Source organism: Pectinophora gossypiella, chromosome 3, assembly GCF_024362695.1.
Source record: "Pectinophora gossypiella chromosome 3, ilPecGoss1.1, whole genome shotgun sequence".
In the NCBI taxonomy this organism is placed as follows: Eukaryota; Metazoa; Arthropoda; class Insecta; order Lepidoptera; family Gelechiidae; genus Pectinophora; species Pectinophora gossypiella.
In genome coordinates, this window is record NC_065406.1 from 12,192,327 (window position 1) to 12,335,867 (window position 143,541).

Genomic DNA, 143,541 nt, shown 5'->3' on the forward strand with positions numbered 1-143,541 from the left:
ATAGGCATTTACTGTGGTCCTTATTCTGGCACTGCCACCATCACGGAACGGGATTCTGACTACTTACACGAAAAAAATGTTTTCCCGTGGTCCACCACGTGAAGTAAATAGGTGTACCTCGGGAAAGAAGGGAATGATAATTTGTCGCCAAATACCAGAATTTGTCGGTCTGCCGTTCAAAAAAGTTATAAGCATTTTTTTTGGTGGCAGTGCAAGGATAAGGCTTTCCCCTGCATCACTTTTTGGTACGGCACCTAGCGAAGATCTGATTTTACCAACAAATTGTCCATAATATCAGAACTCGTCGACATACCGTTTAAAGTTATGAGATTTTTTGTGACAGCGCCTACAAAATCCTTATTCTTGAGTGTCCCTTATCCTGGCACTGCCACCATCACGGATCGGGAATCTGACTACACAGAAAATTTGTCGCCAAATATCAGAATTTGTCGCGGCAGACCGATAAGGGACACCCTGTTGTGTTACTGTTATCCCCTCACTCTCGCTCTAGTAAATGACGTTTCTGAGTAACAGAAAAGGATAGAAACGTAGGAGTACGATGAGGTGCTGCTGCCAGAAGTAGTTCAGCCCGTGCTGTGTTTGACCAAGCACTTGGATCATTCTGATCAAGCTTCAATATGAGCGTCTTTATAGCTCAAGAATATTGAAAATGTGGTTTTGCGCTCGACTAATAATTAAAACACTAATTAATTATTTAAGATTGTATTTCCTTCTCAATTAATACAACACTGGAATTAAACTTAGACCGAAATAACTAGTGTAGCTAACCTAATTTTGTTACCCAATGAACATTTCAAACATGAAATTAAATCCTATCTGAATTTACGAATAGCACGAAGGCACGATTTTATAGGTTTTAAAAGCATGCATGTAATATCTATCCATTTACTTCGATCGAAAGATGCGAAAATATCATATTTACATTCACCATTGGGAAGTACCCCACGCCGTGGATAGTGAGGTCAATGTACACCTAACTAGAGATCTAAGATTTATTTGTCTTCCTCCTTGTCCTTGTCTTTCTTGGGCTTGACGCTGCGCTCACGGTCCCGGTCGCGCGAGCGTTCCCGCGGCCGCGGCGAGCGGGACCGGGACTTGTGACGCCGCGACCTTGAGCGTGACCTCTCACGTCTGTACGACCTGGGGATTAAATAGAATGGTGAATGGAGGTCTAATTAGTAAGTCTAAACATAAAGAATTTATAGAGGGGACTATTTTATACATTTTGAAGCTTAGATACTCGTTGGCATTTCCGACTAGAGATGACTCCCGTTTTAAAAGAGTTGTGGGCATTATGTCTAATTCTTGCATCCTATGTTGAGTTATTAAAAATATTGATTGGTTATAAAGATCTTATCGAAGATGTGTTCACGTTCTTGATGCCCGAATAAAGCGCGTGACGCGGTAAATGAGCCAAATCTAAACGATAAACGAATTTCATTCTAGTTCTATTGCTACAAGGGCAAGTATTCAAGTTTATCGATACTACTTACTTGTGCTTTCTAGAATAGAAATTAATTAATGATAAATCATAAAGCTGTTAGATCAACAGAAATCTTCCTAACCAAACTTGTCAAAGTTAAAAGTTAACTATAATTAGCCATTACTTACTTTTCTCGTATTCTCTCCGGTTTGATAGATCGTGATCGCTCGCGATCGCGTTCTCTCTCCCTTTCCTCCTGCAACAACAGTTTATGCAGATATTAACTAATATTCTTCAGAACTGCAGGCAGTCCTTTTGTAATGGGTAGTGTAGTGATCTTATGTATATGTCTTGTATTTTATGTATGTATTTGTTGTGTTGTGTACAACAATGACTATAAAAAATGCAGAAACTTACAAATAGGAGACTTACGTCATCCCGTCTATCGCGTTCCCGCCTCTCGCGTTCGTCTCTTTCCCTCATGCGATCTCTGTCTCTCTCTCGGTCCCTCTCGCGCTCGCGCTCCCTGTCTCGGTCGTGCATGTGCAGGGCGGCGTGGGCGTGCGGGTGCGGGCGGTAGGGCGCGGCGTAGGGCGGCGCGGGCAGCGCGTGCGGCGGCAGGTGCGGCGCCAGCGCCGGCGCCATGCCCAGCGGCGGGCCCATCACCGGCGGGCCCATCGGGCCCGGGCCCGGCGTCAGTTCTTTTATATCCGACGGCGTCCAGCCCGTCTGTTCTGGGTGACCTGGGGAACAGTAACAATATAATAATCAAACTGTTACAAGTTGTGTGTCAAATAAAATTACATACAAAAGGATTAAGTGAAGTATTCTATTGTAGAGCAATTTTACGCGACTCTTCAGTGAAATAACAAACGCTCACCCCAAGGCTCCTCGTAGGGCGCGTGTGGCGGCGGGTAGTAGTGTTCGGGCGGCGGCGCGCCGAAGTAGTCCTGTGGCGGCGCGGCCATGTCGCGCGGGTGCGTGCCGCGCCCGTACTCGCGCCGCTCCGCCGTCATCACCTGCTCCACACGATCAACCATTATTTTGTTTACATGAGAACTTCGCCTATGATTTTATAATGAATGAATCAATGACGACCCAATGTGAACGTGAGTAACCTTTGGAAGCGAAGCACTCGAATAAACCCTCTAGCAAAAGCTATGTTATTAGGGTAAAAATGTAAAAAATTGTGACCTGGTTTTGGGGATTATGAGAATGAATGTGTCTAGAACTCCTGGTATGTCCCATTCGAAATTTAATAAATTTTACAGTCGTTTTAGAATCTACACAGTTAATGAGTCAAAGGTGGTGTTGTTTTGTGCCATTGTTTGCCAAGAGTTCATAGATTTAATTTAAATACTTAAGACACAACATAAAGAAACTCAAATCAATAGAAATCTGGATCAAATCAATAATGAATCAAAAACTCACAATTCTTCGTAGTTGGCGATGTTTAAGCTGCGACATTCCGTGAAGTTAACAAAATGTGAAATAAAAACTGTATTTTACAAGATTATTGCATGTCTTGCCTGAATGGTGTTTTCCCGCGCTTGGTAGTTGTTTGACTGTGGTGGAGGCATGCTGTCATCTGGTCTCATAGGACCTGAAAAAAACATTTATACAATTACATTAGATAGATTTATTGTTGCTGATTTTATTATAACTATCAAGACTGCAAACTAAAAATAAATAATAAGAATGTAAATAAATCTTTTTTTCGTTCTTAAACTAGCAAGTAAGTGTGCTTATATTGATACCCAAGGGCCGAAATGTTGTCTGAAGAATTTCTCATTTCGTCGACTACTTTCAAATTCTTGGCAGACTATTCTTTCTTGTTATGTAAATTTGAAAAATTTTCGGAAAGTTTTTTAAAACACGAAAGTACACTTGTGCATGTATAATACTGTGTCGGCTGTGCCTACTGACCCGGCTGGCGGCGCATGTCGGGCGGCGGCGCACGCGGCGGCGGGCCAGAGTGTAGGCCCACGCCCGCCTCGTTGACGCGCATGCGCCGCTGACGCTCACAGTAAGCACTCCATGTCACCTCGTTGAAACCGTAGTTGAAGTAATCTGCACATAAAATGATCAATGGTCAATGTTGGCAAAAGCTGGCTAAAAGTAAGTTGGTATTTTTAAAACAGCTTCTTTATCTTATTTAAATTTTTCATGCATGTGCAAACTTAACTAGTCAAAAAAGATGCTTAATATTAAAGTAGGAATAAGTTTGTTCTTCCTAAAATTACTTTTAGGAAGATTAACAGCTGAATAGTACAGTAAATAAAATCACTAGTATCTATATCCTAATTACAAATCTCCACCTATGTTTCAATACAATATACAATAGTTACTCTATAAAGCAGGCTATTGAATGAATATAAAAAGAACGTTAATAAAATAAATTTCAAACATCCGTCAATAACAGGAACAATGACAATCACAAACAGTGCCAGTTTATCCATGCAATTTACTAAGTGATGGTGTTAAAATAGCCTTGTGTCAGTAGTCTTTTCACAGTGGTTGTGCTTGTGCTATAGAGGTCAGTACCCACGTAACTGGAAGTCTCGTTGAAACTTCTAGCTCTACACGAAAGAAATGCATTACGCCTGTAATATACTCGCATAAGGGGTGTGAACATTATGAGACGTTTCCATACATTCATTAAGTTAGTATGCAGCTATATAGTAAATTGTCAAACAAATCAATAACTTATTGTTCTTAGACGCCTTAACCTCTCATATGCCGAGATACCAGACACAATAGATTTTACATTGTGTCTGGTCGAGATCCGCGTTCCGGCGTTCGAAAGATTAATCTAATCATATCATCACTTTGTTATTTAAGTAAATTGTGGGCACTCTTTGTCTTCACTTATCATTATGTAACATATAAATGCTGTATTATGACTGTCTATTGTCCAAAATAAAATAAGGTCATGCCTTTTTGTCAAAAATATGCAAATGAAAATTGGTGCGATCAGATCATCTAATTTTATTTTAATTTATACCTGTCATCTTTTTATCCACCGAAAAGTAAAGGGATGGATGATTGAGGGCTGTTAATTTTAAAATCAATAAATAAACCGAGTGAATCAAACAGGTACCTCGTTGGTATGCAATTCATTTAAAGTGTGCTGTCAACTGAATTCTGTTGGGTTTCTGGTTGATGTAAATTTTGAGGGTTATTTTAGATTTCTGCCTAAAATTGAGATATAATCGGAATCAGCACAGCCATTAGGGATTATGGGTGTGAGTTTATGTATGTGTGAAAAAACATAAATAACAAACAAGGGCTCTTATTTAAGATTTCTGTTACAATTATTTCCTCACCAGAGATGTCAGCACCAGGCTTGTTCCATGGCTTGTCCTCAATGGTATCAATATTGAACTCCAGTGCCGGCACTCCATTTATACTGCCAGGTCCATCCAGGTCCTCTAACGTCACTTTACCCCCTGCTGTGGGCCCCGAGCGTGCCTTGTCAGCTCCTCCGGCAGCGACTAGACCTACACCACGCTAAGGAAAAACAATAATATCAATATAAAAAGAATCACCTATTTATTATTCAAGATCTGCATAAAATGATAGATCTATGACAGAAATTAGAATAGTCAGAAAGTCGATTTAGCATCGAGATTTAACCTCGTAAGGCCCGGATTCCCAGATAGAGTGTGTATGTATAATACAATGTACATCAGCCCTTACAAGGAGTCCCAAAGTTCAAAAACGTCTCACCTTTATATTCAAACTACCATAAGCCTGGGGTCCCGACTTGATCTCGCCAATGGTAACTTTCACGTCATCACTGTCGTCAGAGTCGGAGTCGCCGTTATCCTGACTGTCTGCGTCTCCATTAGCCTGCTCGTCCCGCGCCACCTCCGCAAAGTGCTCATCATTGAAGTGAGAGTCATCATTTGTAGCTTCATTATCTTCTGGTTCCTTTTCCTCACCGTCCTACACAAACAAGAATAGTATCTATCACTAAATTACTCACTTAGGTTATCTTTTACTACTAACTAAATTGTTTAACATTACCGCTGTATCAGTCTCTTGTGCTGGCTTTTCCTGTGTCTCTGTTTCTTGGCTTTCCTTTTGATCAGCATTAGACTCCCCGTACAACCAATTATCATCATTTTCATCGGCTGGCGCCGCATCAACAACAGCGTCTGCCATTTTCGCTTGCCAAATATAATCCACAGACAAAATATTTTTTTTTATGGGTTTATATCCTTTTTTTTAATTCATAATAAGGCGGTCACAAAATGACGGATTCGATGCGGTGAGTGAGGGTGAGTGATGGAAAATCGGTGTTCATCGGTGCCAAAATCGGTGCGTTTATTTTTGCACTTATATAGTCTGACGGCTGAGCCACAGAGTACTTTTTATATATACGGGCTGACAAAATAAAAAAGTAATAGAAATTAAAATTTTGATTATAGAATTCCATTTTTTTGCGATATTCAATTTGTTGTTTGTTATTATCAATCAAACGTTTGGTGTGTTGTGTTGTCATAATTTATCTTTTGTCATTTTTCTTTTCTAATAAATTTCTACAGATATGGATGCCATTACAATATTACAAAATAGGATCGAACAGTTAGAGGCCAAGTTGGGGCTGGCTGCAGGCGGCGCCTCCTCGCCTCTTGTTGACCCTATGACTCAGCATCATCAGCAGGGGGACTCTGTCACTACGAATCTCCTCAACACCGCCCAGGCTATGAACAATGCTACAGCAGGCTTGGAAAAGCTGCCTCAAGCGATGAATATGGCCAGTGAGCTCAATAACTACACTGACCCCAACTTCGTAGAAAATGTAAGTTGTTAAAATGTAAATCGATTTTTATTGGTTTAGGTCTATCTGAGCTGCTTTTTATTTTTGAATTATTTTCAGATGCAGCAAAATGAGATGCATATGCAAGAGGTGGCTGCTGCAGAACCTGCAATCAGACATCATTGCCACTGTATGCATCGGTGCCAGCAGGTTGGTCTACTTGTTCGAATAATTATCTAAAAATATCCAACAACAATGATTGTTAATAATGTATGTTTTTGATTGCAGGGAGCTCCAGTATTGGAGTCAGAAGCTATTCAGCAAGTGCCACAGATGCAGGCTGCAGTGAACAACCTGCATGCTGCAGCAGCTGAAGTGAAAATGGAGGCAGATGCGGTAATTTATTTTCATGATTACCTATGTATTTGTTAGCATAGTATGCTTTCTGAATTGCTTCTTCTAGCTGTCTTTCAAAGGACACTTCTCTAAATTTAACTTTTATATTATACATTTGCCAGATTAAGTTAATTTTATTTATTATAACTTTCTACAGGTATCCCAAGGTGTTCAAGAGCTAGCAGAGACTTGTGGTCAGGCAGCATCAAATGCATCTGAGCAACTAGCAAATGTTGCCCAAAAGGTGGAAAATGCTGAGGAAAAGATGTTCCCTAAGAGAAGAAATGGACTCGATTGAATTACTCATGGACAAAGGCAAATTTTTTGTTTGGTGCTTCACTCAGATCTTGTGATATATTTCTGAATTATTTAATTTTTTGTTTGAATGAGATTAAAATTGTATGTATATATTGTATTTTAATGGTTTGGTCTAGTTGAAATGGGTTTAATATGTGCAAGTGCTTTGACTAAACAAGTTTGTTCTGGAAATTAGTGCATAAGCTACCGTACACAGAGTTACGGCGACTTTGAATCAATTTGATGGACTGTGTTAAGAATCTGATTAGTGCGAAAACACACTTGATGTTAAGCCCATCCGTTGTAATGCGCAAGCTCTCCTCTTGTTGGTCCTTGTCAGCCTTTTTGCGGGAACGTGAACGACATGATTGCTTTCTTTATTGAATAATCTAAATAATTAATACGAACTGGTGTTTTGTGGTTAATTATCGGTGAGCATCAGAATGACTGCCCAATGCGACAGATCAGTTTTAAAATATTACTAACATCCAATACCTATTAGCTACTATTTAATACCTTTGTATAGATATTTTCTACCTAATTAATAAATAAGAAAATTTATTTAAAAAATGGCCAGTCATTCTGATGTCTGAATGACCACCCACATTTAGAATCTCCACAAAAAGGCTCCGAAATGTAATTTCGCCTATACACAAATTTAGTACCTATTCAGTACCTACCTAAACAAATATTTTTTTTAGATTTTTAAAACAACAAATAAAAAAATATGAGCATAAAAAGTTTTAACGAAAAGTTAATTGTTTATTGTTTACAACTCAATTATGCACATAATACAAATTATAAAAAGGAACAAATGCAATAAAAGATTAATATGTTCCTTTTTTATAATTTGTATTATGTGCATAATTGAGTTGTAAACAATAAACAATTAACATTTTCGTTATAACTTTTTTTGTTCATATTTTTTTATTTGTTGTTTTAAAAATCTAAAAAAAATATTTGTTTAGGTAGGTACTGAATAGGTACTAAAGGGCTATGAACCTTTCTGGCATATCTCAGTGGCGCCACCTAGCGGATTTTTTAAAACTGCGGCGCACGATGAAACCTGTGCAAATCGATAGGGGACACTTGTCTGAACAAAAAAGCTTTAATGGACCTATGCTCTAAAGTGTCACGTTTTCAAGATATCTAGCTTGAAAGTTACGAAAAGTGTCGTATGGATAAATCGATTTTACTATTTATCTATATACAATCGTAATATAGTGACAAAGTGATTGATTATACATGAAACATTATTTAATATACAACATATTTATCTTATTGAAAAAATGAAATTAATAAATACTTGCAACAACATTAATGGTTTTTGTCTTTGCTACATTATATAGGAAGTACATAGGTACTAAACTGTGCACACCTTATCTAAGGTTACTAATTGCAAACTGAGTTTATCAGTTTGTGTTATGTATGATATAGGCGTCATTTACTCCTTAACTTGATTTTACTTGACACAACGATAGGATCTAATGAAATATAAAATAAAGTTTACATTTTTATAAACGCAATGCGTTTAGTGCGGCATCATTAGTACTCGTTAAAAAGCAGAATTCTCGAAGTTTAAGAAATCTGTGTAAGAGAAACAAAATGGTGTACTTATTAACTGCCATTTTGCTTTCTCGTTTAATTCCAGGAACTACGAAAATGGAGGTCCTTTGTTTAAAGTTGCACGAATTTCTATTATTTCGGCGGAATCAACAAGGATAGCGAATAGCCATACAATAAGTGTGAGTGAGACAACATCATACAATAAATACAATAGGACGATTGGCAGCCGGGTGAACTTTCAGTCAGTTTGCCACTTTCATCTTCAACGTGCGCACGCGCTTTTCTCTGTTCTGAGACTCTATCCTGTTCATTCTGTTGTATTTGTTACCACTGTTGAGTTTGTTAATATTGCTCTTGAGTTTGTTAGTATTTTTGTTGACTTTGTTAGTGTTATTGTTGAATTTGTTGTTGTTGTCTTGGCAAGATGTCCAGTCATGTTGGTGCCAAGCAATGTTTTTTGTTGTGGTGTAAGCACTGTTCGTGGCCCGCGCCGAAGATCTTGGCGTCCTATATAGTCTTACTTGACAACTGAAGATTATATTGCTAGGCACCCCAACATCCTGAATTATGCTCGCCACTTATTTGACGATCGAGAGCTAAGTAATCTTATTTGAACATTGCAAAAATTAAAAATCTCAGTATGCAGTGTATCTGGTATCTATATTATAGTCCCTGGTCAGTATAATACATAAAATGACAATGTATAATTCGGCTCGTTTCTCAATCGTGCTTTTCATAATCGAAATGTCATATGAAAAAAAATTCGTGTATGAAAATAATATATATCCTACTTTATCGAAGCTCTCATTATGTAGCGTCTTAGACGGAGTGTAATCAACGCAAAACATTTTTAACAGAAAGTCGTCAACTTATCTCTATTATAATTAGCCAGAGATAGCTCTTACGCCAAGCGTATCACTTGTGTACCAGACTTACGCTTTCAATAGATTTTATAGCCAACTATTACCACTTAATTATGTATAATAAATGATATTTGCATTTTTTGTAACAGTAGAGAGTAATCAGTTCATATTAATGCAAGCACAACGGTAAGGCTGTTTTTTCATCTGACATGTGCTACGTTGCTAGGTTTAATATCCACCAATCAGATAATTGGGTCTGATTCTGATCGGCACAATGAACCCGATTGTAGGGTATGCAACGTAGCATCTAGCATGTTACTGGTGGAAACGCAGTCTAAATGTGACGTACTTACTTCATTATTGATGGAACAGTATTCTTATCGTTTCCAGCTAACTACGCAATACCGAATATGCCACATTTAAAAGAGGAAGTGAGGATTGCTTGCGCCCTAATAAATGCCTTCGGAAAACGGGTGACAGATCACCCACTCGTAAATGAAATAAGCAACGATATATACCTTAAGCACGACGCCCCAAACTATCTGTGCGAGTTTGTAATACAAAACAATTTAAATCAACGCAGAGCCGCTTTACAAGCTATGAACTCAAGTGAAGGCTTTCAACAGTTTCCCATCTTATCATATGAGGATCTGTTGATAATGTCTCTGGGGCCGTATCAAGTGACGCAGGCAAGAAGCTACTATGGCGAACACCTAAAAGAAAACGGAACGTTTTTCATTGAAGTGTATGAAGATTTTGAAGTTGACTATAATTTAAATCAATACAACTTAGTAGTTTGTGATCCTTGGCTGACAAGAGCTAAAATACTCTCGAGGCACCAGAGCAACAGAATTTATTTTGTATATATCTTGCTAAATAATAGTTTGAAAAACAGAAATAAACTTGTCGGTCACTATTGCAGCTGTATAGTTGGAAAACGGACACTCGGGTGCTATGCTCATGTCATGTGCATAGTTTGGTATATGGGATGGGCTCGGCACCAAGAAATTCAACCCCCTGCTGCCTTTTTAGATCAAGTTATTATTTCTGATGAAGAAGAAGATTGATTATTCAAGAAGACTGATATTCATTATCCTAATAGGTACGAATTTGTATAAAAAAAGCCTATTTGTTATAAGTATATACACTGTATGTATTCAATAACAATTAGTATTGATTTCATTTTAAGCAAAATATAAATAACTATATGACTACTTTTACGATGTTTTATTTCATACTTATAAAAACACAACTAAGAAAATCGATGAATAATTGAACAATGTGTTCATGTAATATGATTGTTATGAACTAAACAGCTTAAGGTCCCGTTGCATTGAAGGCACACACCCCGTTGGTGTGTCTATACGAACTAGGTATGTTCCATACACTGCTGTAAAGTAAAGTAGTCCTAAAAGCGAATTTTCACACCCCACCTGCTTTCACTGTGATTAGACATTTAAGCTGCCTTTCATTGAATAAACATAAAAACTCAAAAAGTGTGAAATTGTTAGACAATCATAGCAAATAACTTTGAGCGTGATTACCACGAGAATAAGTCATGAGCTGTACATCTCACGACGTGTTTCTGGATTTCTTTTATGTTACACATAAAAGTAAGTTATAGATATTTATTTTACCTATTTTCTATTTATTTATTTTTCAATAAAGTAAATATGTGGTATATTAAACACTAATATTCCATGCATAATCACTTAGTCACTATATTCCAATTGCATATAAAAGTAAAATCGATTTGTTCATACAACACTTTTCGGAACTTTCAAGCTAAATATCTTGAAAACGTGACGCTTTAGAGCATAGGTTCATTAAAGCTTTTTTGTTCAAAAAAGTGCCCCCTATCGATATGCACAGGTTTCATCGTGCGCCGCAGTTTTAAAAAATCCGCTAGGTGGCGCCACCAGGCTATGCCAGCCTCCATAGTGAAATGTTCAATGCCCTTTGTGTATAGGCGAAATTACATTTCGGAGCCTTTTTGTGGAGATTCTAAATGTGGGTGGTCATTCAGACATCAGAATGACTGGCCATTTTTTAAATAAATTTTCTTATTTATTAATTAGGTAGAAAATATCTATTCAAAGGTATTAAATAGTAGCTAATAGGTATTGGATGTTAGTAATATTTTAAAACTGATCTGTCGCATTGGGCAGTCATTCTGATGCTCACAATTATCGCATTAAGTTAGTCGGAAAGTGTTGCTTTATGCTCGGAAAACAATCGCGATTGTATTATATGGGATATATATTCAATAAACAAAGTGTACCTATCTATTTTCGCTTCGTGCCAAGAAGCCGCTTCATAACTTGAAAGTTTCTGCGGACTTTAAAAGTTAATTCCTTTGGAGTTCAGAGTAGGAGTGTGCTCGTCATCATTTCATTAATCATAATCAGGAAAAACACAAGACTTGGTTGCATGGGTATAGTTGTCTTTGCCTTGCCCTTCGGAGAAAACAAAAAAATATATATGCTGTCACTGTCAGGCTTTTTGGCGGGAAACGGGAACGGGACAGTTGCTTTCTTCATTGAATAATCTAAATAATTAATACGAAGTGGTGTTTTGTGGTTAATGATCGCATTAAGTTAGTCGGAAGACATTCGCGAGTGTTATTATATTGGAGTATTCAATGAACAAAGTATATCTGCCTATTTTCGCTTCGTGTCAGGAAGCCGCTTCATAACTCAAAAGTTTATGCGGACTTTTGAGTTAATTCGTTTGGGGTTCGGAGTAGGAGTCTACTCCGAGGGTGGGGGCTTAGGTTTCATCATCATCATCTTTCAAATCATCAAGAAAAAAAATACGTCAGACATGGCTGTATGGGCATAGTTCCCTTTGCCTTACCCTTCGGGGAAAACCAAAACAAAAAAAAATGTCACTGTCAGTTTGACATATGTATGTGAGTCATTGACATTTAAATTTAATATATTTCATCATATTATTTCATATATGTATAAAAACCTAGTATAATTTTACTAAGATTTAATTACCATTAAAATGAGTGAATTCGATCCAGAATTAGGAGAACTGGCGGATGAAGATTGTATGTTACCGCCCATTAAATACGAGTGTAAGTTTCATTATGTTTATCACCATGTTGACAATGTTTTTCAAATTGTTTTTTACTTTTACCATAAAAGTTTACGGTTTTATTTTCAGATTTGGACCATACAGCTGACGTTCAGTGAGTTTTATTTGATAATTTCTCTGCAACAATCCTGCTATACTATTTTCGAATTTATAGTACTTATTATAGTCTACATAACATTATAGTCTTGGTATTTTTCAGTATTAGAATGAATAGTTTGCTAGGAAAGTTTATCCTATCTTAGGGCGCATAGTCTCTTACCAACATATGATTTTTGAGGACACCACATTATGTATTAACTATTGGTTAATAAAGAAATGTGTTGTCCTTAAATAATAATCAATGTTTCTTTATCTCTTCTTTCTAAATATCTTTCATACACATTTTTTAAAGTTTATCATTTCATTGAGTTATATAAGGATCATATATAATAGTTAAACTTCAACATTATCTAGAATAAAAGATAATATAAATGATAAAAAAAAGCCAATTGTGATGCAATAATATGATACATGGTACATACATTAAATTGGCTGAACTTAGATAGATAGGAATAGGATGCACCTAAAATAGTGGTGTAGTAAATTAGTATTCAATCAATAATAATAAATTCATCATTTTATATAAATATCTGCTACCAAATGTTAATTGATTATGTTTCTTTAAATGCTCTAAAACAGATTTCCCTTATGACCCACTGTTTGTTCTACTTAATTTTTATGCATTTTTAATTCTAATGTATAAAAAAAGAGTAAACAATTTATTCATAATTTATTTTCAGGCTACATGCTTGGGGAGACAGCCTAAAAGAGGCATTTGAGCAATGTGGAATGGCTATGTTTGGCTACATGACGGAACTAGACTATGTAACAATCAGACAAGTGCATACTATTGAAGCTACAGCAGATGACATGATAGGCCTCCTATACCACTTCCTTGATGAATTGCTCTATCTGTTTTCTGTTGAACCTTACTTAATATGTAAAAAGCTAACAATCACAGAGTTCAACACAGAAGAGTTCAGAATAGTTTGTAAGTGTTATGGTGAAGAGTTTCAGATAGGCAAGCACCCACAAGGCACAGAAATCAAAGCCATCACATACTCAGCTATGCAGATTGTAGAGGAACCTAAGGATAATAAGTTTGAAGTATTTGTTATTGTTGACATATAAATAAATTATTTTTTTATTTACAATCGTTTTTTAATGGTTATATTTTTTCTTATGACTACCATAATACTTATACTGCATATTAGGTACTTACTTTTAAAACTTTTCAAACAATCTTGAGATGAGATTTAAATAAATATCTATTCACCTAATAGTTCCATTGTAACACCTAATACACTTCTCATAAAAAAAACTAACGCATTCGCAAGTTTGTTTCGAATTCGTAAGGACTACCAGAAAATATTAAATACGAATCGTACATAATAGGATATATAAATAAATAAAAAAAAATAACATTTTCATGTTTTGTTGAATTTCAGAAGTATATCGATTTTTTTATGAGAAGTATTTAGTCAGGGAAATTGGTTTTGAAAATAATTATTATGAAATACGAGTGATTATACTTTTGAACTTGAACATTATATCATCCCATGATAGCATCAATATATTCACCTACTTAGCACATTTTTTTAAAAGAATGGGATAGGTGGCGCTTTCAGGTGAATTGTTGAAAAATTGTACAATTTTATATTATTCATCGTTCTTTACAATAAGTCAGCATAATTAGAAATTTGTTTCTTGAAAATGAAAAAAACAAAACAATAAAATCAACAGAACATTGATAGAACAAAAAATCAATAAAATCATGTTCCAAAAACAAAACGTTGCTTTTGTCTATGGTGTTACCATAGAATATATTTATTCACTTCCGTCATATTCGCGGTTTTACGGATATCCGTATCCTGAAGTGACGTAGCAAAGACATTTTTTTTTATTTTAATTTGTGTAATATTTAAAATTAAGCTTTAAATATTTTTCTGTAATTAATCATCGTAATCATGTTTTCCTTACGTTTAATAAAAACTTTATTACAATTTAACCGCGAAACTTTTATTCAATTGAACCCATTGGCCATTCAGCAGACATTAGACATTCAGAATTTCAGACACTACTATGTCTAAATTAATTTTTAATTTAACAACCAGCTAGCTAGTATATCTCTCGACTACATAGATGTATTTGTTTCACAAATTCATTATTTAGCTAGGCTAGAGCATCGGTTTCTGGGGGTAGCAATGTGTTCAAGTGTAGAGTTTTGTCGAGCGATCATTTTAAAGTTGGTTTTGAATCTCAAATGGCAATTCAATAATATCTACTAAATTTTCAGTAGACTTTTATTTGAGGAAGGCAGAAGAGACGAAAATGAGTAATCGTAAACATATACGAAACGACAGCAGACATTTTATTAATGCGTGTTATCTTTCTGTAAATGTTCTTCCAAAGCTATAATCGTCGCTTTCTTGTACTTTAGATCTTTTTGATGTAGTCTACGTACTAACTTACATGGTTTCCAGGATCTGTGCCAGAAATAGACTCGCCCGCTTATTACCTAGGTACATGGGATATAAACAAAATTTACCTGGCGAGGTGTGGTGTATAAAGATTACGCCTCTGTGTACCCCTTCGGGGAATATATGCGTGATTCTATATTATTACCTGCCTAATACTAGGTACCTATGACATTTTCAAAACCAATCGATGTCGAAAGTCCATGTATATAATTTCCGATTTTATGTTTTAGGATAGACACTTAAATAATTGGGCGGATAAGTAAATACTTACCTTATAGGGTAAAAACCCTACGTAGGTAAATTATTTGAGAGAAAAAATATTCGTAGGTAAACCGCGAAATGTGGGCTATTTCACGTTATTATTTTACCGTAACACAAAATATTTAATGGGTTACAGGGATAAAAGAAATGTTGTTTTCACTAACCTAATGACGATTAACCTAATAGGTAGGTACCTAAATAAAATAATTTAAGGGACCGGTAGTAATTGCTCGGCCTTGCTAGCTACACGGTATCTAAAAAATATATATAATATATAAAATCGCACATTAGACCAAATAGCTAAATTGGTCTAAATAGGTAGGTCTAAATACCTATTTGTCTGATTCGTATAATAAATAAACAAAATAATAAATACATATAACTAATGAATTGTGCGGAAGTAGATATCTTCCAGGTTAATTAGGGTCTAGCATATCGATCTAAACAAAAGGAAATAGATAGGTATACCTAGTAGCCTAAATGACGACAAATATTTTAAAAAATACCCACTTACGTTGATAGGTATATGAATATGATCATACAGGTCAATAATCTTGAATTATTGAAAATTCATTAAAAATGCGCAGGGTAGGCAGGACCCATATTTATGTAGGTATTTTCGATGGTTTTCAGAATAAATTCAAATGTTAAGGCAAAGATTGCGCGCGCCTGTTGCGCGGTTATGGAACAAACGACGACGCTGCGCTCCTCAAAACCGGTCGTTCAACGAAAATTTAAAAATTCGTTATATTTTTTATGGCTTCGTGAACGAGGGGACGTAGGGGAGGAATTTAGAGAGTAGCGTCCGCTAGGGGTTGCTCGGCTGCTTCGCGCCTGCGCACGTAGTTCGCGCCACTGCTACGTCGCTTGCAAGCCAGATGTTCTGAAAAGCTTCCTGTCGCCGTTTCAATGCTCTGCGGTTTTATCTAATAAATAGTTATAAAATGTGGACTAGGACTTTTTAAAATGTTTTCTTTAAAAAGTGAAGAATTCTGTGAATAATATAATATGTGTTTTGTATAAACTGTGTTTGTCTGAAAATTATCGAGCGTCTCGATGTCCACGAGTTCACTCGAGACCAACCAACAAAGCGGCGGACATTTTATTTTGAGTACTCGATAATGTAGCGTTTGCGTCGAAAACATTAATGTCGTTTTATGGTTACAAATTGGAATATCGTTCGCTTACACCTTTCGTAAGTATTGTAATTCATTAAATAGTATTTCCTATATAAATATAAAATGTGTGCATTAAAGTTTGGGAAGCGGTAATGTCCAGGTATTACCGCTAGGTTGTCGATTTTTTGGGGAAAATGTCGTTGAAAAAGTGACGTAAGCGGAATTGAACAGCTGCAGGTATGGCTACAGACCTTCGGTATTACATAAAATCTGTAATATTCATTATCGACCCACTCCGCTTCGGAGGCTTCTCACCTGCAAATTCCGCGCGCGCGGCGCCCCTAACCTCTTCACTAATTGAATTGTGATGATTACGAAGTATGGCCCTAAAATATTCACGACATAATTAAGAAATATATGTTGTTTGATGGACAGCGATGCCGAGGGGGGTGAAGCGAGGGCCGGCGGAGAGCGAGGCGGTAGTGGTGCGCGCCGGGGCGTCTCCGTCGCAAACCACGCTGCTGGACGCCAGCCCGCAGCCCATCACCTACCACCTGCTCGACCACGGCTATGGCGCGACGCCGCAGCACCAGATCCGCCGTGAGGCGCCCTCAGCGCCGCCGAAAACGTCAGAAGTAAGTTCTTAGCTTTGAAGTAAATTAGGTACTTTTATAATTCATTTCCTTAAAATGAATGACATTGAATATAACTTAATAATTCAATTCATATGTCTCCATTCGCCATGGAGTCTAGGAACCATAGGAATTTGTAAAAAGGCTGGGATCATCTTTGAAGTTCAACAGCGGAAGGTGGATTAGATATGCGGCTACTTCAGCTATCACAACCGATTAACAGGTCAAAATGACGTTTTATACCAACATAAAACCTACAAGTTCTGATCAAGTACCTACCTAAGGTTAACATCCTAGCATATGTTCTTCTCTGTAAACAACTTTCTTTTATGTAGAACATCGCATTATTAACATTGATCAAACAAATTTCTTTTATCTTTTGAGATAATCATTTTCTGGGTAGGCAATTTTTAAATGGCAAATAAGCATTAGATTTGGGTGAATGATTAGTCCCTACATTTAAAGAGGGCTGTCCTTTTGGAGTATATCACAAGATCACATCAGTCACATCAAGGAAGTCTGTTGAAGATTCAATTAGAAAACTAGTTCTAATGGAGTCCAACAAATTGCAAATTTGTGTCATCGCTTGAACCTTAGGCTAGTTAGAGGGTTAGGTTAGCACACATATTATGCTAGCTACAAGGCTTTGCAGTAATTCTGCAAGTAATACATAAATTATTTCCACATGTGAGACTGTGTGACCTGTCTTTGGGAGTTTGATTAAGCAATGATGTGTTCTGTATTGGGTTCTAGCTCATGTTGACACAATGCTGATATAAAAATTTGGACTCATCTGAATTGACATAACAAGTTGCTGATAAAAAAATAGTATTATCATAAATGTTTTATGTGAATGCATATTTATGTTACTCTCTTTAAAATGTGTTGAGGTTTTGTGGTTCACAATGATTCTTGTTATATTGATAACATCAAGCTGTTACTTTGTAAGGTTATATTATAAGGTTCAACCTTGAGAATTTTATGGACAGTCAACTGTTTGTTAAAGATTGATTGGATATGTTAGGTCCAGTCTATAGTTCAATTTCAAAATGATGTTACACTAATCCGGAAGTTATTGTCATTTTGCAATGTATTTAGAAATAGTTGGGTATTCTATCATGATTTCTACATTATCCAATGATTATCCATAACATTTTATGGCACTGCTGTACATAAAATTTTGTAGTATCTCAAATGAGGTCAGTGACCCCTGGAGGGTCAGTGAACTTGCTAGGATTTGATAAGTTCTTCAAACTTAGGTTGAATGGATTTGTACTTTTGCTTATCTGGTAAAAAAATGAAATTCCCTTCTTAGCAGTGCATATATAATTACTGCTTATTTAGTACAGTGAAATAAGGGATATTTTGTGAATCTCTTTTAGGCAGATCTATTCATTCTTCAGATTCTATTTATTTTGATCTATAATTTACTTAATTAACTGTGCTATGACAGGAACAGGAAGGTAAACATCTCTATGTTCAAAAAATATGTTTGGACATGTAATAAGTATAATGTTAATATTTTCTTTAATTTTTTGCTGGAACATTGGTATGTAGTCAGAGATGCTCATGAAAACTGTAGAGGAGGTACTTTGTTATCAGTAAATTGATGATATTGAGGATCTCCATAATAAGTTGAACAGCTCCTTTATGGAAAAGAAATAAATGCAATAGTATATTAGACCATAACTAGATTTATGTATATTTACGTGGACGCCATATTGGCATGAAGATAAGTAAGTAATTGAATGATAGTACGTCGTACGCCGTAGTAAGCGAACTCTTAGGTTAGATTGGCATACAACCACAACTATCTTCTGAACCTGAACATCACTATATACTTGTGTACCTATGAGATAGATGTAGCTTCTAGAAGGAGCTAGGTTGGCTAGTATAGGCAAGATTTATTACACGCATGATGGGACAATAGAGCCCACTACCATATCATAGATTGATATGCATTTTTTGTGTTTGTAGGCCAACTAGGTATCTAAATACACGCCGAAAACTGAAAAGTGGATGGTTATCAGATATACTAATGGAATCTTTCGATTATGAAGATGTTTCGAGATATCTTGGTTATAGCTTTTATTAATTAAAATCAGAAGCGCGTATGTTATGTCGCGTATAAACAACATACAAGAGAATTTATATTTGATTTTATAGTGTAAAAAGCTACTTAATGATCGCTGAAATATGGTGGTAATAAATTGCTTTCCTAATCAAATCCTTTGATCCTTATGACAGATGTGAGTAAAACACGGTAGCCACATAACATACGGTATAGAATTTATCGATTTTGATGGACGAAATTACCTTATTTGTGAAATCATGTGAAAATACGTTTTTTTTTTAAAGAAATCCAAGGATCACTAGGGGTGGGCTCACACGAGACAGTATCTGCGTGTGGCGCGTGGCTTTCATCGCGTGTTCTGTGTGGTGTCGTTTCACACCATTACTTTTGGTAGAAACTAGCGTGTGACATACTTCCGTCTACGCTACTACGGTACATATTGGGGCATAGGCACTGCATATTTTAGTAGCTAATTCACGAAGCTATTATACCTACATGAAAGTTGAAACCAGCTTTGCTCCCAATTCGCAGAGGGACAACGCGGGGTCTTTGGCCTATACCCCTCGGTTTAGCGAAGGGACCCGTGTACCTTGTGAAGTACAATGGGGATTTATCCTTAGTTACCAATATTATGCACTTATTTTTCGTTTCTTAATATTTTTTTTCTTGTAAGAACACACGCGGGTTTCCGATTTAATCGATTTTGTTCTAGAGGTACCTACCTACTACATTCTGCCTAACTGAATCTAAGCAGTTTCTTGTTTCCTTATACTTGTTTGACTTCCAACGGTTTCAATCAATATCGTCGTAGAAGCGTGTCAGGCCGCATTGCATGCACTTGAAGAGTAAATCATAGATTTTGTATTTCTGACAAATATAATGATAGATACTGAAATAAGGCAAAACTTTTAATTAAATATTTATGAACAAAAAAGAGTGTGGCGAAATACATATTTGAATTTTATCACTTGGTTTGAATGGTTTTAAAATTCAAGCTTCTCATTATGTAGAGCTTAGTCTTTTATTTACTCGTGTTGCGTGGTGTATCACACAGGAATAGCTATTTTCAATCAGTTCAAAGGGACGTTGATACACAGTTTGAATACCTTTCATTCAATAGGCGATCGGGTCCGTGCTCGACTAAAGCGTTTCTGTGGCACAGAATCTGTGCATAATGTAGAGTAGCATGTAGCGCTTATGGTATCAATGGAGGTTTGTACCAATGAGAATGCAGGCGCTGTGGAAATAGTTTACTGTGTATAAAGTGCGTGAATCTTTGTGAGTATTGTGTGAAAAGAGATTGTTATGGAAATCGATTATGCGTATCAAATTATGCTGTTAGTTAGGTTACGTAACTTAGTTAAATTTAATTCGACCGATATTTTAATTAGTCAGTATAACATTAAATGAGACTCCCGGGAAAATTGTTATTGAAGATGTGTTTGATCACGGCTCAGCTCCTGTGGGCCGTGCTCTGTGTAGTTAGGGGAGGTTGGTGTACCCCGTGTTAGGGGAGTGCACGTTTTAGCACAAACAATATAACGCTCCCGTTCTCGGATCGTTCGTAAGCCGCTCGATTCGTAGCTGTTACTCGCACGGTAAAATCGCAATCGCAATGAACAGGGTTGACAACACACTATCGGGTTTGAGATCAGTTTTCCACACGTAATTCAGTGATTTTTCATATCGGGTTTGCACGAAACGATGGCATAAATCAAAGCGTCGAATTTGCAAATGAAGAGGTGCGGGTGGGCGGTACACTGTATTCGCGTCGGAAGAGGCCTCCCATGATGTCGTTTGACGTAATATTTCTGAAAATGGTTACTTTTGTAGGCGTCTCTTAGTTTTGTATTGATGTGTAACCAAGCATGCTATAGCGAACATAAGTTTTCATTGAAGGGTGGAAGTTTATCAGAATTGTGGACGAATTTAAATTAACCTTTATATACTCTTGCTTTGTTTTATTGGAAATTTCGTCAGTCTCTTTAGTAAACAAACTATCCTTGTGTCCAGTACAGACAGTCCAATCACCATTATTTTTTACGAGCGACCACTCCCTTCGAATTCGGTTAAAATCTCCGTTTACAGTGCGTACCTACATGACTACACGAATGTAACTTGTGCGCAAGTCAGCTGGAGGCCTAACCTTCGCCTTCGGCGTGTGTTTTACTGAAATAGCCGCGAATGTGGCCTGACACATGTTGACAGTTTGTCATAGGAGGCGTTCACCCGGCGGCCGGCGCCATGTGGCTTCACCAGCCCATGTGACCAGGTACTTACATACTTCCTGTCCTCAACCACACATTTGTATTGCACATTTATATCGATCATTGTCCTAACGCAACCCTAGGTCTATTATATTCATCCAAGAATTCATTTAAACATTTTAAACGCATCCCTTTATTTAAATACCAGTACTGTACGAATGCCTCTCGGGTTAATTTAAGGGAATAGAAAAAGCTTTTGTGCAAGTTGTATGCGGATTTATTTATGATGCATCCCTGCCGTTGCATTAATTATTATTACCTTCAGGCGGGAAGGAAGCGTAGGGCCAAATTGATTATGTTAATAGTGCGAATCGCGTAGACTCGCGCAACCGCTCGCGCTGGTTTATTTATCTACTTACATGTCAGGCTTTGAGGCACATCTGCTCTGATTTACTTCACGCTCGACGGTTACATGCGTGCAAAAGAGACGCACGACTCAGCAAATTAACAATAGTCGGGATTCTCTATTAATAATAAGAATTTTAAGATAAGAAATTGCCATTCTTTCGCTAGAGGTCCCTTCCGAGAGCTCGGCGCCTTTTGTGTTGATTCTAATTTATGTCATGTATTGTACCCGGTACCCTCCCCACACACTTCCTTTTGGGGGCTTTGGTCCCGAGCTGCATGTCTAAATTGAATTTGTTGCATCGCACTATTGAAAATGTTACGTGCATCTTCCTATTTGCTCTCCAAATCTTTTTAAAATTGGAGCACTTTTTGTTAGAAAAAATAGTTAATAAGATAAAAATGTTGTTAATTGTAAGGGTCAATGTACCGATTAGGATCGCGAGTAACGAAATGTCTCAAATGAACTACTGTTTTAAGTGCTGAAATAGTTTTTGTCCAAGTGAATGTCAATTGAGGAGATTAACAATGACTTACTTTGTGCTAAGAGTGAGTGGATATTTTTATAATCACATACAGTAATTTCTGGTGGGTATAAATTAATATTGTTTTCTTAGTTACCTCATCTTTTCAATCATTGACTTCTAATCAGATGATCTTGTTTGTGTGTTGTGATTGTGCGTCAAGTTTGAACTTCTTTGAGGATATTGATGGGGGTTGGTTTTAAAGTGAATTATTTCTGTTAGAGGATTAGAATATACTATTTCCATTTATTTCCGCAAATGCATAAGGTTTAAAAATAAAGGGTTGCCCATCACATTGGTTGACGTCTGTTGTAATTTTAGCTTTGGGCTTTGACAGTTTTATACATGAATGTGCGCAAAAGGGTATAATTATTCGGAGTGTGTAGGGGGAGCGAGCGATGGTCGTGGCGCGGGGTAAAATAGAACACAATGAAACTCGGCCTGGGTCGCATTTAGAAACGCATTCCGGTTGGACGGACACGGACTCCCAACTCAGGATTATGTTCAAAATTACGCATTACAATATTCAATAGGCAGGTATATAGGGGTCGGACAACGAATAAAAAATATAAATATCTCAAAGTTGTAGACCTCAATAAATTGTACGAATATTACGTCTTAATTTATCCGCGTAATATTACCACGTACTTGGCATTGTAAACGTCAAAGCAAAATGTGGGTGGAATTGTGAAACAATGCCAATTAGCAAACCAGATGGAGAAGTAAACATGTTGAAATTAACCAACACACATCTTAGCTTTCTTTACCTGTAACAGTCAACAATTTAACATTTTAAATAATAGTGTAGCTGTCTAGGCAATTTATAGCTTATTGATTAGGCATAACATCTTTCAGCTTTGTCTATAAAAAAACATATATGTAAGATAAGACTAATGAAAATGTAGACAGATTGTTTACTATTCATCATAATGTTTACTTCCAATTTGATTGTGGATTTATAATAAACTTAAATCTGATTTGAATGACCTAAAGATTACATACATAGAATTGGAAGTTCGACAATAGTAGCTATTACATGGAGCTCGCATATCGCCGTGGCGCGATATTCCTAACCAATAGAAATGGTTTATTTATCGCTTAGCCAATTCTCTCTGTTAAGGCTACAGACAAGCTGAGTCTGCTTTCAGACGCGTCGTATATCAAAGTAAATTAGTCAGCTGGTCATAGTATTCTAGGTACATATTGTACCTACAAGTAAAGGATTTCGCCAGGGAAATTAGCGTGTATTAACTTCACGGATTTTTCTAGCGACCCCCAAACATTTGCCGTGTCTATATTGTGGTCCACAAGAAGTTGAAAGACTGAACAATAATCTTAAGAATCATTTTATTTTAACCATTTTGATTTTCGCGTTTGAACATAGGGCTCTGAATGATGTTCTCTATTATAATATTGCGCTATATATAATACTGCGCACACGAAATCACGGCAAAGAGCCACGCTCTTGTCGGCGTAGCGTGATAATTAGTATACATATAGCTTTAGTGTAGTACTTATGCGCAGGCGGTGAAAAGAAGACTGAACCTGAGCGAGAGCAGCTCAGGCAGCGGGCACCAGGGGCACGTGGTGCCAATGAAGGCGGACTTCAAGACGCCCAAACAGAAGCGTGTCAAGGTGCTCACGCCCTACAGCCGACCGTCCAGTTCTATGAAGAAGTATTCAGAACGATCCAGGTAATGACACCTCTACCAAGCACAGGTAATATGCCACTCCGTTACCGTATACACCGTATCTTATTAATATATAATAGAAACTAACTGACTGGCGAACCAGCGCGCAGCCAAACCCAAAATTGTTAGGGAGTACAACATTGAATTTACATGTTTTATCGTAGACGGTTGTCTAAGTTCTAATTCTTTTCCAAGTAAATGCCATTAAGTTGGTATGAGCATAAAAAGTCGGGAAGAAAGGTCAACACGATGGGTGTGCCTAGTCTCAGGTAAAATTTCGAATACATGCTTGTGTGGTGAGATTCCAACAACATAGTTGATGAAAAAATGTTAGTGTTATCTAACCGAAAGACACGTTTCCGTTCCGAAAAACGGATAGTTACTTAGATTGATTTCGTTTAGTGGGAACACTATATTATCCTCCATACTCCGGGTAATTGAGGGGAGGCCTGTGCCCAGCAAAGGGATGTAGGAGCTATATAGGCTATTTATGTTATGTATCGATTTTCTAGAGCCACGAATAAAATAAATTAATGTTGTTGCAGGTTTGACACATCATTAGGTTTACTTACAAAGAAATTTGTTGCATTATTGAAATCATCCCCAAACGGCGTGCTCGACCTGAACATAGCCGCAGAGCACCTCTCGGTACAAAAACGACGAATTTACGACATCACCAATGTACTCGAGGGTATAGGAATATTAGAGAAGAGGTCCAAAAACAATATACAATGGAAGTGCGGTGAGTTTCCGACTACATTAATCTAGATGTCTAGTGTACTGGAAATTATGTAGAACATGCATTGATTATGCGCGAACGGTGAGAATGATGACTTGTTACAACTACGCATTATCTAGTACGTTTTATCGGTGACGAACAATATGATGTGTTTGTGATGTACTACATACGTGGCTAGTTACTATTTTGATTTCAGTACGATTGGAATTATATGTATCGTGCGTTTAGCATAGCCGATAACGTATTCCATACTTAGTTCATCACACGGAATGTACCTCTGACTGCCCCAATATAGTCGTGAGCTGATGTCATGTTGTTCAATGGATCGTTTCCTAAACGTAACTTGATACTAAGCGTAATCGAACGTTTCATTGACACACATGAACTTAAACTTCAAGTCAGCTTTGCATCTGCATTGAAAGTGTCATTTCCAAATCATGAACACTAAACAAAAAGACCAATCCATAAAGGTATAATGAAGGTATCGGTGCGCAGGGCTGGGCGGCGGCGGCGGCGACGAGAGCACGGCACGGAGGCTACGGCGCGAGGTAATGATAATTTATTTGCTTAGAAAATGGCAATTAATAACACAGTACAATATTTTAAGTCACTTAAAGTTACATGCAAGATTATTCAGTTTTATTAAAATAAAAATAAGTATTTAACTGGCACATTGTAACGTATACTTCTCCTTTCGTGTCTTACTATCGGCTCCTGACGTGACTCCCGTAATGACTGCGTACTTTAGTAACCAGTAGACGGGACCAACGGCCTTCCGATGGACTCACATTAATGTTATAAGTATAAAGGTGTATATCGTGTGTAGGTGCGGGCGCTGGCGGCGCGGGAGGCGCGCGCGGCGCGGGCCGTGGCGGTGGCGGAGGCGGCGCTGTCGCGGCTGTCGGCGGAGCACGGCTCGCTGGCCTACATCACCTACGGAGACCTGCGCTCCATACGGGACTTCCGCAACCAGACCGTTATTCCTATCAAGGCGCCGCCGGACACCAGGCTTAGTGTTAGTTTCACGTTTACTATTCTTCTATCAGGAGTGAGTGAGCCCCAAGCGCTTTTCATTCTAACGAGTTCTCTCGCTAAAGAGTCAGGGGGACTACGCTGACTGCGTCTCGCTCGCACTTACGCGTTAGGCGGAACACGGTAAGAATGAGATTTTTGTATGCAGAGTCCGGGGTATGGCATTACTTTAGAACCCCCAGTTTTATCTGCTTTGTACTAATAATTGATTATATTTGTAGGTACCCCATCCTGACGAGAAAGGTTACATGATCCATCTGAAGTCGATGTCGGGAGAAATAGAAGTTTACCTCTGTCCTAAAGAAAGACCTCTAACACCTACACCATGTAAGTACATGTCTATGTATTGACTTTAAGCAAGGTGTTAGCTGATTGGCGTGATGCATCTCTAACATTTGATTATGGAATTTTATGTATGGATAAATTAGGAGGTACATCTTCCCCAAAGAGGTGCCAAAGAACTTGATCTTCATCTGTTTTTGTTCATAGTGTTGCAAGGGTTCGAAAATTTGCAGTGAAACACTGATGACACATTCCGAGGGTTAAGTCTGTTTCAAGGTTTTAACGTTAAGCTGATCTTCCTGACATAAGAGTGACGTATCTCTCGACTTCTTCACACTAGGCAATGTACTATATCTTTGTCCTGATGTCATTTTACGTTACTACGTTATAGGGTAGAAGTTCCGGTAGTAGAATGGTCCCCACGTTGATTGCGACGCCGCGACCGATGTTTCACCTAGGCAGAAGCGTCCTACACCGCTCTTGAAGATTATTTACTGATTATTGATTGTTATGTTTCAGCATCAATATTACCACCCGACCCACTACTAGAAGACAATAAGGCCCTACTGGCGCCGCTCATAGCGCAGCTACAGTCCTTGCCTTCTAGTTCCATCGTTGCGGACTTCACGTGAGTTATTTTATTACATGTCCTCATATATAGTTGACCTAAACATCTGTGAATATTTATTGGTCTATTGTATGTGGAATAGAGAGATAAGTTTATTGTGTTCTAAGAAGAACTTAATATCGTATAATATAGCAAGAAATTCTGATGCAACGGCCGCTTTGAAACCGCTCAAGGGGATTTTAACAGCTATACAGTTGCATCTGTGGCTCCCAATAAAAAGGTTGGACTCAGAATGTTTCTAATAAAGAGATTTCCAAACAGCACGCCAGTGAAGCGGGAGGCTGAGGCGAAGATGCTGGAGGTGTGCACGCCGTGCGTGACGGACCCGACCATGCCGCTGGAGCCGCCGCTGCGGGCGCCCGCCCCCGCAGCCCCCGCCGCCCCCGATGGCCCCTCCACCCCTGCGCCGGCCTCCGCCGGGCTACACACGCCGCAGCCCGCGCACACGCCCAAACACGAAACACCCGACAGTCAGTATACTTGCCTTGTAAACTCTACTCGACTCCGTACAGTAATCGAATTCTTAGCGTGTGACGCCTAGGATGGAACCATCTTGTCCGCACCTAAGTGCTATGAGATGTTGCTAGATGTAGTTCAACCCTAATGTGTAAGTGCGAGCGAGACAAACAGTCCGCGCGCTCTCCCTTACTCCTTAACAGCTTACCGCCATTAAAGACTAGTGTAAGATCCAGAAAAGGTGAGTTCAGGGTAGAAGTTACTTTACCAAGTTACTTTACGCAGCATTTTTTATTCTGTGCGAGAGTTATAATGAAATAGCATTCGACATTTCTGGATAATGTAACTCCTACCACACAGATTATAAACTCGTCTGACAGTCACGTCGCCTAACGACCACTAGGACGTCATAGATCTGTAAGATTCTGACAGAATTATGGTTCAAACAAAACCCGTAGGTGAAAGAATCCATTATATTGCCTAATTATTATTAATAAGAGTTTTCTAACCTCCCGATAACCTCTGACCTAGCCTTACTTTCTAGGTAATCAAACACATTATTAATTTATCTGGTTTCTCAATAATAATTTTACCAATTATATGTACAAATTAGACCGACCTATCGACGATGGGAGGTCGTGATCCATATGGACGTAAAAAGTATTGCTATGGTAGACTGGGAGTGAACAAAAATCTATAACGCGTTCAGTTGCTTATTTTCCCGGCCGTGTAGTAAAAACCGATAGAGATTGTGTCCTTTCTAACTTGATCATAATATGGGCAATGGACACCTATCTCCATACGGTTCGTCATATCCATCTTAAGGCTCTATTATCCGCCACGATATTATAATGTAAGGCAAAATCGTGTCTCCCACCCGATGTTTTATTATACCGACCAATCCCGGCGAATCGCGCCCAATGTATCGCGTAAACTAAGCTTTAGGATTTCGTATCAACAGTGGCTGCAAATAGGCTAGTTTCCAACTAGTCAAATCTGTTACATTTTACTAAACGTCAAAACACGAAATAACTATGGGATTTGTATGAAAGAGCACATTGTGACGTCATAGAAAATGTGTCAAAATGGCGGACTTATCGTTTGTCTTTATTTAAAATTCAAAAATAAGTTAAATAGAAAAAAGAAAATGTTTTTCGTTAGTAATTTCTACCTAGTACACGACCCACTTGTCTTCCGATTACTTTTGCCTTCTGCCCACTCCGTTGGAGATTACAAACCTAAGTTTATGTATGTAATAATATTATTGTTTGTAGGTGGCACGGCGCGGGGCCGGCTGCGTAACGCGCTGATAGCGGACAGCGACGACTTCGCGCCCATCATGGGCGGCGGCCGCTTCCAGCTGCAAACTGAGGACCAGGAGTCAGGTACTACACTCCACACACAAATACTAATAGTATAACATCACGTCCATATCCCCGAAGGCGTAGGCAGACGTGTATGTTACACCCACTCCTCGCCAGCTATGTTTAAATCCTATATAATAGGGGACGAGCCTATGGCCATTAACCGGACATAAACCCTGGAAACCACCAGATATCAATTATCTATGATCCAAATATGAGTTCGAACTCCTAAAGTCAAATGCAGTGGTTTAGAGCCCGAGTTAGTCACGATGTAAGTCACGGGTTACTAATAATATTACAATATTCTGTACTTCACACGACTTAAGAGACAGTTAAACATACTCCAAGAAAGATTACAGTATAACACATCACACATACACCACATTTCATGTTCATAAGCATTTCTTTATAAAGTTCCATTGAAAACGTCCTACAGAAAATATATGTATTTAATGTTTAGTGACGGTAACACCTCCCGCGTACTAAACAGCCATGCCGTTCCGGTCTAGTTTGCCTAGAATTTCTTGGAAGTCTGATGCGCAGAGAGTAAAAAAATTATAAAAGCCATCAACATTGGCCGAAAAAAACCTCAAACATAAAAGTCAATGTGGCATATCCAATGCTCGTAATGGTCGACTATTCATTTGGATATTGCTACTTAATTATACATCATTTTAATACATTATCTAATAGCGTTTCAAATAATAATATAGACATAACTTTCTAAATTAATTCTCGGAATCATTGATGTAAATATAGCAATTATGGACAACAAATTGTTTCCATTTGTTTTTAACGAAATACGACAATATTGTCATCTCTGTTAAAGGTATTCGCCAAGATTGTTGACCTAAATAGAGCACTCGTTTACTGTATGAGGAACTTAGTCATATAAGGATGCACTAGGGTCTAGGATACTTCTAAAGGACGAAGAAGATCACGGAGAGGCCGCGTTTTGTGGCTAGTACTCGAGCTGTGACCTGTGTGTTGCGAGTCACATCACAGTCAGAGTTCTAGCTACACGGCGCTGCGACGCAACCAGCGAGGTAGAAGAGCTCCTGCGTAGGCTGCCACATTAAGTATTACAGGTGTTTCGTCATTTGGGAGCGTTATCTTGTGTTTTATGTCGCGAGCATAATGTGTTTAGTAGTTTTATTTCAGCCGCGTCTCTTGTCTTCCGTGTATGATATTTTTAAACAAATACTACGTTTAACTGTCTAATATATTCGACACAATAGTAACATTTTCGTTAGTATTTGTGTGTAAACATAACAGGAATATAATTGACACATTTACCTCCACACGATATGCTCACGTCACGACGTCATAATATGAAAGTGCATACTCCAGGCATCATGCTTCGTCACGTTGGTTTCACGATTTCATTTCATTCTCATATGCTTTACTAACTTGTTAACTTCACGTGGAAAGGTATCTGTCTACGTCTCATTGAGTGTCTAAGCACATTGTTGCATATAAAACTTGTGTAAATTGGCAAAAGGTTGCTTCTGTTTTATTTCAGTTTCTTCATATTTTCTTTGTGTTTTATTAAAATGAGTATATTTTCTGTTTTCAAGGAAGACCTTTCTACTTTTGCCAATTTTGTCTCAAGTACACTTTCATAACTTATGCAAACCATAATACGAGCGGTTTTTGTAAATACTACTTCATGTTTTTAATGTGTATTGATATTAATAAAACACTACTACTGTAAATAGCAATTGTATTTTCACTAATGATAACGTGTGTGATTATTTGTGGATGTAACATATTAATTTCAAGGACAACTTACGGGACGAATTTGTTCTGTCTATATTGTTTGTGTGCTTGTCACGGGGAAACAAAATATATTTGGATATTTCCTAATCCTATTGAAGATTCTTCAGTCTCTAGTAAGGATTATACAATTTCATCAATGGGCAAGAAACAGAAACATTGGTTGTCTGTTATCTGTTAAGCAAATTAGTCCTCGCCCGAAGATGTTAAATCTTAAATTTTTACAATCTATGATTAAGATTGTAAATCGTGTGTTTACAAGCGGTTCTTAAGCGGGGAAGATAATGGCAATTCCTATGACAAGTCACCTTGAAAGTAATAAAAACGGGTCCAAATATATAAATTGTTTCCCCACGTGGGTATTGTGAAAGCATCGTGTGGTGAGGCGGCAACAGGTGGCTGTACATACGTGGCGGCGGCGCGGGGACGGGCGGGGCGGCGGGGGCGCGCGCGAGCTGCATCCCGTGCGGCTGCAGTGCGACGTGTAGCACCATGGGATTCAGCTCACGGCGCCCCCACTAACAACAAACACTACATCTACTAATACCATCCGATAACAACGCTCTCATGTCTAACTCGACTGCACTGTATTTGATCGCACACGGCCTCTATCGCACCGGTTTCCTTTCTAACGTTTACGGTACTCAGTTCCATCTTACTACTTTGGGCATGACTCCGGATAAGCTGGTTACCTCATGTTTGGCGTAATGACAAACTTAACCCCATTCTGATGGACCATCATGAATATTAAACATTCAGAACGTTTATTAAACACTACGCTGAACTATTGTCAGCTTATTCGCAGACGTGAACTTTTGGTGACAGTTTACTTGTAAATAACAAGGTATAAACGCCCTATTTGTCTAGGGTTGTTGCACTAAAACACAATCCTTCCCAGAACAAAGGACTAGCTATAGAGGTTGTGGCGCTGTATGAAATGAGCAAGATTTACCATGTTTTGCTTGAAGAACAAATGTCTAAAGACGGTTTAAGCCTTAGAATGTCGAAATGCAGATGTTGGACTACACTGGTATCCAAACAGATCAAATGAGAACATTTTATACAGTAGTATATTTTATTGTACAACTAGGCGGTTCCTAGTCATGGACTAACGTAGTTACTACATACTTGTTCAATGTAGTATAATTTTTCTAGTGACATGGTAGAATTTGCTCGTTATTTGTAATCGCGTCGTTCACCTCGCTTCGCCTGTGGAGTGAGTCTCTGGTGCAAGCCATAAACTTGCAGCCAATTTTGATACGTAGTCCTAAGTTGGACGATGGTGAGAGCTGATCATCCCATCGCCCATATATTCGTAATGGTGCATACAGGGTCCACCATATTATAAAAGGACACATTCTCTTTAATTTTTTTTACGATATATAGGAAGAGATTAAGTTAAGCTTCTGAATGCGATCTGTTTTTTGGGGAGCGATGGGTTTCATTTACGCTGGTGTAAAAAGGGAGTTAAAAAACTGCATCGAAGCAATTCATCTAAAAAAGCAATATTGCAATTTGTCATTTGCGCAATTAAAAGTACGTGCGCAATGCAAACAAATGTCAAATAACAATATTGTTTTTTTAAGATGAATTGCTTCGATGTGGACTTTTTGACCACTCAAGTCTTAGCTTCAAGAACTTTCCCCGCATCATATTATCAATTTTATGATGGTTCTTTGGATATAAATCCAAAGAGTTAGTAATCCAAAGAGTTCAGATGTGTTTTCTTCATTTTACTCTAACTTTATTGTCTGTCGTGTTGTAGACAGGAGCGGGCGATGTGGACACGCGTCATTTAACCTGCTTTACATTGAATTTGCTTTAATTGTAAACTCCAGTGATTAACTATTGTTTTTCTTACTTATGACGTATTTTTTACTTAAAAATATTCAAAGTTTGCTTTCCAATTATGAAAATAATCCTGTAGCTATTACATGTAGAATTGTAATATTATAGAAGAAACATGTATTTTATTTAACGTTTAACGAGGGGCTTTCTAGGCTATGTTCCCCGAAAATAATATAGATGGTATTGTCGAGATTTAACGCGATAATAATCTATTTTTTCATTACTCGAATACATAATTATTCAAAAATAAATAATGGTAGGAGCATATATAGAAAACAAATGTTGCTTGATATTTGGAGCACATTATGTATTGAATTATGTTGTTACCTATATTGCTTCTCTTTATTTTGATCAGAATAATAATAAGTTCAAGTTGTAATTGTGCTTGGGTGTAATGAAATGAAATGAAAGGGTCATTATAACCAAAAATAAAGAAATAACATGCCCAGTGAAAATCATAACCAAGGAAATTCTTTACATCGCCACCAAATTTTTTTTGACGTGACATGTTCTTGATTCGCCGCAGATGGCATTAACTACTCGGTCGGACAAATGGGGAGCGCTGAAGGCTCTCATCCGCCATCTATATTGCTTTTGAGGAAAGAGCCTGGAAAGTCCCTCATTGATTGTAACAATATTTTGTGCTCGTTTTTTTCATAAATATTTGTCTAATCAGTTGACTAGTTGTATTGGCAATTTGGAAGTTATTCTTACAGCTCGAGAAATTATGTTCCGATACATTACACATATATGGTTGGTTACGTTTGTAAGACAAGGATAGTTTCCTACCATAATGTGTAAGTTGTGTATATAACGACGCTCATTTGATTCGTCACTACTTTTTGTTTTGATTCGCTGTCCTGATAACGCCGTCTAATGTATACGATTATGTTCCTGCACTATCAATGATAACAACCTGATCATTAGGTTGATATTTGATGACATGTCAATGTCGCGTAACGCCACGTGTAGACGCAGACATGTTCTCTAAATATACCTTTTTCCCACGTGGTTGACAAATACAAATCTGGTACTTCCAGTATAGTTTTATCCTATGTTCGGTTACTGGTTTCCTTCTAACAAGCCGAACATTGAATACATATCGACGCCTCTAGTAAAAACCAACATACTGATGTGATTTTCTTCACAAAACCTCGATTTCTTGCAATTACTTTCAATGCTGTTAAAAATTATGACCACAAATTTTACCTCGATAGAAATTGCGAGGTTTTGTAAACAAAAAATATACTGAATGCGATTTTTCAAAAATTCTCTACGTTATTGAGATGACGGAAGCACAGGGCAGACTTGTTATTCTAGCATTATGTTACCAAGCAACCTACATGTTCCAGAATCGTTGGAGTTGGAGCCGTTCCTAGCGCTGGAGCCGCCGATGTCGGCCACCGACTACGGATTCTGTCTCGACCACGACGAGGGATTAGCCGAGCTGTTCGACTTCGAGTTCTAGCGAGAGCTCACGTGCTACTTACTTACTGGTCTGGTGTAAACGTCCGTTCTTCACTGTCCTTACAGCTGGCGAGCGCGGTAGATGAATTTTACTGTAGGAACATACAAAAAAGGATTTATGGTGAGTCGCGTAAAACGCCTACTTGCTGGTTACAAAGTGCCAGGCAAACTTTGCGAGTAACTTTCATAATAACTCACTACTACTCGTAGTACCTTATTTACAAATTCATTACACGCTGCTCGCCGGTGGTTTGACAAGTGGCTGGAAGTGTGAGTGTACGCATGGTAGTGGTCTCGTTGAACTTAATGTACGTTCCTTCCTCTTGTGTACATTGGTAATGTGTAAACTGCAGCTAAAGACCATTCGTGCTCGTGAACTTAGTAAACGAATTTGTGGGAGTGACTACTTAATAGTGAACCATTTCCACTGCACAGGTCATTCATTACACTATTAATTTTGGCTAATAAGATTGCCTTCAAGTCCATGATAACACATTTTTTGTTAAGATTATGAGAAAAATAGCTCAAAAATTATTACTACTTAATAACGAAGAGTTTTTTAAGTGTTTTGTTTATGAAATTTATCAAAGTTGTAAAGTTTTGGACACATACAAATGGATGCTACCGGAATACGTATCGAACAAGAGAAAGGCTAAATAATTAGATTGTTTTATTCTAGCTCTCTCCTTATGTATCCATAAAGCTTAACAGAGCTAAACTAATAGTAGTATTTGTAAGATCACTCAAAACTTTAGCTATTTAATTTTGTGCAGTTTCATAATATATGTTACAAAATTGTTTTCATTGACTATGTATGTTTGTAAATCAGAAAGCATGTTCTGATTTATGAGAAGTTGCTGGCAATATGGCTGGTTTGTAGTCACATTTTTGTAAAATTATCTTATCATATTACCTCTGGTAATCCAATTTTATACAACAAAGCATGATGTATATAAACATTACATTTACAAAATATGTAACACTTACGGTTGACAACGAAAGTAACCGCACGCTAGGCTTATTAATATTGATATTATATTATATGGCTACTCTCGTTGTCATCTGTACAATGAGTATGAAAACTAGGTCATTTTGTATATCATTTCAACAAAATCGTTATGATTGACACGATTATTGACTGACCACTACCAATATCAAGACGTAGACGAAATGAACGAAACGCTTACTATCAAAATGTTCCTCAGAGATCGTAGATTTTACGCCATTTCTATAAACTTGATAGAAATATGGAATTTTGACAGATGAAAGCACATTGTGTGCATCGATTGCCGTGTGAGAAGGTGTAATAACACAATCGGAAAGCAATCTAAAGTTAACTTTGTATTTATTAGGTGTATGTAAAGAGACCAAACTATATTTCAGATGACACATTTTCGTCAAAACATACTGTAAGGTGAATCTGTCCGAATTCCATACAATTTATTGGGTTAAGTGTATTAGAATTGTGCAGTTACATTGGCATACGAGATAGGAAAGTAAATTTCTCTTGTATAATTAGTAAAGTACATCATTTATGAAATAAATAATTGGCAATAAAACGCCGGGTCACGTATGCCGATGTAACTGCGCCGTATGTTAGCGTGGAGCGGCGTACGTATGCGGCGTCGGCGCGCGCCCTGTACATAGTCTCGCTCAAATCACTGGCCGCGCCGGCGCCGCCTGTACATATTACGACGTAATGAACGGTGATATCTTAGCGGCCTTCGATTTTTACTTGTAAAGCTAGCTCTAGTGTTCCATTGTCATACATTGATGCCACTGCGGAGGGCTCTCGTTTGCATTGCACACTCCCGTTGTGAAACGATCGTTTGCCAAATATTTAGTTGATTTTGTCATCTTATTTAAGTTTCATTATGGGTTTGTTTAGTTGTCATTGTAAATAGCTTCCGGCAGGGCGGACGCGCGGCGAACCACGTTTTAATTTCGATTTGAATAAAGTACAAATTGCAAAACCGCAGGGAACCGTCTCTAACGTAATGTAAGTACATTACCTCACGTTCGCGCGTCTCCGCCCTGCGTCTCGTATAATGTACAGCACAAATGTCATTGTAAAAACCTATTAATAAGTGCATATCAAGATAATTTTAATGTTAGACGTAACTCGGAGGCGTGAGGGAGCGGGTAGGCTGGGGCATGGCGGCGGGACCGCCGCCGGGCGCTCGGGCGGAACCTGGTTGCAATAACTAGAGGGTGTACATTCAATATAGCTAAATGAAAACGAGGATTTTCTTTTTGGGAGGTTATTAATGAAAAATTATGTAGAGTCTGTAAACATGACAACTTTAATGAATACACTCGCTTGAAACCTCTTACTATTTTATTTTGCGACAATGTCCCGCCAGACTTCCCGCATTAGTATTAATAACTAAATTTTTTTATTTATAAATTTAATTGCGTTTTTATAATGTCCCGTGATCACCTGTAGAATGCTACACTTACAAATGAAGTTAAATCTGTATGAAATGAACTTGTAGGCACTATCGTTAATGATTAAGTTTTATTTTTGGGTTTGAATATAATTTTAATTTTCGTTTAGTTCTTATCTTATGCAAGTGAAGCTAAATTTGTTATAGATATAATTATTTCTATTACCGATGCAGATGCCAGGCTAACGATACTAATAAGTAGTTCAATTTACCTAAAGTTGGAATTTGATACTAATTCACCTAGTTGTGAACGAAACCTTTGTACAACAGTTACCGTCAAAACGTAGATTGCTAGTCGCCTTATTACTTTAACCGACTTGACTTTAAATTTATTGCTGTATATCTCAAGCAGGTTAATATGAGATTTTTTTTTCATGAAATAGTTTGTGACACAAATTCTGGGGCCAAACGTACGAGAAAAAGGAAGTACAAATTTAAAAAGATTTTCTCGTAATTTAGTTTAAGGTTTTTACTTCCATTGTTAACATCGATCGATACTTTGAAATTATTTGGATGTTACGCGACTACTCTTCTGTTAGTTTTTAACATTGGATATTTGTAAATGATCTTTTCCGACCGCAGAACAATCTGTTATGGTTTTCTGGCTTTGTGAAGGTTTCATGTACATTTTTATACCGTTTTTACACAACTTTCCACGCAATACAGTTGTCATATAAAATAACTAGGTAACAAATATGTGAGTCCATTCGCTTAGTGAAGATACGCTTTGTATAATAAGGTGAACGTCTATTATTGCTAATAAGCTGTGACTGTCCGTGCGTTCGTTTCCGTGTACATAACGGAACGAACTTTACAGGATAAGTGAATGCCATTATTACGATACAAAAACGGGCGTCGCAAGTTGCTCCTTTACACACGACGACAGCGTTTAAAGACTCGAGTGGTTGCGACGCCCATTTTTGGATTCAGCAACCATTACAACGATTTAGTCCGTACAGAGATAATGCGTCGGTATCGGCGGTCCACAGGGTCCTAATGTAGAATCTCGATCCAGACAATATAGTACCTAATTTGTAGAGCCGTTTTGGTCGTTCGCATGTTAATGTTTGATTGTAAATATATTTTTGTTAAGGCGACGTTACATGTAGAGATTTGACAAAAGTCCAGTTCATTATAAGATTCCAAGCACACTACAGGTGTCGCCCATTCTAATACAAATCATAGTCCATATAGCAAATGTAAACAAAATATAAGTTCGTCGCTACACACCGTTGCAATAGTTACTATGCTGTTAGTGCTATTCATTATAATAAATGTCGTCATTTTAAACAATCTCTAACGTAGCGTCTCCTCTAGTTGCACAAATTGTTTCTGCTTGATACGGTATGTCAGAGGCGGGATATCAAGTGTTGTTTAAATTCTTCCCTATATTTTTAACTGTCGGACTTTATTTCGTTTATCGATTGATGTTATGTACTTATGTTTGTCGTAAACAATATGCGAAAGCTTTTTATAGGCTAATGCAAACTTTGTCAATGAACGGGTTGTATCTAAATACATTTTAAGTTTGATCTTTGAGACAGGATAAGTAGTGCTAAAAATTAATCAAAAGACTTTTTGACGGCATGTTTTTGTGTAACTTTTTCTGATTTTATAAATGTGAAAATAGAAGGTGCAATGTTATATATTTATGGAGAGTGGTTGGTATCGCGGCGCGAGGGCCGCGCGACGCGCTGCGCCTGGGCGGTTCATACGTGTTGGTTGGAAGACTGAGGTTGATTATTCCAGTTTCGACGAACGTGCGAGTTATTTGTTGATTGAATTTAAATATAAAGTCATATATATAGTTAGGTTATATTTTTTAATAAATATAATATTGAGATATGTACTATAATGTTTGATTTTATTATTTATGTGTCATATCCTCTCCGCTTACGACCGAAATCAGTAGTGTTCACTCACAGCTTATATTGAAAGACTAGATGTAGATATATAATATTTACAGACAACGAGTAACAAAGTAAAAAATAAACTATTCTACTACAATACAAAAAACTGTATCTGGCACTTTACGAGTAGAAATTGTAAATGTCGATTAGTATTCGATGTTCTACAATTGCGAGTTCTAGCATGATGCGGATAACAGCTGTTAGAATATTACATTCTCTTAGTATATCTCTTTCGCACTGCGCTGTACTTTATATTTCTGTCCTGCTGTCATACACACAATGCTGGAGCGCAAATAGTAACTGGCCCTTTCAAAGAATTCATGCTATATTTTTGGTAATTAAGCTAAGTGTGAAGTGTGGTGGTATCAGTCTTTGATGAAATTGTCAATGGGGAAGTCTCGGAAGCTGGTGCTCCAGATGTCAGTGAAGGCGGTGCTGACCAGGTCGTTGATGAGCGGCCGGATCACCGCGAACCCGGGCTTCCACGACGCGTTGATCAGTCGGTCCAACACGCGCTCTACAAACATAAACAGTAGACTCACCGAAATATTCGACGTAGAAGTTTAAAATGAGAGCGCTTACTTGGAACGACTTGAAATCACGATCAACAAATATGTAATACAATATCATAATTCATGAATCATGAATGATACCTATTAATACGAGATGTAAAGTCACGCGCGTAATTACACCCACAAGAAGAAAACTTGCAGCCATTTTGGAAATCCTAAAGTTAGATAAACACAACAATTGGGTAGTTTCCTAGGTCAAAGATACATTATGAATTTCTGATTACTAAATAAAGACACATTTAATGACAAAAAACGTTTTCCTTTTTCTATTTAACTTATTTATCAATTTTAATAAAGAAAAATGTAATAAAAAAAAAAAATTGTGGGAAAAGAGACTAATACTGAGAATTATTGAGGACAGAAGAGGCAAGATGATTGGACACCTAATAAGACACGACGAATTCATTAAAAACATCATAGAAGGAAAGCTAGAAGGAAAGAGAGGAAGGGGAAGACCAAGAAGAGCTTACATGGAACAGATTAAAGAAAAGGTTAACGCCGTGTCTTATAGGGAAGTCAAGGAATTGGCCTTTGATAGACTGGAATGGAAATTGCTACACCGACAAGAGCGTGGCTCTTAAATTGATGATGATGATGATGATGTAATAAATGCGTCATTTTGTCACGTTTTTCTATGACGTCACAGGTTGCTTTTTCATACAAATTCCACAGTAATTTCGTGTTTTGACGTTTATTAAAAAGTAACTGATTTGACTAGTTGGAAACTACCCTGTTGTTTATCATGTTAGAAAGGAAACAATTCCTGTACCAAATTTTTACATGTCCGGAAAGATAAGCAGCTGAACGTGTTCTGTTTTTGCTCCCAATCTAACAGAAGTTTTTGTTTCTGATTAAATATATTGTGCTACGACCACACTGAAATAAGTCTCGGTTCTCGCACGCAGGGAGCGCGGAGTCTCACCCCGGTAAACAAGAATAAAGGTTATCTTACGGAAGTTTCTCAAATGCTCATAATAGTTACCGAGTATATTACCAAGTACGCCGCGGCCTCGCAACAGGTTCCCGACGTGGATGTCCATGTCTCCGATGTGGTCCACCTCTACGTGTACGTCCACGCCACTGCCGTTGCGTTTGATGCGCGTCGTCTGAGAGTAGTCCCGCAATGTCAGGTTCCAGTGCCCTGAACGGAATACGCCTAGGCCGAAAGCATCGCCCTGAATACACAAATAATGTTAATTTTAAAGAATAGCAGTTGTTGTTTATTCATGAAATGCTGTTTAGTTAGTTTTGGCACGCTATGATGGCCGTTTTGACAGAATAAAATAGGTACTATTTGTTCCTTTGACGTAGATATTAATTAATACGAGACTTGATGAGCGGGACAAACTTTTGGCTATCATAGCGTGACTCCAGTTTAGATATCTACCAAGGAACTCACCTTGAATTCATAATCACCGCTTAGCCATTTTTCAGGGAAATATTGTGAATATATAATGCGCTGGTTGTCCCAATCGGTCCTGTAGAAATAAAATTACATGATGAAAAGTATCTTGTACAGAATACAGATAAGGTCGCGTATTCATATCCATCAAAGGACGATGTCGTATCAAACTATAGAACGACTGCAGAACAAGTTTTCTTACTTGTAGCTCTGTCTACCCCGCTAGGGATTGCGGGCGTGATTTATGTGATTATAACGTAGCAACACGGCTGTTTCCCCGAAGGAGAAGGCAGAGGTGTACAGTACACCCACTTTTCGCCAGCTATTATGTTTAAGTACCTTTTACTACTTGCTTGAATCACCTGATTGTCCGAAAAAGTAAGATGATTCCGTGCTTCGGAGGGCACGTTAAGCCGTTGGTCCCGGCTATTAGCCGTAAAAACACCTCCACCAACCCGCAGTGGAGCAGCGTGGTGGAGTATGCTCCATACCCCCTCCGGTTGATTGAGGGGAGGCCTGTGCCCAGCAGTGGGACGTGTATAGGCAGTTTATGTTATGTTATGTTATACCTTTTACTAGGGGGCCAGTCCATTGCCATTAACCGGGAACAAAATAGGAAACCACGTGATATCAAACATGTACAATTATAACTTATATTTTTACTTGTATTTGGTGACTGTTGACCGCGTCCATCCTCTTTCGAAGACGTCTTTGAGTGTGAGCGTGTATCCGACGCCAATGATCGATCGCTGCTGCTTCACTTCCTTGGCGAAGTGAGGATCAAATGGCGCCACTCCCATCTCAGGTATACCTGAAAAAATACAGTAGATATTTTTATAATATTTCATACTGGCCACAATGTCAAATATACAATGTTACATATCGTCGTCTTCTGAGGTCCTTTTTATAAAATCACATTCGGATATGATTTTTGGTAACAAAACTTCGCAATAAACGCGCTAGTTTCAATCCAGATAAAAAATAGTGATCTTAGTTTTTGAAGTAATTGGAAGATGATTTTTCAATAAGGCACTTACGTGGTCTTCACTATTAAGCGACGATATACAGTATACATAAGTACTAACACTAACCTTTTACACCTACCTACAGGGTGTTAGTGACACCGTAATGAATACTGAGGGGGATGATTCAGAGTTGATATCAAGTGGAATTTCCTGCCGGAAAATTCATGAATTATTTGTGTTTTTTTTAATTATTTTCAGATATATTTGGTATCAACTCAGAATCATGGTCTGAATCATCCCCTACCTACTAAGTGGTATATAATACTATACGTAACATCTACGGAATACAGAGAAGGATGATTCAGCTCATTATTCTGAGTTAATATCAAGTGGAATTTTACATCGCAAAAGTATACAGGGTGTTAATGACATCGTAACGAAAACTTCGAAGGATGATTCAGACCATGTTTCTGAGATGATATCAAGTGGAATTTTCTGTCGCAAAATTCATGTTATTTTTTTAGTATTTTTTATTTATTTTCAATTCTATACTTTTGCGATGGAAAATTCCACTTGATATTAACTCAGAATAATCAGCTGAATCATCCCCCTCAGTATTCGTTACGATGTCACTTACACCCCATACAAGTACATACAGTAGCCATACAAGTAGGTATGGGTGTTAGTGACACTGTAACGAATACTGAAGGGGATGATTCAGACCATGATTCTGAGTCGATATCAAGTGGAATTTCCTGTCGGAGAAGTCATGATAGAGCTTATTTAAATTATTTTCCGTTCCATACTTTGGCGACGGAAAATTCCACTTGATATCAACTCAGAATCATGGCCTGAATCATCCCTCAAAGTTTTTGTTACGATGTCACTAACACTCTGTATAATTGAAACTAATTTAAAAAAGAAACTAAAAAATAAACATGAATTTTGCGACAGAAAATTCCACTTGATTTTAACTCAGAATCATGGTCTGAATCATCCCCCTCAGTATTCGTAACGATGTCTCTAACATCCTGTACGATACGTAGAGTATTGTATACCACTTAGTAGGTAAGATAAGTATATTCTTTCGATATTCTAGTAGCCCAGAAGTTATATTTTGTAAGTGCACGATACCTTTATAGTAATTTATCTAAGTAAGTATATCTTTTGGTTGCAGTAACGGTTTTTTTTATATAATGTTTCTATATATAGAAAGTAGGTTGCATCCGTTGTATCTTTACGCATCTCGGACGCTTCTTGAGTCTTGTCTTGACACACGTTCATGCAATCTCTCGATTTTGTAACCGTGCATCGGCGGACGTTGCGCGATCGGCTGAGAGTTTCGGACCAGTCCATTGACAATGCAAGCAGTAGGTATAACCCGTACGAAATGTAAAAACGTCTCGTGTCAAGGGAACTGCATGCTAGCGAGATGTTTATCCATTTAGCAGGGTTATTTGTGTTATTGTGCACATCACTCACCTCTGATGAAGTACGGCCGTAACTTGTTGAAAGCGCGTTTGACACACGAGTCGAACTCCGGTGACCTTCTCTTGCACGCAGAGAAGATTTTTTCTGGAAAAAACATTGCGTCGTATTTTATTAACCAATGTATTTGCTAAAACAATTTTAAAAATTGATTTTGCTTGTAGTAAGTAGTTCAGGCACTGATCTATATTCACGTTACAATTCTTAATGAAACATTTCATAACAAATTATCTAATACACATTTAGATGCTGAATACAAGATACCTGACTTTTGATTGATGGAACAGTTAGGGCAGAAATTGTTGGTGTACCTACTATTTACTTATTTATGCAAAAGATGTCTTAGCGCCATTCCCCATAAGTAAAATTGGCAATCGATATTTGTATCAAAATGGGCTGTAAGTGGTTTTTCGATTACTCGTGGATCTACATAAATACACCATTTCTGGCGTGAGTTTATTTTTGTATAATATGGCATCACGTCTCACAAAGGGGTAGGCACAGGTGTATAGTATTATACACCCACCCTTCGTCAGCTAATGGTTAAGTCTCGTGTAAGGGGGCGAGCGTACTGTCATTTACAAGGCACAAATACTGGAAATCGTGATATAAATTATCTGTGATCCAAACATAAATGTAAACTTATATTTTTATGTATGTAGTAAAATGGGAATATGCATAATATTTTTTAGTATTATGCTTATTTTCAGGATATATGCTGAAAATGTTACTTATATATATAAGTAACATTGAAATGTCAAGGTCTTCTCTATGATCAACTTGGTGGTTGGGAAATGATCCGGACGGTGTGGTAAGAGTTCGTTTATCAACCTACCTGCTGCAATGTTTGATTGTCTAGGCCTTGGTCGGAGGCTTTATGGAAAAATATTCAAGGTTTTGGAACGCATTTTGCTTTGACGCTCATACGGGGTGCAATAATATGTTAATGTTGTGTTTATAATTTTATAACAATGGATGGTTCTAGTGAGAATTAGAGTAATGGGTGGTATAACTGCTTATATAACTATAATTAGTGAATGTACTTTTAACTAACTCTTTATTGTGCTAACGGGTCATTTAAAGTACATAGAAAAGCTTGAACTAAAGTAAACTCGGTAACTTTATCTCTGATAGAGCAGATTCCCAGTTATTAACCTATGTATTTTCTATTATATTAATTTTTATGACTTACACGCCTATCTGTCCTCTCCTGATTTAAGTTTGTCTATTTCTCAGTCTGCTAGAAGAGATTTCTATTAGAAATAAGCTGAACCGTTTGTTTTGTGTGTTGTCAACTTGTCGTTATGTCATTATTTCAATGTACAATAAACTTAAATAAATCAATATCTAACGACCTCCGTGGTCCAGTGGTTAAGCGTTGGGCTGACGATCCGGAGGTCCCGGGTTCGAAGCCTGGTGGGGACATATCACAAAAATCACTTTGTGATCCCTAGTTTGGTTAGTACATTACAGGCTGATCACTTGATTGTCCTTAAAGTAAAATGATCCGTGCTTCGGAAGACACGTTAACCCGTTGGTCTGTTGGTCCCGGTTACTACTTAGTGATGTAAGTAGTCGTACATGAGCCATGTCAGGGGCCTTTGATAGCTCAATAATAACCGTGACACCAGGGTTGATGAGGTTGGTAATTCACCTCACAACCCACACCATAGAGGAAAAAACAATATCGGAGTATTTTAACAGTTTACAAGTTGGTGTTTTTGCTCTTAGGTATTTTACATCTTAACACCTTTTAAGAAATCTTGAGTACATAAATATTGCATAGAAGTGTAAAGTGCTTACAAAGTAGTAGTTTATTTTATCTAAGGTAAGAAAATATCAGTTTTAATTGTGAGATCAAAGCCGCATGTTTACAAATATTACGTAAACTTGATTTAAGTATTGAGAACTCTCCGTTCAAGATCATAATGTAACTGGCTGTTATATAACATGGTATTAATGTATACTATTACACACAGGATGGATATATTATCACGTAAATGTAAAACCAAGAAGGATTTCCCCATAAGATCGTGTAGAGATCTTAAAACGGAATCTTGCGGTTCGTATGTGGTCAGTGCATTGCGTGTATTGGACTGTTTATCGGTTTTAATTTTTCCATTATTGTTTATTATAATAAGCAACTCAGTATATTTAATGCAAATCACTCAATGTCGATTACATTGCAAGATATGTTCCCCTTTACACGTTTTTCATCTTTGCCTCCTTCTGCATAGAAAAGACATCAACGGGAGCAATGCCTATTTCCTCCCTAATTATTAGATCACAAAAAATATTAATAATAGTAAGTGAGTAAGTAAGTTGCTTTATTATGATTTGTGATTCTACAACTCATGTATAGAGTTTATCCGAGTGAGTTTATCTTATAGGTACTTACCTATAATATGTAACATCTTTTTAAACACTCGATTCATGATTTATTACAGGAAACGTCTGCAATGTAATCTCGTATTATCTACGTATAGTATTATGTGAAGCCGGAAGAAGGAATGTATATATCTCTATAAGCAGCGTCGTAGATGTTGTGAAAGTAACACCACTATTAGCTTTTATGACCCTAGAGACTTATAGCTGCAATATGGTGGACTGTCTATGTGGGCGACGATGGGCTGATATTCAGCAAAACATTGTTTCATCATCATCATCTACCTAGCATTATCCCGTTTTTCACAGGGTCTAAGCAGACCCTGTGAAAAACTGGACCGGACCGGACAGGTCCGGTTTTTTACAGAAGCGACTGCCTGTCTGACCTTCCAACCCGCGAAGGGAAAACCAGCTCAATACAGGCTAGGTCACATACTTTCGAAAATGCTTTCCCGGGAATGTGGGTTTCCTCACGATGTTATCCTTCACCCTTAAAAACATTGTTTAAGGGTTATTATTAACTGAATTATAAATACCTAAAGCAGAAACGGCTGCAGATCAAAATGCCAGCATAGCTGTAGCTAGACTATGGCGTTGATTTTCAGCTGTCGCCGATTTATAATCAGAAACAATTAAACAAAAAAAACAAAATAGTGAAGGTAAGTAATACGTACTTATACTGCATTGATTGCAGTCTTTTTTTGAGGTAACTTGTTGTAGATTTATCGCAGGTGGCAATAATTTCTCAGTCGGAGGTGCGGCCAAGTGCCAAGTTTTCCGGGCAAGTAGTTAAATGACATGCGCGGCAAATCTACAATAAGTCTCTCTCTCTATTTAAGAGCTACGCTCTTGTTGGTGGAGTAATCGCCATTCCTCTCTTCTTCCCGCCAAAACTTCACCTCCCGATAAGACACGACCTGCACCTTCTCTTTTATTTGTTTCATAAAAAAGTCGCGTAGTAGTCAGTAATAAGTCACGTCAATAAAATATAGTACGAATTATTATTTATTCGTAGGTACGAAGGACTTCAGTAAGAAGTACCAACTTTAACAAGTTAAATGCAAAAAATCTATCAGGTACTTTACCTCTGCTGATTTTGTTATGAAGGAAAATGGTATTTGCTTTTCTCATTTTGCACGAACATGGCTTGTGTCAGTGTACCATTCGTAATCAAAATATTTGCTTAGATAAATGTGACCTTGCGTTATGTGTGTATAATGATGTAAATTCATTGTTTGATCAACGCCTAATACATATATATATTATGACATTTTTGTTGATATTCTGTGATTTTCTTGCCTAACCAAATGTACTTATAGATTTACGCTGTTTCAAACTGTATGTTCTGCTACGACATTTCGGAACTGAAATGTAGACTGGGTTTAAGAATCACAATTTTATGCAACTCTGTTAATAAACCAACATAACATAAATAGTATATCGACGCCTCAGTCTGGGGACGGTCGAGGAGAGGTTTATATATGTTTATATGGATTTGTATGTGTGCATTGTGTGCTAGTAGTGAACATAACAGCCCTATACAGGTTGTGAAAATCTGCAGTAGCTTTTTGTGGATATGACGTTCGTTACGTATAGAGCGGACCTTCGCGTAATGTGATAAATGACAAGTGTAACTATTTTACCTACTGAATAAAGATATTTTTGAATTTGAATATCTATAGTCAACAGCATTTCGCATGCCACTCGATTACACAAAGTACATTTGGTCTCCTTTTACGAGGATAATTACGTTACGATATAATTGTTGCCATTTAAATGGCTATGAGTCAATAAACACATTATGTAATGAAACAAATCAGCAATATAATATGCAACTGCCATTGAAAGTGGGTTTATCAGGACGTGATTTCTTAGTGGATTTCTACTGTTCTCGGGATGATGGGACATTTTTATTTATCCAATTGTAGAGGGGATAATCTTTCAATAATTCTTCTTTTGGACACCACCACCAACAATTTACTTTTTCTATCAGTTGTAAAGCTGTAGCCTAAAGTAGATTTATACGATGTTACTATACTTTATTACGGAAAAATACGTTGCGATCTCGTCTGTAAGTATACTGTGATAATGATGGTGACGAAATGCAAAAGTTTATTCGAACGGTACGTGACGGAATTACTCCTGAAGTCCTTGGCATGCTAATAGAACTTGAATTCGAAGGTAAATGAGAAAGTCCTTTGAACTAAAATGCTACAAGCAATATAATATACTTGCACTGACACTTACGAGCCGTCTTTATATTGCACATAGTCTTAAAAACGATAAAACATCACACCTGTATCCTCGAAGGGGTTGGCAGAGGTGTATAGTATAGTATATATGTTACGGCTAATACCCGAAGTGCGGCTACACCTAGTTTTAGCCGGTTAGAACTAGGTGTAGCCACTTACTCTTGGTTAAACCTAGTACTAGCCGATTGTTTTCCGATAAAACTAGGTCTAGCCTTCATCATGCCGGCTACAACTAGGTCCAGCCATTCCCTGTTGGATAAAACTACGTCTATCCGATATCATTCCGGCTAGAACTAGGTCCAGACAAGCCTTCCGCCGTGCGTCACACTCTTGATTCACAGCATCTGCAGCAGCGGCGCGGGTTGGAGGGCATAGCAAGCGGCGCGCCTTTGCAGGTTGTGAGCGCCAGGTGCTGCTGATCTACTGCAGGTCTACTAGCGAGTGTGGCTCACAGCGTCTACAGCGGCAACAAAAAGTGCCTCTGCATAGCTATGTTTATGTCCCATAGGACTTAAAGCTTTTTTATTGCATTATATTTTGGTTTTTGGTCTCTTCTTTAGCGGTCCCTGTGAAAAAACGGGATAACGCTAGGGAGAACCATAGAGATTTTGGTTGAGTAGCCTGATAGAGTATGTTTTTTTATCCCTAAAGTTGATGAGAGTATTACCCAATGTGGGGACGCGTCTACTGGCTATTCATGATTGTTTTATTTTTTGTATGTAGAACATAGCCGACTAATTTCATAAGTCCATCTAGCTATTTCATATTTAGAACGTCTCAATTATACAGTAATTAATATGACGAAATGCCGTAGGTAACTTGGAATAGTTAATTATACACATGAGATAGTAGTTTCATACAATCTTGCACTCTGTATGTAAATGGCAATGCAGATTGAACAATTGCATAAGTTTATTGGCCAAAAGTTGTCGAAGTGTGCTTATGTAAGTCTTATGTGGGTCCGATTTGGTTTCATATTGCATTCACATCAAGGTAAACAACAACTGTTTTGGTAATAAGTATAAAGGCGTTATGTTAATAGAGCTTTATTACTTAACTTTGAAGCAGATAAAATCAGGGTACAAGAAAGGACTTTGGAAAGTAAAGTACCCAGTGTTAGATAGATACATAAAATACTTACTTACTTAATAAATATAATATTTAATACTTAGCGTTCTTACTAATCTTCTTCTTATCGTGTAGGTTGTGAGGTGGAATACCAGCCTCATTAACCCTGATGTCAGGGTTACTATTGAGCCGCCAAAGGCCCCTGACATGACTCATATAACGACTACGTACTTACATCAGTAAATAGTAACCGGGTCCAACGGCTTAACGTGCCTTCCGAAGCACGGATCGTCTTACTTTTGGACAATCAGGTGATCAGCCTGTAATGTAATGTAATAGCTTTAACGTGATAATAGGCCTCCGTGGTCCAGTGGTTGTGCGTTGGGCTCACGATCCGCAGGTCCTAGGTTCGATTCCCGGTGGGGACATATCACAAACATTACTTTGTGGTCCCTAGTTTGGTTAGGACATTACAGGCTGATCACCTGATTGTCCAAAAGTAAGACGATCCGTGCTTCGGAAGGTACGTTAAGCCGTTTGTCCCGGTTACTACTTACTGATGTAAGTACGTAGTCGTTATATGAGTCATGTCAGGGGCCTTTGGCGGCTCAATAGTAACCCTGACATCAGGGTTGATGAGGTTGGCAATTCACCTTACAACCCACACGATAGAAGAACGTGATAATAACCTACTGTCTTATTACTCATTACTTACCTACATAATTATTTCAAAATACAATGTAATAGCAGATCATATATAAAAATAATTAGTGCTTAAATATGGATCACATTATAAACAGGGTGTTAGTGACATCGTAACGAACACTTTGAGGGATGATTCAGACCATGATTCTGAGTTGATATCAAGTAGAACTTTCCGTCGCAAAAGTATGGAACTGAAAATAATTAAAAAAAAACATGAATTTTGCGACGAAAATATCCACTTGATATTAACTCTGAATCATCCCCCTTACTATTCGTTATGATGTCACTAACACCCTGTATTAGGTAATGTAAAAATATTAAAGTTCCACTTACCTATATCCGCAGCTTCATGCTCAGTCCTCGATATTTGTGATAAACTTAACACTATGGCACTGATGGTCAGTATACTTCTTAAATTATTCATCTTTCCACACCCTTAACACTTTAACCTAGGAACTAAATATATTTTAAACTTTTTTGGGTTCTAATTTTTCTGATATTTTTTGCTTTATTTTTGTTTTAGTATAACACTGCCAGTGTTATGTTCGTTTTGTTATTATAGAAGCGGTTGAAGGTCCGATGGTGTTGGTTCGAATGCCGCGGTGTCCGTTTGTACCGCGAAAGTGCCCCTACCTTGCCTTGCGTCACCCGCGCAGCAATGAAATGGTTAGTCCACTCCACTAGTGACTTTTGTCTAGCTAGATAGTTCAAGGAACGTGGATTTAACTATTTTTGAAGATTTATCTTTATTTATACTAGGTGTTGACAATAATTGCAAGCCTATATTTTTTAAAATAAAGTTAAAGTAAACTTTATACTTGGTATTGGGCGGTCTTCTCTTATTGACGGACGTGTTTTTGCAACGAGTTACTAAATAATGAATATACGCGAAGTAAATAATTAGGTTGGTATCAGCTGCAGTGTCTTCGTACTCAACTTTCACACAAGTTTGTGGAAGAAAGTAAAAAGTTTCCCTACAGTGTGACCACGGAGGCACGTTTCGCTTCAGCATAGAATAAGGAATAATACTACGTATAGAACGGCAATTCTCCGCTCCCCACTAGTGTCTGAGCTAGGTTTACCTCACCCCCCCTCGAACATATTTTAGGCTGCGTTTCCATTGACGCGGAGCTGTGCGGAGATGAGCGGAGATGTGCACGAATCGACCAATCAGCGTGAGGGAGAGAGTGACAGAGCGTCTTCGTTTTTCGCTCTCTCAAACCCTGTGATTGGTCAAATTCGCACATCTCCGCTCTTCTCCGTCCGTCTCCGCGTCAGTGGAAACCGGGCCTTAGACTTGAATCGTATGGCGTCAGACACACACACAGATGCGCCCGTACGATAATAAGTCAATGTGTGGTGTCTGTGTAAAACGAGGTTGTTTGTATGAAGTGTCCGGGGTGTGGCTATAGTATGAGCACAGGCCACGATTCCCGACAGTAACGTTTGTTTTATTATGTCTGTACAGTCATGAGCAATATCATGTACCCACTTTAGAACCCTGTCGCACTATCATATTTGTCATTTAATGAGGTTTAATTTGTCAAAAAAGTTAATGTGACATGGTATCATAGTGGATACATATTAGTATTCGTGACCGTACTTACCTTTTGTTTGACCTACCACTTCCGTTCTTATATTATAGTTTCTTCTTATAGTTATACATTATTGGGATTAACATAATCCAAACATAATCAATTTTCACCTTAATGTTCTTTGTACCCTTTTTTGACACCATTCTCCTTTGAATACAATTATTACCTTTATTAGGAAGTAATTACGTATAAGTACTAAGTAGTAAGATCCAAACATAAATTCGAAAACAGATTCGATAATCATTGGTTTAAGCCTGTGCTTCATTTTGTAAGTTCCCCTTTATCAAAGTATATTTATTGAATAGATTAAATGCCATAAATAGATATATATCATTTATATACAATATATGTATGTATAAATAATAATTTTTAAGCATAACGTAATAAAATTAACGTAAAAAAAAACGAGCAATATTTTAAAGTAAGTCAATATTTATTTTTACAAATTACATTATAATTATGCTTATCTATAAACTTACCAAAAGTATCAAATATCCCACAGTCCAACTAGTTCCTCCTAAATAAATAACTTATAACTAAATTATAGTCTGGCATAGGGCGTAAACGATCCATATTGAGTGAATTTTAGTTTTCCTTTTAAGAAAAAGACTGGTAGAAAATTATTCAATCAAATGTATTACCAGATGTACCAGAATATTTTTTTTTACTCCGCTCAATTTTGCCAGACTATATAAACTGTCACATTCAGTAATTGAGCAACTGGATCAAATTATAAATATCACGAATCCACTGGGTTTGTTTATCAACTTTCTTAACTCAAACGATAATTGTTCATGCGTATCAAAATGCGGTGATCTACGGTCACGAGCATGAATATGTATAAGTACACTTTGGTAGCATGTCACATTAACTTTTTTGACAAATTGAACTGTACGTCTCACTAAATGTCAAATATGTTAGTGCGACAGAGTCCAAAAGTGGGTACATTATATTGCTCATGACTGTACATAAATGAGGGACTCTTCAGGCTACGTTCCCCAAATAAAGAATTGAATTGAATTGAATCTGTAAAAGTAGAAGGTTGAGTTGCATTAGCTGTATTTGTATGCATTTACTTATTTATTTAGGTATATATATTGTATTTAGTGTGTATATTTATAAACCAATATAGAAAGTATATAATATGTTTATAATATATTTATGAAATATATATTATATAATTTATTTAAATGTGGTTTGTAGGTTTAGGTTAATATTTTGTTTTATATTAGTATAAGTAATTAAGTAATTTCTAAATATTTTGTACGCGTATGAATGTCTATCTATATAATATTATACGTTGAAAGTCTCTCTTGTCACGTAGGTCAGCTGGAAGAAATCTCTTTGTTTAGAGATAAGCTTGCCTGTACTATCTGTTTTCTTTGTATGTTTCTTGTGTCTGTTTTATTGTGTACAAACAAATAAATAAAAAATAAGGTTAAACGAAGACAATTTTTTACAGCGCCATCTAAATTTTTTTTTGGAATGTAGCCTGGAACCTCCCTCCTTGAGGATTCATTCGCGACTTAAATTTGTATTAAAGTTTACTATTTATACTTGTACTTATGCATGCAAAAAGATTTCAATATTGGTACATTTCGATATTGGTAAATTTGAGTATGAAAAAGACGTTTTTTTACATTTTTTTGTTGTTTGTTTACAGTTTGAGAATTACATAGTCCTTATATTAAGAACGTACTTAATCAAGATTTATTTTGAGACTAAATAACGGGCATGAAAATCGGATGACAATAATGTTGGCAATGATGATGATGAGAAAAATTATATAATTTAATGAATAGTTCGTAAAGTTTGGAAGAAATCAGTCATTTTTGTACGGCGAGGAAAGTAAATGGGGTGATGATGATGATGTTGACAGGACGTGCGTTACACGCGGTACAGTAAAAGCATGACGATGACGGCGGAGGTCCGAGTTGCTCTATGCAATGATGAATGAAGCTCTATGAGTGATGATGATGAAAATGACAATGATCTGGATGACACTACAACCTACACTAGCACCGTTTCACGGTTTAGTTCAGTAGCACCTCACAGCACCATCTAGCGGAACCTCACGTTACATTCCGCACACTTAGAAAGTTAGCAGGAAAATGGGCAGTACGAGTGTGTATATTATATGGTACTCGTCATGCCATTTAGCACTGTCGCTCCCCTGGTTAGTTTAGTGGTTTTTGTTCAGAAGTCAAGGGACCTATATGATGGACCTTTGCTATTATACTTTCACCATTCAGTTCACCATGTCTATCTTAGGACTTTCTATGAAAATTGGCTGCAAGTTGTCTTCTAATAATTTGCGTCCCTGTTTGTCATATTACGGATTACGGGTGTGAGAGTATGTTTGTATCAAAGAACTTAAGCGCTCTCGCTTATTTGCAGCAGAATGTAAACACTCGCGCATTTCCGTAGAAGTGAAGCGGGTTGCGGAAGGTGCAGCGGTAGTGGCTGAATGTAAACATGAGTGGGTAGAACAATTTAGTCGACGATCCAGTCGTCGTAAGGTATGTGCTCGAGAATCCGCTCCAAAAACCGGGACATCTTCTCAGCCAGGTCTCTCTTCAGCTCCGGCTTCATCTCCTTGAGGAGTTCCTGGGCGTTGGTGTTGATGAACAGGTTCAGAGCTGCCTCTGTAAATTGAGGAAGAAATAATATAATTTTTGTTAGTTATTTTAATGCCATTTCAGTTTTACTATGACTACCATGTACAGCTTAGCCGGTGTCTCTTTTAAAGTCATCATCTCTGTAGAGTTATTCCGTTTTTCACTATATTTTCCGCTAACCTAACCTGAAGATTTGACATGTCCGGTTTTTTACAGAAGCGGCTGGCTGTCTGATCTTCCAACCCGAAAACCAGCCCAATAAGTTAAGGTTAGTGTCTCTTCTAAAGTATGCACTTTTAGTGTTTTACTACATCTGGTTGCACCGCATGGGGAGCTTAAAAGCAAGGTAAAGAGTGTTCTTCATCAAAATGTGCATTTTGGTATCCATGTCACTATCATGTTTACATAGAAGAACTTACGCAGAACAGCGTTTCCATTGTGCAGATTCTCGACTCCCATCTGGATGTCCTTGACGGAAAAGTCCAGCTTGAGTTGCTGCAGCTTCAGGTAGGTGCGGCCGTCGCGTTCGTACGGCGCACCGCGGAAGTACACCTTCGCCTTCACGCCATCTGGCCGGGGATTGCGAACTTTTTACTTGTTTCGACACACTTTAGAGAAATTAACAATACCTACTTATAAAAAAAAATATAAAAAGTGCTTTCGAGAGGGTATTGTCGGCAATGAATGAAGGTTTTTCTTTCGTTACCAATTTTTATATTAGGTAAGTACTATATTTTGAGAACATTTTTAGAAGTTTGTGGTAGCAATTCTTAAAGAAATATACTTTAAAATAATATTGTTCAAAATTATCTGCTGTCATCCTGAATTGCAGTAATTATGCTTTCATATCCTGGACGATGGATGAAGGACTATCTTGTTGCCGAGAAGCTCATTCGATAAAGTAAGGGAAAGCTTGTCTTGCAATCTCATTTCAGTAGTATTTTTATGTACTTATTTATTATTTATTTCCATTGGGGTAGTCAGAGGTACATCCGTCGCAAGATGAACTAACTGAACACACCTCACTGAGTTACTGTTAGACAAACGTGATAGCGGTGGTGAGCCATATCGCCGTCTGTAATGGTCGAATCAAATGTGGTAGTGATTTCTGCACTGCAATCTTATTTCAGTAGTGCTTATCTTACATTATGTGTTGTCTATTATCTAATAAACAAAATAAAATAAATAAGTAAATATATTAATTAGTAACTCTTTGTTGACTCACCGTACTCGCCCCAGTAGTCGCCGCCGCCGGACGCGCGCACCAGCAGTAGTACGCCGGAGGAGCGGTAACGTGCGCGCGCGCTGATGTGCGGGCCGAACAAAGTCAGCTGGAACTGATGGGTCTCCAGGTCCGACCTGTCGGAGGGTTCAACGTAAGCATCATCACCTTGTCAACGCTTACTCGTTTATCTAGGGTACCTAATTATAAACTGACTGATTCTCAAAGATAAATGGAAGAGGATCACATTTTGTGCCAACCACGCTTGGAGTGGGATAAGGGCAGGACGAAGATAATGAGATAACTAATTATAGAGAAACATAGGCCCCGATTCCCGCAGAGACCTTCTAATTTTACTTTAAGTTATACCCGTCATTTTCTTATCCGCCAAAAAGGAAAGGGACGGGTGATTGACAACTGTTAATTTTAAAATGAATGAACAACCCGGGCGAATAAAATAGGCAACTCGCTGGTATGCAACGCGTTTGACGTGTGCTGTCACCTAATTCTGTTAGTTTTTATTGGCCAATATATAAATTTGGGATTTGGGTGTTTAAAATTCCTGTCTAAAATTGACGTGTGTTCATTGTTTTAAGTTTACGCGATTATTATCAGAATTAAAGCACATAATAACGGGTTCTTATCGCGTTTAAATGGGGATATGAGACTCCCTATTTAAACGCGGTAAGAACCCGTTATTATGTGCTTTGACGTGTGTTCCATAAATTTTATGCCTGTCGATTACGCGTCCCTTTCATTTTCGGCGGATAAGAAAATGACAGGTATAACTTAAAATAAAATTAGATGGTGTCTACAGGAATTAGCACCATTTTCTTGATTTTCAATGTTTAGTGAGTCCGACGAAAATGGAAATGAAATCTTTTGTTCAAAAAGTTATAAATGGTCGACAGGTGGTCGTGTTGAAACTTTTAGACATTTCGATTAATTCTCACCGCACAGACGTGAGTAGAATACATTAAGCAACTATTAATAATTTATTTTAATAATAGTAGGTATTGTCCTGAGTGTCAGGTTGCATGATCTTTGACGCATATCACATATTTTTTTACAATTAATTTATTATACAACAGGAGTAATGTACGGAGCTTATTTATTGCCTTTCTCATGTTATTCATGAATCGATGGATGATAATTAGCAATATCAAATGTTAAGCACGTTGATGGTAGGCTGTCATAAAGTACCTCTGACGTACAAATACGTTGACATGCTTTATCTGTGGAGTATTACCCATAATCAATTGACGATTGATGACGTCAACGACAAACCCTATCTATGCCTTTGAAATTTTTTATGACATTGTGGCATTACTTTTGGTATTATTTTTCTCAGAGAATTTAGAGAAGTTTATTATAGAAAATTACGACGTCTCTTAGCGATATCCATTTGTATGACCGAGTAGTAAAAGCCATGGTTTTACAATACAAAAACGCTTTATTGCACATATAAACACTACTTACACCAAAAACAATTATAAAAGTGACAAGAGAAGAACAATCGGCGGCCTTATTGCTAAATAGCAATATCTTCCAGGCAACCTTAGGGTGAAAGAACTTGCTACAGATTGGAGTCGGGGACTTAACTACTATAACTGAAGATAGTAAAATCCAACGCACACAATAGCGGTATGTTCGTATGAACGAACGGTGTCAAACGAACTTGTGAACTCCAATTCGATTTCATATGAACTCGAAAATTACAAAGTGTCCCGGCCAAGAACGTGTGCACTTAAATATATTTTTTTTTAAAGATAGCGAAAGATGTTTAAAAGAAAACTGTCATTTCAGTGTAAGTCAGAGGTCGGTATTACTGCAATCTTACTGCTGTTTTATGAAGGATTCATTACGTGAAATTTTCCTTATTTAGCAGACTTGCGCAAAAGTTGCGTGACAAAGAAACCACAAGTAGGTACCCAAGTCTATCGTGACTTCTCGCTGTTTACTGTTTATCTCACAATCCGGGATCTAGACTTTTATCTAGCTATCTAGGTAGCCTAGGTCTAGACTAGACAATAGGCGGACATGGAACTATTGACCATTGTTGTGTTTCCTTGTATTTATGTAATAATAAGTGACTAAGCCTTATTTGATGCAATCTGATTTGATGACTTTATGAACAGCGTTGCTATCTCTTTATGTAAGTACTTAATTGAAAGTCAGCGTTAAAGTAAATTGTGAAATTGCGTGTAATTATGAGCTAATGTAATTATGTACAGTTACAGAATATCAAATATCAGCGTCGTGGTTCACGCCGCGACTTGTGCTGAGTGAGGCCCTTTTATCTCAGGACGTCCACCACCACCTTATGATCATTTCGACAAACATCCGTCTTGCTTTTTTGTAATTGTTTTAGGGGAAATTTGATATGATGTTGTTGTCTTTTTTTGTGTGTGGCGTCCTTTTATAATAAACTGTTTCTATTCTATTCTATAGAATCCATGCACGGTCTAGAACATAAAAAAGCAGTTTGCCGTGTTGTTTATTATCCCAAAAGCGACGTAAGCAGTCAACGGGAATCATACTTATAGCACTGGTAGGTATAATTAGGTATATAGCTTATTTAATTAGTACAAAAATAGGGACCAAAATGAAGGCAATTTTCACGCAGTGTATCGCGCAGCATCAGCGGATTACATACAAGTCAATGCAACCTAACCTAACCCCATAATAACCCTGACCACCAGGGTTGATGGGGTTGATAATCCACCTCACAATCCACACGATAGAAGAATGCGACCTTGCCAACAAAATTGCAATATTGCTTTTGTTTGACGTGACTTAGGTATTGTAGATTTGTCGCATATGGATATGGCATTAACTACTTGGCCAGAATTTATGGTTCCATAGGTACTACACTTGTATTGAAATGCATTTTGACAATTTCGTCAAAACAATATTGCTTGGTTTTTGTTAAACCAATAATGTGTTTGGCGAAATTCGACACATTTTTTCTCAGCCGTCTTTCAACATTTACTATATGGGTTCAGTTGTCTTTTAGTTTCTAGAATATTCTAGAGCTTACCTGACGTTGGTGATGGTCATGTTGGAGACGCCAGTGGCGTGGATGTCCTTGAAGCTGGCGCGGTACCCGTCTGGTCCGCCACCCAGAGCGATTGACAGCTCATCTATGATTATTGGCTCCGCCTGAAAATTACAAGAGTAATTTTTACTATTTATTATTTGATAGGACAATATCCATAGCCATTACGTAGTCGTTATATGAGCCACGTCCGGGGCCTACGGCGGCTCAATACACCAGCCGCAGCTGACACCAGGGTTGATGGGGTTGGTAATCCACCTCACAACTCACACGATAGGAGGAGAAGATTAGCCATTACGCGTGAGTTTACTCGTATGTGTGTGTGTGTGTATATAGGATGCTGTGAATAATTAATTCATTATGAAGATACGGGAGGACTTCTGGGAATGTGGTGTTGGTTGATTTACCAACGAAATAGCAAATATAGACCTATCGCATGGATTCGCGATACGCTGCCGACCCACCTCTGAAGCAGCACAGGTAATACATATGTCGCAGGGATATGATAAAAACGGGGATTTCATCAATTCCTTAAGGGATTTGATCAAATCACACAACTATCGCTTCTTCTACTCTCATCAAAGACTTCACCTAGAATGAAAGACAAAAAATGAACACACAGGAAGTGCTGCGCTAAATGTAATTGGAGATTTTTAAGGGTTGTTATACAAAATACTTAGGTATTTAAAAAGGAAGGGTTTGGCGTCAGCGATAAGATGAAAAGCTTAATTTCTGCTGTATGTATGATTCAATCCTAATTTCTGTTTATCAATCAGTCAGTATAATCCACATCCACTTCTTCAGATTTTGTAAGAAAATGATATTTTTTTCTGTTTTAAAATAATTACTATATTAAAAACGACGTTGTTTATTTTTGTAGTGTTTCTTTGCTGACAAAAGTAGGTATGAAGAGTATCGAGTCGCATGTGGATAAGTACTTAAGTACTGTCCGGTTTGATCGAGAGATAGTCTGAAGAAAGTATAATAAATATATTCTCGCTTGAGAGCCAGTAATTTAACGATTGGTAAGTACTTATCACGGATTTTTCTCTTCTCGGAATTCTTGAATATTTTATATTACTTATGCCATCATAAGATGCCCTTGTACATTTCCGCATTCCTTGGGTCGTCGTTTAAAAAATATTTGTTAGCTTCCTATATTTTTTATATCATTTTACCTTCATTTGAGTATAAATAAAACAAGTAACACACACCTGAACAGCTTAAACTGACACATGCTTCAATAAGATAGACTTCCTCTATTGATTTTTACATTATCCATAATTATAAGGAGATAAAGGTCTTGTCGGTAGTATATTATAATAACGTCTGCTGATTTATGATTACATATTATACATATAAATATAATTTTCTTTTAACTAAAATACATTGAACATGTATACTTACATAAATGTATAAATATCAACATTTTAATATATAAATTCAGGGGGGTTAATCACCTAAGAAAGCACGAAATTTGTTTGCATTGCGCGCTTACTTTTATACTTATGCGCAAATGTCAAATTGCAATATTGCTTTTTTAGATGAATTTTTTTGGCCTTTTTAACCCCAAAAACACTGTGAAGTAACTGCTCCGCTCGCAATTCACATATTTAAAATTATGGAAATCAACCAATTTTTATTATTGGTTGATTTCCATAATATTTAAAGTAATTTACCTCTTCAATGCCGAACTCGGGTGCTCCGCCCTTGAGGTAGTCGACGAGCGAGTTGAAGCTACGCAGGAGACACGAGTCAACGTTGGGGTCCTGCCGCGAGCACCGGCCGCCGAACATGTCTGCAAAGATGTTGAACATTTAGATACAAAGTTTCTCTCTTTGTTTAGAGATAAGCTTACCTGTAAGTACTATCTGTTTTCTTTGTATGTTCCTTGTGTCTGTTTTATTGAGTACAAATATATAAATAAAGTTTATTGTTTGTAACAACTGAGGAAACTACCGTTACAATGAGAAAGGAGTTTCTTTGAGAGACGAACTATACTTAACATAATACATAACATAAGCCCCTGTATCCTACTTGTACATCTTACTGCTGCTCTCAGGTCTCCTGTCCTCGATCAGATGTACTCTAGTCAATTTAGAAAAGTTAGAATAGAGGGATTTTCCAGCCTACGTTCCTCAAAAACAATATAGATGTCGCTGTACAGATTTTCCTTCGTTTAACCTTCTAATTTCATGGATAACAGACATATAATAAAATAATAAAACTAAGTTTATTTAGGTAAAACCTTCGACACACATATTATACCTATATTTACGATATTAAAATATACACACATTAACGTTTAAGTACACATTAATAGTTGGAAAACATAAAGGTATATGGGTGCCGCAGTTCACCAAAAAAGGTCAGGATTCAGTGAAAATTTACCCAGAGGGAAACACTGATTTTCAACCCACGCCGTTCGGACATATGTACCTTTTATCTTTTTTTTTGGGTGTAAATGATGACCCTTTTTGTTACACCCAGGCACAATTGCATCTTCCACCCATAATTATTCTGATCAAAATAAAGAGAAGCAATATAGGTACTAACGTAATTCTACACATCGCACATCTAGTTATTTAAAGTCATAAATGTATTTTTTTTACAGTAGAGCGCTTTAACGATTTTTGTTTTGCCATATCTACGTTAATTACTAAGTTAACTCAATTTCAGATTTTTTGACATTTATGACTTTTCCTAGGATAACATTTATGAAACAAATAAAAGAGAAGGTGCAGGTCGTGTCGTATCGGGAGGTGAAGGTTTTGGCGGGAAGAAGAGAGGAATGGCGGTTACTCCACCGACAAGAGCGCAGCTCTTAAATAGAGAGAGGATGACTTTTAAGAACTAGACGTGCGATATGTGATTCATATATCAAGCAAAAAATATTTTTATAATGCTTCTGCCGTTACATTGTATTTTGGAATAAGTAAGTAAGTACCCGAGTAATGAGAAAATAGGTAATTATCACTTTAAAGCTGTACAACATCTATTGTTTTTGGTGAACTTAGCCTGGAAAGTCCCTTATTGTATCGAAGATGCAACAGTTTGACATTCATATTACATAGAGCCGTCAATAAAATAAGACGCAGCTTTATTAAATCCTTTTAACAAGGAATCACCCAACGTTTATATGTTAGATTTTGAATAAATTCATTATGCAAACAGCAGCGCTTTTATCAAAACAATCTCTTGTTTGTGGTGTTGTCCGTATAAACTCCGTTCGACGAACTGTGAAGCTGTAAAGGAATTTCGCCGCATTATAACTATGATTCATGTTAAGGAAGAGTCAATAAACGCAGGTCCTTTGTGATGGTATTTTTTATTTGTCAACTAATATCGTCGTATTGAGCTGTGAAGTATTTTTAGATTCGTGATCAAGAACCAACAAAGGATTGGTCAGCCGACCGTTGGTCACTGCTTTCTTCAAGGTTGGACAGACAAAAAGATATGATTGACTCACTGATGATGGCAGAAATTATTGTGTATATGTTGTGTTTTTTTATGACGTGACTTATTGTAGATTTTCCGCAGACACTTGGGTGGACAAATGGTAAGCGCTGAGGGGTCTCACGCGGTACAAAATTTAAGACATCAAGCCTGATGGTGCCCAGATGGGCGCGAACCTAGGCTCAGGGCGGATGAGTGCTGTGGTTGTTTTAACTACAATCATTCTGTATAATGAATATCTAGATGAATGTGTCAATACGAACAAATCCGTAATAATATCGGTGGGTATGAACAATGGTAATTTTATAATGTTGTCATTTCTAGAAGTCTTAAGCATTTTAAATTGTGGTTTTAAACGCCGAAAGTCAATTGCTATTGTAATATAGAATTCAAACCTTTGTAATAAGTACTTATTTGAAAAAAAAGCAAAAGAAATGTACGTATATATATTTTGTAAAAGTAGCATAGAGAATGCTACACCGACAAGAGCGTGGTTCTTTAGTGATGTGTGTAAGAGAGATTGTTTGCGTGCTACGCGTCTTTTTCGGCTTGGTAAATATTAAATATCTACGTACCTACCTAATCCTACTACTACTTATACCTACTTACTTAATCAAATAATTTAATTTACTTGAGATACTGCTGCGGTCATTGTGTGCTCTACCATGACATGTCACTTGTAGGCCAAGTAAATTATTGACCCAAAACTTTTTGAAATGTTTTCGAAATATAAGTCGTATCGAATTTATGCGCAGTACTGAATCCGATAGTCAGTATGCTGCTCATCAAATTTGTATGCAAGGCGGGGCGGCTAACGGTAGCTACCAGCGTTGGCAGGTGAAACAATATGATGGAATTACTAGGTAACCACTAGATTCTAGGTTCTTGGTACTTAGGTGTAGTAACAATGGAAGTGATAGGAGAGACCTTCACACGTCTTTTGTTACGCGAATATGTGAAGAAGGCTTTAGGAAGATTTACGATTTTCAATTGTTTTGTCGTACACGAAACCTTTTTGTGAATGGAATAAAATACCTAGCAATGTCTTACTTATAGGTATTTTAAATAGACGTTCGATAATTTAATCCTTTCTCATGATTTCAATCGTTGGATATTTTGTATTAGAACATTACTGAATATTTGTTAGAAAGGATAATTTAAACTGTATTTTTACGCTAAGTACTTGAGTAAGTTCTTTAAAGTATAAAAACTATTGCATTGTCTAATAGGTGTATGCAGAGGAAAAATTAGTCAGAGAACGACTTCCATGGTCCAGTAGTTGAGTTGAACGTTGGGTTCACGATCCGGAGGTCCCGCGTTTGAATTCCGGTGGGGATATACCACACAAATTACTTTGTGTCCCTAGTTTGGTTAGGACATTACAGGGTGATCACCTGATTGTCCGAAAGTAAGATGATCTGTGCTTCGGAAGGCACGTTAAGCCGTTGGTCCCGGTTCTAGTTACTGACGTATGTAAGTAGTCATTACAGAAGCCATGTCACGGGCCTTTGTCGGCTCAATAATAACCCTGACATCAGGGTTGATGATGTTGGTAATCCACCTCACAACCCAGACGATAGAAGAAGAAGTAGTCAGAACATCTTGCAGGCAATTGAATTAAAGATTAGCGTTTTATATTGGATATTACTGCTTTCTATTAGTCCTTTCTATAGTGCCTCAATTTTCACTCTCCGTTTTCATTTTCACTAAGGAGGAAGGAATTACCTTATATAATTCAGTATTTTAACACATTATCTTCCCCATTAGTCGGGTCAAGTAGTTAATGCCATCTGCGGCAAATCTACAATAAGTCACGTCAAAAAAAAAAACACATTACCTACTCTGTATCTTTTTGGAACAAAAAGGTCGATTTATTTGAGTCCAGTGACTTGACTATAGATTGTCGTTTAAGACTCTTGTTCTAAGATGGTGGTGTTATAAAAAGCGGATCCTTTCTAAGTGGACACAGAGGTGTATGTGGTTGTGGTCGGAACTGGTTCACGTATGCACCTGCGGGGTCGATGACCGCGACCCTCTCTCGCAAAAACCGTTTACTGTTAAATACCACACCGTACAACTGTTAATTCGGTTATTAATTGCTTATCAGTATTTTTTTCTGTGATGTTTGGTAAGTTCTTGCCAGGAAAGTTTCTTTCGCGTTTACTACAGTGTCTATGATAGGATGTTTAATTTATTGTAGATTTGCCGCAGATGGCATTAACTACTTGGCCGGACAAATGGGGAGCGCTGATGGCAACATTCAAAGTTCGTATTGCGCTCTCTAGTGCTATTACTTTATTAATTTATCTGGAGGTCCGGGTTTTATTCCCGGTGTACTGTCAGTCGGTAGACTGTTTTTTGTTTGGAAGGAACACTTCAGATATGATTCACTTAATTATCAGCAAAAATAGCATATCCCTTGCACCGGGCACGTTAAACCGTTGGTCCCGGCTTTTAGCTCTAAAACCCACTACAATTCTGCCAGTGCGAAGTGGTGTAGCTTGATAGTGTGTATGCACTATATCGTCTCCAGTAGATTGAGGGAAGGCCTGTGCCCAGCAAAACTAAAACTCTACTACGGTAAAATAATGCCCTAAAAAGTACGAAACAAGGAAATAGGTATATTTTCTTAAAACAAGGTATAAGTTTAATTTACAAGTTATAGGTTACTAAACTTATATTTTTTATGTCAAGATAGTAGGTACCTTTGTAATAATTATAATACGCGTATTAAAACTATTTACTTAGGCAATCTGTGCGTGTATCTAGAACAAGAAGAAGGTCAATAATATCTGCTCAACTAATTGAGATACTTCTAGAAAACAGCTTTGCAAATTACTAGGTTTAGGTTGTGGCTGTGACCTAGTCAGATAAATGCTACGACCATTCTGTGACATAAGTAATGAACTACCTACTTAAGTTATATACTTACTTGTGTATTTATTTATGTAAGTAAGTAAATAGATAATTATTATAGATATTATTGAGATAAATTAATGGAGCCATGGCAGCGCAGTTGGACAACGCTTGACTCTCACTTTGCGGTCGCAGGTTCAAATCCCAGCACAGGCCTAAACCAATGAATTTCGAACGTGTTTTGGAATTCATGTTTGGATTATAATAGACTATCACGTGCTCAACGGTGAAGGAAAATATCGTGAGGAAACTCGGAGGTACGTATGTAACCTAACCTGTATTGGGTTGGTTTTCCCTACGCGGATTGGAAGGTCAGATAGGCAGTGGCTTTTGTAAAAAAACTGGACCTGTCAAATCTTCAAGCAAGTAAGTGGACCCGTAGGTAAGTAAGGCGATACAGAGATAATTACTAATAAAAATAATGATCTGATCTACGTGATGGTATACATTTAGACAATGTAGGTACAGTGTCAGTGTGTGGGTTCAGAGGCGGAGGAGAGTCCTTGTATGGCTTTGAAGTATACTAGAGGTACTTTGGGCGCCATCACACTCGTAGACAGAGTACTGCGGGGCGGAAGGCAAGAGGGACGCCACTGCCTTATTTTTCCCTAAAAAGTAGCATGGAGAATGCTACACCGCCAAAAAAAAACGGGATGACGCTAAGGCGATGGTGATATAGAGATAATTCATAATAAAAATACTGATTTACGTGATGGTATACATTTAGACCATGTAGGTACAGTGTCAGTGTGTGTGTGTGTGTGTGTGTGTAGGTTCAGAGGCGGAGGACAGGAGTCCTAGTATGGCTTTGAAGTAGACTACTCTGGGCGTCATCACACTCGCGTCAGACAGAGTATTGCAGGGCGGCAGGCAAGAGGGAAACCACTGGCCTATTTTTCCCTAAAAAGTAGCATGGAGAATATCATCTTTTTTGGGGTTATGTATACGTTTTTACAATAAAATACCAGATAATATTTTAAATTTGTCAGAGAACAAATTTAAAGCTCACGTGAAGCTTACTTTATGTAAAAAAGCCTATTATAAGATTAATGATTACCTAAATGATAAAAATGTCTGGTATTGAATGTGTTCCTCTAGTTATTAAATAACTTGTAATGTACCCTCATTGATTTAAAAGATGTGTTGCTGTTGCAGTTTCTTGTCATTTCTTCTCCTCAGCCATAACACCTTGCGAAATGACGTAAATTCAAAAATGTTACATTGACCTTCAACAAGTTTATCCATGATAATTACGTTGAATAAATGATTCTGATTCTGATTCTGATTCTGAATACTACAACGACAAGAGCAAGGCTCTTTAATTAGTGATGAGGTACAGTGTATAGTTCATACTCATCATTAATTATTACGTTAATACCACGTGGCCTCTACCTGCGCTAATAGTGTTAGATATATATATTTTTTTTTTATTGTTTATTGAGAAAACCAACAGTTTACAATTAAATTTTAACAGTGGTAATGGTGCTTATACATAGGCCAATTAAAGGTTTCCCTAGAGTAGTAGTACTTAATATTAATATTATATTACTAATAGTGTTACAGATTGTGAGAAGCTGCGGTAGTTTTAGGCGGATGAGACGTTCTACACAAAAATATATTTATTATGTAAAAATTGACGATTCAAGTGTTACCTAATGAATAAAGATATTTATGAATTTGAGTTTGAGACGTAATTCGTGAGTACATTTCTCATAAAAAATATCGAAATAAGTACCTCTAAGTTTATGTTTCGTAAGGACTATCAGAAAAACATTAAATATGAGTATAAGGAATTAAAAATAAATGTCATTTTAAAGTGGGTTACACTTAATGTTACTGTTCCAAAAAAAAATGGTTTGTTGTTTTTGATGAGAAGTGTACTTATATAGTATATTATACATAACAGATCAATCTCAGAAGGTACCTAATTGTTAAAGATTTCTATTTATTTTTGGCCTAAGCCCAGCCATAGGACATATATAGGCTGTTTATGTTATGTGTTTGTTTTTATATACTTTTTTTTCTTAAAATGCTATTTAGATAGGTAGGTAGGTATACACTCTCCTAAGGACAATGTTCATGGCGCAACTAATATTGAATTTTCTAACATATGATTTTTTACTTATAAACGATATAGGTTATAGGTTCACCATACCCATCTTAGGCCTTCGTATCGACAAGTTGCCTTAGTTTATATGCGTCTCTGCCTATCCGATTAGGAATTACGGGCGTGAGTTTATGTAGCTAATAAGCTTGTATGTGTAAACAAGCTTGTTTATAATATGTATACAGCTATAGAATATAGTCATGATGTATGTAAGTGCAGTCATCAGGCAGTCATCAAACCTGAGTGTCAGTGAACTGGTGTTACTCAATCATTGCTCGTTTCCACTTTCCATGTCTTCCGCGGACAGAGATGTAGCATTTATGTAATGAAACGACATTTCTACCCGCGAAACTGCTACACACAAGTGGTTTATGGCGGTGTTTTATTTTCGTTATTTTCTCTTATGTCACCTTTACTGTAACGATGTTTAGTGATAGATATTGGATACCTTTTTTGTTTTTTAACGTGACTTTTTGTAGGTTTGCCTTAGACTTAACTAGTTGGCCGGACAAATGGGGCGCGCTAAATACTCTCACCCAGAACAAAATTAATTTAATACAACATGCGTAAATGAGCTCGGTTGGGTACTGACTTCGAGTTTAGTGAGCTATCGACCATTACTCGATAGTGATAAGCGCTGAATAAGGCAAATCGTGGACCATGCCGGCGAAGTCGGTATCGAAGTCCTGGAGTGTTTGTTGTCGCGAGGGGTTAGGCCGCCTCAATGGCTAGAGTAATCGGGTCGTGATATTGAGTAAAAAATTCAAGAAAAATTCACATATTATGGATGCGCCCGTAAGTTCCATTAGAATAGGAGCCAAAAGATAGGTCAATCGGAAGACAACTTGAAACAACTTTGGTAACTTAAACTTAGGATTAAGCTTCTTCTCTAATGACAGTTGTTGAAATTAAGAAACCACTAGAATGACCGGAATTTTTTGAAATATTTTCAATTACATCATGTAGGATTGGTAAGGTACAAAAATTATGTTGAAGTACACACTACACAAACAACAGACAGAAACAACATTGGCTATACTTGGATCTTTCGTTATGGATGTCAGGTTCCAGCAGTGGGCTATACCAGGCTCATCATCTCCCTGGCATTAATCCGTTTGTTCACAGGGTCCGCTTACCTAACCTGAAGATTTGATAGGTCCGGCTTTTTACAGAAGCAACTACCTGTCTGACCTTCCAACCCGAAAGGAAAACCAGCTCAATACAGGTTAGGTCACACATCTCTGAAACACATTTCTCAGGCCTGTGGGTTTCCTTACGATGTTCTTCACCATTGAGCATGTGATGATCATTTATGATCCAAACATGAATTCGAATTAGCAAGATTAGGTCACACACCTCCGAAAATGCATTTCTCGGGAATGTGGGCTGTACCAGGCTACCATATGATAATGATGATTCGGATTTTTAAGATTTTGAAAATCTTCCAACCGGATTGAAAAGCGCCTGTATCCTCGACGGGGTAGGTAGAGGTGTATAGTAGTCCCATGTACCTAATGAGGGGCGAGCCTATTGCCATTAACCAGGTACAAATCCCGGAAACTATGCGATTCAAACTCGTCGAATAGAGTTTAGAGCCCGAAAAAGAATATAAAATGGTTTTAATAGCAATAATGTAATCTCTACATTGCATTGCGATCTGGAGCACATTCTACCATTGTTAATCTTATCCCAAGACGGACTGTGATGACGTACAAAGACAGACACGAGAGTGCTTAAAATGCTGCACCCTGCAAGTGAAAGTGCCGTGAAGACACACTTAGAGTGTCTTTTGTTATTTACTCCTCTCTTTTGTTATGAACTCCTTGTAACGCAGTCTTGTTGTATGTATTTTATTTTTAAAGAATTTATTGGAGACATTATTTTATTAAGTAGAAAATAAAAAAGCAATAACCAAATTGTAATGCCCTATAAAAACTACATAAAACTGTATTAAAAAATACTTCTATTAAAAAAAAATCTGCCTGAAAATGAAATTACGCTAACATAGAAACAATATGGCTGTTGTTTAGGTACATCAGTTCATTCATACGATAACAAAAGCATATAATATTTAGTTTTCGAATAGATATTGTAGTCTGTTAGATACCGGCATCAAAATAAAGAAGAAAGACAACCCACAAAATTGAGTATAACGAATGTAACAGTGACACGGTGAAATACATTTTTAAACGATATACTTGTTTGTCAACTTTCTTCGAAAACTATCACTTACTTGTATTGGAGGTGCCCGATGCGACGACGGCGGCCAAAATCAGCAGCACTTGCCATTTCTCCATGTTTGCGAACGAATTAAAAAAAAAATATATATAAATCCAAACAACGCACTATTGCGCGCTTTTTTGAACTTAGAATTTTATATTTTGAATTTAGAGTATTCTTTTTTTTTCGGTTGAGCCGGGCACGCGTGCGGCTTGAACAGCCTCGGCGGGAGCAATGGTGTCTGCGGATGAGTCCGCTCCTTTCGATCAAGCATTGACCGCAAACTACAGCCGGTTCTGGCAGTTATGAGGATGCCAATTGAATTTCTTTTAAAGTCTGTATATGTATAAATAAATGGATTCGGTGATGATTCTTACTCTTTCTATTGTTAGTTTCACACATAAATATTTCTTAGATTCAGTTTGATGAAAAAGCATTTCCGGGGTTGTCAAAACATAAGACAACGCATTATTCAAAACTTTAACAAAAATGTTCTGAAATTTTGTTTTTAGAAATTTAGTTATTTTTTAAGTGTTTTTGTCGCATATAAAGTAATGAAAGGTATAAATAAGATTATTTTTTAATTAAGATTCAAGTGTTAATCGTACCAAACTCCTACTTAATAGAGGTTGGCGATTTGAAATATTGACTTCGTGTGTGACTGATTGAAGACCGTTACATGTTTTAAATGCAGTTATAAGTTCAGTAGCGATAGGAAGATAACATTTTTGATTGTCATCATTGAGGTTTGTAGGCCACAAGTTTATATAGGTTCAATGTGGTCACGACTTTAGAATAGAGTTTATAGTGTCATTCTTTATTATAGGAATATTAGCAATAAAAGCTCTCAAATGAGTAGGAAATAAATACCTCAGGTACTATAAAACTTAGGTATACCTACTACATTTAAAATAGATTTAATTACTGGACTAAGACAATATTTATTTTATATTTAAGTACCTACCTATTGAATAAACTAATCCATGTTTGTTAATCGTGACGTAAAACTCGGTCAAATTTACGTAGGTAATGTGGTTACCTATTAGAATATATGTATGTAGAGTATTTTCTTGTGGATTTTCTATCTTAACGAGATGACCCGGTATCACTGCCGTGTCATACGAATCTCTGCTATCTCAAAAAATGCTGTTTTGAGTAAATCGCCTTTAAAGTTTTTTTCAGTTAATCGTCTGTATAGTTCGTATTAAGTGAAATATCTGTCATCAAAATATCAGAAAATATTCTAAAATGTACTCTGAATAACAGGCACTTTTGATTTTTTTCTTTATTATAATAGTTTTTATTTAAATCGAGTTTAAGAGTTGTGCATGACCACTCTTCCATAGAAATGTGGTCACGCGGTCTGTGCTATATTAAGTTAGCAGAGTTTGGCACATGCAGCCGGTTTGTTATTATAACTTTAATCTATCTATGCTAATTATTAGTTGTAAGAGATGATCGTTACAAGCTTTCTATAAAGACTGCTTTTTGGGGTAGCCCGGGTTGAGTAGACTAAGTGAAATGGATACAAGGAAAATATTTATATTAAGTACTTAGTTTAATTTTGATATCTACAAAATTGGAAATATTAATGTACAAGTTGGGAATTCCTTTTTTTCTACCCTGACATACTTTTTTGCTTCGTACACATTCATCAATCAGCAATCAGGAGCTCAGAATTATGTAATTTTATAATTTTAAATAAAATAATCTAAAATATAATGAATGTTTAGAAAAAATATTTATGAAATATATAATTATGTTCAAACTTCTTCTCAATAGAATGAAAAAAATGGGATTCCAACAGCATGTTTGCAATCATCAATCACAATGCCATAGCTAAAAATGTTTTAAGCATAACCTTCAGGAATCGATTAATTCCTCCTCACAATTTTCATCACTCTATAATCATCGGCACACATGCACCACCCCTTACTCAAAACATCTGTTGAACCCTTACTAAATTCAACCATCCTCAAGGCCAGCACACCACACCCCCTTGGAAACACCTTCCAGTAGTTCGTCGCAAAATAAAATAATGTTTTCGTGGCCAAGAGTCTGCATTGTCGTACCTTCCGATGACTTATTTACTCTTTCTCCACACAATCTGCTAGACTGCATAACTCCCTTCTCCCGAAAACTTGTCTGCTATGCAAGCACGAATTGTACCAGACACGATGAAAGTTTGCACCGGCTCGAAACATACTCCCTACGCTTTTTGCAGCCACAAGCGTAGAAGAGTCAATCAAGACGATCATTGCTGAAAATGGATCTCCACTCTCAACAAGAATGTACAAGAATGGATCCTGTGAAGTTTGTACTTCAGAGTAGGAATTTGGTTTTCTATTGCGAGGGACAACCCTCGAAGAAAGTAGAAAATAAAACTATAAAAACTGGCCTCCTCCGCCTGCTTCGCCTCAGTATCATATTTCACCCTTGACACAAACGTCTCAATGAACAGAACCAACGTTCTTGAAAATAGCAATCCCCACAGCTAGCCTGGGCATGCAAATAGCCTCCTGCACATCCACAGCAAAAATCTCGTCAACAGTAGGTACCTTCATTATTTAGATCGCCCTCTAAACATCTATGGGACTTATTCCACCTATGAAACCCGTAGATATTCAGAAGATGGTGTTAAAATTGAAAGTACTGCCAAAAAGCTTTTAGCTTCATATTTACATACTATGGATGTGGAAACCAACCGTAAAGGATTATTTTTCGAGAAAGGCCACTGCAGGCTGAAAAGTCCATAATACAGCATCAGCATTCTGTCTCTGTATTGAACAACCCTTGCAATCACAAGAACTTGGCTTTGAATTGTGATAATTATTATACCTCACAAAAGAAAAATATAATTCTCTTCTTGGCTATGATGAGATCAATCTACTCGTCCTCACTTGTGACTGCAGAATACACAAAGCTCTGGAACCAGGGTACACCCTCATGGCAACTGATACAGTTCCCGGTTGCACAGCGAACTCTTGAATTCTCGAGAGTAAAAGAGATTGACGATCTGACAGATTATCACAAAAATCGACAACACAGACCATCAGTCCATAAAACCTGAATCCTTTTCGCGACAAACCACAAAAACCGCTTCCAAGGGGGTATAATATACATAGAACCCTTGAAGAAGCCGGTTCAACAAATGTTTTACAAAAAATCGCATTCGGCGAACGAGAATCATCTAGGAACAAAAGCAATAAACAAAATAACCCTGTGCTCATGAACTATTTACGATTTTGATGCTGCAATTGATGACCAAAACTAAAAATAATATTAATAGCGATGATGTTATCGCTTGCTCAGTTATGAAAACCCAGGGTTACATCCATTGCAATTCTTTATTCAACAAGAAAAGTCACAAGACCTTATCATCCTCATCACATTTGAGTATGCTTTCTCACAACAAACAGTTTTCCAGCCTGGTATTGTATCCTCCCATTGATGGTTCTTGCTAAACTCAATCCTTTGACCAACGGTTCCAGGTAGTATCACTGTTCAAAAGAAGTTTCCCATTCTTATTCAAACCAAAAAATATTTCCCCTTTATGCGTGGTTCAAAGCATTTTGGGTCCTCGACTTCTCTCTCAGATTCAGGAAGTGTTTCCTCCCTAGGCGCCGGGTTTTCAAGTACAAAGAATGTCGCGAATCGCTAAGATTGCCTTCGTCGTAGTCACGCCTATCTATTGTAACTTTTAGTTAGAGGAGTTAGGCGTGACCCACATGCAAAAAAATCAAGTTAGCAGACTTTGTCAACCTCTATATCTCAAAAAGTATCAATAAATTTTAAAATGTTTTTACTGAACTATGTAAAGCATAGGATATAAACCCCTTTTGCACTGGTTATTCGTAACTCGACTCACCTTTTTTTCATATTTAATCAACGCTTGAACCTTCCCTGGACTTTCACGAATATTTCAAGACTAAAATTAGCCACATTGGTTCAGCCGTTCTCGAGTTTTAGCGAGACTAACGAACAGCAATTAATTTATATAATGTATATTTTATATATAAGATGGATATTTTCAGATGAATCTATAATTGAAGCAAATGGTTGGGGGATATATTTTTAATGTGATTTAAGTGCAATAAAGAGTTTTTGTATTGTATTGTACGAGTGTTGTTGTTCATGCCGTTGTGATTCACAACTAGTACTTATCCTGAGAAGAATGGGTAGGTAAAGAATTAATTTAAAGAAGGAAACTTATGACTATATTTATTAAAATCTTAGCTCTATTATATTAGATCCTCAGATCTATTCGCAGCAATGGTACTAGCCTAACATAAACTTAGCTAATTAAAAGTTGAAAAAATCGTCTTCATCATACGTTTCAATATTGTCACCTCGAAGCATCGATAGTTTGAAGTCTGTTTCCGCAAGCTCGTCAATTCTTGGTAGCGCCATTTTTATTTCTTCCTCCACATCAACTGCATTTAGTTCATTTTGTAAATATGTCACGAGTGGCCCTTCTAAAGCAGCCACAATTTGGTACCTCAACAAATTCGGCAAAATATTAACAGCAAATTCAATTATATAATCGATTGTACCCGCCCCATCGCATCGCGCTTGGATGTTTCCTACGTCTAGATGAAATTCCTCAAGTATAGGCTTATTTCTAGTATCTAAAGGTTGAGCAATAACTACACTTGCACTTACATATTCCACTGAGAACGATCCAGTACCAGCCAACGACACGAGGCCGCCGGCAGAAACCTCCCACTGTGTCGTCCCCTCTAGTTTTTGACTTCCGATCTCAAAATGCACAATGGCTGTATTATTTTCCAGCTTAATAATCATATCGCCTATACGATGGACTGTAGATAAACCCATTATCCAAGTATTCGTTAGAGCTATAAATAAAGGTGAGATGTCAGTTTTGTTGAAGTCATCTGCTTTATACGGATCCAGTCCCATTTCTCTCACACTCCTCCTCACGTCGACAAGTACCATGTCTAGTGGAGCTATGCTGTTCGGGAATTTTACGTCATCAGCTATTTCTTCCAATTTCTCGTTTATTGCAATCCGAGCTTTCTTGTAAGCGTCTTGAAGTATATACGGTTTTATGGAATCGAAGACAAAATTGCCAGCACCGTTGATGAAGCTTTGAAGTACACTGCCTAAAGCTCCAAGGTTTTCGAAGTTCACCGATATGGTATCGAAGCTGAGGTCTATAACGATGTCTTGAGCGCTAAGTTTTCCGTCAATCTCGACACCAAGGCTAGCTCTCGGTGTGATTTGCAGCCCGGTGACATTGACTGTGAAGGGACCCATCCTGGGCATCAGCAGGGAGGAATAACGGTATGTACCTCGGGCTTGAAGGTTATCAATGTACATGGCGGCACGTACCTGAAAAAGGTATTACGTAGATATAAATTGTTATGTAATGTTTATAAATAGACAGGTAGGTATGGTAAAGTAGAATTACATATACGTGCTTTGTTGTGGCTCTGCTTATCCAAACGGCACGAGTGTTTGCACAAATAAATGCAATTTGATTTTTGCAGTGGAAATTGTGTTAAACGAACCTATTTCATACATGCCATTGGCATGGTTCTTGTAAATATTGGTTATATTTATTGTCATTTGAATGAATAACTTTTTTAAACCATTATTTAGCAAACCATAATTTTCCAATTGATACTTCTTTTATTATTAAGGAAAGTACATAAACTTTCCAAATTGCATAAGAATTTTGGGAAACAGTTTGGCCTCTGATACTTATCGAATGTTTTTTTATGGGGTGATAATTTTAAATCGTTTAAACTAACAGCAGTGCATATCATGCGCGTGAGTTGTGGGTTGTTTTAGAGCATAGATTGTTAATAGGATATTGACCTCCATATCTTCGAAGTCAGCATTAATATAGAGAACACGAAGTTTGCTGATGCCGTGGACAGCAGTCCTCTCCAGGTACAAGGTGTCGAAGAACGTCACGGACTTTCTCATGTCCGGGACAGAGTATGGATCTGGGATTTCCACTCCCGGGATGCCCATCGGGTCTGGTTTTTTGAAGTGTTCCATCACCGCTAAGATGTGTTCACTCATCTTCTTCTCCGCTTGTATAGCCGCGTTAGTTGTGATTTCTTCTGAAGATATTGTTTCTGATGACGGTATCTCCTCGGGTACATCTGGGGGAAGAGTGAATGGTCTGTTAAAGCTTAATGGATACAGAGGTTTTACTCGTATTAAGAGAAGTGGGAGTTTGTATGAAACCGCACCGCGCCACGTTGATATTTCTATGAGAACGTGTGTGTTTAAACTCGAACATACAAAAATAATCTCACTTGTGAACGCTCCTGTTCTGCCTCTATACGCATTAGCTTAATAAATAAGTATTCATCATACTGTAGACGACGACCCTCATATATCACGTTGGTCTTACAGAAAGCTCCGTGGGTACTTAGTTTATAAATGTGCCTCTGGCTATCCCGTTTGGGATATAGTCGTGAGTTTATGTTATCATACCATATTTACATTGTCCACAATATTTGTTATTTTTGTGCGTAAATAAACTCGAATTTGGTTAGAAAAATACTTTACAGTTTCTGTGTATCCAAATTATCATCACGATTGTTTCAGCTTTACTTTTTTGTTTGAAATTTTTTTGTAACCTAGGTTAGCATTTATTATATTAATTAACTGGAACGCTTTTGAAACTATAATGAAGAGTCTACAGGAATCTACGTTGGAGCTTTTATATAATATTCATACTCACACCTTGACTTTTACAAAACTCCCATAGAATCACAGAACATATCACAAAAACACGCCCGAACCACATGTTTGAAACAAGGGACTGATCTGACGTAGTAATTCCAACAATATGTTAACAAAAGGTCATGGGTTCGATATTATCTACTACAAATTTAAACATCAAAAATCTATGCTGCAGCTCGATAAGAGAAGATATTCCAATAAGTGGGGTCGTGTGTATAGTTTCCGGCTTTGATAATAATACAAATATGTATAGAATTTCTCAGTATCGGCTAACTTAATTAAAATTCTACTTAATCTGTGATAGACGAATGATCATTATTAATTTCCTTCCTACTCTTTTTATCCACATTCAGATTAGTTCTCCTTTAATTTGCTATCTCTATCTTATTCAGGCATGTTTATAAAAGCGTCAGAATTTGATTATTACGAGTTACTTACTTTAATTACCAGAAATCTAACAAATATGGCGTCCAGGTTTGACGTAGTATTTACCTTTATAAATATGCTTAACTTCTAAGAAATATATTTCCCATTGCTTATGTAAATAATGTGGATATTTTTCTAAGAAGTTACTGTTATGGAATAAATAATAAAAAGCTTGGATGTGCACCGATAGGCTTTTTATGTTAATGTGACGTCATTAAATTATGGTTGTTAAACAATTTGTCAATTAGATTAACAAGTTTGCCTTGGAGATGATCCTCAGTTTTGCGAGTCAATTTATTTGTTTTGGTCAGCTAATGGTCTCTAGTTACAGCGCGCGGACAATTTGCTTCGTAAGTACCTATAGATAACGAAGTAAGGCGAATCGTGACGATACTGATAAGTACGACCTCTGTCCCCGGCGGGACACATCAATTCATTCATCACTCATCAGTGTAGTTTGTTCGGGATGCGGACCCTTAGTGTCAAGTTTTTTGCTTTCATCCTCATCGGGTGTGTCTGTGGACAAGGTGTGTTTTAGTGATAATTTAGTGTTTATTTAGTGTAGGAACATGGTTTTTGGTGTCCTTTGCCCAACTAGTGTCGTCTGGTTGTATTTATTTCCTTTCATGGACTGTGTTTTGCTTCATTTGAGACTTGTCTAGAGTGTTTTTCATTAAGTTCAATGTCTAGTGTTTTGTACCATAGTTCTGTTTCTAAATCAGCATTTTGTGGTAAACTCGTTTATGGATTGCGATATTATTTGTAATTACTATTGTGTTCATATCTAGTTTATCTTCAAAATCAATTGATGCTGTACAGAAGCGTGGTGGACATAGAAACTCTATGACTCGCCAATAAATGGCTCGACTTTATCTAGACGTAAATAGGATGTTTATGTTATATTCTCTTCGATGTTGGATTCGTCACTGTTTGAAACTATATAGGTTGTTATTTACTTTGTCTTCTCTTAACACAATAACATACATAACATAATAGACCAATACGCATATATCGCCGAAGGGATACGCAGAGCTATATTGTCTTATACTTACTGCTTTTTTATTTTACTTTTGCTCATTCCTATGTATTTTCTTTATTTTCGTTTTTTATTCGTCCCACCGCTAGTCAGAACCCTAAATGGTCTCTGCTTGGCAGCGGCAAATAAGGATGTGGTCAGCGGAATTTTGCTTTGTTTAATTGTAAGTTACGAGTAAATGTTTTTACACTGTTCAAATGTTATTAGTCAAACGCGTATTTAACTTGGATCTTTGTCCTTGGGGAAACCTTTATGTAATTATTTGTTATTTTTTATATAAGTACAAAGAAAATAATTAGGAACGCTCATTATTCTGTTTTATTGTTTTAAAATAATATGGTCTGTATAATTATGGTGTTTTCATTATGTTTATTAAAATAATGACGTAATTTAAATAGATTTATTGATTGATCGGCGAGAAGTATCATTTTGCTAGAACTACCTATTCATGATGAGGATGTGGAAGTCAACCTCTTAAATTGTATTTCATCTTTTGATCTCGTTGCTTTGTCCTCCTGGATTTATTTTCCTTTTTCGTTTGCCTTTTTCAAGCACTATTTTCAGGCTTATTACTTCTATATTCTACGTCGCTTTGATTTATTCTGAGCCAACTACAACCAATATGATTCTGCTAGAAGGGTACCTACTTTTAGACTCATGTGATCCACCAATAGTCAAATAAGATACTGTTTACAAAATGTCATACCAAGATTTTTCAATGGAATTTGTTTAGGACTACTTTTATTATGTTGTCATCAATAAATATGGTAAAAGCTCGTACTCATTAGTAATTAAGCATTATTATAATTTTATTAGTTAATAAGAATATTTAAATAGATTGTGTTTTTAATTATCACTTGTTTCTGTTTCTAGCATCTTATAATTTATGTTTGACACAGTCATCTTCTTAATTTTCCAGATGTTCCACCCGATACGGAGTTGCGGCTGGCGGAGGGCGAGAAGAAGCTCAGTGATCAGCTGCTGCTCATCCTGGAACACTTTAAGCAGCCGGAGCCAGTGGGCATCCCCGGCGCAGACATCCCCGACCCGTACTCCGTGCCCGACATGAAACAGTCCCTCAGCTTCGCCACCCTCTACTTCAAGAACACCGCTGTTTATGGCATCAGCAAGTTCAGGATCATTTATATCAATGCTGAGATCGGCGCTATGGAGGTTTGTGATCATGTTTAATGGTTTTTTTATGCAGTTGCTAATGTCTATTATGGGATTTTACATTTGAGTCACATTTACTTCTCTATTTACAAACGTACTATTTAATGGAATCCTAATCAGTGTTGACAGAACGACGGTACTTCGTATCTGGTCATAATTGGAACGTAATCATAGCTGATTAAAGAATTCACAAAATTTAAACTGTTTTCAGGTCCATGCAGCGATGATCATCGACAAGCTGCAGGCGCGCGGTAATTACACCATGTCCACCTGGCTGAACCGGGCCCAGGGTCCGTTCACCGTGGACATCACCGGGCTCAAGATCACCGCCCGTGCCAACCTCGGCGTCGAGCGCGACGGCAAGCTGCGCGCGCAGGACATCAACATCGACCTCGGCTTCAACACCATCAACGTCAACTTTGAGAACCTCGGATTTTTCGGCAGCATGTTCCAAGGCGTCATCAACTCTGTTGGCAATTTCCTCTTCGATTCCATTAAACCCTATGTCCTCAAAGAAGCTTACACGAAGGCCAGAGTAGAGATCAACAAGAAATTAGATGAAGTAGCGGGAGACATGCAGTTCCCTAATTCGATTTCTCCTTTGGATATGGTTATTGCTGATCTTAGGAAGAAAGTGAGACAAATGGACATGGATCCTTATAAAGTTAAGGATTACAATACGACAGTGAGTATATTTACAATAGCTCTTTCGAGAACGTGGATAACTGGGATATCGTCCTTCCAACGTGTTGGGAATATAACTCTTAAGATGGAGAATAATACTGCAATAGCCGATTTTGAAATAGGAAGCCAGAAACTAGAAGGGGTGACCCAGTGGGATATATCTGCTATCGGTGGACTAATGTCCAGGGCTGGCACAGCATCATTTTCAGTTGAGTACCTCAGTGCAAGGATAATTCTAGCGCAACCTCTTGACACTAGACAAAAACCACAGTTCAGAGATTTGGATTTAGAAGTTGGAAATATCCAACTGCGTTGCGATGGTGCGGGAACTTTGGACTACGTCATCGAATTTGCTATAAATATATTACCGAATTTGCTTCGATATCAAATTATGGATGCGATTGAAGGCCCGCTTCAGGAGAAGGTTCAACAAGAACTGAACAAACTTGATGTGGAAGATATGATAATACAGGAGCTACCCAAAGTAGACCAGATGCAACAACAAGGGTTCAAGTTGTCTGCCATCAAAGGAGATGAGGTCGAAGAGGTATCTTATGATGAGGACGAATTTTTTAACTTTTAATTACTTACGGTTCACTTACTTATTTTATATTTTATGTAAATAAATATTTTTAGCAAACAATTGTATGTTTCTATTGGTGTATGTATGTAAATGTGAATGAAACCAAAATAACTTTTTGGTGATTGTAAGAAGTTGACTTTATGTTCATAAAGCGCCATCTACACAGTATGTGATGAAGCTCTATCCTTTATAGCTTGGCTTGTACATTTGAGTCATTGACAACAGAGTGAACGTTCTTATAAGGTTCAGAATACGCTCGCTAGATGTCACCAGTGCCAGTTTGCATAGATCGATTGGCATTTCGATTATAGAATAAATAAATTAAGTATACTGATATTTATTAGCATACACAACAAAATTCGAAAGGCGACCGTTTCGTTTTATTTATATGAAAGAATATTTATATATTTTTGCTATTTATAGCTTGTAATATGTAGATTTGCCACAAATAGCATTAACTACTTGGCCGAAAAAAAGGGGCCCGCTGAGGGTTTTCACTCGGTATGCAACATTTAAGACAACAGGCCTGAGGGTGACCAGTAGGGCGTGAACCTCGGCTCAGGGTACCGGCTGAGAGGATCATATTATTATTTGAAAGAATGAATCGACCCTAGTGGAAATCGTCGACTACGCCGCCGGCGGGGTCAATATCGGGGACCGGGACAGTCAAAAGGGTTTCTGAATTGTTGATGAGATATGAATGTACTTTAGTCTTTTAAGGCGTTCAGTTTTTGCATATTTCGAGCATAAAAATGCCGTTATCTGGTGTTAAACTATTATTTAAAATAAGTTGCTATAAAAAGCCTTCCTCAATCAAGCTATTTTAAATAAGTTTCCATAATAAAACAAAGACGTATTTTAATATGACAAAAAAATAAGATTACAAAACTGTTTTTCCTGCCGTTTCCACAGAAATAAGTATAATTTCTTGCCGACGTAAGTTCAAGGTGAAAAAATATACATTCGTAGAAACAATGCAGAAGTGATCATTGATGTCGCCCGTAGATGGGAATTTATTTATTCTCAGGAACATGACAGAATACAATTATTTTCATTAGCAAGCACTAATAGCTAACTAGTATTGTAGCTAATTGTTTGAGTCTGAATCAATTTCTTTTGATACGTGCGTCATTTAAAGTGTCAATCGCGATGTGATCTAACGGCTTCTTGTTGCTAAGTTGTAGGTACGTATGACGACTGAAGAAATCGCGTTGTGTTAGAATTGGAATGAATGGTACCTTCCAGAGAACGTTACTAAAATGCTTTTCAGTATGGCACTGCTATAAGCGAATCATATTTGTCAATATCAAAGTATCTACTTAAATGAAAATTCATTTGGAAGCTACAAAAGTCTAGTTTCCAACTAGTCAAATCAGTCACTTTTACCAAACGTCAAAACATGAAATTACTATAGAATTTGTATGAAAAAGCACACTGTGACGTCATAGAAAAACGTGATAAAATGTCGGACTTACTTATTACGCTTTTCTTGATAACAATTCATGAATAAGTTAAATAGAAAAAAGAAAATGTTTTTTGTTAGTTTCAAATTTGTCTTTATTTAGTAATCTGAATTTCTTAATTTATCTTGAACCTAATACACGACCCAAATGGTAGATACCTTATATACGTATAATAGTACTTGAAGAATATAATAAATAACATAAGTAAGTATCAATGATTACCTATTTATTATATTAATTGTACCTATGCATGTTAAATTGATGTTTATGCTCTTGGGGTGTTGCAGGTACAAATTGGAATTGTAGCGTGGACAGCGATTCCCGGAACGGCGACTGCTTGACATCACATCTGTCATTTACATGTACAGTTCAAAACACAATTTTAATCACGCTACATACAATATTTTTTTCCACTGAAATAATTGCATTTTTGGTTCATTTTTGTTTCATAATATTGAAAACCTTCCAGCCTGTTTTATAAATGCAGTAATCTTATGGGATTAAATATGTGATACAAAGCTACTAGGTATATATACTTACATCTTATCTCGATATTTTTTTTAATATATACTTATATCTTTTCGGATGGCTGGTTACTGGCACCTACTCTCAATTATCAATACAATCTTGTCTAATCTAGCCTACAAGATCCGACTGCTGAGCAAAGGCCTCCTCTTCCTCTTCCCATCATCGCGATCCTGAGCGCATTCCAGCCAGTCCCTCCGGCAAGCGTCCATGTCGTTGCGCCATCATAAGACACAACGCGTGACGATCCGTGCGTACCGCTCAGCGTGCATGCGACAAGCATGTCCGGCCCAACCTCATTTAAGTCTGTCATCAATACAATACAAAGTGCTTATTGGATACTGAAGAAACACATTATTTAAACAATCTCAGAGTAATAGTTGTTACAAATGCGGCCTTATTGCGTAGCTAGAACTTTATGCTGTTAGGTATAGGATATAATTAAGTTTATCAATTAATATATAAATGATAGTTTTAGTAGCAGCAATGATGGATGATGATGTGATAACTTTTAAGAACCGATGTGGAGAGGTTTAAATTAATAAAACACATTGTCATCAATAGACTCTTATTTATATATATAAGGTTTATATTTTTAAAATTCTAGAACAGGCGCACACACATAAGCTTCGACGTCCTTTCGTGTTCTTCTCGTACACTGTGTGGCGTATTCTCATTATCTCTCTAGTACTCGAAGAACCTATGAACTCTGCAGCGGGTTCGCTGGGAGAGCATCACCTCGTCAATTACTTATAAACGTAAAAATAGATGAATCCCACCTGATGTACTTTCAAGCAGCCGTAGCTTTACCGTACTTGTTAGGCGCTTGCTGCTATAGGTCCACTCCGGCCTGCTATCGCTTCAACATCATCCTGCGCCCACGTGGTTACTCTCAGGCATTGCCTAAATTCTTATCCCGGACTAAGACTTTTCACCTCATCACCTCAGCATACAAGTAAGTTCGCACTCAGTTGGATCATGAGCAATCTTGGTGGCTTTTAACAGATCAATAGCAACTTCTGTTCCCAGGGAAGAGTGACACTCTTTATGATACATAACGATGATAAGCAGCAATGATTCGATTATTTCGATTATTCGAGTATTTTTATGTAAAAGTAAATAAAGTGGATACCTAGGTATTTACATATATTTTAATAGCAAAGGTAAGTATAGCCGAATTACCTTATTGACAAACCTTTCCTTCAACTCTGAAATTGGTAAACGGATGCATTCGTTGTCTTCTAACTTTTTGAAAAACTGGTGACTTTCACATCAGAGAGTAACGTTCAATGAATTTCGTCCAACCTTAGCATATAGGTAACTCGACCAGTCCAGTATCGACCATTCTTTTTCTTGATTATTTGGCAAAATTTATCAACGAATAATTCCAAACACTGATAACCACACAATAGGAGTACTTTGTTTCATCCTTGTTTCACAATTTTTTGATACTGTTATTGAATTTTTACAATGAAATTGAAATTTATTCTATAAAAATAACAATAGACATGACAAATGCTTGACATGACAGGAACATTATTTATTATTTGTAATTTTATTACTTATAATATACTAAACAGTCAAAACATACATACCAAAAACTGTAAATTAGATTGAAAGAAGATTACATGCTATGATAATTTATTAAAATTGTTCAATTTTATTTGATCCTAACTAATAAATAGAACAGAATAAATTCGAATGTGAGTTTGATTGTGTGTTACGTTACAGCACAGCAATAACTAATAAAATAGTACTACCTATAGAAAACACTCTCCACGCGTTTGGAGCCAGGGACAAATATTTTAGGTACTTATTAGGTATTACTTATCTAAATCAAAATTCATTTTATATTATTCAGGCAACGGGTTTAATGATTATAATCATGGTACCTACTTAAACATAATAGTTATGTTTGGTATTCTTGTAACACCTGTTTTTAGACTTCCGACAAGGCTGTATCGCATGCGAGTTTTTTTTTTGACGTGACTTATTGTAGATTTGCCGCAGATGGCATTAACTACTTGGCCGGACAAATGGGGAGCGCTGAAGGCTCTCACCCGGTAATCGCATGCGAGTGTGTGCCTCCGCGCTTGGAAAAAGTTGTGTCAAATTAACATTTATCGAATGACGATGGCAACTTAAAAAAGATTAAGATGACCAAAGACTAGGCTGTATGGGTTAAGCTCCCTTTGCATGCCTTATTTTTAAAGTGGTGTGCCACGTCAATGATGTTGAAATGATGTTAAAATCTTTTGGTGAGTTTTTTTGTGATTATTATCTCTGAACTTTGGCTAAAATAAGTTCCACATGTCCATGACAATGGCTTAATCTCACTATCTTTCTTTCAGTGTAAAACCCTCAGAATAATAATAACTGTAAAACCACCTAAAAATCATTGGCTTAGTACATTGACTATCGATTATGCTGTTATACCGTCACACGTAATGTGGTTTACCTATGTTTCCGCGTCTTAACGGGGTAGGCAGACCTGTAATATGTCGTTTTGTTGCAGGGTTCAAAGTCCAACTTGGATGTCTATCTTCAAGGGCTACCTGGGGAGTTCCCCATTAAGATAATGTTGTGCTTACACTCGGAGTAATTGTCTTCTACATCTACATCATGCTTTTCGTATAGGACCTGCTATCCAGCGGTTTGCTTCATGATTTTGCCTAAGACCTGCCGTCCAGGCACTTAATATATCACTTTTTGGGTGAAACTTTAGCGTTTAAGTGGTTTGACTAAGCTTTGCTTGATTGTAATAACAGGATTATTCCTAAATTTGTGTTATCATGAAATAACCTAGATATGCTAAACTCTTTGCTGTATAAGAAGAAGTAATGTTAATATACATTTTTTAAAAGTGAAATTTTTAATTCCATCCCCTTTGCTTTGCTTGCAATAGGAGAGTATCATGTTCAAGGCGCCCAATCCTACTATCTATTTTTTTGCACTCTATTAAGATCCCTTTTATTCTCTGAGTTCGGCAACTAACACCTATGCCCTGGGACCAACCCTTTCTCAATGCCCTGCCGACGGCGTCCTAGAGGTAGGGTGGGCTCATCCCCACACAGAGGCTACGCAGGATGTTTCATCCTTCGAAATATCCATTACAAGATTTTTAAAGCAGAATTTAACTTAACGAGGCCTATGTTTGCGCCAGCCTGTATTTACATGATAAATGTACTTAATTATTTTTTTCAATATTCTACCCCTTCGAGGATACAGACGTGATGCTATGTTATGTCCTTTATTCCCTGTAGTTCTAACTGATCAGTTCTACCGTAGAACTATTGTATTATTTCACAATATAAAGAAGGTATAGGTCTTTTTAAAACAATGTTTATAAAAATATATTATTATATCAAAACGGAGTTTCATTAGTTGCAGCCATTTTCTCCACATAAGTACCTATAATTATTATGTTTCTTAAAAGGTAAGTAGCTAGGAAAATAATACGAGGAAAATTAATTGTAAGTATTTGTCTATTTAAACCAAATCATAAATAAAAAGAATAGGTCTAATACTACTACTTATATAAAAACAACGAACTGAAAAGTATAAGAAAACAGCAAAACAGTTTTTACCATAACTGTACAATAACGTCAAAACTCGCTCGACGTAAAGGGAAAATAAGGCCACTCGCCGTAAAGAGAGTCGCCGTAGCGCGGGTCGCCGTTCGGAAAGTCGCTGTCAACGCTACAATTCCATCTGACTTGTATTATTAACATTGGAGATATCTTTAATCTGAGGTCAGTTAAGTGTCTCTACTGTGAGTTTTTTTAATCTATTCTGTAGAGGTACAATTACACTGACTTTGTTCCTTCTTCCTTATTGCTATAGGTTGGAATTTCAGTAGCAAAATTTACTTAAACTTAACGGTAGTCCATACTATAGAATTGATATTACCGTTCACTGCATGTGCTTTTGACTGAAATGTTTTTTTTTTGCAAAATTTTTTGACTAAATTTATTGAATTGATAATTTTATCACTTTGCGCATGTTAACTACTTGGCCGACCATATGGGGAGCGTCGAGGGCTCTCCCCCGAGATAGGGCCCATTGACAAAAGTCGTTGCAAGATATCTTGACAAATTGTGGTTCTCCACCTCACCATAGAAAACGGAATTTATGTATGTATGTATGCCTATCGTAATATTCCTAATGGTAGTCGGAATTAAGTCTACACTACACATTTTGTAAGGATTAGAATGACTCGCCTATACAAGTTGACCTAGGACCGGACGCGATTTATACATAGGAACACTTCCTATGGAACCGGAAGGAATATAAATTGATTAGGAAATATGAAAGATAGTTCAATCTATGTGTTTATCCACTTGTTATTATGAGGTTGAGGGTTGTAGAAGCCAGGGTAGATACTCGTACTATATATTTTTCTTTTAAATTACACAAAGGCTTATTCCGATTTTTCCTCCAATCTTCTAGCTATACTTTAGATAAAAGCACCTATGTTACTGACACAAAAGTGTTTAATCATTTGCCAAATTGTATTAAATCACTGGATGGCCCCCAATTTAAAAGAAATCTAAAGGAATGGCTAGTGGACAAGTGTTTTTATGGCTTGCATGAGTACTTCTGCTTAACTAAGTGAATGTGTCGGAGTTTATTGGTAAGTTTAAATTACCTACTAAATGTTAAATATGGCAACCCTTTACCAGAATGTCAAACTAGGTGACGTTTTACTTCTTCCTATGCCGTTCATACATCGATAATTTATATTCTCTCAATGTAATCCAAGACCTCAGCACAATTCCTTTTATATTTGTGACGTGTTAATAACTAATAGTGTTTACAAAGACAATATAGTGTTCGTCTGTGAAGCCCTGCTGTTTTAATGCTTACACCCTCTGTCTCCATCAACCAGCTTTTATACTAAATCTATTGTACCTCCTAATATTGTACGTCCGTAAAGGGCAAACTGTTGATACCTTCTAAAATGTAATGTCCATTGTATACGTACATAGTTGGACAATAAACGATTATCTTATCCAATCATCCCGGTAATTTTTCCAACTTGTCTGACCGTAAAAATATTATTCGTACTATTATGGCGCTTTCAATTTGTTAGCGACTGTCGTGCGACAGTAAAGCGACTAATTTGAAGGCGCCATACGAAATAAAATAGAAATGTTCGTAAGGGCGCCTTCACGAACATAATCGCTTCAACACGAAATCATTTCAATCTTTATCAATATAGGTATTTTAAGTTATAGTCACTTACCTACGAATTGCGACATTACCTACTTACTAACTTTGAGTTGGTCTGTTTTTGTTACCTACTAGGTACCTACCTATCGTCTATTATTCTTAGGCAAACGTGTTTCATCGTATAACCTCCTCATCACTTTCCATTGCGTGATTTGGCGGTCAAATGCGAACTGAAAAAAGAAAAAAAATATTAGTAATAATTCTAAATGTTCGCAAAAATAGTGTTGATTATGGCAGACATAAACTTTATTTTATTTTAGTCTAAAATTTTAAATAAAAAATAATTAAATTTTAAAAAAATATTTTAGTCTAAAATAAAATAAAGTCAATCTTTTCCTTTTTATTGTATTTTTCTTGCACTTAGTTTATCGTAAGTGAATGACGGCATAATCTTTAAAGCTGTTAAACTAAAGTGGGAAAATATACTTTGGTCTGCCAGAATAGGGTAGTTTCCAACTAGTCAAACTAGTTACTTTTTACTAAACGTCAAAATGCGAAATTACTATGAAAGTATGAAAAAGCAACCTGTGACATCATAGAAAAACGTGAGAAAATGTCGCACCTATTATTATATTTTTATTTATTAAAATTCATAAATAAATTAAATAGAAAAAGAAAACGTTTTTGGTCACCTTCAGACGTGTCTTTATTTAGTAATCAGAATTTCATAATTTATCTTTGACCTAGGAAACTACCCAATTGTCAGCATTATGTCTTTATAAATAATGGCTAAGTATAATAATAAAACCATTACAGAGTTTTATATTTAGTACAAAAGCAGTATCATCATAAACACCCATAACAGTTTCATCCGGATATAATTGTGTTTACTACGATAAACGAAACAAGTTTCGTATATTTCGAGGAAAAGTTCTTGCATGGAAAATTCTTGACAAAATAAAAAAATCTTGTATAAGTAAATGTACGATAATTGCGAGTCATTGTCCTGTCGAATAGAGTCTGTTTGACGGGACAAGTGTAACTGATAGTAAGTGATAACTCTGGAATGTTTTAGTGGTACACTATAAAGATCAGTGCACACAGAGCAAGTAGGTACCGAGAGCGGTTAGGCAAGACACCGATACCGACCCCGACGATTTCCCTCATTCAACGCTTATCGCTATCTTTTGTACCGGGTGACAGTTCTCAGCGCTCCCCATTTGTCCGGCCAAGTAGTGAATGTCATACGCGGCAAATCTATGAATAAGTCACGTCAAAAAAGAAAAGGCAAAAGGAAGGGAGTTTGTATTCGCCAGTTTATACAGACATCGTAGCTTAAGTGCGAGCGAGACAGAGAGTCCGCACCCTACCCCTTACTACTTAAGACTAAAGTAGGATCCAAAAGGGGTGAGGTTGGCGGCTGATACGAATTGGTGCGGGGTCCGCTCCGCACTTATTGTTTAGTCTATGCTGAAACACTTCCGTACCGCTTTTTCAAGTTTGTTCTATATCTACTTAACCGTTGAAAAATCTCCAAGGAACGAAAATACATTTATATTTATGTACAGAATAAAAATTATAAGTACTTACCCTATCTTGCGTTTGTACATTTATTACGTTTTTTTTTTTTGTTTGACGTGACTTATTGTAGATTTGCCGCAGATGGCATTAACTACTTGGCCGGAAACACATTTATTACGGATTCTTATAGTTACATACACTACACATACATATACTACATACATATGTTTACATATGCTATTGTCTAATTTTAGCCCAACCGTGAGATCCCACTGCTGGACAAAGACCTTATTTGTAACTTTCCGCTCGTTTGTGACGTATGATACTATGTTTTTTTTGCCATACATTCGTCAGCCTTCGTGTATAAAATTTGTTGTGATTAGTTGCATAACTGGTTTAATAACTACTAAAAGTTCATTTTATGGCTAGTTCTAAAAATAGATTATTATTTTTAATAATAACTTAGTTTCCAACTAGTCAGATCAGGTAATTTTTACTAAACTATTAAACACGAAATTACTATGAAATTTTTATGAAAAAGCAACCTGTGACGCGATTGTCGCACTTACTATTACATATTTCTTATTAAAATTCATAAAGAGAACAGAAAAAAAAAGTTTCTTGTCTTTATTCAGTAATCAGAATTTCATAATTTTTCTTTGACCTAGGAATCTACCCAATCGCAGATCCAGACTTTGTAGTTTATGGTCAGTAAATAAATAATATGAACAGCTGAAGTTTTTTTTTCAAATGTTCTTGTCACATCACTAATTTAGCGAGGCCCGCTCTTGTCGGTGTAGCATTCTCCATGCTAAATTTTTAGGCAAAGTTGGGGCAGCGGTTTTCCTCTTGCCTTCCGCCTCGCATTACTCTGACGTAAATGGGATGGCGCCCAGAGTAGATTATTAATTATTCTTATGTTTTATGCAAAAATAAAGGTGCTACTTTAAACCAGGAAAATATATCGAATATGTAATAAATCTTGGGCTCCAATATTTTAAAATTAATTAGTAATTCACGAATTTACGTATACTTAATAAACCACAAGAAATGAATAGAACAATTAAGACTGTTATAAATTTAATATCAAGTTAAAAGTGATATTGATAAAAACACGATAATATTAAACCACAAGCAAGCTTACGATTCAATTGGAATGTTACGTTAATTTAATTTAATACTGAGGGTATTAATCTTCTTTTCCCGTCCCTTCCGTTCCGTCTGTTCTTCTCTGAAGAGAGAAGACGGGTATCAATGACATATTTTAATATCATCGCACATTTAAAGCACCTTTTAAAAAACACATTTTAAGGTGATGTTTTTTTTAATAAAATATTCTTGCGATTGACCACAATCTCACCTGATGGTAAGTGACGATGTGGTCTCGGATGGATCACGCTTACCTAGGAAATTCCTATTCACTCTAGCCTTGGAGACTCAGATTATAACGAGTTGGAACAACAGACCACGGCAGACAGTTCCAGTCCTTTGCTGTTCTCATCAAAAAGGAAGAGGCAGTTGAACAAGGATCCATAAAGTAGGCTGTGCATGTTTCTTGGGAATTAAATTATACCTACTATTTGTTTTTATGGTAAAGCAAAAATACCGGTCAGCTGATTAGAAATTACAGCGATTTACGTCAACGATACAGCTTTTTTGGTGCGGTCGATCCATCTGTACCTTGTGCTCTAGTGAGGTAAAAACAAGCATGGGAAGTCCCACGTGAATCTATTAATTCGCTTTTGCCTAGTTTTGGTAGGTATAAAAAATATATCTTGTGGTCAGAGGATAATAATTCTCCAATCATAAAACTTTTCCACTACTCGAGGTAGATACAAAAACTAACAGTGTATTCTAAATAATAGTAAGTACTAGGCACTTGTATATACAGGCTGTTAGTGACATCGTAACGAAAACTTTGAGGGATGATTCAAGCGCTGATTCTAAGTTGATATCAAATGGAATTTTCCGTCGCAAATGTATAGGACAGAAAGTAATTAAAAAAAAACACAAAAATTTTCATGAACTTTCTGAGAGGAAAATCCACTTGATATCAACTCGGAATCATGGTCTGAGTCATCCCCCTCAGAATCTGTCACGACGTCACTAACACCGTATCTACTTGTAAGGCTTACCTGTATGTACTTGTACAAGTGTAAGTGACATCGTAACAAATACTGAGGGAGATGATTCAGCTCATTAAGTGAGTTAATATCAAGTGGAATTTTCCATTACAAAAGTATAGAATTGAAAATATACATTAATATCTACTTTTTGTGTTTTTTTTTGCGCAACGGAAAATTCCACTTGACGTTAGGTCAAAATCATGGTCTGAATCATCCCCCTCAGAATTTGTTACGACGTCACTAACACCCTGTATTATTGAATTGCAGCAGGTTTGCAGTTTCGATGCAGTTATGCCGTTTGTAATAGCTCCTAGTTGTAGATACTTTTAGAACAAAAATAGGTAAATAAGCTATTGAAGTAATGACGTGTACAGCCTATGAATGATCGATCATCAGTAGTCATTGTCCTTAGACGTGAATGTAGATCGAATCATCTTTCAAAAAAATCTAAAATTCTTGGATATTTTTATCTTATGATTCTCTACAATGAATTAATGCATATGCTTTGAATGACTACTAGCCAGTTTTAGAAGTAGAAGCTACCGGTTCTCACTTCGACTTGAGGTTGGTTTGAAGCAGAGAATGGTGGTTCCGCTTGCAACTGCGGCATTTAATTCAAATACGACAAAATTGAGAGCTACTGTTTATGAATTTATGGTGGTTCGTTATAATTCTGTCACATTACAATGTGTTTATTGTCGTTGGTAAAGATCCGTGGCGCATATCACAAGGAACTACAATTATCTTCCATTATGTCACGATGCTCGTACGCCGGTTTTTTGTGCAGTAAATGCGAAACTTCATTAATTTCATGGACGCACAATGAATGACGTCAGCTGGAGGATTTGTCTTAATGACTTCTTTAAGTTCCGCTGAGCTATTGTTCCCAGATTGTTTATAGAAGATATCCAGTTCGGAAAACACGTGACTTACAGTCATGAGCAATATCATGTACCCACTTTAGAATCCTGTCGCACTATCATATTTGACATTTAATGAGACTTTCGGTTTAATTTCTCAAAAAAGTTAATGTGACATGGTTTTAAAGTGTATACATATTAATACACGTGACCGTACATCGTAGTGTCACGTGTACAAATCTCGACTCTGGCTCTAAACCACTTAATTCGACTAAAAAGTTTAAATTAGCTGCAACAGCAGCAGCAGAGTTTCTGATATTTATTTACTTAGATGGTTAATATATACAATATTTTTAGACTTTAAATTAAGTTAGTTAATTGACATCACGTCGTTTCCAGGATTTGTGGCCAGTTAATGCCAAGAGGCTGATATATTTTTTTTCACTGTCACTATCGATTGTCATAATCGTTTGCAACTTGCCTAAGGCCCCATGTGTAACAGCAACAGCAGCAGCAGAGTTTCTGATATTTATTTACTTAGATGGTTTATTGTATATATTTTTAGACTTTAACTTACCGACTTATCCTTGACTTGTGGTCAAGAAAATTTGAATATTAACTACCACAACAATATTTTAGTATGGTTTTTGCTAAGAAATCATAACAACGAAACATGAATAACAAGAATCATAGCATAGCGATTAAAATCTTCACCGGACTCTACCTGAGTCACTTAATGCTATTAATAAGCTAACATTGTTTTTCATACATAATTAACTTTTTCTACTTAGTTATACGTATTTTTGTCAGTTGACCCATATCACACGATCTTTAATGCAATAAGAGAGGAATATTTCTTGTAAAATATCACTGATGAAACTTTAAAAATTTAATTTTTTCTTCGTTTATCGATAGCTGATTATGAGCTTCGAAAACCGTAACAACACCTCCATCAACTCGCAGTGGAGCAGCGTGGTGGCACATCTATTAAGGGGAGGCCTGCAGTAGTGAGTCGTATATACGTAGACTGTTTATGTTAGTAGAGTGTACATTTTTAAGACGTTGACCTGTTATTGTAGAGAAAGTACTCGACAAGCTTCTTGCGATTTCGTTTATTTTCTTATGTCGTAATAGAAGTAAGTATCCCTTGGAGACGCTTTCATCATACTAGCAAAAAACTAAAACGAAGACTTTTTCTTTTTTTTTCTTATTGCATATTTAAGCAGTTTTTCTTGTTTTAAATAAAGTCTGTAAGTACTTACTGAATAAGTTTGAAATTGTCATGAGCAAGGTTTGTTGGGGTTTTCTTTACTGGGTGAGAGTTTCAGCCTCATCGCGAGTCACAAATATAATATATTTAACAAAAAGTATACTAAGAATAGTTTATGCTCGGTATAAAAAGTTACGCCAGGTTTATTTTTAAGGCCGAAAGATTATAAAAACAAAACCTATGCATTTTATTTACGAAAAACAGTGCCATAGACAGTGATGATTGATTACGATTAGTACAGATTTCTAGAATTTTCCCCTTGCTACTCATTTAAACATAAATTTGTTTCATTAGAATCACGAGAATATATTAAAATTAATTATTATAAAATAATATCAATAAAGCCTGCACTTCTTAATGCCAAGATCAAGGTTACAAAAATAACAGTTTACGTAATATTAAAACAATTATGCATAACGGACGTACCGTTTAGTTTTAAAACAATAATGTATTTTTGATTGTGAGCTATTAAAAAAACGAATTATTTATGGCTTCGCTCGGGTGCAATGCTGAGGAAAAAAAAAATGAAATTATTTACGACATCACATTAAAAACCTCAAAAATAACAGTATTTCTCCACTATTTAATGGATGTTATTATACTTTCTCCTGAATCATTCTATCTACTTATAACAAAAACCGCATCAAAATTCGTAGCGTAGTTTTAAAGATTTAAGCGTAGGTACATAGGGATATAGGGACAGAAAAAGCGACTTTGTTTTATACTTTGTAGTGATTAATTAAGTACATAGGATTTTAGCGCATGCGGAGTGGGTACTTTCAGGTCCCCGATACCGACCCCGCCGGCGTGGTCGACGATTTCCCTCATTCAGCGCTTATCGCTATCGACCCACTAGGGTCGGTTAATTCTTTCAAATATTTTTCCTCTCAGACGACGCCCTGAGCCGAGGTTCGCGCCCAACTGGGCACCCTCAGGCCTGTTGTCTTAAACGTTGTACCGGGTGAGAGCCTCAGCGCTCCCCATTTGTCCGGCCAAGTAGTTAATGCCATCTGCGGCAAATCTACAATATGTCACGTCAAAAAAAAAGGAGTGGGTACTTATAAATAGCTTCTTCGACTTTTTATGTATGTCTGACGATCTATGCGTTGGCCAGGGTTCAAATGATTCTTAAAATGTGTAACGCTGTTTATTGTCTCGTAGAAAAGTACGGGTTGGTTTGAAGTTTTTATGAGTTGTATAGAGACATTCTAGTTTTTAGCATTCCGTAACCTTAGGGTAAAAAACGGGACTTCGCTGTCCGTCCGTCCGAACCTTGATAGTCAGATAGTTGAAATTTTCCCAGATGATATATTTCTGTTGCCATATACTAAAAACAAAATAAAATTAATATTTAAGGGTGGGCTCCCATATAACCACATTTTTTGTCCTTTTTTGCTCGATAATGGCAACAGGTAGGCACTTAAAATATTACACAAAATACTCACTTGTATTATTACTTTAATAATAAAATTAAACAGATATTTTAGACGGACTCCCGGAAAAATGGCAAGGAACGCCATTTTTTGCCTAGTTTTGCTCAATATCAAAAAGGTTACAATATGCATTTTGTGTACCTACTGTTATTTACCTAGTCAATGGTACGGAATAAACAAAACACAACATTATGATGAATACAAACGTACGAATAACATTCTCCTTATGATATAAACTAGGTTTAAAATAACTCCTCCTACTGTCGCAGATTATTACGAGTTGTCAATTAGTTTCATTAAAATCTGTCGACTTCTTTAGTGGTGCGGATTTTTATTTTAATCTTAGTTTATTTTTCGTCTTCGATTTGTAATACGGCCGTCTCATCATCATCAGCCGTACGACGCCGACTGCTGGGCATAGGCATCCCCCAAGGATCTCCACGACGATCGGTCCTGCGCTGCCCGCATCCAGCGGCTTCCCGCGACCTTCACCAGACGGCCGTCTAAGTTTACCTAAACCTACATATTAATTTATTTAAGTACTTAAATGATGATTTTTTCTTAATTTTCAAACCGATTAGGAAAGTTCGATATTATTAACCGAACGTTCTTAACCATAATGGATTGTTTATTATTGGCTTCCAGAAAAAATGCCATTAGTTTTGAACAGACGTCCTTTTAGTTGATTGCTAGTTTTTGTCATAACAACACATCGTAGATTTTGGCGCCTTTTTTACACGAGTTTTATCTTTTATTTATGCATAATGTGCGTCACCTTGATCTTCCTCTATATTAGCGGTATAAAATAGTATGGGAGTATCGAGTCGGCCATAGTACCGCGCGGAGCATTGTGTAGAACTATTGTATAGTAGCCGTAGTAGTAGTCAACGAAGGGAAAATGTTCTCCAACTATCCACTGACAGTTCTCCTCGTTCTCCTAGTCTGTATGTCTTCAGCATACTTGAAACAGATACGTAAGTACACTTCGATAATTAATTATTAAATAATTACATTTATTATGCCATTATAAGGTACTGTTATTAAATTATCAACGTAATAATTATTAATTGGATTTTCTGATGAATATTCTAATTAGTTGTGAAGTTGCATCTGTGTGCTAGATATTTTTATTTCGATTTGTTATAATTATCTTTCCAGCAATGAAAGTGAAGTTTATTTTAATTAAGATAAGATTCTTTATTTGCCATAAATGCAGTGTGACAGATGTTACAAAAAATATAGTTTACCGTGCATTTAAATTACATAAGTCATGCAATATTTATAAAATTTAAAATAATAATAATAATGAATAAACAATAATAATAATTATTTTAATATTTTTTAATTTATATTTTTCACGTGTATTTTTTAAATTATTCTCGATAATTAAAGGATTTCTGGAATAACTGGGGATCAATGCCAATAAAATTTTAGATGTCTACTTGTAAGTCTCGTAACAATTTTAAATAAGTACATTTAGTATTAGATTATTTTTTGTTGAATATTCCAAAAGAATATTCAAGCCTAAAGATATTCCGAGACAAAACTGTTATTACCTATCTAAAAAGAATGATTACATTTCGAAAACGACAAATTATCAGAATCAGATAAATCATAGTAAGTACTTACTATGATTTTCATGCTACTTATTTAGTGCGTCCAGGTATAAAACGTAAGTAGGCTTTGTATTACACGTAATTATTCATATTAGTTCTATAGTTAGCAACAAAGAAACAAACGCAGCTGGTGGACTTATAATCGGATTGTAATCTCCATACTCTATGACAAACGAGTAATCTTGCGCAAACGGCAAAATGCTTCCTTTTCATTATGTATTCATCGTAATGTCATAATAATCTGTTCTTACACATTACTACTGACATTTGTACTATAGTCGGATGTAGGTGTTTTGAAATACAATATAAACTCACGCCCAAATCACTTAATGGGTTGGGAAGACAACTTCTAGCCACATTATGGTACGAAGTCCTAAAGTGATCAACAGTAAATTTTCAGACGGTTTTTACGACATGCCCCTGAAAATAAGCAGCAAAACATGTAATATGTTTTTATTCGCGTACCAAGTATTGAAAATAGTTATTTTGTTACACAAGAGTTGAAACTTATGTTTTGGGGTGATTTGCTGAGATCAATTACTAACTAGCGAAGTATAATAGTTTAGATTTGAATCACGAGCGTAGTGGGAGATTCTAATATCAGACTAAAGAGCGCATTGAGATATTTAAAAGCACGAGACAAAACGAAATATCCTCTCATGTGAAACTTTTCACTCGTACTAGCGAGAAGAGTTTAATTAAATTACTTTTTATTAGATTTTTCCCGCTCTTTTAGACTTACATAATACTAATTGTCATCAAAACTGGATGCACTCATTTTTCGTCATATATCACAAAAAAAAGAAAACATTCCATATTTGATTTGCGCCATTTTGTTTTTACATTATTTTTTTTTAGGTATTTTATGAGTAACTTGATTGATTGACTAAAGTCATGACATCCAGGCGGGACCGATAATATATTTTTAACTTGCTTACATCATGTTTAGATTTTCAGAAATGCACATTTGAAGGAGAAATGTAGGTAGCTATTGTTATATTGCATTTAGGTAAAATGAATTCGTGTAACACTCAAGTTGTATTTTAATTTTCATATTTTGTGTGAAGTTAGTTCGTTTCTCAAAATACTTAATTTGTAGGTACGAGACATAATATACGTGTGAGCTACGGTGGTAGCTGATGAATATGAAGTGGACTGTATAACTAAATGAAATGAAGGAATAACAGATACTTAGCTTTGAGAATTATTTAATATATTTTCACCAGTCACCAAAAAAGCAAACGACACGAAGAAAAAACAAATCAACATACAAAACGTCAAAAGAGAATAAATATAAAAACCATAATAATATAAAAAGATTACAAAACCTACGAAGAGTTCGCAACAATGCGAATTAATATTTAGACGACTGTATTATATTTGTCTACCCCACTAGGCCACCGTTCTACACGCCCTATCTATGGAGTATTGAAGGCGATTACTCCACCGACAAGAGCGCAGCTCTTAAATAAAGAGAGAGAGACTCCACCAGGCGAGGATGCATTAACATTACCATCGAGTCTTTTTCATCAGGCTATAGGATTGCGGACATGAACTCTCGATGTAAAAGGAATTGAAGAGAATTTAAATTATCGTTTATGCTGCTATGTTCTTGTTATTGTGGTACTTACGTACGTACAGATATGGAACTTTGTTTAATAACAAAGGGATCAACACAATATTTTTATTCAAAATGGGAAAAATATGGATATTTCCTATTTATAATCATACCGTGTGCTAAAGCCAATAATAGGTAATATCGATGAGCAATAATTTAAATTTTATGTGGCGAATCTGTTTTGAATTTTTATCGACTTATGAGTAAGTCTTTTAAACATACTTACAAAAGCAAAAGATTTTTTCTTCTTCTAACAAATAACATGTAATCGGGTGAGTGCCTTCAGGACTTCATCAAGTACCACATTTGTCTAGTCAAAAAAGGCATAACATGACGTGTGACAATACTTTTCTTTTTTGATACTCCTATCACCTCTCGTTATTCAATTCTTGAATATAAATAAAGTATATAAATATTAATTTATATATACATATATTATAAGTTAATAATTATTACTTGGATATGTGTGTAAGCAATGCAATATTCTCATATTTTTACAATCCAAATGTATTGTATACCCGCCGTTGGAGCAGCCAAACATATCAGGCACACAAATACATCAGGGGGGTTAAAATGACCACATCGAAGCAATTCATCTAAGAAAGCAATATTGCTATTCGATATTTGTTTGCATTGCGCACTTACTTTTACATGCGCAAATGTCAAATTGCAATATTGCTTTTTTAGATGCATTGCTTCGATGTGGCCTTTTAAACCCCCCAGGTCACCCGCACCCAGGGTGAACGATCTTTCAGCGTTATATCGACACCCTTTCAGAAAACGTGAGGATCGCATCTTTTTCAAACAATTATGTTTTCACAGCCCTTATCAATGCCGGTTTTCCGGCCAAATAGTAATTGGAAAGTATTCTCAAAAGTATAAAAAAAATGCCTCAAAGAGATGCATATTTTTTCCATTTACAAAAAAGCCTGTGATACTATTAATAATATTACAAGAGTCGATATAATTTTAGACACGGCATGAATTCTAATAAAGGTTAAAGATGAATGATTAGGTAGTCTAATTTATTATTTTAAAATATCTAACGAGTTAGACAAGGTAGTGGAAAATATATTATATTATTTTCTAAGCTAAGTTTTTTTTTGTGGTTGTTTTAGGTCGTAAGTATTATTCGGATGACCCGTATTCAAAGATTTTTTTTGACGTGACTTATTATAGATTTGCCTTAGGTGGCATTAACTACTTGGCCGGACAAATGGGGAGCGCTGAAGGCTCTCACCCGGTACAACGTTTAAGACAACAGGCCTAAGGGTGCCCAGTTGGGCGCGAACCTCGGGTCAGGGCGTCGTCTGAGAGGAAAAATATTTGAAAGAATTAGTCGACCCTAGTGGGTCGATAGCGATAAGCGCTGATTGAGGGAAATCGTCGACCACGCCAGCGGGGTCGGTATCGGGGTCCTGAAGTGTTTGGTGTCGCCAGCTGATTGGCTGCCTCTATGCCTAGAGTAATCGTGTCGTCGGGATCATATATTACGTCCTTCGGACGCCCATACTTTTCAGTAGCGTCCCTTAGCGGGAGTATTCAGAGAGACATCGGAAATTTTATCTTAACATCTATACTATTAAGGGCTGATAATATACAGACTGCATATAAATTTGCGCGTGTTGATAATGTCAAAATATATGACCACGGAGGTTGTAACTAAGGAAAGCTTAGATTTTTATCAAGAAAAAAAACGTCATTCTTTGAGCTCCTTGTATTTATAACCAAATTGCTATTGTTGTTGATAATATGACACATCTAATAGGATATTTCTCTTAGCAGACCTAATGACACATAATTATTAGTACTTATTAACTGTATCTTTGTACTTACACTGTACTTAGCCAACAAAGTATACTTAATTTGCAAAGTACAGCAGAGGTTAAAGTGCAAAAAGGTGCTATCAGAAGACAAATCTGTATATCTAGTTCTTGTTAATAATATTATACCCTCACGTGTCCGCATACATTCTCCCGTGTTTAAAGTAACCATAGCTTGGGCTAAATTTAGTATTATTGTATGATAATATGCGAGTGTTTAATACGACAATGCATGTAATACGGTGTGATTACGTGTTCACGTGACGTCTTGTGGCTGTGGTTGGAGGAAACCGGGTGGCCAGGGTCGGCTGTCTTTAGGGCTATGTTTTTGTTTTGCTTTTTGACGCAACACGGTTTTGCGTATTTGCCCTACAAGGAGTACATAATAAGTTTGTTACTGGTTACAATGGATAGTTTTTTTAACTAATGGGATAGGAGATCCAAAAAATATATGTACTTAATTAAGTTAGATAAGTACTATATTTGTATGGATATCTATATTTGTGTTATACGTATATATAACTTAAAAAAAATAAACGGTAGAATTGAGAACCTTCTCCTTTTTTGAAGTCGGCAATTATTTTCATAACAAAAAGATAAAAGAATCACAAATATTTTTTTTATTTTATTTTACTATCTATTCTGAATCGGCGTGCGTGTATGAAACGATTGATCAATGTGGAGGAAGCAGTGAAGTGTGTCAGGATCGAAGCAAATGGAATTCCATAGTCTTTGCTTATCCCGATGGGAAATAGTTCCGGTATGTCAATTGGTAGATAGTCAGTTTACGTTTTAGGCAAGTTTTACGACAGTCACACAGCCCTATAGGTACGATGGTGTTGTGCTACCGACTGCAATTATTATTGCGTAACAATGCGCGGGATAATTTCAGTACTTACTCTTGAACAAATTACTGTGTTCGGTGTTACCAGTGGTTTTAAAGAATTATCAGAAGTTGTCAGGTTATCAGAGATCAATTCGTTCTTGACGAGGCAGCTTCACTCAGTGACGTCATTGAGTAACTAGGTACAAGAGAACATACGATACATATTAAGAGAATCATTTCAAAGCCAAAGGCAGAATTTTGGAGAAACTGAGGAGTTTTATCAACCACTTACTTCTGTCGCGTTATGTTAACCGAAGTGGATCTTAACCTTCAACACTAAAAGACGATATTCCTATCTGTTCTGTACTGTCTGCTGCCAGTCAGCACGTACCAGCTCAGCTAGATCTATTTTCTACCGTTTCCCTCCAGCGGTAGCGTAAATGGCCAGCAGGGAGTGGGCGGAAATAAAAAAGAAAACTAAACGAGGAAAATATAAACGAAAGTAAAAATAATGTATAGATAACAACCGTTCTTAGTGTGAGCGAAGAAGAGAAGTAAAAAAACAAAGATAATCGGACCATACGGAAGAATAAAACATAGAAATTCTTAAAACCTAAGGAGATTGTATACTTATATAAATTATAAAAAAGTAAATAACCCATAAGACAAATGTTCGTGATTCGTTTACAGGTAGTTTCATGAACCATGTTCTTTAAGTTTTCACAAATAGTTATAATGTGTCAATCAAGTAGTCATCAGTTAAAGAAAGCAAAATTAAAAGGTGCGTGAATAAAATATATAATTTTATAGAGTTCTTCTGATTACGTACTTAAATACTTAAACTCACGCCTATTTCCCACCGGGGCACGCAGACGCTATGGCATTTCATTTGCTTTAATCCATACATAATTATTTCTCTTCTCTACTTACATACTTTACTTCTGACTACATATAAAATAAAACTAGCTATTAACATTATAAGCAAGTTTACAATTTATTCAAAACGTTTGACCTATTAGGTGTAATACCCGTGTAGATACAACGGGAAAAGCCATAAATTTATACGTAGAAGTAATACTTTATATTATACAATACAATACAAAGACTCTTTATTGCACTTGAATCACATTAAAAAAAATACATTAGTATTATAATTAAATTGGTAGTACAACAGGCGGCCTTATTGCTAAGGTAACAATCTCTTCCAGGCAACCTTTAGGTATAGGATATGAATTTAATGAAAAATGTAGCGGGATAGACAGTGCAAAATAATAATAATAATAATAAAATGTTTAAAAATATAAGTACTTATAACTAGATAAACTGTAATATTAAATTAAAAACAATACATAGAAGACAATAAATAATGATTACAATAATATATAAATACGTAAATATATACATACATTACTATGGAAGAAAGGAAACCATGACAGTACTACAATACCTAGTTTATAAAGAAGAAGATGTAAGAAGAATGGAATAGAAAAGAAAAACGTTATGTATAATATTTCTCGTTAAAGTTGTAATCCTCGTGTGTATGCGTCGTTGTATATCGGCGTGACCGGGTGTGAGCCTCTGAGCTAAGTGAGCTAATCTACTCACCGGATTCTAGTCAATAATTATTAATTACGTAAGTGTGAACGTAGCCTGTAATTTTAGCCAGGCTACACCTGTTACGAGTACATTACATTAGTACTTTAAGCATCCTGGTGTTTCTATCTCATTCTCCGTTTCATTATTATCTTTGTTATCGAAATAATTATGGCCTCCGTGGTCCAGTGGTTGAGCGTTAGACTCACGATCCGGAGGCTCCGGGTTCGAATCGCGGTGGGGACATATCACAAAAATCACTTTGTGATCTCCAGTTTGGTTAGGACATTACAGGCTGATCACCTGATTGTCCGAAAGCAAGATGATCCGTGCTTCGGAAGGCACGTTAAGCCGTTGGTCTCGGTTACTATTTACTGATGTAAGTGAGTAATCGTTACATGAGCCATGTCAGGGGCCTTTGGCGGCTCAACCCTAACCCTAACACCAGGGTTGATGAGGTTGGTATTCTAAAACCCACACGATAAGAAGAAGAACGAAATAATTACTTTTGAAATGGAAAAGCATATTTATTTATTATGTAAGAAAGTTCCTAAGCAAAGGACAATCAATATAAAATTAAATTAAATTAATAAATTAATGACAGGTTGCTCTAAACTTGTGAACATTGACACAATGAACAGTAACTTGCATAAACGTGATAAAATGTTTTTTTTTCCATTTTTTGCTCAGAATGTCTTCCTGTTGAATAAGTTAATTATTATATAGTCTCGTTTATGAACGCCGGTGTTGAGAATGTATTCGACTGCACTGTACTGTAAACACACCTCCACTGACACGCATTGGAGCAGTGTGATAGAGTATGCTCCATATCCCCTCGCTCCGGTTGATTCAGAGGAGACTTATATACGATGTTTATATATAGTCGAATAATACATCACATAAACAGCCTATGCTCACATACGTTCCACTGCTGCGTACATATTATACTTCCCTCGAAGAATGAACGGAAGAGGAAAATGCAGCATACGTTGCTTCACTGCGAGTTAGTGGAGGTGTTTTTAAATTAAAAAGCACACACACTCACGCCTATTTCCCACCGGGGTAAGCAAAGATTATGGAACCCCATTTGCTTTGATCCTGACACACACTGTGTCACTATCCTCCTTCTTCAAAATTCTTAATCGTTTCTTACGCGCACGCCGGTACAGAGTAGAGCGGTCCTTCTAAGTTTTCTTCTGCCCGCTCTACCACCAACCTTTGCTTTAAAAAAGTAAAAAAATAACAAAAGTACAGTGATAAAGTATAGTAAGTATGGGCGTTATAGGGGTATGGAGCTTACTCCACCACCCTGTCTAATATAGTACCTACTAATGTAGTGTTGGTATGTGTTGTTCCAGCGAGCTACATAACGCTATGCAAGCGCGACCAGAGCACGATCGACAAGTGTGCGCGGGAGGCGGTGGAGGCGCTGCGCCCCAAGCTGATCGCGGGCATCCCCGAACTCAACGTGCCCAGCATCGAGCCCTTTTACATCCCTGAGGTACCATACCATTAACACATAAATGTGTTTTTATTAACAGTCTCTATGGTCTAGTGGTAACAGCGCTGGGCTCACGATCTGGACGCCCGGGTTCGATTCCCGATGGGAACGTTGTCGAAATCACTTTCGATTGGACGTCCAATTCATACATATATATACACACACGCGTAATCCCGAATATGGTGGGCAGAGTCTCAAAAAAGCAGATCTTGCAGACACTTTTGATACTTATAATTTATTTAAGAATTCATGTTTGTATCATCAATATCATCATCCATTCATGTTTGGACGATCTGAAGGTTCGGGTTCGATTTCCGATGGGGACATTGTCGAAATCACTTTATGAGACTGTCCTTTCTTTGGTAAAAACATTACAGGCTTGAATGATCTGATTGTCCATAAAAGTAAGATGATTCCGTGCTTCGGAAGGAACGTTAATCCGTCGGTTCCGGCTATTAGCCGTAAAACACCTCCACCAGTCCGTAATAGAGAAGCGTGGAGTATGCTCCATACCCCCTCCGGTTGATTGAGCGGAGGCCTGTGCCCAGCAGTGGGACGTATACAGGCTGTTTAAGTTATGTTTGTGGGTTTTTGAATAAACCTGGGCTGTTTAATGTGGTGCCACGCCACAGATTGTGTAGATTTAGACAGCTGGGAAAAGTTATTAGAAAATAATTATCATATGTACTTACCTATACCAAGGAGATGATGATATAGATATTAAAATAATATTTTCAGATTAAAACGACTGAAGGTGAATTAGCAAATCTCCGAGCGTCCGCCAAAGATGTGAAGGTGTCTGGAGGTGGTGACTTCACTATTAAGAGTCTGAAGTGAGTGTTACCATCTAATAATACTACACCTATTCTACGAAATTGTACGGGGACTCTTTTACCGTGCAGGGCATCAAACTGTGGAACGCGCTACCCAGGGTCTGGGTCAGGGTACTTTTAAAAGGATCTTGAAGAACTATTATCTGAATCTTGCTTGAGTATTTTTATTTGCTACTTACTGATGTAAGTAGTCGTTACATGAACCATGTTGGGGGCCTTTTGCGGCTCAATAATATCCCTGACATCAGGGTTGACGAGGTTGGTAATCCACCTCACAACCCACACGGTAGCAGAAGTGAATACGACTTTTACTCTAAAAGGGTTTACTGTGGAGCATTCTAAATCCACCACATTGGGTCAACATCGTGATGGAGTATGCTCAATAATCTCAATATGGACATATTTGGCCGCGGTTTATTAAATATACCAACAGGTTGTTTGTTTTGACTAGGGTAAAATGAAATAATAACATATTATAGAATAGAAATAGTTTATTATAAAAGGGCGCCACGCACAAGAAAAAAAGACAGTAAGATCATATCAAATTTCTACTAAACAATTACAAAAAAAGCAAGACGGATATTTGTCGAAATGATCATTATATACATTACATCCGCAAGATCGCGCATACTTCCAATTGGGGTAGGCAAATACCACGGAATTCCATTTACTACGACTCTGACGCAGCACATTTGTTTCTTCCGCCGGTTTAAAGTAGTATTATAAAAAATACTTAAATTATTATTATAAACTGCCATCTTACGAGCGTCTATTGCAACTACTAGTTCTACGAGATCCAGCCACGGTATTATGCACAGACGCACAAGTCGCCCGTCTTCGTTCTTGTACTTTTGAATAATTCTGATGCTTTTAAATAGATGGCGTTGTTGAAAATATAATCATTTTTATTTGGTAGAGGATTGATGTACTGGCGGGAATAAAGAAAAAAATAAAGAATGGTTGTCCAACTGCTCACAAGTATCACTCTTGCCATAAATGACTGACATGATGAACTGTGCAATCAGAGTGAAATCTTGCTAACGCGCCTTATACAGGGTTACATGTTCAAAAAACAATTAAATTCAAATATCTCGATAACAGTTAGATTTAGGATAGGGTGTTTCATAATCAAATTAGAAACGATATAAAAGCTCTTATCGCGAATAGGTCAACTTAACATGTAACCCTGTATAATGAAAATAATATTTTTTTTTATATTATGTATTTTACTAAGCATCATCCTCGATCAAGTACTTTTAACTTGGTGTTCCTATAAAATACTGAATTTGATTTGTTCGACTAACTTTTATCGCAAGCGGTGTGTTTATTATGTGTCTACGTGAACACTAAACCTGTCAACACCTAATTCCTTGCTTTATTCCCAGCGTGGACCTGGACACTTTCACGATCCGAGCGCGCGTGCGCTTCCCCAAGCTGCACCTCGAGGGTCTGTACAAGCTCAACACCAGGATCCTCGTCGTGCCGCTCAAGGGTCAGGGCAACATGGTCGCTGATGCTGGTAAACCACTTCTACATGCTTTCTATATTTTCCAATCCTTGTCTGTTCAACTTAAGAGCCACGCTCTTCTCGGTGTAGCATTCTCCATGCTACTTTTTTAGGGAAAAATAGGGCAGTGGTCTCCCTCTTGCCTTCCGCCTCGCAGTGCTCTGACGCGATTGGGATGGCGCCCAAAGTAGTCTATTTCCAAGCCGTATTAGGACTCCTGTCCAGGGGGGTTAAAACAGCCACATCGAAGCAATTCATATTGCTATTTGCTTTTTTAGGTGAATTGCTTCGGTGTGGCCTTTTTAACCCCCCTGTTCATAGTAGAGCTGTGAAAACAAATAGTCATGCTTGTAACGTAGAACAACAAAGAATGACAAATTGCTTGTGATAAAATACTACGTTTTTAACTTTAAAACTACTTAAATAAACGGTCGCCTATCCTAACTGGCTGGGAGCTTACTAAGTTGATGTCGTACAGAGCAATAAGAATAACAGAAACCCCACCTCCTCAGTGATGTTATAGCCTTGACCGTTAACATAGAATAAAGATTGAGTATAGAACGGAAATTCCCCGCCCCGCACCCCCCCTGGGTTTTACTTTAGTCTTAAATAGCCGTAAGCGTTACGGAGTAAATGGGAGCACGCGAATTGTCTGTCTCACTCGCACTTATGCAGTAGGCGGCACACGATATGAATAAAAAAAAATAATAATAAAAAAGTTTATTTAGGTAAAATCTACGACACACATATACATTAAATGAATGAATGATGATGATGAATGTGATATTTATATGGACTGTCGTGTGCTCTTTGCATCTAAGGCAACCACCAACCCCTCTTTGTTATTGCTCTATGGTAGGCAATACGAGCTTCATAGAATTGTGGTGTTCCAGTAAAATGCGACGCGGAGCTGGTATTGTACTCGGAGGTGGAGCAGCGAGACGGGAAGGAGTATATCCGGTTCAAGAAACTGGACACCGACATCAACATCAAAGATTACCGCATCAGGTTGGATGGACTCTTCAACGGAGACAAGGCTCTTGGTAAGTGGAACGAAATGTACTTAGTTCATTGTATTTATTGCTTTCTATATCTCAAACAAATTATATCGACACCTGGGGCGTAAAAAAGCCATATCAAAGCAAATTTATATAGGTAAAAAGAAACATTGCAATTTGACATTTGTTGACAATGTGCTCTTAATTTTGTATGCGCGAATGTCAAATTGCAATATTGCTCTTATTAAACTCTTTATTGTACTTACACAAATAAGATAATAATGTCAAAACTAGAAATCCTCCCCTCTGGCGTCAAGAGGGTTTCGGTTTCGGTTTAGATTTCTAGCTAGGTGCCTATGTTCCTTAATTAGTAGGAAAAACAAAATACATAGTTAAAATAAAGAGAAAATAAGATACAGTAAGAAAATAAGAGACATAAAATGATGGTGGTTCATTCATCTTGTATTTCTTTCCACCACACATCAGTAATTTAAGAGCCACGCTCTTTTGGATGTAGCATTCTCCATGCTACTTTTTTTAGGAAAAAATAAGGCAGTGGTTTCCCTCTTGCCTTGCACCACATTCTACTTAATGTCTTTGTCATGCGTCATCCAAAAAAGGGGCATATCACGCTTGGAATAATTGTTTATTTATAGAACGCCGCTTTTGTGATTCTGTCATTTATGCCACCATTTTGGTAAGCAAGGCCCATCATCTACTCTAAACCCATGGTCAATAAACTATTTTTACGGCCTACAGGTGACGCAACCAACGAGGCGATCAACCAGAATAGAGGAGAGTTTCTGAAGGCCACCAAGCCTCACCTGGAGAGGACCGTCTCCCGGATCCTACTCGACGCAGCCAACAAGATCGTGGACGGAGTAGCCCTCGACGACCTGCTGCTCAAACCGTGAAGTTCCTACTTCTTAGTCTAGTAGCACTCAGTTATGTCAATCTAAGACCGTGTAATGGAAGACGGTGGGTAGAGAGGGTGGTGACAGCAACTATCTGAGCGCACAGGTCCAGACCATCTTACAGTGGAAAGTTCTAACAAGTTGTAGAGTTCGTCCAGAGTAAGTTGGTCCGTTCTGCGTGACCGTGTGCTGTTCACGCGTGGGGACAACTTACACTGGACGGTGAAGAAGATTGTAGAACTTACCAGTATAAGTTGGTTTGCGGAAACCCTCACTGGCGCTGTCGCCATGTCGCCACCACCCCGTTGCCCGCTGTCATCCTATTCATGGCCTTAGACCCCTATGATACAGCCGAGTTTTTACTTCAGGCTGATACATGCAGTGTTGGGGTTAGTGATTATTGTTGCTACAAATTCTATTTTAGAAATATTTTGAAATGTCATATTCGCGTTAAGCTTTTAATTCCAAAATCGCTCGTGTGATACGTACCTTAGGAGATCGTATTGTAAGTAGAAATGATAGAAGATATTAGGCATGCATGATGGAATGAAACATAGGTTTCGTAGGTATATTTCGTTTTAGGGAATCGTAAAAGGGAACAATCTAAAGTGTAGTAAGTATTTCTTCGAGCGATTTGTGCCTTGTTTGATTTTCCATGCGTATTTGTTTTACATTTCTTTGTAAAATATATTTTAAATATGCTGCAGTGATTCTCTGCTTTGGTACGTAGAAATTTAATAATTTTGAAATGTTGTTTTTTTTTATTATTTTTAACTGTGATTTTTACTCTCGTATTTAAAGATTATTCTATTTTATATTGTTTTTGGGAGATCACAACACAATTGTAAATAGTAAGTGTTTTAGGAATAATTGTGAAAATCTTCATAGCTTAAGCCAAAGTGAAATTTAAATTCCACAATAAAGTTGTTAGTAAAATTATATTCTTTATTAATTCTACCTGGGTATAGTTAACATTTTACGTATGTAAAATGTATGTATATACATAAACTCACGCCTGTTTACCACCGGGGTAAGCAAAGACTATGGAATTCATTTCACAATTTGCAGTTAATATTTTCATTTATGTAAACCAGTTTATGATACTTACATTTTTGAACACTAACATAAAATTCTTATTAAGATTAACGTAAATAATTGGGTCGAAAATATAAAATGATAAATTATAAAAGCCAGTGGTCAAAAAACAAATGTTTATTTTTAGAATTTCAATTATGACCACGTCTACTGATGACGACATATCTTAGCATATCACACAAATTCCATAGTATCTCGTGTGGCTAGGTTGCCAACCATCATCTAACCCTATTGTCTAGATCCTAGACTCTAGGAACTGTCTCTGCCTTTATTTATGTTTATTCGTGTGCCTTAGGAAGGGAGCGTGAGAAAGCGCTTTACATAGAAATCATCATTATCAAGAAAATAATTATAATGAAACATCACATTGTTCACAAAGAGCGACAATAATTATATAATTTATAGTGCTAAACGTTTGCGTCAGCGAAAAGTGTAATTAGTATGTCAACGTACCATAATTTCTCTTGGTAATTTAGTCTATCTGTCGGATAAGTGTCTGATAGCAGTAATAGCTCATTTATCTGACAGATAAGTACCGGGCAGGCTAACAAACAGCTATCAGCAAATACAAATGGAGGCCCATTGGTTAAATTACTGTCTCCCAAGATACAGGTTTATTCCTAGTTTGGTAGACAAAGCATATTGTGCGTTTCTAGATAAACTACTAATGTTATTCTTTGTACCTTATTTTATTTATGAAAAATATTTTCTTTTTTTTTATTAAGTATGTAGAACGTGTACAGTCATGAGCAATATCATGTACCCACTTTAGAACCCTGTCGCACTATCATATTTGACATTTAACGAGACTTACTGTTTAATTTGTGAAAAACGTTAATGTGACATGGTTTCAAAGTGTATACATATTAGTACTCGTGACCGTACTAATAAATTCTCTAACAATAGCCGTGTGATCTTGTATTACCAGCTTTATAATCAATTACTCCATCCGATTAGCGAATAAAGACGGGGTAATTGCACATAATCGATTCCTCCTCGCCCGAAGTACTGCCGTTTCCTTCGATTCGTCCTGGATGCGCATAATCACAGCACCCGCTCTTTCAACACTAGTGGTACATTGGTAATACGCGCAACAACGGATTATTTTGTAGAGTCCTTTGAACGATGATATGTGAATTGGTAATTAGTTTTTTAATCACGTACTCTTGTATGTCATTGGGCCGGGAAATGGGGACTGAGACTTGTATCTGGAATTTAGAGTTTAAATATTTAATGCTTTTTTATTTTTCTCCCTGAAAAGTAGCATCGAGAGGAACGCTACACCGTCAAGAGCGTGGCTCTTAAATTAGTGATGTGATGATGATATTTAAGTATAGAAACTCATAAATTATTTTGAACAAAATCTGTTATAGAAATAGCTATTGAAATTTGCGTCGTTACTGAAATATTTTAATGCCAGATTCTATTAGGTAGTCTGTTACTGGAGCGTGTTCGTTTTAGGATCCCATGATCGAAGGTGGACAACATAAATTGGGATGTCTTGTTATATTGTAAGATTGTATATTTGCCTACCGTGAGCTTTGTCAAATAGCTGGACACATAAAAATCTCTATCACGTTGCCATAAAAATACAACGTGATCAAGTGCGCCCACTGTGGGCGCTAACCTCCAGGGTGGGACATGTAGTATCTTGGAAATGCACTCAAACTGTGGTTGTATCTCGGGACAGTGCGTCCGCGCCGGTGGCGAGCGGCGCACGCGCTGTTAGGCAATCTGGTGGTCAAGGCAATCGGCCACTTGACATGCCAGCTATTGCCGACACAGAAATGAGATCTCACTTCCATACGCCATTTGCGTAACCCTTCCACAACTGATTTGAACGTCATCAAGGGCTCAGTTTCAGATGCATTCTTTGTAAATTGCACATTTATACATAGGTAAAAATAATAGTGTTAATATTTCAAAGATACAAGTAATGATGTGTTAGCGTAGTTATATTAGGCGGGTGAGAGCTAAAAAACTGCATTTGACTGAACCCGTAAATACCACAAAAAATAATTTTTCACATAGGCCAGATGACTTTTTAAATTAAAATCTAATTGGTTCCACTGCTGGGCACAGGACTCACGAAGAAGGCGTGGACTAAGATCACGATGAGGGTTTATCTAGATGCGCATGAGGGTTATTAATAAACGTTCACCTGAAAAATGACCGAAGGCATCCCGGTCCGTGACCGGATAACTCTTTCGTCAGGCATTGGAGGAAGCGTATATTGGTATAAGATTCCATCGCATAATTGTGCACCCGTTTGGTATTTAGAAATATGTCCGAAGTTCGACTACACAAACGCTATGATGATAAGTACTATACTTCAAGTACTTCTGCCTACCTCTTCGGGATTACAAGCGTAATACTAAAATAAAATAAAAAAAACAAACTAAAAAAAAAACAAACTTACACCCTCTCTGTACTCGTATCTATTGGTACTCCAGAAGAGATGGGCTTAAAGAACATTTTTGTATAACTTTAATCCTCGTGATTATCCTACCTACATAAATATATTTATTATTTGTCAAAGGTCGAGATGAAAAGTCAGTTTACTATTGCAAATTAGCTTTTTAATTACATTTTTTATGGTTGTTTGGTTGCATAAAGGATTTATAATGTCTGTTTTATGGTGTCTACTTCACGTACCAGTTTAGTAAACAAAGTAGAAGTTTTATAGTACGACATGATACTAGATCTTCTTGATTTTTCAGTACTAGTTCATAAAGGATCTCAATCTCGTTGTTTTTCTAGAAATTACTAAGCCTATAATTATACGCGACAAATTCCGGAAAAACAACACTAACAACTCTTCATATAATAATTTTATTGTACGTAAGATATAATGCAATTCTTGTCCGGGTTTTCTTAAATTTGTTTAAATAGTTCCTAGTCTATTGTGCCTTAGTTAAAACTTCTTTTTGTATTAGAACATTTTTCAGGTCTTGCATTTACTTAAATACTGAACTGGTTTGATACTTTTCAATTTTAGAGAAGTCGCATTTTGTTACTTGCGCAGGTTAATATCTACATAGTAACGAGGACACGCAACGATAGAGACATACAATACCTAGTTGGATTTTGTTACAGCGTTTATTTTATTAAATATTAAAAACTTTATCTTTTATCGTTTTTATATTTTATCCCAAAGAATATATTATGCAAAATGAAATTAATTTGGATCCTTAAGAAAAATAAACTACGCAACTACGCGTGACTGGCTTTAGGAAGAGTTTAACAAGAGTTATAACGACATTAGGTACCTTTTCCACTCAGAGATGTGATGGGTCTACAACCAACCCATATTGCAGGAAAACTGTTTACCCGTCGATGTTTACACAATCACAGCACGTTACCTACTTAGATAAGAGGATCTCATTTACGCATAATCGACCAAAGCGCGGATACTTCGCAACTGGTCACGTGGGGCGGAAGCACATCCAGGAACCAGGAGTTTCCCTTCATGCAACCTGCGGACGTTGTTAATCTATCCAACTTGTTTCCTATCTCTGTCGTTCCAAGGCTTAACGAAGAGGACGGAGGTATTAGCTACCAGTTTGAAACTAACCGTGAAATGTTGTAGGCAAGTTTGCTTGTTAGGTGAAATTGCTAAAGAGGGGGCGTTGTCGCGGTTCGAGCTTGAGTGGTCGCGCGGATCGGCGTTGGAGGGCTGGTGGACGTTCACATGTGTCCTTAGCGGTGGTGGCGCGGTGGTAGGTGCCGTCAGTGCCGGCTGACACCGCGACCCGGCTGGCCGTCGCTACTCCTCCTCAGAGGTGTCATACGTGCGTTGTGCAAGCCCGACATGTTGACCACCACAGTACTCCTGTTGGCGCTGCACTTCGTCGCTGCAGACCTACGTAAGTTTGCACCGGTAGCATGCCCACCACAGTAATACCCCAATTTCGGTAACAGCACCACTGTGATAAGGAAATCACCACTGATCAAACTTTCAACACCGAACTCTTAGGAATTCCGTCAGTTACTGTTGTGAAACGTAAATTGTGGTAATATGGTAATAGTGGTAATCGTGTTATGTTGATCTCAATTTGATAACCGTAATTAGTGTTGCACGTTAAAAACTGTGATACTGATTGATGTATGTGTATGTGTGTAAAATGCGAGGTATTTTTGGATTATGAAAGTGCATTTGGCAATCAAAACAATGTGCTATCCTCTATCGAACACATTCGATCATAGCGCTTTCTTACAAAACATTTGAAAAATCATATAGTGGATAGGCGTCATTTGCAGACTACGATTGCCAAACCGTTGCGGTTGAATATAGCGCTGTTTTCATTAGAAAAGATGTCACTGGCAGTTGGAAATACTCCCATACTGGCGGTGTCGTAACTAAGCGCTACTCCAGCGGATTTGTAAACACTAGCAAGGCACTAGTACGCGTCTAAAGCGACATACTCCACAGAAAATACCTCGGGGAAAGTAAACGAAACATAAAATACAAAACATTAAACTTTTAGAATAATTAAACTAAAAATTAAAAAGGTATAATTTTTGTAACGACTGCAGTCGTTTACATTTTTTTGCATAACGTAAATATTCGTTTTATACGCAATTCGAAATTCAAATAAAATTCGTTACAGAATTGTAAGGATAAAAATTTGAATGTAAATACTATCTTCGGAAAATTAAATATATTTTCACAAGCAAAAAGTTTGTATAGGTGGTACTTCGTTAAAAAATCCCAAGTGAAGAAATGGATGCAGTTTGCCGATAGCGACGTGTTTACGTATGTTTACAACGTCGATGTTACGTTGGGATGACATAACTCGGGACCAGTTCTCATTCAACGGCCGGTATTCTAGTCCATTTGTAAGAGTTATGCTTGCAATTACATTTGGGTAACTGTTTTTGCAACTACACAACAAAATTTACAAATGCGAAGCTAATCAAGTAAGGGACAAAGTACTAGGGACTAGTAGTAGGGATTAAGTACTTACCTATTACCTATAACTATTTACTTTTTTCTAATCTTCGAAACAAAACCAATTCGTTATCTATTATGCAATACTTATACACATTGATGTATAATAATTATGTTACTATATGCAAATAAAAATGACAGGACAGACGGAATTTACAATAAGTATGTGGCATTTTAAAAAAAATGTCGAATAAAAATTACCCAGGCGCAAAGGGGTGGCGCCTCTAGTGGTAAATAAATCCATAATACATATAAGACCGACATACGACATTATTATATAAAGTAGGTAAGTAATGTTCATCTGAAAATAATAAATGCTGTGGGAATGACTTAATGAGACTTCTGCGATTATATTTTTGGATATTGTATGTCTTGAACTGTATTTTCATGCAAATTCTAATACCTAACTTAATCTATTGTTTCTGGGAACTAGCGAACCGATCGAAAGTGCGTTGTGCGTTTACTGTGAGTTTCCTAATCTGCTGTTGAAACATGCGATTGCTATCGCCTGCACAAATCGACATCAATTCAGTAATTTTCGCGTTAAGAAACTTATGCGTGAAACATCTGCAGTTGTTGTGCTATGACTACGGTGTTACCTTTTGTAATATTTACATACATATACGCCCAGTATTTGTAATAGGGTGTGTAGAGAAAATTTGAGCTTAGATACTCGAAATTTGATCTCCTTGCAGAAAAAAACAGTCCGTCACGATTACTTGATATATTGATACTTGTCGCGATTACTTGATACTGACAACACACATCTATTACATCTGCAGAGTGTGTGGTAGACCTCTAATGTAGACTTGTATAGTCTTGAAAAAAGTTCCTTCTATACATTGTATGAATCATCTGGAAAATAAGTATGAGTGATGCGTGAGAGTAGATTAATGGGGTAGAGCCCCGAATCATCACAAGCCAATTTGCAACCAGTTTGATCCAACCTGTTGAGTCTAACCATAAAACTAAGTACACCTTTGAATTTTTTTTTCTAAACTATAGAAATCAGAGATTTAAAATAAAGAACGTTTTAAGTATATATAATTTTATCAGATTCCTTTGTAACTATTAAACTATATTAATGTTAGTAACATTTCGAGTCCTTATTTCGAAAGTTTATCTACACAAGATAAACTTTCATTAAAAAGATGTTATAATTTTAAAAGCGTAGTACTTAGTGTTGCAGGCCAGTGTAGTACACAGATTTGACACATTCTAGCTTGTTCTTGATGAAATTTAATACAAAGTGTTAGAAATAAAAGGCCAACCGTTTGTTTCAGCGCCATACATCAAAGTATGCAACCGGAATGACCCCAGCGTGGACAAGTGTATCATGAACTCGGTTGAGGAGCTGCGACCGAAGATCACTAAGGTGAGCGTCTTTTCAAAACCAGAAAGTTAGGGCCTTGAGAAATATTGGGGCCTGCTACTGTGAGAAATATTGGGTTTCATATGAGTGTGTTGGTATTGTTTGGGTATCAGTAGTCTCCTTTGTCACAGGCCCGTTTAAAACATATAAAACATGCCATTAGTGTGATTAGTGCCAGAATTCACTTAACTAAATTATAACAGAAAATAAAATGAAAAACTAAACTGAATTTTATAGGTATTTATTTAACTATAAATAATAATTATGGCATAAGTTTATTTTTAAGTAGTATTAAAAAGTAATACTAAAAATAAAGAATCAAAAATGAGGGTGCTACAACCTAAACATATAAAAGGATTACGCTGTCAGTATGACTGCAGTATCAGCGTGCAGATGTTGAATCTGTATTTTCAGGCACCCAGTATGCGGTGGATAACGCAGAGACTGCAGAGTTGGCTATAGTGTCATATTCATCGATAGAATCTAAATACACCCGCTCATTCTCATTAGGATTCTTTTTTAACAACGCTATCGTGCTTTGTGACGTCACAGCTGCCACCATATTATCATTAGCTATCCAATTTATACTTTCCGTCAAATTAACATGTAGAATTCTGCTTCCCTTATGCACAATGACGTCGAGTATATAATTCGACCATTGAGAACCAGTACCAGGTGCATTTGAATTATTTGGATCAGTCTCATCAGTTTCTTCAATTGAAGTTATAGTCATAGCGTCAGCAGTTACACTGTCATCTACGACATCCAGTGTACTGATTGCTATGAAGTTAATATTCAGTGCAGTTCCGTTGGCAGTAATAAAGGTTTTCTGCTGGAAGGCTGTTACGTTAACTTGTGTGTTGTTTTGGTCAATGTTTTCTACTTGAATATCAGGCTTCTGGGCTGTACCATCAGAACTGGTAGTTTTCGTACGTCTTTGGTGATTGCGGTGACGGTGGCTCTTTTCATTAGATTCCACATCTCGTTTTCTTCGAGATGAGTTTTGGTTTTTGACTTTCGAAGATTCTGCAGGAGTATCAGATTTTTCTGGGTTTTCAATAGAAGTGGCATTAGCTTGTGATATAGCAATAGCTGTTGATTTTTCAGGAGGGTTTACTGGTTTAGATGGGCTTTGCATGGGTGAAGGTTGTTTAGGTGGAGGTTGTATAGTAGTTTCTGATGGAACTGCTGGTTGGGGTTCTGTAGTTATGTTGTTGTTATTTTCGTCATAATTATCATAGTCGTCGTAGTATTCGTAATCTGTAAAATCGTTGTCCTTAGAATTAGGTTGATCACCTATAGGTTGGTTATCATTAGTTTTGTCGTCTTGAGGTTGGTCACCTGTAAGTTTGTCATCATTTAATTTCTCATCTGTAGGTTGATCACCTTTAGGTTTGTCATCATTAGATTTGGCACCTTGTGATTGGTTACTTTTTGGTTTGTCATCACTTAATTTATTATCTTTAAATTGGTCATCTTTAAGTCTGTCATCATTAGGTATTTCATTTTGATGTTTGTTATCATTAGGTTTATCATTTGTATGTTGGTTACCTTTAGGTTTGTCCTCATAGGGTTTTTTCACATTGGGTTGGTCATTTGTAGGATTGTTGTCCTTAGATCTGTCATTTTCGTCAAAATTACCATTGTCTTGGTCGTATTGATCAATAGGGACGTCATTTTGAGAATTGTCATCATTATTTTTCTCAGCATTAGGTTTATCGTCATTAATTTTGTGTTCTCGAGGTTGGTAAATTTTTGGTTTGTTTTCACTGGATTTGTCGTCTTGAAGTCGGTCACCTTTAGGTTTGTCGTCATTAGGTGCTTCGTCATAAGGTTGGTTACCTTTAAGTTTGTTATCATTAGGTTTGTCGTCTTGAGGTTGGTCACCTTTTGGTCTGTCATCCTTAGGTGTGTCGTCTTGAGGTTTGTCACCTTTTGGTCTCTTACCTTGAGGTTGGTTACTTTTTGGTTTGTGGTCTTGGAGTTGGTCACCGTTAGGTTTGTCGTCTTGAGGTTGGTCATCTTTTTGTGTGTTCCCATTAAGTTTTTCGTCTTGACGATGATCACTTTTTGGTTTGTCGTCTTGAAGTTGGTCACCATTTGGTTCCTCATAATTTGGTTTCTCGTCTTGAGGTTGGTTACCTTTTGGTTCCTCATTATTTGGTTTCTCGTCATTAGATTGGTCTTCTTTTGGTGAGTCACCATTAAGTTTATCGTGTTGAGGTTGATCACCTTTTGATTTGTCATCATGAGGTTTGTCGTCTTGAAGTTGGTCATCGTTAGGGTTGTCGTCTTGTGGTTGATCATCTTTTGGTGAGTCACTATTAGGTTTATTGTCTGAAAGTTGGTCACCTTTAGGTTGGTCGTCATGAGGTTGGTCACTGATAGGTTTATCGTCTTGAGGTTGGTCTCTTTTTGGTTTATCCTCTTGGTGTTGGTCACCTTTTGGTTCCTCACCATTTGGTTTCTCGTCTTGAGGTTGGTTACCATTTGGTTTGTCATCTTGAGGTTGGTCACCTTTTGGTCCCTCATCGTTAGATTCCTCATCTTGAAGTTGGTCATCTTTTGATTTGTCTTCATTAGATGCGTCATCTTGAAGTTGGTCACCTTTTGATTTGTCATCATGAGGTTTGTCGTCTTGAAGTTGGTCATCGTTAGGGTTGTCGTCTTGTGGTTGATCATCTTTTGGTAAGTCACTATTAGGTTTATTGTCTGGAAGTTGGTCACCTTTAGGTTGGTCGTCATGAGGTTGGTCACTGATAGGTTTATCGTCTTGAGGTTGGTCTCTTTTTGGTTTATCCTCTTGGTGTTGGTCACCTTTTGGTCCCTCACCATTTGGTTTCTCGTCTTGAGGTTGGTTACCATTTGGTTTGTCATCTTGAGGTTGGTCACCTTTTGGTTCCTCATCGTTAGATTCCTCATCTTGAAGTTGGTCATCATTTGATTTGTCTTCATTAGATGCGTCATCTTGAAGTTGGTCACCTTTTGATTTGTCATCATGAGGTTTGTCGTCTTGAAGTTGGTAATCGTTTGGGTTGTCGTCTTGTGGTTGATCATCTTTTGGTGAGTCACTATTAGGTTTATTGTCTGAAAGTTGGTCACCTTTAGGTTGGTCGTCATGAGGTTGGTCACTGATAGATTTATCGTCTTGAGGTTGGTCTCTTTTTGGTTTATCCTCTTGGTGTTGGTCACCTTTTGGTTCCTCACCATTTGGTTTCTCGTCTTGAGGTTGGTTACCATTTGGTTTGTCATCTTGAGGTTGGTCACCTTTTGGTCCCTCATCGATAGATTCCTCATCTTGAAGTTGGTCACCTTTTGATTTGTCATCATGAGGTTTCCCGTCTTGAGGTTGGACATCTTTTAGATTCTTATCATCAGGATTCTCGTCTTGAGGTTGGTCGAATTTTGGTTTGTCATCATTAGGTTTTTCGTCTTGAAGTTCGTCATCTTTAGCTGCATCACCTTTAGATTTATCATCATTTAATTTATCATGTTCAAGTTGGTAATTTTTCGGTTTGTTCTTGTTAGGCTTTTCATTTGTCGATTGGTTACCGGTAAGATTGTCTTGTTTAGAATTGTCGTCTCCAGGAACGTTGTCTTTTTCATTGCCGGCATGAGGGTTGTTTCCTTTGTCTTTGTTATCGCTTTTTTGTTTATTACTATTATTATTTTGCGTTTCGTCACTTTTGTCACTCATACTATCATCATCAACATTTTTGGTGGTACCGTCTTTGTCGGTTGAAATATTCATTTCTTCATTTACATCATCTTTAGACTGCGTAGTGTTTAGAAGTGTACTTAAGTCTATGACAACGTTGGTCGTCGTAGGAATATGGACATACAAAGGTATCGATATACACATAGGTTGAATTAAGCTTGATTGCTGAGTTTCACAATAGTTACAAGGTTGTTGTGGAATGATTGTTCGTGCAGGTGTTTGGCAAAGAGTTTGGGTCTGGTGACGAAGACTTTGGGGTTGACAACTGGGTTGTAAATACATTTTCTGGTATCTAAAGTTTGGTACAGTTATCTGACCCCTTTGTGGGATATAAGCAGATTCGGGAGTATCATACTGGAATGAAATTAAACATGATTAAAAAAGTACATGATTCACTCACCGCCACTCACTAACCACTCACATCACTCACTCACCACCAAAACCATTTTGGAATTACTTTGTGAGACTGTTTTTTGTTTGGTAAGGACTTTACAGGCTTGAATCTCCTGATTGTCTGAAAAATAAGATGATTCCGTGCTTCGGAGGGCACGTTAAGCCGATGGTCCTGTCTATTAGCTGTTAAACACCTTCACCAATCCACAGTGGAGCAGCATGTTTATCCCCTCCGGTGCAGTGGATTGAGGGGAGGCCTGTGCCCAGCAGTGAGACGTATACAGGCAGGTAATGTTATGTTATGAATGATTATAATTTATACAGTTGGGACTTTTCAAGATCGTTGAATGAGTAGTAAGTACTTGTACTTCATCTTCTGTCGCATCGACTTGTGATGGGCGCATTTCAACGATGGTTGATACAAATAAATAGCATTTTATAAAAAGTTGAAAACTGTTTCTAGACTTTATCAACGAATATAATTCTAATATTTTCATGATTTACTGTTACTTTTAATATATCTTTAACTTATTGAATTCAATTTAAACAATTTATATTAAATCAAATTGAAAATGTTACCTGCAGTGAGCACACATATACGATAAATAAAAAAACTTTAAGTCGCCCCATATTCTATGGAACTAGAAATCTAAATTAAATTCCTTCGTTTTATATACATTGATAGGACGCCTCAGTTCTTTGTCATAGTCATGTCCCCTTTGAAGACATTATCATGGTCGAGGCACGTTTACGTTACGTTTTTAAGTCAATTGATAAAGCAGTTCACAGGTGGTTTCCATTTTAGTGGCCATTATATTTATTACTCGACTGCGGCGAAGCAAGAAGGAGAGTTATATGTGTTTGTCCGCTATGTATGTATGTGTGTATGAACGTCTGATACCACCCACCTTCTCAACCACCTAACTAGAAGTGTCTAATTGTCCGGTGGTTAATGGCTATGTGACGTAACGCTAAATTCAATATGGCCGCTTCTAGAGGACATAATCTGAGGACGGAATATTTTTTTCTTCCAATGGTATTGTGTTAAATGAAAGGGCAGCCTCAAATTTTGTATAATTCCTTACAAAACTGAAAATGCAGACTGCACGTGCGATTTGCAAGAATCTACTTTTAGTATTAGGATGACTCAGGAAGACAAAAACGATATAAAGATGAATCAATCAATATTGTATTCTGTGATTGTATTATAAGTACCCATTATACATAATTTGGAATAACTATTAATTAACGCGATAGGTAAGTATTTTCTATTTATAAAATAATCACTTTGTGAGATTGTCCTTTGTTTGGTAAGGACTTTTCAGGCTTGAATCACTTGATTGTCCGAAAAAGTAAGATGGTTCCGTGCTTCGGAGTGCACGTTAAGCGGTTGATCCCGGCTTTTAGCCGTAAAAACACCTCCACCAACCCGCAGTGGAGCAGCGTGGTGGAGTATGCTCTATACTGTCTCCGGTTGATTGAGGGGAGGCCTGTGCCCACCATTGGGACGTATATAGGTCGTTTATGTAAAATTATTTATAAAAAAAATAAAAATCGTATACTTATACACATTCAGAATTGGAAACATCTTCGTAGTATCACTGTAGCTTTCTTTCACCTTTTATCATCATCTTCCAAGCGTTATCCGGTTTATCTCAGTGTCCGCTTACCTAACCTGAAGATTTGACAGGTTTTTGGAGGAGCGACTGCACCACAGTTGTCGTTGGCCTGTTATGACACCTGGAGATGATTATTGGGCCTTCAATAAGTAAATGTGGTCATAAAGTACATAGTTTTAGAGTCTATAAACATTTGAAGGTAGGCTGGTGTCAGCGAAGGGCTCGGTTGAGCAAGGATCGTATCCTTGTGTCCTGAATTTAGGGAGAACGGCAGAACCGGTCCGAACCAGTGGGGATTTGGTAATGTCAGAGCGTGAATACTAGACACGTGATTGGGACCTGCTTACGTCTAATTCATACATACTTACAGTCATACATATACGGTCACGAGCATTAATATGTGTACACTTTGGTACCATGTCACATTAACTTTTTTGACAAATTGAACTGTAAGTCTCACTAAATATCAAATATGTTAGTGCGACAGAGTCCTAAAATGGGTACATTATATTGCTCATGACTGCACACACACAAATAAGCACATCTTGCAGCCACTTTTGTTACATAGATACATTAACTCATGCCTATTTCCCATCGGGCTAAGCAGAGAATATGGAGTTCCATTTGCTTCGATCCTGACACACTTCTCTTGCATCCTCCACATTCATCAATCGTTTCACACACGCACGCCGGTTCAGAGTAGATCGTACAAACCTTTTCTAAGGACATCTCCAATTTGACCAATATACGTCCTTCTAGGTCTTCCTCTGTCAGCTCTACCATCATCCTTCGCTTTATATACCGCTTTCGTAATCTTTCATCCGCTCTACGTGTCCAAACCAACTTAAGATTCCCTTCTCAAACTTAGTCACTATATCATCTTTTACACCACATCTCTCTCTTATCATACTGTTTTTCACTCTATCATTCAACTCAACACCGCAGATGCTACGCAAAGACCTTATTTCTACGGCATTAATAACTTTCATGCTTCTTCTATACCCAACATTCACTACCGTACTTCAGCGTAGGGACAAGTACTGCATTGACAGGCATCCTCGCATCTGTCGATACTTTTGATACTTACTTACTTTTTGTTACTTTAGCCACTTTTGATACTTACATATAATTTATTTTACAATTCATGTTTGGATCATCATTTAAACATGTTTGGACAGTCTGGAGGTCCGGGTCGATTCCCGATGGGGATATTGTTGAAACCACTTTGTGAGATTGCCCTTTGTTTGGTAAAAGAAGTAGCATGAATAGCTTTTATAACATAAAGCAATTGTTAGTCAAATGTAGCTTTTCAGGATTGGCATGCTACAATTACTTTAGCTGAACATGTTAGTATCTGAACTGTAATTTGTTAGCATCTAAACAATATTTTACGTAAATAAAATAATTAAGATCATTTAACATACAAGTGGAGCATTTGCAATCTAAAATTACAATTTGGCCAAAATCAACCATAAAATAAATGTAAGTTACATACTTTTGTTTGTTACGATAATGTCGTACCGCAATAATCTCGTAACAGTCGTAACAATAAACCTCGTCCTTGACACGAGAAAACAAAATTAATTAAACGTATCACGTATCAACCCGCATTGGAGCAGCGTGGTGGAGTATGCTCCATACCCCCTCCGGTTGATTGAGGGGAGGCCTGTGCCCAGCAGTGGGACGTATATAGGCTGTTTATGTTATGTATGTTATGTTATGTATCACGTTTGTAATCCCATCACACCGTGATATCATGCCTGTATCTATGTGTGTATGCACGTCTGTTCCAACCTAACTTTTAAACCACTTATCAGAATTGGCTACTTGATTCAAAAATATAATGCTTATTTTATACCTCTAAAAGTTTTCTTTTTCTCGAAAAAGCTTTATATAATAGAAAAAAAGAACATACTTTTCTTCATTAAATTCAAATTTCGCGCGAAAACGTTGTTGGTCACGTGACATTTTGTCCAGTGGTCACATTTCAATAAGCAAAGTAGCTGTCAGACAAAGAAACTGAAATGTGACGTCACACGAAGTTATCGGAGAAGAATATCGGGAGTCTCATATCCCCATTTAAACGCGGTAAGAACCCGTTATTATGTGTTTTAATTAGTCACACGAAGTTCAATCATGGCCGCCCGTGTTTCGGGTATTGTAATACACAGATAAAAAAATAGCATCCTTAATTTCTAAAAATAAAATATTTAAAAATTATCTTAATATAAAAAACAACTTATTGGATAATTATCGTTAAATGATAAACTACCATATCCGACATATTTCATATTTTATTGTTACAGGTGTCATTTCATTGTCATGTCATTTAACAAAAACGTGCTAAATTTTACGTGGCACCCTCTAGAGGACATAAACTGAGGACGACATTTTTTTTTCTTCCAATGGTATTGTGTAAAACAAAAATAAGTAAACGTATCACGTTTGTGATCCCATCACACCGTGATATCAAGGGCATGATATGAAACGCTTCGACATTGAAGGTACAATAGAAATATTTGCTTCCAAACCATTTGGAAAGTATGTCATTGTCAGTTTCATAACACACAAGTATGTCAAGATGATAAATCTGCAAGTGCAAAAGCAAATTCTTTTGCATGTTTGCTAAGGTAATGGGACGTGGAGGCAAATTACACTTATAAATTGTAATCTAAAATATCTCCGAGAGATAAGGGTTCGATTTTGCGCGCAAAACGAGGGCGCAGCAGTGCATTTAACTTTGATTTTACCTTATTATAAATTATCAAATACATATTTTATACCTTAAATATCGGCCGGGTGGAGTATGCTCCATACTCCCTCAGGTTTCTACGTGTGCAGGTGCAAACAAACTCTGACATTACTAAAATCTGCGCCTCAAGAATACTATCCAAGCGTACATTTGACGTAAATTAGGTGAATTATTGTAGATTTGCCGCAAATGGCATTAACTAATTGGCCGGACAAATGGGGAGCACTAAGAGCTCTTACCCGGTAAAGTGTAGATACTTTTACGACAATAGAATGAAAGAAAATATTTAGAACTGGATTTTCTTTCAATTCTTTTGGCTTTAGGTCTTAACTCTTAAGATAACATAACTATGGAGGTTCAGTAATAACGCTGACACCAGAGTTGACGGGGTTGGTAATCCAACTCACAATCCACACGATAGAAGAAGATAACATAACACATTGTTTCAGGTTTATGCGGTTATTATCATAATTAAAACACATAATACCGGGTTCTTACCGCGTTAATCAGGGATATGAGACTCCCGGTATTTCAACACTGTTGCAAGTGCCATCATCACGGGACGACTGATGAAATTGGAGTGGAGTTGGGTGGGGGTAGGTAGGCGGTTGGTGGGTGGTAGTGTTGAAATATCGTGAGTCTCATATCCCTGATTAACGCGGTAAGAACCCGGTATTAAGTGTTTTAATTATAATATAACACAACGAATACTTTATTGCACACACAGGAAATACAAAACAAAGCAGGCAATAGAAGGAGTATAATAGGCGGTCTTCGGTAATTGAATTATCTAAAAGCGTTGAATTATGGCGTTCACAGCGACTCCCCGAACGGCGATTGCACTTGTCGGTGAAGATTGTACATGCTTACCTAATGAGTTGTTTCCCTCAATTCCAGGGTATCCCGGAGCTGGACGTGCCGGGCATCGAGCCGCTGAGCCTGGGCCAGATCGCCCTCGCCCGCGGCCCGCAGGGCGCCAAGCTGACGGCTGTCGTCAACAACGTCACTGTCCGTGGCTCCAGCAACTTCATACTCCAGGAGTTACAGTCAGTATACACATGTACCGGCTTTTGGCATGTTTGTTTCATGCTGAACGTATCTCTCTCTAACTCTTTCTTTCTCTTTCCATTGCATTATTCCCACATTATGGTAGAATCTGCTGAACATACGCAAGTAACCAGAAGACAGCTTACAGCCACTCTTGACATGAAACCCTAAAATGACTCATACAGGCACATACAGTGACACCGTAATGAAAAAAAAAACTCAAAAACGCTTGAATTTTGCGACGGAAAAATCCACTTTATATTAAACAGAATCAAGGTCTGAATCATCCCCCCATTCCTATCCTTCTCGATCTCTCTCATTAAAGATGCGTAAAAAGAGTTATTTTACACGCATTTCATCTCAATCCCGTACGGTTTATTAAAAGATTATTTGTCAAAACAATTCTGGTAAATTTGTACTTATCTCTCTATCAGTGTTTTCGTACTTACAATAATAAATATTTCTTTTTATAGATACCGCATCTAGTTTTTCATAACAGGCGGGTATTTTTCCAACTTCTGTATCCAGAGTGCTCTTCTTTTGAGGTGACTTATTGTTGATTTGTCGCATATGTCATTGATGGACGATAATTTGTATTCAGAGTCTGAAGCATTAGTAACTATAGCTTTTTATAATCAAATGAGTTTGCTTTTAACACCATTCTGCCACTTAAATAGGTTAGGGAAGTTTCAACGGTGTAACAAGCAATAATCAAGCTTACCATACAAATATCTTTATTGCACCAATATAAAAGAATAGTTACAAAAAAAAGGTTTAATTAGGAACCTGGCGCCCATATCGTTTAAAGCGATTTCTTCCAGACAACTATAAGGCGAGGCTATAATGATTAGATTAATAATAATAGATTTTTTCAAGGGAACATCATAATAAATCACTGCATAGCAGGTAGTTTCCATTTGCAAGTAAATGTTGAATAATCCTTTGTTGGTCAAATAACCTTGATTGCGCCTGCGAAGAATTCTAATGCAAATAAACATAGTTCTTTGTTACTTGTGGAGTTTATAATGTAAGGCGTGTGTTGTCTTGTGATGTCTGTCAACATTCATGAACGTAGCATTCAAGGACGGACAGTAAAGTCCTTATTTAAATGACCAATACGTGATATACATATGATATAACGGATTACATGTGTCGACTTCAACGTAATGGGCCACCTACATGGACGATGAGCCATCTTTAAGGCTCCAATATCAAATCTGTGACCATTGTAATAGGGATTATGGTGCAGAAATTTTATGTTTAGGTAATGTTTTTGTATATTGTTATATAACAATAACTGATACATTTTTGGTTCCTCCTAAGACTTGTTAAATTTAAACCCAAAAATATCAAAGTTCAGTTACACTTTGGATTGTAAATTTTTACATATTTTTTGTCGAACGTCTCGTCCACTTGAAAACTACTGCAGTTTCTCACAATCTGTGTAGCCGAGGAAAAGTAGCTTCAAGAAAAATCCTCGGCAGGGACCTAGAGGTTTAAAAAAAAAACATACAATTTTGGCTACCTAATATTAGTCCCGTTCCAGGCTATTATTACCGTGAATTTCTATATTTTATATAGTCAATAACCTGATATTTAAATAACCCTTTTTTACAAAGTTAATACTGTTACGGATAGGACGTAAAATATTGTTATATTAAGTATGATCATAATATTATCGTACTCTGCGGAGGCCCGTGTTGCTATATGCGTACTCATCATGTACAAGAGTCAGCATTATGGACATTGCTGAAAAATGATGATACACACATACAGTTTTTTTTCTATTATCTTCTCTTTTTAAAACCTCTTTCCCAATCATTGCAGGTCTGATCTGGACAAGAACCGGTTCGACTTCAAGCTGCTGCTGCCCAAGTTGGAGTTCAGCGGCAAGTACAAGATGGACATCCAGGTGTTACTACTGCGGCTGCAGGGCCGCGGGAACATCACCGGCACCTTCAGTTAGTATACATAATAATGTACCTTCTATTAAACATAATGGTGCTTCTTCTTCTCTCGTGTGAGTTGAGAGGTGAATTACCAACCTCATCAACCCTGGTGTCAGGGTTATTATTGAGCCGCCAAAGGCCCCTGACATGGCATAATGGTGCTGATTCCAGTATACAGACGTACGGCGACCACCCACCATCCTTACTTGGTTCCTTAGGGTACCATCCTTACTTGGTTGACATACAACTAATCCGCACCAAGCGCTTCGCTTCATCCTTCATAATGCGCACAACCAAGGAATGGAATGAGCTGCCGGCGTCGTTGTTTCCTGCATCTTATAACCTGGGGTCCTTTAAGTCACCACTGAATAGGCATCTTCTGGGTAAGCTTGCTCCACAGTCGACCCCTTCTTTACCTCGTGGAAGAATGGGGTCAAGAGTAAACCCATCTTGATTAAAAAAAAACACACACCATCTAATTTTATTTTATGTTATACCTGGTATTTTCTTATCCGCTGAAAAAGAAAGGGACGGGTAATTGAAGCATAAAATTTATGGAACACAGCAAAAATTTAAAATGTTATATTGGCCAATAAATAACCCGACAGAATTAAGTTGACAGCATACGTCAGCATACGTCACGTTATTCACTTATTTTTAAATTAACTGATACCTTGCTATGATACCGATTTAAACTAAATAATACTTACTTAAATGAAAAGAACATAAAAACTGCAACAGTATAGCGCATTTCTGTTTGGCCAAATAGTGAAACAGGAAAGCCGTCTTCATCATCTGCCTAGCGTTATTCCTAGGGGTCCGCTTTCCTAACCTGAAGATTTGACAGGTCCGGTTTTTAAAAAAGCAACTGCCTGTCTGACCTTCAAACCCGAGAAGGGAACACTATCCCAATACAGGTTAGGTCACTTACCTCCGAAACTCATTTTTCGGGAGTGTAAGTTTTCTTACGATGTTTTCCTTCACCACTGACCATGTCATAATCATTTATAAGTAATCCAAATATGAATTCGAAAACAAGTTCGCAAATCATTGGTTTAGGCCCGTTCTGGGAATCGAACTTGCGACCTCATAATGACAGTAAAGCGTTCTTTTCCAACTCTACATTAAGATACTTAATATTGATTGAAATTATAACACTCAATTTGTAGCAGTAATAACTGTTGAGTAAGCATAGACCATATTCACAAACTAACGCTATCTGACATTACGTGATAAAGCGGGATCTACAACTTATCTAATCGATTGCCACATCTCATCTGTATTAGTATTAGTACACCGTGCTAATGTGCACCTAACTGCAATTTAAGTACTTTGGGTATAATTTTTTATAGTTTTATTATTTGTTTTCGTATTTCTATTTCATAATATAAACGCTTTATTATTATCGCGTCCATATTTTAATATTATAAGCAGTACTTTAGCCTCTGCAATTAGAATGCAACTTGTCTATTTTAGGTTTTCTTTTTTATAAGTACCTACTGCAATAAATAATATTGATTTTGCGGAACAAGTATGTAGGTATAGAGTACGTGTTAATTCTGTAACGACAGTCACACAATACATATTGTACGTATTGTAAATACCTGGCTCCAATATAGCTCGGCTCGGCTCGGTGTGGGCACTTAGTTCATCTTGCGATGGATGTACCTTTGACTACACCAATTGGAATAAAGTCGTGAGCTTGTGTTCTATTGACTCCAATATTCACTGTTTATGTCAAGTTGACATCGATGTATGTGTTATTAACATTTTCGTTATTCAAATTGCAGAGGACTACGCGTGTAACGTGACGATGAGAGGGCACAAAGAGAAGCGCGGTGAGGACGAGTACCTGCAGTTCGACCCGTTCAAGGTGAAGTTGCGTGTGGGCCAGTCCTCCATTTACCTCACCAACCTGTTCGACGGCGACCCAGTGCTGGGCCCCGCCACCAACCGCGTCATCAACGAAAACTCCAACGTATTCCTCGAGGAAATAAGACCGGTCCTAGAACGCAGCCTAGCGGAACTCTTCACGGAAATGGCCAACAAAATCACCTCCAAATTTACATACAAGGAACTGTTCCCAACGAAAGAGGTGGAAAAAACAAAGAAACAATAAGTGATGTTTTTGTATTAATAATGTGTCGGTTAGACTAAGCTATGGTTAAGTAAATTTTGCGAATGTGATAAATTGTCGCGGATGTTAGTTTGTAAAATGTACATATATGCATAAGATATAAAAGATACAGGTTCAAATGAAGTACGGTGATAATAAGGATTGTCAGTGTAATAATTTGATACAGACGTTTTTATACCAAATTGTGTGCAATTTTTTTTTATATTTTGTACACCTCTTCGTTATACTGTCACCTCCAAGAATAAGAAAAGTTTTTTTTTTATATACAAACATTTGTAAACCTTTGAAGTCGCTCCCCGAATACACCCCGGACACTTCATACAAGAAATTCACTCTTACCGTGAACTGCCTAACGTGTAAGTGCGAGCGTAGAATGCACTCCTTAACAGAGTGCCATTTAATACTAAGGGAAGATCCAGGGGTGAGGTCGACGCCTGATATGATTTGGCGCGGGGCGGAGAGATACCATTCTATACGTAGTATTATTCTTTATTTTATGCCCATAGAGTTCTGAAGATTCTGCAGAATATAATTCCTTAACGCATATAACTTTTGTAAGTTATGTTACGATAAGATTGACTCACACAAAAATGACTTAAGCTTTGTACTTCAAACAATGGTATATTTTTGGAGGTGGCTGTGTTTTGAATGTATTTTTGGAGTTTTATAATAATTATTGTCTTATCTGGAAACTTGGAATAAATGAATAAAATAAATGTTTTAATTCTTTTAACGAACTTTTTAGTTTGGTATAACTAAAGGTGAACCCTGTAGTGCATGTGGACAAAAAGAATGTCAGGATCAAAGCCAATGAAATTCCGTAGTTTCTGCTTACCCTGATGGGAAATAGGCGTGAGGTTATGTATGTATCGTAAATAAAATGGTAATACTTAATAATGTTAAGTTGGCCATTCTCAGGATTTGTGTCAATAGGTACGTTTCACAAACGTATTTGTTTGAATTTGGACAAATATTGCACAAAACTTTAAGTGCTTTCAGAAATGTTACATGCTCTTCAATAATGTTTAATGAACGTGTTGTCCAATAGAAATATTGCAAGGTAAGCTAGAGTTGCACAGGTTATTGCTAAATCTAAAGAATTGCAGTATCTGCTATAAATAACGCGTAATTGAAATATATTCAAATACAAACATTTTTTAATGGTATTTGTTACGTACATAAGGTTCAGACTACTTCACACGTAGAGTTACTCCTGCTGGAAAATTAACCAATTCTATTGCCTACGCGATACGTCAACTAGGCTATGGCTGCTGACCAGTGGAAGAACAAAGGTTTTCTTCTGAAGATCGGAATCGAATCAACATCGGAATCGCAAAACACCGCTTTTGCTCATCCGGAATGAAACTTTAAACATTATAGGCGTAATATTAAATTACAGTTTACACAATGTGTGACTGTCGGCGCCGCTACAACGGATATCGTCAAAACGTTAGGGGCTTTCCGACCAGGGGAATGCTGGAATAAACAATGTTTCATTGTAGGAAATTGCCAGATATACCGGCCAGATCCTACAGTCCGGATATAGTTATGCCGCGCAGCTCCATGTGAGTACTCGAACCAAAAAAGGAGCCAAGACGTCGCGGCAGACTCTGTTTAACACTTTCAAGGACAGAACGTCTAATGACGTTCCGATTCCAAAGTGTCATATTACCTATTATGAACCATCAATGGCCCATGATCTCTGTCCGTGAAAGGGTTAACATTGATAACCGTCGTCAAGAAATACCTTGAGAAATACATAGACCCAATGACGACACAGAGTAGACCAATCTGGCGAGGAAGGATTAGGAAAGCCGACCCCAAGTAGAAATGCGAAATACTTAATTTGCGTACTGAACTCACGAACTAATCTATCGTCAGACACCGATGACACCAACTATGTGTGTTCCACATAGTTGTACTTTTAAAGACATGATTAACAGCACCATATATTGGTACTAAGACGGTGAAAAGGCTTACCATAACTATATTTTATTAAACAGTGAACTGGTCGTTATCAGTTCAGTACTATTATTAATTATATTTCAATAAGATAACATTTTACAATCGTCTCAATGCGCGGTAAGAATTGGATCTGTCAAAGTACGTAAGCTAGCGTGGTGACGTTCATTACCATAGTGATGTATCAGTCGATATTAGGTTGATCGATTCTTTTCTATCGACAATTAAAATCATTATTTTAAGTAAGTACTTAAGCAATTCCTTCTGCAGCATCACTAGAGAGTAAACTTTCATTGTATGCAAGTATTGACAAGCACAGCCTGTCCCGTTGGTCGTCTGACCTTCACCAACTACTTACTTACTTTACTAGTAATAATTCCATGTATGGGTGACTGTCGCCTAGCTTGTGTTATAGTCACTCACATTACACGTTTACAATAGGCTAGTTTTCAACTAGTCAAATCAGTTACTTTTCACTAAACGTCAAAACACGAAATTACTTACTATAGAATTTTTATAAAAAGCAACCTGTGACGTCATAGAAAAACGTGACAAAATGTCGCACTTATTATTACATTTTTCTTTATTGAAATTCATAAATAAGTTAAATAGAGAAAAATAAGGTTTTTTGTCACTTTTAGAACTGTCCTTATTACGTTATTAGAATTTTATAATTTATTTTTGACCTAGGAAACTACCCAATTACAGATTATATATGTATAATGTACAACTCCTATCGTGTGGGTTGTGAGGTGGATGGCCAATTTCAAAAACCCTGGTGTCAGGGTTCTTATAAAAAGATTAGAATTAACAAAGAAAAAAAATATTAAGAACAATAGTGATCAGGTGAGCACATAAGTCAAAGTTTATGTAATTTATTATTTACAAAGTTCATTTAGCGTTGCTCAAGCGTGATAAACTAAATTAATTGCAAGTTTAAAAGGTCAAGTGTATTTTAAAGCTGAACAGCCTCATTATTTGTCATCAAATAATTATGTCTTTTTTATTTCATCTTATGGTAAGTGACGATGACCTGGCCTAAGATTAACATTGTCCCGATCGGAAAATCATAGTGTCATGGATTGGAATCCTGCCTTGGGCTCTAAATAACTGAATTACACTTTATGAGTTCAGTTCATGTTTCATCGTGGTTTCCCAATATTTGTGCCCGGTTAATGCCAATAGGCTCACCCCCAGTTACATGGGCCTTTAATATAGCGTGGAGTGGGTGCATATACTATATACCTCCTCCTACCCCTTCGGGAACACAGACGTTATGCTATGTTATCTTATCTAGAAAATGCCTGCATTCACGAATCACCTAAGAACAATTTATGTATACAGGGTGCTAGTGACATCGTAACAAATACTGAGGGGGATGATTCAGACCATGATTCTGAGTTTTATATCAATTGGATTTTTTCGTCGCAAAAGTATGGAACTGAAAATATTTAAAAAAAAATACTAAAATTTTCATGACTTTTCCGACAGGAAATTCCACTGAATTTCACACACACAACTCAACTCGACTCAGAATCATGGTCTGAATCATCCCCTTCAGTATTCGTTACGGTATCACTAACACCCATACGTACTTGCATGGGGTGTAAGTGACATCGTAACAAATACTGAGTGGGGTGATCCAGCTGATCATTCTAAGTTAATATCAAGTGGAATTTTCCATCGCAAAAGTATAGAATTAAAAATAATTTAAAATATATAAAAAAATATCGTGAATTTTGCGACGATTCCACTTGATATTAACTCAGAATCATGGTCTGAATCATCCCCTTGAGTATTCGTCACGATGTCACTAACACCTTGTATATAACCAGTCCAGTCCTTCGTGGATCGTAATAAGAAGGAGGAAGCTCAAAATTTTGTGCAGATTGCTGGTTTATCGAATGCCTACATATAAGATGTAGATTTATGACTTGATACATAAGGTTTGAATTCTTTTTTTAATTAATCTTTTAACAATATTATAATAAATTGAATGTGATCCAATGTGTAAAGAGCAAGGCCATTGCGTCCGGTTTAGGAACAAAGGTAATATGTTTCGGAAAAATCCCCGAGTATAGTCTTGCCCTTCGTTTTAATAATACGACGAATAAAATAGAAGGGCTTGTCAGATTTATTGGTTTCCGTAACTACTAAAAATTAGAAACAATTATGGTTATTACTTCAAGGTACTGAGTACAAGGTGCGATGTGAGGAATTAGTGCACGGTCTTTTATGCAAGCGCTTTCCATATTCAAATGCAAACCATAGCTACAATAATTATTATATTGAAGTGTCACTTACTGGGTGAATATCAAACATTTTCATAATTTTCAAGTCAATAGTTAAAGGAACAGCCTTCGACCAATGTCTCTATGTTCGCTCGCGTCTGTTGAAAATTTTTTGACAATAGGCTAGTAGATTCATATTACAACTAGTCAAATCAGTTATATTTTACTAAACGTCAAAACACGAAAATACTATGGAATTTGTATGAAAAAGAAGTGTGTGTGTGTGAGAAGTGTGTCAGGATCGAAGCAAATGGAATTCTATAGTCTCTGCTTACCCCGGTGGGAAATAGGCGTGAGTTTATGTATGCATGTATGTTGTATGAAAAAGCACAATGTGACGTCATACAAAAACTTGATAAAATGTCGGACTTATTATTAAGTAAGGACGTTTTTATTCATTATAATTCATAAATAAGTTATATTGAAAAAAGAAAATGTCTTTACTTAGTAAGTGTACTTTATCAGAATTTCATTATTTAACTTTGACATAGGAAACTACCCAAGCAGCTATAGGGCCTTAAGGATAACAATATTGGATTATCGCTAAATAATTAAGTTCTTTAAATGTGACAATTTTACTTCTTAAAAAAAAACATTCGCAAAAGGAGATACAATTTTCATAAATAAATAAGTCCGGTCGAATTTTAAGAAAAAAATATAGGAATTTCTTTTGTTTTAAATTAAAAATTAAATGTTATTTCTTTTTAATGAATAATAAACAAATGGCGATATAAATGTTTTCTTGACGAAATGTGGCCAGTTATTTTATTAAGTAAGTACAAAATATTGTAAACTCCTTGCTGGTAAAGAGATAAAGAATAATTTTAAATATATACGTACTCTTTGCCGAAATTGTTTTGCTCGCATTATTGTAAAAGGGTAGTCGGGTACTTTTGTACCAATGACTGGTTATTCTATATTTTTCAGCTATACGCTATGCAGCGTGGGTTAGTTATGTAAATATCAAATGTATGTAAGTAATATAATGTACGGACTGATGTTCCCCCTTAGCTTGCCCTTGCCGCTGATATCCAGGGTCAGGATCCGGGAGCCGCGCACGTCGCCACTTCGTAGTCACACGACTTGGGCAGGGATATCTTCACCTCCACCTCCACCGCATACTTATTGTTCAGGTTTATCCTGGAATTGACCAAAATGTATTGAGTTGTTTATTTAAGAGTGCATTGTACACAGAACAGAACATGATGGCTATAGATTCTGTGTACTAGTAAGTAGATCTGAATCAAGATAATAATATATTCTCATAAATAAATCTACGTCTAACATCATCATCATCTCGCAGTAAGTCTCTGCCTACCCCAATGGGAAATTGGCGTGATCTAATGAATGTTATGTATGAATGTACTTACATCTATGTATTTATAATATATTTATATACATATAAAATGTGGTGTGAAAATGGCAACCCTTACCCAGAAAACCTTCATCATCTCCCTAGTGCTATCCCGGTTTTCACAGGGTCCGCTTACCTAACCTGAAGATTTGATAGGTCCGGTTTTTACAGAAGAGGCTGCCTGTCTGACCTTCCAAACCGCGAAGAGAAAGCCTACGAAACGTTTTCTTGGGAATGTAGGTTTCCTCACGATATTTCTTTCAACGCTGAGCACGTGATAATCAAGGTATAATTACTCAAATATTTTCAGCTCAGGTATTAATTAATTATATAACCCCGGGGTATTGTCCTCTGGCATTGCACCACGCTATTGTGTTGCAGCGATCTGTTTACAGTGAGATAATTCTGTTACAAATCTTTATGTAACGCTCGCTGCGCCCGCGCCGCGCCGTGACCCGGTTGTTGTACGTTTTTTATTAATCTTCAGTCACGGAAACAGTAACTAGGTGAAATTACTGAGTGGAAGAAAGTAAACGTAGTACCTATGCTATTTTATTTAAGACAAAATAAAACTTCGTATCAAAAGCCGTAAATCCTCTGATTGCTTGTGGTTCCAACTAGGGGCCTTAGCCAAGTTGCAAACGATTACGAAAAAATGTCAGTGACAACAATATACGGGTGGGATTTCAGGAAAGTGTTTAATGACAATGTTGTGGGAAATTGTATGAACTTTCATTCAGTGGAAGAACTTTTTTCTCTAGGACGCACCGTTTTTGAGATATAAGCGAAAAACTAAAAAGTGGTACTTTTCCCCCTACCCCCTACTCCGGCTCGCCCCCTAGACGTGTGGACTTTTATTATGTTAACACCCTAAACACCCTGAACACATTTCTGAAGAAAAACCTTAGGATCTCACGCACTCTATAACCATTTTTGAGGTATTTGTTGATCGAACTATATAGATATTCTTATGTCATTCTCTTACTTTTTGTTACTGTCGCATTTCGTAAATTGGGCTTTTTCCTTGGTCAAAGACAAATTATGAAGCTAAATTATCAATCTCATATATGGCTAACCCCCATGCGCCTGCGGTACAGGTCCCACGCGGCGCGCATCGCGAATTATATCGAGGGCTTAGACAAGCTGCCGTATGAGGTTTATCTACGTAGATAGCATTCGCTGCATCTATTGGTAAAAACCCTCGATATAATTCGCGACGCTCACGGTGAGCTGGTATTTGCGAGATTAGAAAACGACTGTCACAATTAAGTGACGAAGCGTTAAAAACACCATATTAACGTAACTACAGATAATCCATTAACAGCATCTTATTAACGTAACCAGAGTACGTAATGGAGGATATTCTGTCACTTTGCTAAATCGAGTTGTATGGGTTAGAAACTTCCAATTGCACCGCGTGCACTCCGAATATCGGAAGAAGACAGAACCAAAATACTGCTCATCGATCATCCATATTATGTCTGTGTCCCTATCGGGGTGGTAGAGTCATGTCATGAGTAATCAGAAGGCAACTTGCAGCCAGAGTTGGTGCTGAAAAATTTGTGTGCAGTGACAGATTATCGCCTTACAACAGTGATAAACTTTATTCAGGATTTACTGCCATGACAATGTTTACTAAATAAATGTTATGCAAATGGAATAGGCATTCGATAGTTGCGTTTTTATTGAAGATCCGTGTAACAAAACTACCGTGTCATTTTATTACGTTATAAATGTTGTTATGCCATCTATTATTTCGGTAATCCCATCACATCGAAGCTAAGTGGTAGTTACCAAAAATGCTTCCAGGAAAACGTCATGTAATAATCAAGGTTCTTTAAAGTTTGTCCTGTATGGGGCAACATTCACTCAGGCCCGGCGCCACTCCTCCTCTACAAATATCTGTTATTTCGGCGCTTGCGCACACTTACAATCCAACAGCCACCAGTTGCTGGCCAATCAGAACAGAGTTCCTAATTTGAAGTTTTAATTGAAATTAAGAATAATCATTTTCAAAATCGGTTTCTTTCTTAATTTAAAGAATAAAATATCAATTGAAAAATATGGAAATGAAAGTGTTTATTTTATTTGCGGTGTGTGCTGTGAGTGTGTGCGGAAAAGTTACGCGTAAGTGTTGTTATTTTTATTTGTATCATTAGTTTTTGTTTGTAACCATATTTTTATTAGGTAATTTAACTTTTTATATATAAGAGCGATCCTAATGTAATCACCATGTGTTGGTACACCTTACTACCCCTTAATCTTTGTTAATAATTCTATTTATTATGTAAACTATTTTGCATTTTTCCTTAATTTGTTATGTAGCCGCACATAATTTAGCACTGCTCATTTTCCTCTTATTTTACTATGTCAATGGCAACCTTGACCAACATATCAGCAGTCCCATGTTTAATACCCGGTCGGGTCAATTTGCGAAACCAAATTGAGTTTTTTTTAAATCAAAGTTTAGGTGTCTCATAGCTCATAGTACGGCGAGGTGCAGTGGGTATACTTCATTACGCCTCCTGTTCACAGGGGGAGGCTTGAGCTTAGTAGAGGGACGTAGTACGTAGTGTTTATAATGTTGGATTATATTTAGAAAGAAAGAAAGAAACATTTATTACTTCCGGACACCACAGACACAGACAGACAGGTATATTACATTCAACACAGGACAGAAACCACACGGAAATCAATACACAAAAAAAAAGAAAAAAAAAACAAAACAAAAAGAAAACAAAGATCAAAAATCATCAACAAAAAAAGAAAAACAAACCAAAATCATAAAAATAATAATAATTAATTATTCTTGCTCCTGTTATTTTCGCCGCATTTCTATTGTTTTTCTCATTATGAATCAGTTCTTTTCTATTTCTTCTTGTTTGGTCAGTCGTTTTTGAGAGCTTTCTTAATTATGTTGAGATTCCTTCCTAATCGTCACATTATTACTAAGTACTATAATGTTTCTTCCTAATATTACTGTCTCAATTTATTTATTCCGTTTGCATTTATGTCATACAAGCGACCCGCCCCGGCTTCGCTCGGGTGCACTGCTGAGGAAAAAATGAAATTATTTATGACATCACATTAAAAACCTCAAAAATAACAGTATTTCTCCACTATTTAATGGATTATTATAAGCCTATTGAACCACTCTATCTATTAAAAAAACGTCAAAATCCGTTGCGTAGTTTTAAAGATTTAAGCATAAATAGGGATATAGGGACAGAAAAAGCAACTTTGTTTTATACTATGTACTTAGTGATATGTATATACCAGTTGAAGAACAATTCTGTCACAGACCTGGGAAAGCGGTGTGCATTAAGCTTAAGAGCTTCCTTGATCACTTGCTGATAATCTGTCTGATAGGGTATCTGCCGTGTTAGCTATCCGGCAGTTAGGAGAACACATACATACATAAAATCACGCCTGTTTCCCACCTGGATTTAATAAGCAGAGACTGTGTGGACTGTGAAGTCCATTCGCTTCGATCCTGACACACTTCTCTTACTTCTTCCACATTCGTCAATCATTTTATACACGCACGCCGGTTCAGAGTAGATCATACTAAGGACATCTCCAATTTGGTCAATATATGTCCTTCTAGGTCTTCCTCTGCCAGCCCTACTATCAACCTTCGCTTTATGTGTTGCTGCTGCTTTTTGTGTTATGAGAAAGGGGTGAAATATGCCCGAAATGTTGTCTAGTTAACATAAGATAACAAATACTAAGAGTTAAATCCTAAATACATAATAGAATGGCGATTTGTTGTGGTTGTAGTTGACCTGATTTAAGAATAAGATTAAGAATAAAATAAATTTACTGCCAGTAACAGTTTACATTTGCCTAACTTAACTTTTTTAAACTTATTGTATAGGTTTGCTTCAGACGGTAGGAAGAATAGAGTCCATAGCCATAAGGGCTCTATACGTTAGGTAACCCTACTGCCAAGGGCTTATACGCAATGCAACAGGCTACGAACTGCAATCGTTTAGTAATGTAACAGTATGTAGGTCTGAGTATTACTAGGTATTACGTTTGCAGTCGACAGGCCTGCAACCGCCTTAGGGGTAGGCTCGACTGTTGGCGGTGAAGTATTTGTGTATTATTTTTCGGGTGTCAAAGAAATGAAATGTATAAAGAGGGTATAACAATTACAATTAAACTATAACGACATTATAGCACATTTTTTTTTCACACTAAACGGGATTTTATTAAAATATATTGTTTTTAGAAGCCACATCCATACTTTTATAGTGTCTCATACAGATGTTGATGTGCTCTGCCTATTGTGTAAAGGACGGTAAAGAATACAGCGACTTTGAATTCACTACGTTATATTATTAATTAAGCTCACATAATTATAAAACGTTTCTTGCAGTTGATCGTAGAAGAAGAAAAAAAGTATTGTAATTTTATGCATTAAAAAGTAAAAAAAATATAATTTGTTGGATGTTGCCAACATATGCTCATTTTATGAAGTTAAAAAAAGTTAAATTCGATGACTGCTTATTACTGCGTGAATCTAGCATCGCATAAAATCGCGTTGTATCATCTACATGTAATAAGCTAAGTAACATATTACGTACATCAACGGTAATAGGTATCATGCCTGGGCTTTTTTATTGTCTCGACAGCCCCGCTACCCGCCCGCAGTGGGTAGGCTCCCCTGCAATGGGTCCAAGGAGGTTCCGCTCGACTCCTTATTAGCCGCAATGCTTATGTTTATTTAATAGTATACACTGAATTTGTGCTCATGTATAATTCATGTCATTTCGGTAACTTGTGCAGTGTGCTTATTAAATCGGTAACCTAATATTTTACTTGAATTGATTTTGTTTAGGTAGTAAGTACATAGAGTACTTATAGTTATTTTAGTGTTTTATTACTTAAACATAAAATACTTAGCTTCAAGGAAAAATAAGATTCAGCTATTCGACTAAAAAGTAGGAGAAAAACGGCTTGTTTCGCCTGATTCTATTATTAATTACGTTCTGGGTAAGGTCTGGTATAAATAGCTCAGTGGTCTTTTGAAATTAAGAATCATAATATGTATGTATGTATTATTCAACATTTACTTAGAAACTCAATTTTATCCTTCCACAGCGGACTATTTTCCACAATGCAAGAAGAGCGATCCCCAAATCGAGAAGTGCGTTCTGGACTCAGTAGAGAACCTGAGACCGAAGCTGAAGGGCGGAATCCCTGAGTTGAACATTCCTGCCTTAGAGCCGTTCACGGTGCCCACGCTGAAGCTGGACAGGACTGCTCCAAATCTAAGGCTGAAGGCTGTTATAAAGAACATGAGGGCTGTCGGTGGCAGCAAGTTTAAGGTCGAGAAGTTGAAGTGAGTTGGATAAGGTTTTTATACATTCATCAAAAAATTCTTTATTCAGTAGGTAACATAATTACACTTTGAATCGTTAATTTTTACATAACGGAAATATCTTATCCGCCTAAACTACTTTATGCTATGCGAGGAGAAACATTTGATAGGAGGTCAAATGACAAATATTTATATAAATATTAATATTTCCAAAAAAATCATAAAAAAATATATCAAAACTAAAAAATAAATTAAAAAACACATTTGCATTATCATTCGCCTTTTTCGCCATTTCAGGTCTCATTGCTATTTTAATATTGCGTTAGAAGTTGGGGTACAAAAAAGGGTGACGTAACCGTTCCAACGTAGGTGATCTCTTAAATTCTAAAACATAGCACGTAGTTAGCGAATCGTTTAGGCAATAAGAATTGTTTTTATATTTTTTTATTCTCATGTTTATGTAAATATGTACCTACCTGCTTAAGTGGACATTAGTTTGCTTCATATGGTTACCAACAGACTGGCGATGAACCAGATCAGTGGCACTAACTACGCTTTACTAAAACGTACTCAAATTGACAAGTCTAATATCAAATATTACGTTTGTAATCTTAACGATTTACATTCTCCCTACAAAGGAAATCAAACAAAATTCACAAGAATGTAAATGGCCAATTCAACCACAACCGTTACGGAAATAATTTTGCGATCTAGATAATGGTTGGAAATAAGCAGTGTTATATCACTATTATAGTATATATCATAGATAAACTGTTCCTGTGTCCACTGTGACTTCATTTTAACATTAAATAGACCACGTGCATAGCCAATATAATCAAATTCTTCCTTACCTACTTCCTACGTTAATAATAATAGAAGAGGTTGTGTCTGGTTTGGTTAGTATGAGATAATCAAATGGCGTGATTCGAAATAAGATGTAGGTACATTCATAAGGTCACGCCTATTTCCCTTTGGGGTAGGCAGTGACCACGGAATTCCACTTACTATAGGGATATGATGATGATATCAGATGTAGCTAATGTGAGATTTATTTATAAGAATATATTATTATCTTGGTAGAGATCTACTTACTATGGGTCTTTTTAGTACTAGTAGGTACACAGAATCTATAATCTTCATTTTCTGTTCTGTGTGCAATTAACTCTTAAATAAAGAACTCAAACGTTTTGGTCAATTCCAGGATAAACCTGAACAACAAGTACGCGGCAGAGGTGAAGATATCCCTGCCCAAGTTGCTGGTGTCGTGTGACTACGACGTGCGCGGCTCCCGGATCCTGACCCTGGATATCAGCGGCAAGGGCAAGCTGAGGGGAAATTTCAGTTAGTACATTATATTACAAAAATTTAATATTTACTTACTTATTTAAGCAACCTGCGCTGTATAACAATAGCACGAAAATATATATACTAAACCTACCATAGGTATATAATCAGGCCTACCTGTACCTACCAGCAGCAGCAGGTCTACCTGAGTAGTACCTATACTACTCTATTCAATTCTAAAATATTAAATAATGCTAGCAAACCAAAGGAGTGCAAAACAATTTCGGCAAATACTGCAAATAGTTCGTATATTTATTAAATTATTCTTTTATTTTTACCAACAAGGAGATTACAATATTTTGTAACAAAATATCAGGCCGCATTTCGTCAAGAAAACATTTAAATCGCCATTTAATTATTTTTAAAAATAAATAACATTTAATTTTTATTTTAATACAAAAGGCATTCTCATTTTTTCCTTGAAATTCGGCCAGACTTATTTATTTATAAATACATTGTAATCTTTTTTTGCGAATTTTTAATTTCATAAAAGAAGTAAATGTCACCATTAAAGAACTTTATTATTGAGCAATAATCCGACACTGTTGTCCGTAAAAAACCTTATTAAGCAAAATTGAATGATATTAAACTGTAACGGTTAGGTAGATTGATTAAGTAGGTTGTTAATTTCAATTATTTGTTTCATGACCTTATTTCTTTGATTTACCGAAGAATAATTACTTAGATAAGTACTTTGGATTTAATGTGCTAGATTCGCACAAACATAAGCACCTAAATATTGATTGCCACAAAAAGTAACAAAATTTTCAGACGCTCAGTTTTCGTTTGTTCATAGTGCGGTTAAGTGTGATTGGTTGATATCATAGTCTATTCCGATTTGTAAATAATGTAACTACTTATTCCTATGTTGCATTGCTTTCTATAACCCCGATTATTAACGAATTTTCCGGGCCGCTACTTCTAACGATAGGATTACTAGTACAAAACTAAAAGGAAATCTTTAGTTTCAATATCAAATGTAGCACTTTTGATCAAAAGTGACAACAAGTTGCTTTTTTATTACTTTCAACGATATAAATAATGTCGTGAGTTGCATTGTAGTTGCCGATGGTTCGAATCTCGGCTCGGGTTCTTAACTACTGAATTTGAATTCATGTTTGCATCATAGATATTTTTTTTAAAGAACGTTAGGGCCCTGTGCCGAGCTTTTTCTTGCAACTTCTTTTCCCCGGCTATACAGGTTGTGAGAAGCTGCAGTAGCTTTAGGCGGATGAAACGTTTGTTATGTAAAAATTGTCGATTCAAAGTGTAACTACGTTACCTACTGGATAAAGATATTTTTGAATTTGATGTCACGTGGTTTCCAGGATTTGTGCCCGGTTGATGGCAATAGGCTCGCCCCCATATGGCACTTAAACATACCTGACGAGGAGTAGGTGTATTGTATGTACTATAAACCCCTGCCTACCCCTTCAGGGATATATGCGTGATGCTATGTTATGTTATATATACTTGTTGTTGTTGCTATTTTACTCAGAGAATAGGCCTGGCAGTTCAGAGGGGAAATGCTGCCAGCCTTTTGGGTGCTATGCCTCAGTGTGGCGCGCTGGAGGAGACATTCTATTTATAATAAGCTGGTATTGTTATTATTGATTACTTACATAAATTGTGATGTTCTCCCTTCCAGCTGGTATTACTGTAGTGGCGAAAGGCGTGGGCAAGCCGGTGGTGAGGGAGGGCGTGGAGTACCTTCAAGCAGATAAGGTAGTCATGAAGCTCAGGATTGGACATGGGCAGGTCGCCTTCGATGATTCCGAGCGACCGGTTGCTGGTGAGTGACCATGAATAAGGCAGAATAAGTAGGAGCTTTTTCAAACGTCTTAAAGCTGCTCGTGCACTTAGTGGAATGGGAGATTTTCCTTTTTAAAATATAGTTCTCAAGAACTCGTTAGATGGCACTTAACCAACTACGTTACTGGACCATTGCCATTTTAGCCAAGGATAGAAAAAAAACTTTCATTTTAATTTAAAAAATAAATAAACGAGACAAATATTTATTTTCTTATTCTCATTCTCTCGGGACATTCTGATAAGATTCCATTTTCTTTCTTCATTATTTGTTACTTAATTTTATTTTCAAAACACAATCATTGTAAAAAATACGTTTCGTTTTACGGTTTCAAAAATAAAATTACAAATAATATAACGTTCTGTTCCTTGCAGTAACCTATAAAGTTCAGCGTAATCCAGCAGCTAGGATAAAAAAAAAACTCTCATTGGAGCGTACACAGAGTGATTTTGTATTGATTCCTATAGAAAAGCGTTCACTAAAGGTGAACGCGCACCTAGGAAGAAAGAAAGAAAAAATATTTATTCGGCATACTCAACATAGGTGCTCCTAGACGCGTCTAGACGCGCCGCAGGATTCGCATGTGCCGACGTCATTGAATTTTACAGCAAAATGATTGAAGATTAATGAATGATGCGAGATGGTGCACTTGATTGACTAGCATGTGAAAGAATGAAATAAATTATATATTATAAAAAACTTAAAACTTACTCAAAACGTCAACCTTTGTATTAATAAATTAAATTAAATTTCCCTTCCAGCGGCGTCCGCAGCAGCATTCTTCAACGCGAGCCCTAACGTGGTGCTCGACATACTTAACCCGCTGATCGAGGAGACGGGGGCTGCGGTGCTCAAGGCCTTCGTCAATAAGGCCCTCAACGCCATCCCGCTTAAAGACGTCCTTTTAGACTGAGAAGAATCAAATATTAACAGCCTTACCCAAAAGCCCAAAATTAAATCAAATTATCAAATAATTTGATTGAACTTTGCTTGGCTATCAAATACTTATGTACACATGTTCACCGCGTGTTCATTTTATAATGAAATTTAACTGAAAATAGTAGAAAATGTCTTAAAGAAGTTTTTTTTCTAGCTTTGTTTGGTACTTACAGATTAATTGTTAGTTTATTGAGTGTTTGTGGCTAATTTTGATCTTCTAGGCTCAATAATATCGACTGTTGTCCTGTACGTAACAGCGCTTATGTCTTTTGAAAACTTCAAAATAATCGGTTAAAATCATTTTCTACTCTTTTTCCTTAGAGTGTACATCTTTTATCATCTTCGATGTCCTTACATCTTCTAGAGATAAGGATTCCGTGTTTTATTATGCCTATACTATTACATATCTCGCCATATTATATAAACTTAATTAGGTATCTTTAAATTGCATTAATTTTGACAAGCAAAAACAACGTCATTTCAATAATTTGCTTTCAGATGTTATTGAGTCGTCAATAAATGGATTCAGTAATTAGTAGGTACTACTTTATGTTTGTTTTAATAAATATTACACTTTTGTACATTGGCTTTCCTGAGAAGTTTGAAATCTAAATCGTCTTAATGGACACCAAAGAACTTTAGAAGTACCTGCTTGGAGTAAGTAGATTTAAGATAATTTAAGTGTAAAATAACTAAATTTAATTTTATCATTTGTTTTATTTTTATTTCTATAACCTCCTTACCAACTTCGTTCAGATTGTGATAGGCATATCAGGGGGGTTAAAAAGGCCATATCGAAGCAATTCATCTAAGAAAGCAATATTGCTATTTGATATTGGTTTGCATTGCGCACTTATTTTTAAATGCGCAAATGTCAAATTCCATTATTGCTTTTGTAGATGAATTGCTTCGATAACCCCCCTGGTAATTGATTAATTTCCGTCTCTATTCAGTTTATAGATTCTGGCTCATATATAATTTAGTTAGGGGATATTTTTGTTCTGTTGGCATCCCCAACAAAGAATAAATATATTATTATTACATTTTTTTATTTTACTTTTTAAGTATGGCATTACTTTCTCTCTTCTTTTCTTATAATCTATCTTGTGTAAATTTTATTATAATTTAATATCATAAAAGTTCCATCAACAAATAAAGTCGCTTCTGTAAAAATCGGACCTGTCAAGCCTTCAGGTTGAGTAAGAGGACCCTGTGAAAAACGGGACAATGCTAGGGAGCTTCGCATCGTCCTTCATTATGCGCATTGCTAGGGAGTGGAATTCTTTGCCGTCTTCTGTATTTCCGAATGCATCCACCCGGGTGCTTTCAAGGCTAGAGTAAACAGGCACCTTCTGGGCGAGCTCGTTCCATCTTAGGCCTCGTCAATGCCTTCGGGTAAGTCTGGGGCCAAAAGCA

The 143,541-nt window shown here is 36.9% G+C and overlaps 11 protein-coding genes and 1 long non-coding RNA gene across 15 annotated transcripts; 8 read left to right on the top strand and 4 right to left on the bottom strand.

The window, feature by feature from the left end:
• Nucleotides 1-707: 707 nt before the first annotated feature.
• LOC126382109 (pre-mRNA 3'-end-processing factor FIP1) lies at nucleotides 708-5,721 on the bottom strand. Of its 2 annotated transcripts, none has more exons than XM_050031851.1 (9): nucleotides 5,474-5,721; nucleotides 5,174-5,392; nucleotides 4,771-4,954; nucleotides 3,371-3,514; nucleotides 2,974-3,047; nucleotides 2,325-2,463; nucleotides 1,877-2,187; nucleotides 1,633-1,700; nucleotides 708-1,161 (listed from the first exon to the last, which is right to left on the bottom strand). In XM_050031851.1, exons 1-9 carry the CDS (start codon nucleotides 5,609-5,611, stop codon nucleotides 1,014-1,016), a joined length of 1,425 nt encoding a protein of 474 aa, XP_049887808.1. In that variant the 5' UTR covers nucleotides 5,612-5,721; the 3' UTR covers nucleotides 708-1,013. The 2 variants fall into 2 exon arrangements, with proteins under 2 accessions (XP_049887808.1, XP_049887807.1); XM_050031850.1 differs by having other exon boundaries at nucleotides 1,862-2,187.
• On the top strand, nucleotides 5,715-7,013 carry LOC126382160 (uncharacterized). 2 transcript variants are annotated; one of them, XM_050031939.1, is made up of 5 exons: nucleotides 5,715-5,767; nucleotides 5,995-6,251; nucleotides 6,330-6,419; nucleotides 6,498-6,605; nucleotides 6,763-7,013. In XM_050031939.1, the coding sequence occupies exons 2-5, from the start codon at nucleotides 5,997-5,999 to the stop codon at nucleotides 6,901-6,903; spliced, it is 594 nt and encodes a 197-aa protein (XP_049887896.1). In that variant the 5' UTR covers nucleotides 5,715-5,767; nucleotides 5,995-5,996; the 3' UTR covers nucleotides 6,904-7,013. The 2 variants fall into 2 exon arrangements, with proteins under 2 accessions (XP_049887896.1, XP_049887895.1); XM_050031938.1 differs by having other exon boundaries at nucleotides 5,759-5,849.
• An 878-nt stretch (nucleotides 7,014-7,891) lies between these two features.
• Nucleotides 7,892-10,547, top strand: LOC126382194 (uncharacterized). Its single transcript, XR_007569038.1, has 2 exons — nucleotides 7,892-8,647; nucleotides 9,722-10,547. It is a non-coding gene; the product is annotated as an uncharacterized LOC126382194 (long non-coding RNA).
• Nucleotides 10,548-12,230: 1,683 nt separating this feature from the next.
• Nucleotides 12,231-13,626, top strand: LOC126382164 (protein archease-like). Its single transcript, XM_050031945.1, has 3 exons — nucleotides 12,231-12,413; nucleotides 12,503-12,527; nucleotides 13,213-13,626. Exons 1-3 carry the CDS (start codon nucleotides 12,341-12,343, stop codon nucleotides 13,601-13,603), a joined length of 489 nt encoding a protein of 162 aa, XP_049887902.1. The 5' UTR covers nucleotides 12,231-12,340; the 3' UTR covers nucleotides 13,604-13,626.
• Nucleotides 13,627-15,867: 2,241 nt separating this feature from the next.
• Nucleotides 15,868-37,752, top strand: LOC126382107 (transcription factor E2F2). 2 transcript variants are annotated; one of them, XM_050031846.1, is made up of 11 exons: nucleotides 15,868-16,408; nucleotides 16,767-16,966; nucleotides 23,698-23,867; nucleotides 24,410-24,606; nucleotides 25,099-25,151; nucleotides 25,430-25,618; nucleotides 25,857-25,962; nucleotides 26,437-26,545; nucleotides 26,807-27,015; nucleotides 28,276-28,386; nucleotides 33,342-37,752. In XM_050031846.1, the coding sequence occupies exons 2-11, from the start codon at nucleotides 16,769-16,771 to the stop codon at nucleotides 33,455-33,457; spliced, it is 1,458 nt and encodes a 485-aa protein (XP_049887803.1). In that variant the 5' UTR covers nucleotides 15,868-16,408; nucleotides 16,767-16,768; the 3' UTR covers nucleotides 33,458-37,752. The 2 variants fall into 2 exon arrangements, with proteins under 2 accessions (XP_049887803.1, XP_049887804.1); XM_050031847.1 differs by lacking the exons at nucleotides 15,868-16,408; nucleotides 16,767-16,966 and adding an exon at nucleotides 22,297-22,365.
• Nucleotides 37,707-49,280, bottom strand: LOC126382144 (uncharacterized). Its single transcript, XM_050031914.1, has 6 exons — nucleotides 48,984-49,280; nucleotides 42,235-42,327; nucleotides 40,451-40,598; nucleotides 39,785-39,863; nucleotides 39,380-39,560; nucleotides 37,707-38,330 (listed from the first exon to the last, which is right to left on the bottom strand). The coding sequence occupies exons 1-6, from the start codon at nucleotides 49,072-49,074 to the stop codon at nucleotides 38,179-38,181; spliced, it is 744 nt and encodes a 247-aa protein (XP_049887871.1). The 5' UTR covers nucleotides 49,075-49,280; the 3' UTR covers nucleotides 37,707-38,178.
• Nucleotides 49,281-50,686: 1,406 nt separating this feature from the next.
• On the bottom strand, nucleotides 50,687-68,084 carry LOC126382147 (protein takeout). The gene is made up of 6 exons (XM_050031918.1): nucleotides 67,856-68,084; nucleotides 58,823-58,941; nucleotides 57,126-57,247; nucleotides 54,089-54,222; nucleotides 53,283-53,432; nucleotides 50,687-52,890 (listed from the first exon to the last, which is right to left on the bottom strand). The coding sequence occupies exons 1-6, from the start codon at nucleotides 67,917-67,919 to the stop codon at nucleotides 52,739-52,741; spliced, it is 741 nt and encodes a 246-aa protein (XP_049887875.1). The 5' UTR covers nucleotides 67,920-68,084; the 3' UTR covers nucleotides 50,687-52,738.
• Nucleotides 68,085-72,046: 3,962 nt separating this feature from the next.
• Nucleotides 72,047-74,860, bottom strand: LOC126382111 (uncharacterized). The gene is made up of 3 exons (XM_050031854.1): nucleotides 74,566-74,860; nucleotides 73,684-73,976; nucleotides 72,047-73,194 (listed from the first exon to the last, which is right to left on the bottom strand). Exons 1-3 carry the CDS (start codon nucleotides 74,627-74,629, stop codon nucleotides 72,145-72,147), a joined length of 1,407 nt encoding a protein of 468 aa, XP_049887811.1. The 5' UTR covers nucleotides 74,630-74,860; the 3' UTR covers nucleotides 72,047-72,144.
• A 516-nt stretch (nucleotides 74,861-75,376) lies between these two features.
• On the top strand, nucleotides 75,377-78,527 carry LOC126382116 (uncharacterized). Its single transcript, XM_050031863.1, has 3 exons — nucleotides 75,377-75,518; nucleotides 76,947-77,200; nucleotides 77,412-78,527. The coding sequence occupies exons 1-3, from the start codon at nucleotides 75,458-75,460 to the stop codon at nucleotides 78,465-78,467; spliced, it is 1,371 nt and encodes a 456-aa protein (XP_049887820.1). The 5' UTR covers nucleotides 75,377-75,457; the 3' UTR covers nucleotides 78,468-78,527.
• A 15,121-nt stretch (nucleotides 78,528-93,648) lies between these two features.
• On the top strand, nucleotides 93,649-107,005 carry LOC126382143 (protein takeout-like). Its single transcript, XM_050031913.1, has 6 exons — nucleotides 93,649-93,811; nucleotides 101,672-101,814; nucleotides 102,553-102,647; nucleotides 104,033-104,166; nucleotides 105,048-105,197; nucleotides 105,912-107,005. The coding sequence occupies exons 1-6, from the start codon at nucleotides 93,736-93,738 to the stop codon at nucleotides 106,064-106,066; spliced, it is 753 nt and encodes a 250-aa protein (XP_049887870.1). The 5' UTR covers nucleotides 93,649-93,735; the 3' UTR covers nucleotides 106,067-107,005.
• A 3,863-nt stretch (nucleotides 107,006-110,868) lies between these two features.
• On the top strand, nucleotides 110,869-127,832 carry LOC126382142 (protein takeout-like). Its single transcript, XM_050031912.1, has 5 exons — nucleotides 110,869-111,027; nucleotides 113,396-113,487; nucleotides 122,864-123,012; nucleotides 124,841-124,974; nucleotides 126,753-127,832. The coding sequence occupies exons 1-5, from the start codon at nucleotides 110,973-110,975 to the stop codon at nucleotides 127,079-127,081; spliced, it is 759 nt and encodes a 252-aa protein (XP_049887869.1). The 5' UTR covers nucleotides 110,869-110,972; the 3' UTR covers nucleotides 127,082-127,832.
• A 6,843-nt stretch (nucleotides 127,833-134,675) lies between these two features.
• On the top strand, nucleotides 134,676-142,527 carry LOC126382148 (circadian clock-controlled protein daywake-like). Its single transcript, XM_050031920.1, has 5 exons — nucleotides 134,676-134,833; nucleotides 137,813-138,053; nucleotides 139,234-139,373; nucleotides 141,025-141,168; nucleotides 141,948-142,527. Exons 1-5 carry the CDS (start codon nucleotides 134,770-134,772, stop codon nucleotides 142,097-142,099), a joined length of 741 nt encoding a protein of 246 aa, XP_049887877.1. The 5' UTR covers nucleotides 134,676-134,769; the 3' UTR covers nucleotides 142,100-142,527.
• The last annotated feature ends 1,014 nt before the right edge of the window (nucleotides 142,528-143,541 follow it).

Excerpts from the sequence above, each read along its gene's own strand:
- LOC126382147 (XM_050031918.1), bottom strand. The coding sequence starts at position 67,919 with ATGGAGAAATGGCAAGTGCTGCTGATTTTGGCCGCCGTCGTCGCATCG. Across the intron at positions 58,942-67,855 it reads ATCGGGCACCTCCAATACAA|ACATGTTCGGCGGCCGGTGC; the intron begins GTAAGTGATAGT and ends ACATCTTTGCAG. Across the intron at positions 57,248-58,822 it reads CCGAGTTCGGCATTGAAGAG|GCGGAGCCAATAATCATAGA; the intron begins GTAAATTACTTT and ends TGTAATTTTCAG.
- LOC126382116 (XM_050031863.1), top strand. The coding sequence starts at position 75,458 with ATGCGGACCCTTAGTGTCAAGTTTTTTGCTTTCATCCTCATCGGGTGT. Across the intron at positions 75,519-76,946 it reads CGGGTGTGTCTGTGGACAAG|ATGTTCCACCCGATACGGAG; the intron begins GTGTGTTTTAGT and ends TTAATTTTCCAG. Across the intron at positions 77,201-77,411 it reads CTGAGATCGGCGCTATGGAG|GTCCATGCAGCGATGATCAT; the intron begins GTTTGTGATCAT and ends AACTGTTTTCAG.
- LOC126382111 (XM_050031854.1), bottom strand. The coding sequence starts at position 74,629 with ATGTGGTTCGGGCGTGTTTTTGTGATATGTTCTGTGATTCTATGGGAG. Across the intron at positions 73,977-74,565 it reads GGAGTTTTGTAAAAGTCAAG|ATGTACCCGAGGAGATACCG; the intron begins GTGTGAGTATGA and ends CTCTTCCCCCAG. Across the intron at positions 73,195-73,683 it reads CTGACTTCGAAGATATGGAG|GTACGTGCCGCCATGTACAT; the intron begins GTCAATATCCTA and ends TACCTTTTTCAG.
- LOC126382142 (XM_050031912.1), top strand. The coding sequence starts at position 110,973 with ATGTTGACCACCACAGTACTCCTGTTGGCGCTGCACTTCGTCGCTGCA. Across the intron at positions 111,028-113,395 it reads CTTCGTCGCTGCAGACCTAC|CGCCATACATCAAAGTATGC; the intron begins GTAAGTTTGCAC and ends CGTTTGTTTCAG. Across the intron at positions 113,488-122,863 it reads TGCGACCGAAGATCACTAAG|GGTATCCCGGAGCTGGACGT; the intron begins GTGAGCGTCTTT and ends CCTCAATTCCAG.
- LOC126382160 (XM_050031939.1), top strand. The coding sequence starts at position 5,997 with ATGGATGCCATTACAATATTACAAAATAGGATCGAACAGTTAGAGGCC. Across the intron at positions 6,252-6,329 it reads ACCCCAACTTCGTAGAAAAT|ATGCAGCAAAATGAGATGCA; the intron begins GTAAGTTGTTAA and ends AATTATTTTCAG. Across the intron at positions 6,606-6,762 it reads TGAAAATGGAGGCAGATGCG|GTATCCCAAGGTGTTCAAGA; the intron begins GTAATTTATTTT and ends AACTTTCTACAG.
- LOC126382144 (XM_050031914.1), bottom strand. The coding sequence starts at position 49,074 with ATGAATAATTTAAGAAGTATACTGACCATCAGTGCCATAGTGTTAAGT. Across the intron at positions 40,599-42,234 it reads ACGGCCGTACTTCATCAGAG|GTATACCTGAGATGGGAGTG; the intron begins GTGAGTGATGTG and ends GTATTTTTTCAG. Across the intron at positions 39,864-40,450 it reads TCAACAGTCACCAAATACAA|GACCGATTGGGACAACCAGC; the intron begins GTAAAAATATAA and ends TTATTTCTACAG.
- LOC126382109 (XM_050031850.1), bottom strand. The coding sequence starts at position 5,611 with ATGGCAGACGCTGTTGTTGATGCGGCGCCAGCCGATGAAAATGATGAT. Across the intron at positions 3,048-3,370 it reads CGACATGCGCCGCCAGCCGG|GTCCTATGAGACCAGATGAC; the intron begins GTCAGTAGGCAC and ends TGTTTTTTTCAG. Across the intron at positions 2,188-2,324 it reads GCCCTACGAGGAGCCTTGGG|GTCACCCAGAACAGACGGGC; the intron begins GTGAGCGTTTGT and ends ACTGTTCCCCAG.
- LOC126382148 (XM_050031920.1), top strand. The coding sequence starts at position 134,770 with ATGGAAATGAAAGTGTTTATTTTATTTGCGGTGTGTGCTGTGAGTGTG. Across the intron at positions 134,834-137,812 it reads TGTGTGCGGAAAAGTTACGC|CGGACTATTTTCCACAATGC; the intron begins GTAAGTGTTGTT and ends ATCCTTCCACAG. Across the intron at positions 141,169-141,947 it reads TTCCGAGCGACCGGTTGCTG|CGGCGTCCGCAGCAGCATTC; the intron begins GTGAGTGACCAT and ends TTTCCCTTCCAG.
- LOC126382107 (XM_050031846.1), top strand. The coding sequence starts at position 16,769 with ATGCCGAGGGGGGTGAAGCGAGGGCCGGCGGAGAGCGAGGCGGTAGTG. Across the intron at positions 16,967-23,697 it reads CGCCGCCGAAAACGTCAGAA|GCGGTGAAAAGAAGACTGAA; the intron begins GTAAGTTCTTAG and ends ACTTATGCGCAG. Across the intron at positions 25,152-25,429 it reads CACGGAGGCTACGGCGCGAG|GTGCGGGCGCTGGCGGCGCG; the intron begins GTAATGATAATT and ends TATCGTGTGTAG.
- LOC126382143 (XM_050031913.1), top strand. The coding sequence starts at position 93,736 with ATGTTCTCCAACTATCCACTGACAGTTCTCCTCGTTCTCCTAGTCTGT. Across the intron at positions 101,815-102,552 it reads AGCCCTTTTACATCCCTGAG|ATTAAAACGACTGAAGGTGA; the intron begins GTACCATACCAT and ends TAATATTTTCAG. Across the intron at positions 104,167-105,047 it reads CAACATGGTCGCTGATGCTG|TAAAATGCGACGCGGAGCTG; the intron begins GTAAACCACTTC and ends GTGGTGTTCCAG.
- LOC126382164 (XM_050031945.1), top strand. The coding sequence starts at position 12,341 with ATGAGTGAATTCGATCCAGAATTAGGAGAACTGGCGGATGAAGATTGT. Across the intron at positions 12,414-12,502 it reads ACCGCCCATTAAATACGAGT|ATTTGGACCATACAGCTGAC; the intron begins GTAAGTTTCATT and ends TTTTATTTTCAG. Across the intron at positions 12,528-13,212 it reads GACCATACAGCTGACGTTCA|GCTACATGCTTGGGGAGACA; the intron begins GTGAGTTTTATT and ends ATTTATTTTCAG.